We start from the raw sequence: 144,179 nt of genomic DNA on the forward strand, positions 1-144,179 counted from the left end.
CAACTCTATAGAATACCAAGGAATGCAGAGGTAGGGAACTACTTAATCTGAGCAACACCAAGATTTCCATGGCTTTCTGCCAGCCAGAACACCAAGTGAGAAAAAACCCAGACAGCAAAGTGATGATAAAGAGCCATTTATGCAGATAATTGATAAGCGTATGCTAATAAACCAGCTTCCTACTTCTTCCAGCAGAATATTACTGCATTTCAAGTGCTTGGAAAAGAGTGAGTTTGAGATTTGCTCATAACTTTACACCAGTTCTTGTGTAAATTTTAGACATTTGGGGGAAAATCAAGCACAGTACTTCCATTGTTTTGAAATCCTAATTGGGCTCTCTTACTCTGAAAATATTGGGTTGCTGAGACAGTTGAAGGCAATGGCTAATAGAGAGTCTAGGATTATCTCTGAATTTACAGAATTTACTCTCAATCTTCTCTCTGTCACTACAAGAAATCAAGGACTAACCATAATCCTAGCAAATAAGCTACAGTTCTTTTGCTCATCCTTGGGCTTCTCTTGCATGCATTATGTATGGTACTCATCTAATATTAGCAGTTAACAATGTTAACTATGGTGAAAATGATGATGGGAAGTAAAAATTAAAAATAGAATATAGCTTTACCAAATTAGAAGTTTAATGAGAAAAGATCTCTCCCTCATTAAAATTTTTCCTGTCTCTTCCGAACCAATCTTGGTACCTCCTACTGCTACGCCCATTTGATTCTTCAAACTAAGCTTTAAGGAAGAAGTTCCACCTTTGATTAATGAGGTCCAATTATTTCATTAATGAAATGACTAATTATGTCAAAACTTGCATAACATACCTGTATTCTTCTTCTCCGAAATGAGATTGTGTTGAAATAGCTCTTCACTGAAGGAAAGTAGTTGAAGATAGTTGCATCTACCTTTAACAAATTAGTTAAACCCTGTCCAAAATTAGAGATTTATAATTCTGGACCAACTGAGGGTCTATGGTAACCTAGTACAAGATTATCTCTAAAGCAAAAGAATAAGCAAGTTTAAAAAAAAATCCATTATAATGTGCTTGATCAGAATTTTGGCTATGGAACTCTGCTCTGTTGTAACTTTGAAAATCAGCTCACACTTGGACAAGATTTATTCAACGGAGCCTCCCTGGACAATAATAAATAGTTGAGCTTAACAAATATTAGTAACCACCATAAGAGTGAAAACCATTGTCTGGTCTGGTATAGAATTGACATGTAATGCAAATGAGATAGGAGCCGGTCATTTTTTAGGATTCTTGCCTGTTTTGTTTTGAAATGGAGATTGATACACTGTACCGTGGTGGTGAAGAGCTTGGATCTGAAGTCAACTGGCCTGGGTTCAAATTCTGTTTCTTCACCTATCAGGTGGGTCTACTAATCATACTGACCTCATAGAGATGGTATTACAATTTAAAAAGATAATATGTGTAAAGCATTGAATGTATCTAATAACTGAATAAATTAACAATGGAAATTATTTATTACAAAGTTGTATCTATTTAAGGGACAGATGTTCCTGGATGTTAGAGGTGCCTTATCCCTTCCTTTTCCTGTTTGGTTCTAGGTTGCAAGTAACATTACTTTAATTCTGTTTTTTAGCGGTGTCCTTTGAACGTTTTAAAGGCATGGCCTATTCTTGAAGGTCAGAGTTAAAATTATCAAACACTTAAAACATTGATACTAGTTGGACGTGGGAAAGAATGGCAGAAGACAGCGACGGCAGGTTTAACATGACTGCTCAAGTTTGACACAGCCTGGGTTAGTAAGAATGGATATGGCTGGGCTGCAGAACTGTTCTGACTGTCCTGGAAGGGCAGGATATTCCTAAAGGAAGGACTTGGGAGAAGTATGTATAGGGATGCTTGTGTGTACATGAACCTGTGTAGAGTTTATCACTGTCCTTTCAGGTGCTTTCCTTAGCACATGAGCTCAGCAATAGTCCCCCTGAAATTGCTTGCTCTGGGGTGCTTAACAAATGGTTGGCCGTTTAATGGCCCAAGGCAGAGCCAGGGAAGGTTAACACACTGACAAAATAGGCATTAACTATGATAACAACTGTTTTCATGGGGGATTATTGCTATTATAAACCTTATTCAACATCATAATGCTAGCAATAATTTTTATTTTCTCCCATTTTAAAATTAAGTCATGCTCCAGGATGTACATGACACAGAGGAGACCTGAAAACTCAAAGTGTTAGAACTTTCTTGGCCTTCTCATAATTCTCTGTTGTTGCAAAAAAATACTCAGATGCATAATTCAATGCTTGGATAGATTATATTACTCAAATGAAATGAAGTGTATTTTGGAAGAGAGATGGCAATTTATTAGATGCTATTGTGACAAAGACTCATATCCATATCTCCCAAACTGTATCACACTTCATTTTGACTGAATTTGATGTCCGTGGTTAGAACAGCTACTCTGATTTGGACAACAAAAGATGAGCGTGTTTATGTGGAAAATCCCTGTCTAACTGCACATTGCCTGGTTGGGAAAGAAACAACCTGAAGAGGCATCTAACCTGGTCTCATTAGCACAGAATATGATAATTTATTATAGTAGTGTTTGGAAGATAAAGCATCTGCTTGGTAAGAATGAGACATTTCTCCAGTAATATTCGGTTGTAGAGCACAAAGCAAGAACAGCCATGCAGAAGGGTGTACTATCTGAAGGAAAGGGTGGTTTGGCTGGGATCAGGTCTCCTACTGGAGGAGTAGTCTTGGATAGGACAGACCCTGGATAAGAGGCTCTTGATGGAGCTTGTTCCTGAGCTGTGAACGAGCTATCCAAACAAGGAAGGGGAGGGACAATGTCAAGCATCTTACTTCCTAATTCTGTCTAGATCAAGACTGATAAATAAACTGTACTTGCTGAGTAAAGATTTGCAGCTGAGTTCCAGCACAGCAGGTTCTCCAATGAGCTCTTTGGCTGAAAGAGGTGGCATTGCTGACTCCATTCACAGGCTGAATTTTTCCTTCTGCCGCTTGACCCAGAGCAGATTTGACTTCACTTCTGTCTTCCATGTGTATCCTATTCATTTCTTTTAGACTCACTTTCTTATCTTTTTTGGCCTCCATTTCCATTGTCAATACTCCCCTTTCTTAGATTTGAGTTATCTTCTTTGGCTATTCTCTTTGCCTCACCTTTTTTAGGAATTACTTTCATGTTCTTTGCACGCGCGCGCGCACGCGCACGCGCACACACAAACACACACTCCCAAAACAGAGAAAGAAACTTTAGAATTCCTTTTCCTGTTGGACCATTCTGCTCCCAATCCCTTTGCTATGCCAGCTGACAGCAACTCCCTGCTGACTGGCAGGGATGCTCCATCACTCACCATTTCAACTATGGAAAACAGCCAAGAGGACTTTGTATAACCCTTTCTTTTTCTCTGCTTGTACCTTTAGCTCACATTTAATTCTATAGTTTTAATTCACCATCAGCAAGTTCTCTATATACTCCAACATATGTATTGTGAAATTTAAGCCTCCTTCACGTTATCCTGTTTCTGGGTCAAAGACAGGAAGTCAATTTACTTACATTTATTGAATTTTTATTGTATTTATATTTTCGAAGACACCTATCATTATTAGGAATCAGTGACATTTTAGAATGTCTCTGATAGGTGATCAGGCAATCTCTACCTGATCACTTCAGTTGAAAACAAATTCACTACCTTTCAAGACAGCAAGCATGATTCTGCTCTTAGTTTCACATATGAGAATATTATTCCTTAATCTTAGACATAATTTGTTTTCTTAGACACTAAAGTAAGGCTAACATCTTTCTCGTTGGTATAACTTCAACTATTTTAAAACAGGTATCCTCCCTGAATCTTCTCTAAGCTAAATATTTGCTTCTCTTCAATATTCATCACAAGGGAGATGTTGCAAAATTTTGACTAGCCCCATTTGTCACTACCCCGACTCCACTGTGATATTCAGGATTGAACTCAGAGTTCCAGATGTGGTCTAATTCATAAAGAACATAATGTTTAATTGTAAGACAAATTTAAAAAATAAAACTCTCTGGTACGTTTCGTGGAACTCATTATCCCGTCAAGCTGGCCTAAGTTGGAAATCAACAAAATCAAGGGGGAATAAAATCTTTTTGCCTTAAAATTCTGGGCATCTACAAAAGTCACAACATTTTAAGGTTAAAATGTATAGCTATTACTCCCTGTCTACACGCAACCCAAATCTATTAGAATAGATGCTTTGTATGTCTACTATTTCATCCAAAACAAAACAACTTAGTCTTCAGTGGAACTCTCAGCATCCTTACTTTACAGTGGTCAGAACTCAAGTCTGATTCATTATGGGCATTCATGCTGCAAGTTCCTTGAATCTTGATGGCCAGATCAAAGAAGTCCCCTCAGAGTATTTTGGTTCCAAAAGTCTGGGGTCTTCAGGCATGTATAGAGTGATGCTATACCACCAGTTGATCTATTACAAGATTGAGAGAGATAGTGCATAGCCTAGCTTGCAAATTCCACAGTAAAAGCTCACTGGTCTTTGGAGCAGCCAGTGAGGTATTCTGTTTTGATATTCTACGTGGCATGCTCATGAACCTTAACTTCTGCTATCTGACCAACTGCAAGGAAATGGATATTTGACTGGGTCTGAGAGGCTTGGAGACTACCACAGTGGCAAAGGCTTTCCATTCTTTTTTGAAACTTTGCTCCTTTGATCTCTTGCAGCATCTTTTAAACGGTTATGTGTTTGGGCTTACAATTCACTGTGCGTGAGTTCATAGTTAAGACAAGAAGACTTCTCCTTAGAGACAAGAGTGTGACTTTATCAAACTTAAAAAGGTGTTATAAATCTCCCCAGACTCCCTGTGGGAGGATTATCTCATGCTAACTCTGTCCAACTCTGAGAGAGAGACATACCAGGGGCACAACTTAGGGTCTCGGTGAGCTAGAATCTGGGAATTAGAGATGGTGAATCAGCACAGACCCCGACTTTAAATCAATGTCAGTTCCATCTGAACACGGCCTTTGAAGAAATTAATCAATTCCTTTCTTTCTTTCTTTTTTGTTTTGCTATGAGATAGGTGGCCAAACAGAGGTAAATCAGTGACAGACAAATCGTGATGTACATCATTGCCCTTTGAAGTGACTTGGCTGTGGCTGGCATCTGCACAATATCCAGTGTGGAAAATCACCTACATGCTGGCAAACTAGTCAAACTTCTTCCCATTTATACTCATGTTCTGCTGTACTGAGCTCCAGGCTCTTCTAGCTACCATTTTACCATCCCTTGAGTGGGTCCCTGTATCTCAGTTTTCTGTACCTCTAACCAAAATGCCTTTCCATTGCTCTTAATTTCTTAAACACACTGTGTCCTACCTGCCTAACTTAACTGTTTAGTTATTATACAGCACATAGGATTTATCTTTCATGTCAAAAGCAATTGATTAGTACTAGCTGCCTGGAACAGTTCTGAGACAATTATAAGGCTATGTTGGGCTCGCTGTGATTGATTGAAAATGCCTGCAGTGGGTACATGGTGGTGTCGTGGTAGCACGTGTGCCACTCTTCGACAACTTCTCATGCAATAATCTAAGACAAATGGATAACAAATGCATATCCTGACAAGTTGTTTGTGTACAAGGATTGCTTTTTCCCCATAGGTTGCCTGTATAGTAAATCCATCATCAGTAATGGATAATACAGCTGCCATTTACTGAGCAAGACCAATGTACCAGCCACTGTGCTTGGTGGCTTATGTGCATTATCTCAAATCTTTCCATCAACTCCACAAAATAGGCAGTGCTATACACATCTTACAGAAGAGAAAACAGGGCTCAACACATTTGAATAGCCTTTCCAAAGCCATATAAATAAATGAGTAGTAGAGGCACAATTCAAATTTTGGCTCATGTGCACCAAAATGTAACAATAGCAAGAACAGAAATTGTAAGCATCTATGGAACCCACCACAACCCTGAAGGAGAGTCTTTATTTTGTAAGGGACAAGGAGGAGCTAAGTGAAGGGACTTGAGCTTAAAATATGACCTCAGATCCAAAACGGTTGAGAATTATATGCAAAACTTTAAATTAATCTTAAGTTAAAACATTCTCAAGAGTTAGGCATTGTTTCCTTTTAGCTTTATACTATGATTTCAGAAGATAAGAATATTGGTGCCTACGACCTTCCCTACAGATGGTAGACTCCATGAGGCCAAGGGTCCGTATTCTCTATTTTTTTCTCCTTGCCACAGTTAAGACCAAGCACAGTTCCTTAAAAATCCTCACACAAATGCTTGTTACCTAAATATGCATTCACCTTAAATAAAAACAAAAACAAGGGAAAAAAAGATTTTTATTTTTTCCTAATTCTTAGTAAAAGCATGGGGAATAGAGTGGATAATTTATAATCAAGAAGACAAAGGAAAGAGCTAGCTTCCTAATTCTAATTCTTCACCATGAAAGGATCCATTTGACTTGATAAGTCCCTATCCTATGATAAAGAAGAGAGCCTTAAGAGTTGAGTGGCAGTCTTTATGTGTACAGCCCAGTAACATTAAGATGTGGCGGAGAATTAGAAACTCTACAGCCAGAGCCATAACATTATTCTATTTAGTATTCACTAGATGGGAGCAAAGAAAAGAACTGCATGTTAAGAGTTAAGTAATTCAAGCAAAAATAACAATGCTATCCTACAAGTTGTGGGGACAATGTAATGTCGCATCATCTTATTTTAGCAGCTGAAGTAATTATTTATGTTAAATAACCACAAAGCGATTATTGCCAACATAATGATTAAGGTTTATGGTGCAATGTAGAAGGCCAAACTTGTTATATAAATGGTAAACCTCAATAATTCAGTTTTTTAATAACAGTTTGAGATTTAATCAACGCAGAGTAATTGCATTAAATCTGAATTAAGTTCACATTGGAGACATGATAATATCAAGCAGAGCATCTCATTCCCTTTTCTAATATTTAGGACAGATCTCATAGCCGTGTGAATCAATGCAGTTCAGTTCAAGTTCACTGAAGAAGCAGTTTTCTACTAGAGACCAGGGGTAGTATACCTCCACCAACCTTGATACATGGAGCTTGCCAATAAGTCAGAGATATATCTTGGGAATTTACTAAAAGAATGCATTTACTCCATACATTTTATTCAAAATATATTAAAATTGCTTTTGGTATTCCCAGGTGTTATTTGTTACTCTAAGCCAATATATCTCAAATTTTAGCACCAAAGAATACTTATGACATGAGAGAAATACACTGTTCCCCCAGGGATCTGGGAGCACAATCCGCCAAAAGTTTAACTTTTTTCTAACATTTAGTATTTTATCTTTAAAATTATTGTAAATTTTGCATTCTCTTCCAGGATACATCTGACTTTGTACTTATACCAAGAATAACATTTTATGTTACTTATTCTCAAAGAAAAAATCGTGCAGTGTTTATCCTTGAATTATGCAAATCTCCAGTTTGAGAGGCCCAGCTTCAGATACTTCATATAAGAAAAATATTAGAAAATAAATATTTACACACTGGGTCATAATAAACTCACTTTACTAGTTTTCCTGAATTGTCAAGAGTATTATTTGAAAGGTCAACTGATCTTCTTGAGGCTTCTAACAAAGATTAAAATGTATCTTAGTAGTGTAGATTTCCTCATCAACAGATCATACAACTATTTAATAAATCTTGCTTGAACTTACTTATATTTTCAGTTTTTATCACTTTGGGGTGTCAGTAAGCCTAGACTTTTACTCTCTCTACTTTAAGTGGTATCCCCAGTATAGGGAAAAAAATTTTCCTAAAGACTGTCAGTTGACTCCTAGTCCTGTAAGATGTTCCACACACAAGAAAAGGACTCCACGGTGAAATAAGGTTGGGAAGCTAAGCATACCACATGTTTCTTGTAGATTTAAAGTAAATACTAGACTATTGAACCCTCTGAGAAGTCCTGTAGTGACCCAAACAATTCTCAGTTCTTATTTTCACAAATTAGTTATTAACCACTGGTATAACAAGCGCTCCATGGAACACACTTTGTAAAAAAATATACAAAGTGTTATTGATCTTTAGATCTCATATGCTTATATTACAATCCATCTCAGTGTTGACCTTTCCAAACTGAAAAAATTATATGTTTTCATTCGGCTGTTTTTTCACTCTTCTGTTAAATTTAGGAGTGCTAAATCTCACTAGCTCAACGATGGGTATTTTGTGCTTTGGCAACAAGATCTGCATAGAGGCATTTCCGTTTGGTTTGTTATAACTTTTCTAATGATGCCCAATCATTTGTCTTTTTCAGCTATAGAAACACACTGGGTTCATACCATTGACTTACATGTATTGACTTACAATTACTTTCAAGTTCCTCCTGCTTCAATGGTGGAGGTTTAGAACTCATCATGTTGACAAGGTTTTAGATTTATATTTTACTTTATATCAACTATCTTAAGTAGACCACTTTGGTGCCCACTAGCTACTTTTAAGTTCCTACACAAATACTTTTGAAGCCTTCCTGAAATCTGTATCAGTCAACTTGCAAATTTCATTCACTCTTTCTAACAACTTATTTGGAGATTTTCATTTGCTTCCATCAAGTCATCGTATGCAGCAGTAATTCTTCTATTTCCCTTTCCCAAAGATGTACCATTCATCTTTACCCCTTATTTCCTTTATCTCATCTTGCTCTTCTCCAAGATAAAACAGTAAAATACCAAATAACATTTGGTTAACCTATTACACTTTATGGAGATCTTTAAAGCACATTATGTTAAAGCACATTGTGGTTCTGACACTGAATACTGAAAGAGCTGCGGGGAAGGAGAATGGGAGTCTGCATAGCCCGGTGGGGAAATTGCATTGGAAAGGAATAGGAACCCACAGAGAAAATCCAAATAAAACAAACTGGAACATGAAATGGAAACCTGAGGGAAATGGAGTGGAAGATGGCAGAGGGCAATGATACATTTCAAGACAAATAGACTATAAGAGAGTATATGAAAAAAATCATAGTAGAAGTGGATGGAATGGAGAGAAGCCTAGGGGAGTTGATTGTTAACCCTCAAATTTAACAAAGAACAGAAGAGCAAAATGCAATCTGGCATCCCGGGGAATGCTGAAAGAAGAAAGGAAATTGCAACATGGGAAGTCCAATTTCACAACTCAGCAATAGTTTCATTAATTTCATATATAGTCTGCCTAATAAAAATAATTCAACATGAACTGGGGTTAAAATAAATAGATATAAAACAAATTTCCTGGAAAGTATTTACCCAATTCAGGTGTTTATATGAAGCTATTTTATTGGGTATGTAGGTATAGTGGCAACGAAGGGACTCAACCCAATGATGTGAGACTTCGGAGACTCGTGTTTAAAATAGATGCTTCTAGAGGGCAATGGTAATGTTGGTGCTTTGTGGTATGTTTTTTGAGCACCCAATATATTATATCAATTCAGTAAATATTCAATATCGAAGAAAATGATGATAAAGACCTTGCTTCTCCCTGTAATGCGTTCTATAACCAAGTCAATCTGCCGCATGGTTTTGTTACGAGGATTTATAACACACTTAGAATTCCTTGCAAGATGAAAGATGCCATAATAGAGGGCATAATGGGAAACAAAAGTGTGAGTTGCATAAAGACTGACATCTGGATACTGCCTGAGATGGGGGTGGGGGATGGCAGATTTCTAGAGGGAAGAGGAAGGGGGCAAACCCAGCTTTGCAGCAGATAAAGTGCAACTAGGTGAGGCACAGTATTTGGAGAGAATGGTGAATAGGGAGAATGCGGCTCAGATAATAATGTTGAGGATAATAAGAGCAGTGCTAGCAATTTTTCTTATGTCTACTCTGTTCCAGGCACTATACCAGGTCCTTTACATATGTGCTTTTATTATTTTTTTTTTTTAGTGAGGAAGATTGGCTCTGAGCTAACATCTGTTGCCAATCTTCCTGTTTTTACTTGAGAAAGATTGTCCCTGAGCCAACATCCATGCCTATCTTCTGCTATTTTGTATGTGGGACACTGCCACAGCACGGCTTGCTGAGCAGTGTGTAGGTCCATGCCCTGGATCTGAAACTGCAAACTTAACCACTTACACCACCAGGTCGGCCCCCAGATGTGCTCTTATTCAATCCTCACATTGTCTTGTGATAAAATACCTCTTAGGGAGGTGTTATCTTTCCCATTTTGCAGATAAGGAATTCGAGGCTCGGAGAAGTAAGTTCCTATGAGCACACAGCTAGTAAGTAGATTCAAATCCTATTCTGTCTGCTGGGTTAAAATCCCTTTCCCTCCCCACTTAACAACCCACATCATGCAATACCCATGTGAAGCTCCTTCATAGTTCTAAAGGGGCATGGGTGGGGATGAAGTTGAAGTACAGAAATAATTCTAATCGACAAGAGAGAATCCCTAGAAAAACTGTGTGTTATCTCATGGAAAGGAACATTATCCCAGTGTAGTTATCACTGGTTAAGAGGCCCAGCTTTGAATCAGATAAACCTTGCTCAAGTATGATCTCAAGGAAATCTTCAACTTTCAAAACCTCTGTTTCCACACCTGCAGAATGGGGATAATAATAATAATGGGGATAATTCCAGAAAGTAAACATACATGGAATGCTTGCACAGTGCCTGACATCTAGTAAATATTCAATAAATAACAGTCTTTTCTTGTCACTATTCATGCTGCTAATGTTATCAATGTTACCCTATCTAGGTTATCTGTGCCACTCCCAAACTTTTTCCCCCCAATATGCTTATTCCTTAGAGCTCATCTAAGGAAGGAAGAAATTGAGAACTAGAGGGGCTAGTGACCTGCAAAGTTAAGATACAAAGCTGGTCAATTACAAATTCCAGAGGAGAATCTCTAAAAGTTGCAATGCTCGGGGTTCAGTCGTGGCCTTCTCTTTTCTGTTTACCTAGGTTATCTCATCCAGTCTCCTGGCTTTAATATGCTGATGACTTCTAAATTTGAACCTGCAGCCTGGACTTTCCCCTTGGAACCCAATTTCATATATCCAAGTCTTTATTTGACATCTCCACTTTGATGCCTGATAGGCATCTCAAACTTAACGTGTCTAAAATTGAGCTCCTAGGCTTCTTCAAACCTTCTCTTCTTCCTCCCCATCCAAGTTGATGGCAAACCCATCCTTCTTGCTGTTGAGGTCAAATACTTTGCTGTCCTCATTGACATCGCTCTTCCTCTCACACTCCACATTCCTTCTGCCATGAGATCCTGCTAGACCTGCCTTAAGACCAATCTACAATCTGATGACTTCTCACCACCAGCATTGCTAGCACCCTAGTCTGGATGAGCATCTGCTCTAGTCTGGAGTATCGCAATAGTTTTCTAACGGACTCCCTGCTCCTGTCTTAACTTTTACTGTATATTCTTCTCATATCAACCAGAGTGATCATTTAAACATCTAGGTCAGAGCTTGTAACTTTTCTGCTCAAAAGACTCCAAACATCTCACTGAGAGAAAAAGCTGAAGTCCTATGAAGCACTCTAGGGGGCTTTCCTGTCCAGACCGCTGCTGCCTCTCTGGTCTCATCTCCCCCTTACGCGGACCGTGATGACCACACCAGCCTCCTCACAGATCTTCACACATACCAGGTACACTCCTGCCTTAGTTCTTTTGAACTTGATATTTCGTCTCCCACGCATGTGGATGGCTTATTCTTAACATTTCAAGTCTTTTACTCAACTGTCACCCTATCAAGGAGATGACTAGAATATCAGCCAGGGTATCTGAAAATTAACCCACACCTGATTATTTCTGTGCCCTTCCCTTCTATACATATATGTATATATATATTATTTTTACCCTCATCACTCCTAATGTACTATATAGTTTATTTTTTTTGTTATTGTTTTATTTGTTTTCTGTATCCCTTCTCTAAAACGTAAGCACTTTGAGGGCTTGTTTTTTCTCTGCTTCCATCACTGCTTTTCCTTTTGCATCTAGAACAGTGTGTGGCTCAACAGTCAGTGAGTAAAATAATTTTAGCTCTAAGACTTTTTATCACTCTCTTCAATTCTCTCCATATTTAGTATTTATACCATTGTCTGTATATCTGTCCCCCAAAAGAGGTTTGTTATATGTGCATGCACATATGCATATGCGTACATTAAATTATAAGGTCTTCATGCCTGAGATTTGTTTAAATGTCTGTCTCCTATGTATCATGCTAAGAATAATTATTCTAAATGCATATAATGCTTAATAAAATGCTTATAATTTATTTTGATGAATCAACCACAAGCAAACTTCTTGATTGTGTGATATATGTTCCCATCCTCTCTACAGAAAAATGAATACGGTAAAAACCATAAACACATTCTCCCATTAGTCACTATGAATAAACCTTCACATTTGCCTTCATTTTTCTTCTATCTCCTCTCTCATTCCATTTGCTTTTTTTGTTATGAAACTTGTATTTATAGCCAAGTCAGGGCTGAGTAAGATGCAGTGATTATGGCTGATTTTATCACAGCTGTATTACTTAGCTGCAAGGTGAAGCGCTAAGGTAAAATGGATCATGAATCCCTGAAATTGACTATCCGTCACCTTTATAATCCTGATGGAAAGGCAGGTCAGATCAGGCCTGACAACTTCCCATGCAAACGAGAGCAGCCAAACAATGTTCCTGACTCAATTTGTCTGGAAAAGTAACTACTGAATAATAAGATAAAGGTGAAAAGGAAGCCACCAATGAGATTGGGAGTATTATGTAGAGTTTTACCCCAATACATGGACTGGATGAAAATCATCTGAGTTGTAAAAGTGTAGACAATTCAGGTATTTAAGACACATACATTTGGAATTGCCTCAGACATTATTGACTGATTCCTGCATTTACAATTCTTGCCCTAAACTCAGAACTTCTATAAAATTTTTGAGTTGAATATACCTTTGATGTTTCTAGCTTAACATCCCCTGACACAGAGGCAGGAGCCCAATAAATATTTGTTAAATAAATGCATGACTGAAAAAATTAATGCATGGATATTTAACAGTCATCTACTCTTTGCTTTATCTTTATAGTGATGAGGAGATCATCACTTCCTAAGAAAACCCATTCCATTACTGAAGAGTGTTTTAATTTTCAGTATATTTTTTCCTTATGATGAACTAAAATCTTCTTCATTGTAACTTCCATTAGGAATCGTCATGGCTAGGAGTCAATAGTTTTGACTCGACTATCTCTTCTGTACACCAGCTTATTGAATTTCTTACTAAGGAATTGTCTGGTAGATTTTAAATTCTTTTTCTCTGCACTTCATGGGATTCATCCTTCAAAACTTTGGGTGAAATATTACCAGGGTTACTTAGTCACTTATACCTACTGACTGGAAAGGGTCTTAGGGAAGGCCCCTCCAGACCCCCTAATAGTAGAAATTTTGTATGTTCTTTCTTCAGTTGTGTGGTACTACATTCTTCCTCCCCTTTAAGCTGAGATTTTTGAGATGTACAACATTTCTACTTTAATCTTCTCTGGGAATTCAGCTCAGCATTGAGTGGCAGGTATGAAATTCAACACTGAACAGTCTTGCATATATAGCTCTGAGTTTTTCTGCCTCTGTCTTGGAACTTTTGCAGAGATTAATCCTCATAATCCAAGCTTTGTTTGTACTTATCTGCTATTCTAAATCCAAGATATTCTTCTGTTGGGAATGCATGGGATTTTGAGCCAGTAAAAATTCTATAGGGCTCAATCTCACCACATTTGTGAAGTATTGCAAGTTTGGCTCTGTTTCTTCATAGGGAAAAATATAGAACTCCATTATGTGATTGAATCATCAATTGCTTAAAATATAATCTATTCAGATGAGGATGCAACAATAAGCCCCATTACCCCAAAGGTATCTCTCATTCCTTTGTTCTTTATTATGAGAAGATGGTTTGGTTGTGTTCTTTATCTATTGTGTGTGTGTGTGTGTGTGTGTGTGTGTGTGTGTATGTGTGTATGATTAGCTGTCTTTGCAATCCATTTGTTCCTTCCTAATTAAACCTATGCATCGCTAACAAAGCGGAAAATAAAAAAAGTAAATAGCACTCCCCAGAAACAATTTGTTTCTTGTTACATGCACATTTGTTAAACACCATCTGAGGGACTTTTTGTAGAGCAAGAAAGAGGAAAAGGCTGCAAACAAAATTAGCTGAGTCAAAAAGAAATAATAATTACAGTGCAGTCAAATGGATATCGAGACAACATGCCTGCGGGCCAGGAAGGAAATGGAGCATTGTTGTCAAGGACAGTCACAGCAAAGATGATATATGAGGGTACACATAGGTGCTGATTGCCAGGAAAGTCTTGGCGCTGATTTCGTTAAAGGTCAGAGGGGAGAGACACTCCTGACCCCCACAGCCAACCACCTGAGGTCAAACCAACCCTGCATACCCCTCAGTACAAGAAATAATTGTTTTTAAAATATCACTGAAATGTATTTTTGCTGAACAACTACTATATGCAAGGCAATGTACTAGAATGCTAATGACAATATATTGAGATAGCACTGGAGAAAATGAATCAGATCAAGTAGTTACAATAGGTATGATAACAAACATTACATTCCTCAAACATTAATTGAGAACTGATGGCAATTCACCATGTTTGGCTAAATACAATTCATAAACTCTCTTGAAAATAATTGAAGAAAAACAGCATTACTTTAAATGCTGCAGGAGGGTGAAGGGACAATATGGACACACACTCATTATGCCATGTTTTCCCATTAGTCACATACCTAGAATAGAATCTTTTAATGGACTGGAAATAAAAGACTAACACTCTATTACGCTTGAGGTGCTGTACTATGTTGTGGCACCACTTTTAAAAACTACATTGATCTGTACCCTTCTGTCCATGTTTGGAGCCATGACTGAGTTATAATCTCAAATCACAGTGTGAAGACCAGTGGTAATGAAAAAACTTCACTCTACAAAGGGGCATAGGGGACCTCCTTAGTATGAGCTTGGCACTGGAGGATGTTTGTAGTTTTACCAAGATTCAGGAAAGAGTATTCTTCATCCTGTTTCTACTTTACTATGAAGTTCTGTAATTGGAATCCATCCAATGAAGGTTATGCTCTCCCTCATAGAAGGCATAATATCTTTTTCTTTAGAGCTTCCACAGTGTCTGGCAACTAACGTGGGGTTCAAGAAATATGGGTTAACTGAAATCATTTGAGCAAAAATATACATGGTTATTTGCAGCCCTAAACCACACCATTTTCCATAAATTTTTTGTGTGTGGTGAGGAAGATTAGTGCTGAGCTAACATCCGTTGCCAATCCTCTGCTTTTTGCTGACGAAGATTGGCCCTGGCTAGCATCCATGCCCATTTTCTTCTGCTTTACATAGGACACTGCCACAGCATGACTCAACAAGCAGTGCGTCAGTTCGCCCCCAGGCAAACCGAATCTGCAAACCCTGGGCCACCGAAGCAGAGCAGGCAAACTTAACCACTACGCTATCAGGCTGGGCTGGCCCCTGTAAAATTTTTTAAAAATGTGTGCTTCATGGCAATCTGTGAAGTGAATATTTCAGTCTCTGCTAAGGCTGAATAAGCTGAACATAGGACAGTGGTTTTTAAAATCATTCAGACAGTGGAAGAACCAAATTAAATTCTCAACAGGCATCTTCAAGAATGATATTCTTGAGCATGCTGTTCCTAGGACACTCACCTCAAACCTTCTATATCCCTTCTTCTGGGATCCACTTGCCACTTTTATGATAGAGTCCACTGGGAAACCTGAACAAAGCAATAGGAGATCTAAGCTAAAGTCACTGGCTGAAAGTTCTCCAGCACATACAAGGAATGGCTTGCTAAACATTTACCCTTGCATCATCCTGGCAGATATAAGCTGAAAATCAAAAAAATAACAATTAAAAAAAGCTATAATCCTTGGACTCTTTTGCAGCCATCACTTGTTACCTGTATCACCAATCATATGAACATTTTTGAGACTGACTGGAAACTGAGAAAGGTTGAAGGGGTAAGGCACTGGGTATCCATATTTTTAGTAAGGATCCTGGCAGAGAAACCATAGTTTTAGAGTCAATCATTTTAGTGGCAGCTTCCTGATATCACTACTTCCTGATCAAAGCAGACTGGGGTCAGTTCTGGAGTTAGTAGCTCTGATAACAGCTTCCTAATTGGGTGGGTGGCTTCCTGATCCAGTGACTTTTTAGAATCTAGATCATGGCAAAACTAGCAGTTCACTTGGTGACCTAGTTCTATGGTGTGATTTTAGAAGTCATTCTTGGGAGTTCAGCCTGGAATTTGTTTCTTTAGGGTTCTCATTAGAAGATGAGCTATCTCTATCTTCTAATAAATTCTTTTACACTTAAAAAAGGTGGACTGGATTCTATTGTATATAAATAAGAGTACTAATCACAACATATAGTCCATTTTTCTCTATTTGCTTAGGTGAAGGGCTCACTACTTTCTCAGATATGTCTTTGGCAATATCTATTTAAATAAGATAATAAATATTTCTTGCAATATTCTGTCTTGACTCCAAGTCTCTTCTTTGAAAATCTCTTTGCTTTTTTTGAGAATTGTAATTGACTCTTAATTTGGCATAGCCTCTGCGTGGAGACGTACATACCAAGATTATAATTATTGCTGTAATCTCTATTTTTGGAATTTCAGAAATCTAAAGCTGATTCAGAGAATTACCTTGACCTCGCTTAAATTCATTATTGAGAAAATAATATAATACACAGAGTAGTAATTATTCATGGAAGTTAATCTGCTAAAATGGCTAATGGTGGGGCCGGCCCGGTGGTGCAGCTGTTAAGTGCGCGCGCTCTGCTGCGGCCGCCTGGGGTTCGCAGGTTCGGATCCCGGGCGCGCACCAACACACTGCTTGTTAAGCCATGCTTTGGCGGCATCCCATATAAAGTAGAGGAAGATGGAAGATGGGCACGGATGTTAGCCCTGTGCTGATCTTCCTCAGCAAAAAGAGGAGGATTGACAACGGATGTTAGCGCAGGGCTAATCCTCCTCACCAAAAAAAAAAAAAATAATAATAATAATAAATAAAATGGCTAATGGTGAATTCAAACAAAGAATATCATGGATTTTTCACTTACCCAAAAGAATTTCTGATAGTCTTTAAAAAGATGCCCTAATGATGAAGAATGTAGCACCCACATATCTAGCTCCAGAGAATCAATGGCTTTAGTACATTCAAGGGAGATCCTCAATAATTTCAACTGCTGTACCGACTGTCCAAATTCATTTGATATTTACTGAACTCTCTGCTTCACTTTTTCTTCAGGGTTATGCTCACATATAGTTTCACGCATTCAATTTGTGCATTTAAGCTTAGCATAGCATTTGTAGAAAGGGCTTAGAAAAGATCACCATCCGGAGATTTCTACCCTTTTAAACCTGATATTCAGTGACTTTTGAAATGGTTTCCTCTTCTCCACGTACCAATGGAGTATTGACATTTTTGATTTTGGCAATCAAGAATTGGCACAAGAACCAACCTAGTGCCTGATGTCATTGCCTTTCTGGACTTAAGGAAAGATAAAATGTTAAACAACCTCTTTCCCCAGAAGGAAAGGATTTTTTTTTGGGGGGGGGTAATTATACTTCCTATGTTGTTTTGTTCTGCTTTTGCAAACCATTCCAACATGCCTATACATGTTCTTTACTAACACTTATTATCAGTAAAGATGAGCATAGAAGATGAGAGGTGTTCTTATTCTACTAAATAAAAATACCATTTTCAACAATAATTGGACCCTTTGATATCTTTGTCCCCTGTTGATGTTTTGTTTTACCGTAAGTTATTTGGGCTATGGTAAGCTTGGCGAGGTTGTTTCATTGAATATAAAACAGATAAATAACAAGGATTTAATATATAATAATTGCTCATTAAATGTTATTTGAATAACTAAGTGTTGAGCTTTGTAACTGCAGAAGCAAAGTCATGTTAAATGTTTTCTTGTTTAACCAGATGAGGCTGTGATCCATACATAGAAAATAAGTTTTGTTCATCTCTATAACAGAAGAGATTTTTTAAAATTCTAATTGTACTTGCAGAGAAATACTCCAATGCCTCACTCCTTCAAAGCAGCTTATGGAATATGTGAAATCAGACAAACACATTCTTTCATCCTAGCTCTAGTTTCCCTTAAAATCTCTTGGTATTTCCATGAGATTTCTTTAAGTAGATTTGTTTCCCATAAGATCTTAGGCTGTGAATATCTATTAGATATGATTCATTTTAATGAATGGTGTCGGTCATTTTAGTCAAGCTTGTTGCATTAGTTAAGGTGAAGGCTAAGCTGCTGTTAAAAAAAACAACAACAACACCTTAAGCAGTGGCTTAAAGAAAAAAAGTTTTGTTAATTGCTCACTGAACAGTCCTGACATAAGTGGTCCAGATCGGGGGCAGCTTTGCTCCTTGCAAACATTCAAAGATCCAGGTTCCTTCTGTTTTGTTACTTTGCCTTTAGCATCCTATCCTCATCTACATAGTTGACATCAAGTTGTGGATACCTCCGTGATTTTCCTTGTGGGAAGGGGGTAGAGAGAACACGGGGAAACACATGACCAACATCTCATGGACGAGACTAAGAGGTGGCAGTTATCATTTCCACCCATATTCCACTGGCAAGGACTTAATCACTGAAAAAAATGATGGAAAATAACAGGCTCCAAGTGAGCACCCATGGACCCAGCTACATGTCTGTTAGCAGGGAGGAAGGAGGACGTGGATTTTAGTGAACAGCCAACTGCCTCTGCTACATTTGCCAACCTTATCAATCAATTGACTGAGTTCAGCTAGTTGACCTGAATTAAGGGGAAGAGATATTTTCTAACTATTCTTGATTCACAGTTAGATTTGATCCCTTACACTTTCCCCAAAAATGTGCTCTACTGAGGGATATTTAAAAGCAGTCCCTCAGGCTTCTTACTGACTTGTTAAGAATCTGAATAGTTCTTATGTTACTGACTAAAAGTGGAAAATAAAGTTAAGGGATAGAGTTAGGGATTAACCATTTTTCCACCACCTCCCTATAATTCATTACGGCTCCAGAGAGGAGAAGGCTTGAAGCGAAAAAGGCTATCCATTAGTGTAAATACATCAAAAGTCTGGCTGGCCTATGTCATACTCAACACAGATCTTTTGACTCTTCAAACCACTTTATAAAGGTTATGAAGGATGTGCTTTATAAATCTCTTATTATAGCATTGCAAAATTTTTAATAAGAAAGCAACCATAACCATGTTATTAAAAATAATTAATATTTCACTTGGTCCCTATTTAACTCACCATGGTTGCCTAACTTCACATAAAGACATCAGGCTTCAGAGGTGAAACAAGGCATTAACAGGTGTTGCAGGATCACAAAGGTGATTTCCCATTAGCCACATGGTAATTGTTCTGGAAACAGCAGCAGGAATGCTGCAACTCAGTGTTGCCTGTGCATCAAGTTGTTATGTTAAATGAAGTTATTATTTTGGTAAACAAATTCTAAGCCATTATTATAACACATTAATTAAGGTTGATGGTACAATGAAACAGGTTTACTGTTAACTTCACATATGTTACTTAGGTGGAACCTGGAACAATTCATCTCTAATAAAGCCCTCAAAATGATGCTTTGTACATTAAAAGGGCACTGCAGCTGAGACAGAAATGTATTTTTTGTTTGGAGAGTGGCAATGTCCAGATCCAGAATTAGTAAACTTTTGCCAAAATAATTTAGCACAACAATTAAGAGCACAGGCTTGAAAATGACGATGTTTCATTTTTAAGTAGAGGCTCTGTTACTTATTTCTGTATGACCTTGAGCAGCATTATTTAGTATTTCTAAACCTTAGTGTCAACATCTGCAAAATGAAGGTATTAATTTTTGTTTTCTTACACAATTGTTGCAAGAATTAAATTAGAACTTCTATGTTAAGCACGCTGCATGATATCTAGAACAGTAAAGGGCTCAATAAATATTAACACTTATCGTTGGTATAATGATCCTCAAAACGTTTATATTGCCTGCCCACTCATATTGTTAAACATCAGACCTTATGTTTGAAACAGAGGAAGAGTTGTATGATGTTGCACATAATTGAAAAGAGCAATAAGCACATTTTCCAAGGTGAAAGACATTTTAACCATTAGATACTGGAGTGGAGGCACAAGCAGTCATTGAGAAGGGAGATTAAAATGGAGGACATAAATGGATGACACATGGATGAGAGTATGGTTTAAGGAACCAAATTGATGATTTTACAAACTATCAAAGGGAATATCCTAGAGGATGTTGAGTAGTTCTTCATTTTTAAATGAGAGCTGAGGAAATGAGTTCTAAACTGCAATGGAATCATACATATGGAGAATAATTTTCTCTGTATAGCAATACGTATAATTGGAAAGAGGAAGACAATTTGGGTCATACATGTTCAGCATGTTTGAAGAAATCATCCTTGTGAAGTGCCTGCAAGAACTGACCTCACTGAAAACTTAAATGAATAAATAAGTCACTGAGACTGTTAAAATATATATATATTTTGCCCCTGGGTTTGCTATAAAAGGATCTCAGGGGTTATTACCATCTTATCAAATATTCCATTAAGACTAACAGCCCTAGAAGAGAACTGTCATTTGCCAAAATTTCCTCTGAGCTCTAGGAATCCTTTTTGTCAGTGTCATGCCTGGACCAGGATTCAATACAGAGAAGAATGAAGTCAGAACCTGGTTAATATGTAATTAGCAATAAACGAAGTTGGAGCATTTGAATAATACATCACACGGTCACATGAGAAGAATACCAAGAAAATGGAGAGAACATGGGCTACAGATAAATCATGTATAAGTGGTCAGAAGGGAATTGGAAACCAAGTAGAAAAGAGATGACAGGAAGTAGTGATAGTGTCTTCTATTTGTATCTACTCTTTCTTAAAAGTAGTCCCTTGTTAATACTTACATCATCTGTGAGAGAAGCCCAGAACAAGTATCCAAATCCTTATTGTGGAAATAAAAAATTGAGAATGATAAAGTGACTTGCATAGGGCTTCTCTAATGAGTCAGAGCCTCAGCTGGGACTTGTCCTCAATCCTGTGCTATAGCCATTAAGACGCTCTGCTTCTGAATAGTCATGGGGCAAACATAAATACACTTCCCCCATGCGAGCACAACCATGTTCTTCCTTATCCTGTAATACTGAGGAGACAGCAAAGTTCAGAGGTCCCTGTTCACTATATCTCCTTGCACTGGAGGTCCTATTGTCACCACAAAATGGAGTGAGTGTTGCTCTAAATCTTCGCCGATGTGATCTGAGAACCAGCAGCATCCATATTATCTGGGGCTTCTTAGAAATGTAGAATCTTAGATCCTGCCCTGGACCTACTGAATCAGAGTCAGCATTTTCACAAGATTCCCAGGTGTTTTCTATGCTCTACATCACTCTTAGCCAGTCTTCCTTTGGGTGTACTATTCAAAGTGCCTCCATTCATGTTCCTCCATTTTGGTTTATTTTTGCTCACATCGACACTAGGCAGAGAAGTAAGAATATATTTGATTTTCTTTCTTTTTCTGAGATGCTTAAGCATGTGTCCACTCAGTCTGGCACAACAGAGCTCCACAACAGTATTCCTACCAATGCTTAGAAAAGTTTGATCCAATGTTACTCCTCCTCAGGCTCCACTGCATTCCTATCTCCAAGGTTCCCCCAGTAACAGAGGCCTTGAAGGGCAGAGTTGAGAGGGAAGACATATCGAAACTGCTTTCCTACTCCTCTCATCCTACACACACAACCCCCACCCCCGCCCCCACTTAGCAAGGAGAGTAAACTTTGTAAGTATTCACCCTTTAACAAGAAGAATAAACATACAGATTGAGCTTGACCTGGTAACAGGTGAGACACCCTAAAAGATACATAAATGGAGTAGACTGAGGAGTGGCCTGGCCTCAGCATTTGGCACTTCCCTCAATGAAGAGGATGAGCACAAGGTTGTTACTTCTCAAAACTCTGGAAAAGATGAGTGGTCTGGATAATACATCACAGTGTTCTGAAAATTCAAATGTATAAGAGCAGGTCATTATGGAAATTCTAATGATATAAATATAAGTTAGATAAGTTTGATTCTTGAGTGATTCTGCTTTCAAGGAGTTAAATATCAAATCCAACACAAGAATGTAAGATTTCATACATGGAAAGCACAATAGGTATAAAGAGAAGCACAACTAAAGTGCAATAGAAGTTCAAATATGATTCATGTTTGAATGACCATTGAACTCTCCATAAATTGTTCAGTAAATCCTTCTATATGTCTATCTAGCCCATTCTAGGTCATCAACTCAGTCTCAGCAAGTAAGATTCTCTCATCTTGAGAACAAAAGAGATTAAGAAGACAACTCTCAATTGTAATTAAGTTCACTAATAAAAACTTTATTGAACATTTGCTACAAGTGGGCTTGTGCTTCCATAAATGGATGGGGGAGGAAAAAAAGCCAGTCCTGAAATTAAAGAAAAATAGTTATGTAATAGTATATTTAAAGGTACAATGATATTGTGCACACAACACAATGTCTCGCTACTGATGGAAAAAAAAAGTGATCAATTGGAGAGAGGGATTATGTAGAAAAGTGTTCTCTGTGATTGCTAAGTCTATCTGAACTCTTACCCACTATAAGAGTTGCAGGCAGAATGATGGCCTCCCAAAGATATCCCTGTCCTAATGACTAGAACCTAGGAATATGTTACTTTACATGGCAAAGGGATTTTGCATGTGATTACATTAAAGATTTTGAGATGGGGAGATTGTTCTGGATTATCTGGGTGAGCTTAATGTAATCACAAAGGCTATGAAAAGTGGAAGAGAGAGACAGAAGAGAGAAACAGAAGGGTATTAGACTACAGAAGAGGAAGTAAGAGTGATGAAATGTGAAGAGGCTTCAACCCGCCATTGTTGGCTTTGAAGATGGAGGAATGAGGCCATAAGCCAGGAAAGGCAAAGAAATGGATTCTCCCCCAGAGCCTCCAGGGAGAAACGCAGCCCTACCAGTGTCTTAATTTTAGCCTCCTGGGACCTGCAGCAGACTTCTGACATACTGTATAATAACAAATTTGTGTTGTTTTAAGCCCCTAAGTTAATGATAACTCATTACAGCATTGATTGAAAACTCATACATTTCCTTAGTCTATTGTACCAGCAAAGAGAGGGCTCTTTTATCACCTTCTAAGACCTAGTTGTCTGTTTCAGTAAAAAAATAATAATAATAAAATAAAGAGAGATTGCAAATTTATTGATACATATTTTTCCCATTTTTACTAAGTGACATCAAGGATTGTTAAAAAAACACACAAAAAGGACATTTATTTAACAGAATTCATAGTTAGAAATTTACATCTTGTTGATCTATATCCAGAACCCTCACAAGTCATCAGAACAATGGTGTCACAGGCTTGGCCCAGTGGCGTAGTGGTTAGGTTCACACACCCTGCTTCAGTGGCCCAGGGTTCGCAGGTTCAGATCCCAGGCACAGACCTACGCTTATCAGGCCATGCTGTGGCAGTGTCCCATATAAAGTAGAGGAAGATGGGCATGGATGTTAGCCCCGGGCCAATCTTCCTCAGGAGAAAAAAAAAAAAAGAGGAGGATTGGCAACAGATGTTAGCTTAGGGCTAATCTTCCTCACAAAAATAAAAAACAAACAAAAAAAACAATGGTGTCATACTTGAATAAATATGATGACATAATAAAATTTTTGAATAACAAAGATGATATAAATTACTCCACTACAGTAAAATGACTTTCTAGTCATATGAGATTCCCATTAGGTTACATGGTTCTTCAAGATTATATCGTTTTTTGCTCTGGTAGGCCATGGCCAGCTAGTTTACACCGCGCCAGATCCAATCTGGTTTGGATTGATTTGAAATGTAAAATTGTTTTAGAGAGCGATTAGTCCTGTGATGTCCTTGAGAAATCAACAACGCTCAGCAATCTAGACTAGTGGAGGAAGACACGCACAAGTCCTTATGGGACTCCAGAGAGGACTTACAAGCAGGAGCCAATTTGGGACCAGAGGAAACCTCACAAGGATACACCAAACTGAAGCAAGTTTCTTGAGCTAATTCTGGTCTGGATTATACTCAGAGGCACTCTGGATGAAGCACAGGCAGCAAGAATGACTAAATCTAAGACAGAATTTTATGATGAATCTATTTCTCTTAGTTAATTATACACCAAGCACTGCCTTCAAACTACTAGCTCCTGCAAAGAAATCAGTAACATTTCCATAAACAGAGACAGACACATCAAATTATACATCACAACACAAATATTCTGAACATATTTCAGGCAAAAGTAAATTGCCTTAGAGCAAAACCCCAGCAATATCTGATCCCAGCACATTTTTGTGTGAAGATTTTAGAAAACCCCAGAGTTGTACTATGACAAAGCTAAACTGTTTGATTAGAGATCCCACCAATGATTTCAAATATAGTGTTACTTAAGGAAAGAGAATACTGTAAGGAAAGGACACATGAGATGAGAGGTGAAATTTCATATGATATAGAAATTTATTAAATGTCATAAATGGTGATACCACCTTCAAATTTTATTTAAATAATCTTCAGTCTTACAGTATGTTTACTAGTAACTAGTATATTCACAACTAATTTTGGAGTGATGATAAAAGAACAAAATCTCTCCAGTGATGTATTAAAAAACGCTTACTTTCCTTATTCCAGAAAAACTCAATAACAAAAGTGATTCAAATTAGAGAATGTCTGTTTCATCCAGATCACCTGTAGCCCTCCATAGAGTAACATCTCCCTGAACAACATTCTTCAAAGTCAAACTTCAGAACGTATTGATTCATTTTACAGTAGTAAGGTAATTTCTGTCATCTTTTTTTTTTTTTATTTCCGAAATTCTGTTACCGAAGTTAACAGCAATGTATAAACTAGGCTAAAATGGGCTTATAGAGACTAGCCTTGACCAAGAGGAAGACAAAGTCTTCATTGAAAAGGCACAGCTTGTTTCGAATTGAATATCTTGTAAAATATCTTAGCTAATTTTTTCATTCAATTTTTTTGCCTTCTCTTGAAATCATTTTCAGTGAATAGATGGTTGGTACAGATGCAAAAAAATGCTTAAAATATTAAAAAATATAGACAATTTTGTCAAGAATATTTCTGAAAGGTCGATATAACTTCAGAATGTCTGGAATCAAATTACACGGTATCCTCCAGGAGGTCAGTGGTGTGTGCGTATATGTGCACATATATATCAATACTTTAAGTCTTCTGACCTTATTGCCCTCCAAAGATTTGTTAACTCTGATATGCTATGTAGTTCTGCCTAATTTACATCTTAGTGTCTTCTGTATCATCTTTAACATCAATAATGAATATTTACTGAGTAAATATTGTAAACATTGCATGATTCTCATACTAATCTAGTCAGAGGGCCCAGTTCTAGATAGTGAATTTTATAACAGAAAAAAATGTTCTACTTTATTGGTTCCGTGGTCCATTCAGTTCTGCAAATTATCTTGGAGAATACTAAAAGGCATGTGTGAGCAGGCCTACTAAGATCCATGATTTCAAAATAGACCCAAGCTGCAAACACACATAGCTTATCCTTAAAAATTATGGCTCTAAATAATGAAAAAAAATTTTAACCTAGGTAGTGTAGTATATGAGAACATTACTTTGAAATCAGTCAGAACTGGATTTCAATCCTAAACCCACCATGCACCACTAGCTAACTGAACTCAGGCTAGAACATAAATTTCTCATGTATAAAATGGGTTTGTTTATACCTCTCTCATCTGTTTACTTGTGGAATTAAATGAGACAACACAAGTACATTGCCAATTATACTGCCTGAAATTTCGTTGATATTTAATAAATACTAGTTTCGTTCCCTGTCTCCACGTCTTCCTTTAGGAAGTACTATGTCACTCACTATTTTTATAAACTTTCTTCTTCCTAAGTAGGACTAATTTTTGTTTGTATTAAAGAAACTTTGTATATTAAAAATAATTTCTAATTTTAGTATAATGAGATTTAATAAATATATAAACAATTTTTTTCATGATTTTAATTTCTCTCAATCCTTATATTTCCAAACTAAAGAGTAATAACTATCTTCATTTGTGCTCAGAGCAATATTCATTATTTTCCTTGATCATTTTTACTGGATTTCTCAAATAATTCTCTTTGGTTTGTACTTTTCTGTGTTATATCATATATTTCCTGAAGGGTAGAGACACGAACTACCTGAGAAATTAAAGGTATAAACTCCACATTTAATAGAAGTTAAGGAGAACTTTGTTTTTCCTGAAATTTCTACTACCTTGTTTACCGATTTTGTCAGTGGGAAATCAGTGTTCCAGGTACTTTCCAGCTTTCTGCTTCAATCCCTATTCTTGAAAATTATCACCATGTTGACAAACCTGAACTTTGCTCTTTCATCTTGGACTCTAATTCTTTACTGCTGAATCTAAACCATGCTTGTCTGTTCCTTTTTCCCCTGTCTGCCGTGTACTGTGGAATCGCTGATCTACTGGGGACAAATACCTTTACCTTTAACGTTTTCCTGAAACATTCCTTTAGTAGGTGTAGGTTTAGCACAAATGAAATTTAGCATCAGGGTTGTTCTCTCATGGGAATTTGCCTAAGAAGGATCCATAAGCTGATGAAAGCACACAGAAAACAGATGATGGTAGTGAAGCAGAAGTAAGAGATGGTAAATTTGGTGGTGGTGGTGGTGGTGCTGGTGGTAAAAGTACAGGTGGAAAGTGCAGCGTGGTGAGGGACAGAGTTGGGAATCAAATATTGGCAGTTCAATTATTGAGGAAGAAAGCATTCCAAAGCCCAGGACTCAGTGGAAGAAGAGAAATGGCAGTTTTATAACTAAAAGTAAAGTGCATAAAAAATAATACTAAGTTAATCCTCACATCAGCTCTCTGAGCTATGGCATTCCCACATTGTAGCTGAAGAAAATGAAGAGCAGAAAAACTAGGCAACATGTCCAATGTGACACAAACAGCAAGTGGCCAGCTGGGATGTGAACTTACAGAGTATTAGGCATTGCAAAAAGAATCAGCAATCTCTAGAAAAATCCCACGAAACAGGTGCTTTCTATCTCAGCTGACTTTAATTGTGATACTTGAGGCATAAATGGTAGTCTTCCATTCTAGCACACCTTAGAGATATTTTGCTGTTTCTAGTGTTGTTTTTCAAACAGTCTGTACTGGGATGCTCCAAGCCTATCTATTTAATAAAACTCTCTTTAGTAGCATCTGTTCCTTTCCCCAAACTCACAGTGTCAGGAGGACACGATGAGCAGGATGCTTATTCATTGCTATTTACCGCTATCGCCAATCATTGGCCTGACCGATCCTAACATCTTCTCCTCTTCTGAAATTAACCATATTCATTTGTACTAAATATGTTGGCCATGAAAAGGAGCTGCATAGATCGCCTGCTGCAGAAAATAGAGGTGACTGATAGTCTAGCTGCTGTCCTCTGGATCTACCACCACATATATACCAAGGCCACGTTTTTCCTGGGCTGCTTTCAGCCAAAGACTGAGCATGGTGATGATACTAATTCATGTCCATTTCTGAGAGGTGTGTGACTCCTCAAACGGGTAACTTTGGACCAAGGAGTACCCATCAATCTGGCCAAAACTTTTTTAGAACTGTACTGCAGTCTGAGACTCTTCCTACTCAATCCTTCTTCCTTCTTCCTCTTTTTTTACAGATACCGGACGTACATTGTGGTTTGAAGTCTTTTCCTGTCTATTCAGGGCCCTTCCCTTCCTTTTATCCTTCAAACATGTTTCCACAATATATCGCCTACACATCTAAACCCACTTATCCGTTTCCTGGAGGACCCAAGCTAATACAACTATCCAAACCCCTTCTTGTCCCTCACAGAATGCCACACGCCTGATGGCTCTTACACCCAAATCATGCATGCTCTTTACACTCCTTCTGCTGTCATTATGCCATTCTTGACTTTCTGTTATCTCCGCTCCAGACTTTCTCAAATCCCAAATCATAAAATAGGTCTCTCCACCCTGATATATGTTCAGGAGCCTTCTCTCTCTACTTCTAATCGTTACTGAACTTCTTGAAATAACAATGTATACTTGCTATCCTCCTGCCCACTAACAACCATTATTATCTGGCTTCTACGCTGACCGCTTTTTTGAAGCAATGTTTTCTCCATTCTTTTTTTTTTTAAGTTTTATGCAGCATTTGACATAATGGATCACTTCCAGCCTGAATTCTTCTGGTCCCCTGGCTTTTGTGGAAATCTTATTTACTAGTTTTTTTCTACCAACTCTGTGACTGAACTTTCTGTGAATTTATCTCCTCCTCTGGAACCCTAAATGTAGTGATGATCAAGAAACTAATTATCAAGGGAGGTAATATAAGAGGTGAAAAGAGGGTAATTTTATTCAGTCTTATGGCTTTAATTATCCTCATCATGGATGACTACCAGATCAAAATCTCTGGCTTGTACTTTTCCCTGGATTGCCAGTTCCATATTTCAATTTGCCTGTTAAATATCTGGTGTATGTAAAGCCCCACAAACTCATTTTATACCAAACTGAACTTACTTCATTACTTCCTAAACTCATTCTTCCTCTTGAATTCATAATTTCTTTGAATGGCACCATCTTCCTACTCAAATTCCCACTTGAATCTTTACTTAATTTGTGACTGTTCTCCAGATTTCTGCCACCCCCCACACTCCCTTCTCTTACCTAATCCAGTTAGGGCAAAAGAGGTACCATCCTGTAATAACTCAAAGCTCCAGGCTCCTCTCTATTTCCACTGCTGCTTCCCAAATTCAGGACTTCGTTATCATTCAACTTGATAATAAAATAGTATCTCATTGCTTTCCTTTACTCTGTTTTCTCCAATATGCAAACTCATTTTTTCTAATAACTGCAAAGTAGTTCTGAAAAACTATCCTAATTATGATATTTTCTTGCTTAAAATGGATTGTTTCCATAGCCTGTAGCAGTGGACCTTAACCTTGTTACTTCAACATGCTACAGTGTTGTCATCTATTCTGACACTTGTCAAAAGTAATTTGCCATCATTTAATAATTAAAAGACTGATGTTTGAGAATGATTTACATTTAAAACTTAGAACAGTTTCACGACTATGCTTATTTTGAAAAATCACTCATTCACTTACATGATGATACAAGTTCTTGAGGAGTTAGTTATTTGTATGTAACTTTTGCTATGAACACATCCTGCATGTTGAAATGTCATCTGTCATGTGTGCTGAGGAAGAAAAATGGTGAGAATTCTTACTCTTCAGGATCAAGGCCAAATACCCTAACTTGACATTTCATAGCTCTTCACAATTGGACTCCAATTGTGTTTTCTACTCCTGCTCACGTACATTTTTGCTCACAAGAAAATGGCAATAACCACAAAAACCTAAATTCCTTATTGCTCACATAGATAATTTATGCCTGCTTTATTCCACTCTACCTTTGCCACGTTGTTCCCTGTGCTTAGAAAGCCCTAGTGCTTTATTATGCAGACGAGAGGTCTAAAGTTCAGTTGTAAATGTCATCACCTTCATGAAAATTTGACTCTCCTCTTCCCTCAAGCCAGAAGTAAACACTTTGCATTCTGAAACTTAATAGTATTTTACCTCCTCCTCTGCTCGGACAAGGCAATACTGTCTGCTTAGTCTTCTAGCTTTAAAAGTAATATTTTAGTCATATATTAAAATATAAGCCACTTGAAAATAGAAACTGTTTATTTGTATCTCCCACAATGCTTGGCACATGGTTGGTGTTTAAAAAGTATTGAGTAAACTAAGTTCTTTGTTAAGTTTATTCGTTGGATTTACATGTCTCTCTGAGAACCTGGCAATTTCCCTAAATGGTATAACACTCCTTCTAAATCATTTATTCAAGTACTAAGCCAAACTAATCTCGGCACTTTTTTCCCCCAGGAATCCCACTGTTACCATTTCTCCATGCAAGGAGAAGAAAATTTATCTCTGAACGTAGTTTTCTATTTCTCAGCTAATTTTACTATTCTCTCAATCCTCTGATGGGTAGGAGTGACAAATCTTATTGGGGACATGTCTTATTTACAGCATATCTAATGTTCTTGTACTTATAAATTGCCTCAAGAAAACTAGTTGATAATTGAATATAATTTTACCTTAAAGAAACTACACTCTTGGGGGCTGGCCCTATGGCTTAGCGGTTAAGTGCGCGCGCTCTGCTACTGGCGGCCCTGGTTCGGATCCCAGGCGCGCACAGACGCACCACTTGTCCGGCCATGCTGAGGCCACGTCCCACATACAGCAACTAGAAGGATGTGCAACTATGACATACAGCTATCTACTGGGGCTTTAGGGAGAAAGGGGGAAAAAAGAAGGAGAAGGATTGGCATGGATGTTAGCTCAGGGCTGATCTTCCTCACAAAAAAAAAAAAAAAAAAAGAAACTACACTCCCCTTCTCGTAGCATATGTTTGCAGAATCAAAAGCCATGTCTCCTGATTTCCAGCTCAACAATGAGCTTGTTTGTCCACTCTACCCATAGCCTGTGCTGGAAGTAAGGTCAGTTCAACTTGGGTGAGGCTGGGCTTGACACAGTGTTGAGAAGATGTTTATAAAAAGGAAGAGAATTTCAAAATTGAATCATAATTACATAATATCTGTTACCGCAGAGGGTAGAAAAGACCAAGAGAGGTCACTTAATTCTTTTGCCCTGGGGACAGGAATGCCACTAACCTTTTCTGAAACAATGGTTATCTTCTTTAGTCCTCAGAAAACAGGGAATCTAGTATACAGCACGGTTTCATTTTTTTCCACAGATTTTCTTTTCCGGTGCTGATTAGAACAAGAAAAATTTGTGAAAAAGCTCCTTCTGACAGAAGAGGTATGCTGAACCCAATTGGCTGAGTTATAACCTTGAGTTTCGCATAAAATATTTGATAATGTGGTGCACTTGGCCTTTTAGCAAATAGAGTATAAGCAGTTTTTCCACCAAAGGAACTTAATTTTCTAAGACTGCAGTTGAAAATTTTGACAAAAAGTGAGAGACACAAACTGTTCCTCTTTATGAAAAGAGGTTAAAAAGTCAAAGGCAGATGTAAGGTGGACGTTTCTTGCAAAGGTTGGTGTACAGCGGTGCCTTCCACTGCTCCTTGGTAACTACAAGTTTGGAAAAGTGAAGGTACTTGCCTAATGAGATAAAATGCTTAAGTTAACTAAAAGCACCTTTTGATTACTTCTCCAAAGGGAAGAAGTAACTAAACTAAACTAAAACCTTCCAAGGTTCTCCTCAACTTTAGTAACATGCATTCGTGTGATAGAAGACATTTGGTACTTAGAAAACTGCTGATCCTCAATGGAGGTAAAGAAATTTGTCACAAACATTATGATTTTCTTGCATTTGTGGGCTTTCATAAATCATTTCTTATTGCAGACTCCATGGACAAATGCCATAGAAAAGACGGAAGGTCTTTTTCAGTCTTACAATGGAGTTTGTTTCTCAAAGGCAGAAACTACCAGCAGAATTTTCAAGGAGAAAGGGCAGTCTTGATGCCAAATCTCCCTAGATCATAAAAATAATACAAAGGGAAGAATCATGTCATTGAAAACTATGTACATGTACACCTGCACACTCTCATTCTTTCTGCCTCCCTCTTTTCCTCCCTCCCCCACTTCACACACACACACACACACACACACACACTTATACTGCCCTGCCCTTTGTCAACCAGATCAATATTTCAGACACAGATGAGGTGAGCTCAGGGGACGAGAGATTCATATTGAAGTGTGAAAATATTCCAGGAAGAAAAAGATAGACCCAGTTAAGAGTACAAACACACCCAATAAATCATAGTGAGCTTGGTGGGGTGACTGGTCTTCCTTCTGGCAGCTTTGTAATTACTCTTTCAACACAGCAACAACTTTTTTTGGAAACAGGCATTCTATATGCAAGACAATTACAGCACTGGGTATCACTGCTGGCCAAAGCCCAGGCTACATGTGTCACAATCCATTAGTCAGGAGATGTATCTGAGCAGCCTGAAGTTTATTAAACCCAGGTGTCACTTTTCTTGATGACTTTTCTCAAGGTCTCCCAAGAGCAGTCTTCGACTATTTCTAATAGTCTATCAATCCAGTCTGCAAAGAATTCTCTTCAAGTCCAGACTTTATGAATTACTATTAACCTGATCTATGGGATCTGGTAATTCTCAATTCAGCTCCTCCCAAACAGCCTTCTAATTCTTTGTTACAGCTCACAATTGGAGATCCTCAGAAGACACTACAATGAGGAACATTATTTCACTTTACCCCATGAGAATCTGAATTGTCTGGACTTGTGTTTGAGCACTCTAAAGTATACCTTGGGAAATTCAGGACAGATAGAACAATGATACTAAAAGTGTAGCAGACAGTCTTGATTTTTTGTGAGCCTGAGCTCTTTCTTCTCTGAAATACCTAAAATATGTCTGACGTACGTTTGCATATTTTATATTTAAGTGTGTAATGTCTTGAATTATTCTCTAACTGGTCCACATATAAAAGCATCATTTTCTCAATTAGTTTGTAAAGGAAGAGGCCCAGTCTTGAATGGTCTCATCTTACCAGCAGTGATTGGAGCTGGCTTGTACAAGCTTGTGAGAGCCAATTTTTATTTTCTTATTTTATTTTTTTTGCTGAGGAAAATGCGCCCTGAGCTAACATCTGTGCCAATCTTCCTTTAGTTTGAATGTGGGTCGCTGCCACAATATGGCCACCAACAAGTGGTGTAAGTCCACGCCTGGGAACCAAACCTGGGCCGCCAACGTGGAACACACCAAACTTAACCACTAGGCTACAGGACTGGCCCCCTCAATTTTTAAATTTTTGGAAAGTTCTGCCAGTCATTATAAAAAATCAAAACATATAGACTTACAATGAAATAAATTACATTAAAAGCAAAAGTAATAAATACTTGAAACTCATCACCCCTTAATTATTTCATTCTATTTTATTATTATCTATGGTCTTCAGTTGATTTACATCTAATATATTTTTATGTTGAAAATATGATATAATAGTGTGCTACTGTGCAACTTTGTGTTCAGTGACTTTACATTCAGTGACTTCACCTTGGTAACCTGAAATTAGCTGTGATGGGAATATTTATACCACAGAAATCAGCATTCTCCCCAGAGAGCTGGTTGTTAAACACTTACCAGCACACCACTAATCGTTATTAAAATCACCTAAGAAATTTAAGATTCAGAATCATCTTCCAGAATGTAGAACAGGAAACCACAATACTAGACAAAGCAATCATTGTCCCATTAATTCCCTCCTGCCCCACCATTCTGAGGACAGCTGCTCCATGCACAGCTCTTGGTTGTTGTAGCCAACTTCTATACTGGGTGCTCTTGCCTAATCACAGGTGATCGCCCCAAGTGTAGGCCCCAACTATTGTATCTGGAATTTGGCTTGTATGGCCAATTTCCCTTCTTGGAAAACTGGAACTGGGGAAAGTGAATGACTGAGGTGTGAGCCAAATGGCCATGAGGTGAATTCAAGGACAATGATAATATGGTCTGGTAGTCCCTACATTGGTCTTGGGGAAGATTTCTTTTGACCTGCGTACACAAGGATAGGCTACAATATAAGCCTCAAAGAAGAATTCCTCAACTTTGGTTTGAATTCTTTGGACTTCATTTTCTACAAAAATTGAGGCCTTAATCCATGTTGCAACGATTAGAAGTCTGACTAAATCCTGGGCTTCTTCTATGAGAGCTCCAAATGAGTTCACATCTTAATAATTGCTAAAATTTTTTGAACACTCACTATATGCTGAGCACTGCACTAGGTACTTATTATAGGGATTCATTTGATTCTAACAGCCTTATAAAGTAGGTGTAATTATTATCTCACTTTGCAGATGAAAAAACAGAAACTTAGGGAACTTAAGCAACTTGCTTGTTCACATAGCTAGCAAGTGGCAGAGCTAGGCAAATCTGGTTCTAGAAAACTGCAAGCCATATCAGTAAAACATTTAAGACTCAACAAGGAACTAATGGGCAAAAACTTAGAAACTTTAAGAACTTTGGTGAGAATAAGGGAAACACCACCATTAATGGTACTTCTGGTTTTCTAATATCCATGTGGCTGCCAGATTTCTACTGATTTGGAAGCTGATAAGAGAGACTCAGGAACATTTCAAAAAAAATCACACAGATGCTCATTCAGTTGACCTGAAGGTTCATTATCAGAGAGATCACATCCAGGACAGAGGAAGACATCTTCCCAGTCTACTCTGGCTGATCAAATATTCCTAACATAGTGTGTCTGTTTCTAGGCAGGAAATGGAACATCAACTGAGTTAACTTAGGGGAGACCATTCTGGAAAGTGAAGTGAGTGGGCATCCTGAAGATGAGGAACATTTGATAAGGAAAAAGAAATGAACATACTTAGCTTGGGCAAGGGGAAATTTAAAGGATACATCAGAACTGTTTGCAAATATTTGATAAGCTGTCATGTAAGAAACACAATTAGACTTACTTTTGACCTCAAAGAGTAGAATTAGATTCAATTTGGAAAAGTTACAGAAAGGAATATTTTATTTTAAAAAGACCATTCTAATTATGAGAGCTGCTGAAACAAAGTGATCTTCTTGGTGCAGGAGTGAGTTTTCCTCGTCATTGGAGGTGTTGAAACAGGGCTGAATAATTCCAGCATAAGAGATTCAGGATGGTGTTTGAGGTCATTTCAAACTTGGATATTTCCCTGTTCTAGGCAGAAAGATAAGGAATTGAGATTGTCACCCCTAAATACTCTTAGTCCCCTATCTTTAACCACGTGTAATCTGAGATTTCCAAAAACAAGCTCATTTGGGGCAGCATCTTTTCAAAGGCCATGTTCATTGCAGCATAATTCACAAAAGCTAAGTTATGGAAACAATCTAAATGTCCACCAATGGATAAATGGATAAAGAAAATGTGGCAACAGATGAATAGACAAAGAAAATGTGGTGTGTGTGTGTGTATGTTTATATATATATATATGTATATATATACACACATGATGGAATATACTTCAGCCTTAAAAAAAGAAAGAAATCCTGCCATTTGCAACAACATGGATGGACTTGGATGACATTATGCTAAGTGAAATAAGCCAGTCACAGAAGGATAAATAACACATGATTCCACTTTTCTGAGGTATCTAAAATAGTCATAGAAATAGAGAGTAGGATGGTGGTTGCCGGGGGCTGTGGAGAAAGGGAAATGGAGAGTTGCTGTTCAAAGGCTATGAAGTTTCAGTTATGCAAGACAAAAAGTTCTAGAGATCTGCTGTATAACATTGTGCCTGTAGTTAACAATACTGTATTATGGATTTAAAAATGTGTTAAGAAGGTAGATGTCATGTTAAGTTTTCTCACCACAACTAAAAAAAAAAGACTTTCTAAGTCAATGGAATATCAATTCCAGAAAATGTATCTTGAGGAGTGGGAATGTACTGTACTTTCTATTTGTAGCAAGAAAGTTAGCAAAAGGCAGGAATAGAATGTAATTTTTTTCTTAACGTATACTTTTTAAATATTGTATGAATACTACATGTGTTTCTTTGGCAACGTCTTAATTGTCACTTTTAGCTTTGTCACTTTCATTGCGCTGGCCAGTAAGTGTTCTATTGTAGTCACAAGTGTAAGTCCTAATTTTTTTGAGACATAAATACAGTAACAACTAATTTGACCATGTCATCAGAATTTTTCTGCTAAGAGTGGTATTTATCTGTTGTTGAAAACCGAACATTTTAGTCACCTGGTTTGTTGCTTCCCCCATGTGTGAGGTGGACTAGATAGTAATTACAAGCTCAGGCTCTGTGGTTAGACTGCCTGCATTTGAATGTCAACTTGGGCTGACTTTGGGAAGTTACTTAACTTCTCTTTGTCTCATATATATGCACAATGGGTATAAAATGTGTACTTCTCTCAGACTTGTTATGAGGAACAAATTATGTAATATATATAAAGTTAAACATTTAAGACTGTGCCTGGCTATAATAGATGCTTAGTAAGTGGTAATAATAATAATAGTAGTAATAATAATAATTGCTATTATTTTTATTACCATCATCATCAACCTTAAAGAAGCAATTTCATTTCACTGATCAGACTGAATTGAATGATTTCTTTCAGTATTATATAGATATAACCTAAGACTACTTTAACTCTTTTCATTAGGCATAGATTGATACATAAATCATATAAACAATAATGGCAATGTTATTGACCTAAATTGATTTTAAACATTGGTAATACTATGTTAATGAATAGGAAGTGTGGTTATCTCGGATTTACTGAAAATCTCCATGAAAAATTCACATCAGAAATGATTGCTCCTGTTCAGTGCTCATCATTTTGATGTGAAGTATAATTGTGCTTCCTAGTACCTATATGTTAGCTATTTGGAGAACAGTAGAGCGAAGTCAGAAACAATGTCACATTTTATCTTCTTGAGTCCTCTGCAACTACAACAGCTGACGAGTGAGGCTGAGATTTGATGACAAATGATAATGAATGATTTGGAATAATTAGAAAAGTTAAAAGAATGTGTTCTTAGAGAATAAAAGCACGTGTATGTGTATAGACTTACACATTCACATTACCTCACAGTTTTGGATTCTAGAACAGATTTGTATTTTGGACCTCTCTGCTAACATATTCAGAGGTTTAAGCTGTGCTTTCCAATACAGTAGCCACTTGCCACGTGTGGCTAGTGGCTGTTGCATTGGACAGTGCAGATAGCGAACATTTTATCGACACAGAGAATTCAATTGGACAGTACTTGTAGAAGGTGAGATTGGGAGAGAGTTTAAGGGAAGGAAACATTCTTGGAATAGGAAAACGATGTGGCTGAACAGAACGCTATGGTTGTTCTTTCAACACTGGAGCTGGAGGAATAACTAATAACACGTTAAGCATCATTTTCACCATGTAGACAAAGAGACCATTGTACAAAGGGTAATCAGTTGCCATGATAATGTGCTCCTTGCCCTCTGCAATGAGTCAGCATCTAAGGGCCTGGTGTGAGTGAGACAAGCCACCTGGGACTGTTGTGATTACAGAGAAATGCATTTCAGCAGGAAGCTGGGCATTCAAAATGCCAAGATTAAAGAAAAAAAGAAACAAAAAAAAAAGTCTCCCACAGTTTCGGCCAACAGACCTAATCACAAATTCTTTTAAAATGCAGTTCACTGAGAGAGATCTCTGTTAGCAATAAGCTGCAAGCCCTCCTCCCATTCCCACTCTTCTGTCAAGCCATGGATGAATATTCATACAGGGTTATTTTAATCATGTTTTTCTTGATGTGACATAGTTCTACATAATTTATTTTTCCTTCTTGGGGGTTAACGGAAAAAAACCTCTTTATTTGTTTTTTTCCCCACTGTCAAGTCCAAAACATTTTCTTTTTCTTTTCTGGCCCTGAAACAGAACAGGACACAGGGCAACACAGAGAGGTGACTGCACTGGCATGTCACCATTGAAAATCAATGCTCGTGTCCTTGGCCTGTTCCGTGGAATGTAATGGTCTGGAACACTAAGCACTGCAGGAAGACTCGAGGTACCTGAGGGAATCTGAGGGGTCAAGATGTCAGGTTATGGCAGATCTGTGTGAGGTCTAATACACCAAGTGTGAGGGAAGCTTCCAGAGCAGGCACACTCTCTGAGCCAGGCTCAAGGGAGTGTTTTTTAGTAGCGAATCTGGAATCCAATGTAAATCCACCATTCTACCTTCATTATGAGGGAAGAGGTGGTGGCAAGGGGGCTTCCAGAGAGAAAGAGATCAAGATGAACAGAGAGAAGGACAAAGACAGATACACACATGCACACGAACACATTCAACTACACAAAGAAACAGACAGACACACAGACATATTGAAAGAGGGATAGCTAGAGAGAAAACAATATGATTCCTGGTTTATTTATTGTTTATTTTCTTTTTCTGAAACATCAATAAATCCCTATCCAGTAGAGATTTTTTACTTTGTTCAACATTATGTTTACTCTAAGTAAGAACTAGGGAATCTGTATAATGGACAAAGTCAAAAACAGAAAAAAGGATGATATTTTCAAAAAAGATGTCCATTTAGCTTTAATTAAGAACTAATACAATTGGAAAGATAGTAATAAACATGAGCACAGAAATCACTAGTCTGTGTCTGAATGCTGCTTTTCTCTCATTCCAGAAACACAAGCTCTCCATTTTTGTTATGTTCTGACAACCTGTTTGCAAAAAAGAAATGGTCCCCGGAACCTAAACTAAGAGCAATTTCAGGACCTGGCACTTTCCTAGCTTAACTGTCATGAAGTGAATAAAAATCAAATGAAGCAAAGCAACATTTGCTGGTCTTTTCTAAGCATGGATTAATTATTCCCAGACGAAAGCGTTGCCTTTCCTTTTATCAGTTGTTAGTTTCCACCTTTCTTGTCTTTTTTTTTAATTCCTGAGGCTGTAAGCAGAGAATTCTGGAGCACTATGGCAAAAGTTGGGCTCAGTCAGGGTTCTACTAATTTCTACAGTTTGCCTGGGGACATTACAATATCTGGACAGAATAAGACATTGAAGAAGATATGGAGCTGGGTGGAGTGTTAGGGATGTTCCAATTTGGACCAAAGCACTATCTGGTGCATACTTTTAGGCGTCAGACCCTATTAGGCAATTCTAGGATGTCCAGAAGTGGTTTTGATGGACCAATTCCTTTCAATCTTAAGAATCTCTTCCTTTTTATACTTATCCAAAGTTTATTATATGCCCACCATTAACTAGACATTATAATCTTTTGGGTCTACTGGGAATAACACATAACGTTTGTGTAAGAACAAAGATTCAAATAAAACCTTTCTAAAATGTCCAACCTCACAGTGCTGCAATATTTGCATTTTACAGAAAACATTTTAAAATCATTTTAGCAAGTAGAATCCATTTTCCTCCATAAACTGTTGATACTGAATTCTTAATAGCTTCCCCAGGGTTTTGGGTCTTGCTATGAAGCCTTTAGTGACTTTATCATTGTTAAGGCACAGTAAACAATCACAATTTATGCTCATAAACATAAAACTCTCAACCTATTACTCACCCTAGTTTTTATATTCTTAAAGATGGAAAACTTATTTTCCATGCAATCAGAATATAAGACAATGCTAAATTGGTTAAAATCCTGGCGAATATTGGTATAAACATTCCTAAATTGCTTTAATGTATAACATCAGCATTTGAACTCTTATAGAGAGACAATCATGCTTTCAAATTTTTCAAGTTTTTAAATAAGACACTGACTGTTCTTTTCCTTTGTTGGAGCTAGTTTTCATTTTTGTTTCTGGTTCTTATTCTTTGTTGATAAAAACATCATGTCAATTTGTCCTTCTTAGGAGTAACACCTCTAAACTCATCTTCAAAATCTTCAATTTCCAATCTTGCATACAAAAATCTTTTAAAAATATATTACAAAGAAGAGATCACATGACAAAGGTACCAAATAAATTGTAACTATGACATATGAATCCATTATTTTTCTCCTAAATGTGAAATGTGTGTTCACTGTTTAAAAAAAGAAAGAAAATTATGACCATATACAGAAAGTAAAATTAATATATTATTTAACCTCTTAGATATACATTTCTGATATATTGGTGAATCTCTCTCTGTTTATTTTTCACACAATTATATAAATGCTTAAAAACCAGTATCAGTTAAAAATGTGTAGAATTAAAATTAAAGTTTGATACACTGCTTTTTATTTTAAGTTGCTATTATATCTTGAGCACTTTATCACTTAATTTTCTGTTCTTCATAAACATGATTCTACATTATATTTTGCCATATGATTGTACCACAAAGTATCTAACTATATTGCCATTGTGGGAAATCTGGTTGTTTATAACACTTTTTAAAAAGTGAATAAAATAATAACCTTTTTTATAAATCTTCTACTAAACTTCTGATTCTTTTATTAGAATATATTTCTCAAAGACAATCAGAGGTTTAAAGGGTATCACATTCAAATGTAACTACCTGTTTACTTGGAATTATGTTAAGCCTACAAAATAATGTGGGAGGAAATTTATGTTCTCAATTTCTATTCATTTTTAGTCATGTCTCATAGATTGCTTAATATAGTTTATTTCTTCTTATTTGGACCTATTCCCTCTCACAATCTTTGATAGATTTATAGGAAATCTACAAATTTTAATATATTCATTTTGTGTCTGTAACTCGACTTTTCTTGGGGCCTTTGTTATTTAATACACAAAGGCTTATTGTTATAGCTTTATTGCAGAACTGCTATACGAAATTAAACTTTTACTTTGCCCTGATCTAGAATGTTTTTTTAATTCTTTTATTTCTGTGTTTTTTTTTTGTCTTGTTCCCATTCTCCCTTTTTCCAAGTATATATGCATGTCAACAGCAAATCTATCTTACTTTCAACAGATGCAAATAAATAGAGTTCTTGCTTTGATCTTGATTTTGATGGTTATACTCCTAATGTTTCTAGTGTGATACCTCTTACATATGAAATAAGCTGACTAGACTGATGGTTTCAGATGCTTATTCTTTATCAGGTTAAAAGAACATCTTTCTTATACTAGCACAGTAAAATATTTTTTATCATTATGCATGTAAAATCTTAATCAAATTACTCTTTTGGCTCTATAAGATGATCTTCATTTTTTTTTGCATTTGATGTATTGATATTTCCTAAGAATGGAAAGGAATAATGGAAGATAATTGAGTAAATTCTTTCATATGAAATCACATTTGTATTCCTGAATTAAATCTTACTAGTTATATTGTTCTGTTATACTTTTCACGCATTGTTGAACTTATTTGATAATATCTTATTTACATCTGTTATGTATGTATATGTGCACACACACACATACACACACATATATGTGTTGTGTGTTGAATTTTTATAGCTATTTTGTTCAGGCTTTAGTTTTTGAGTTTAATATTTTCAGAGCTTAGAAGTTTCATTTCTTGTTTGGATTGTTTTCCTATACTATGAAAAAGTAAAAGTTTATAAGCATCTGATCTTTGTAGGGTTGTTAGAATTTACTTAGATCTAGAGTTATTTGGAGAGCTAATTCTTTGACAAAATACTAACTTCTCCCAAGATTATTGGTTGGTTGATTGATTAATTCAATTGGTGTTTGGTGAGCCTAATCTACATGCTACCTATTGTACTGAGTGGAAAATCAGAAAATAAGATATTTATGGTCCCTATTATCATAGAATGTGAAACCTAGTAAGAGAGCCAAACATTACAAAAGTAATCTGAAGAATAATTCTAGGTATTTTCCATTTAGGATTTTGTATATATATTTTTTAATATTTCATTGATTTTTGAAAAAAATGTGGTCTCATTATAAGGTACAAAGATATATGTACACATTCTCAGGGGAGTCATGGACCTCTTTTGAGGATGTAATGGAAGTACCACGTTTCCAGAAAAGTTCACAGTCATGTACACACACAAATAATAATTTGCATAGAGCTCTAGGATTTCTAAAAATTCAAGTCCATCCATGAGTTCTAGGTTGAACAATATTTTTCTATGTCGTTATTTTCTTTCTGTTTCCTTGATCTAGGAATGCTAAAGACATTGAATTCATACATAAATTTTCTTACATTTCCAATATTTTTGATCAATTATCTCAATGTTATAGTATTCAGTATATAAAGGCTTAAAATTCTTAAATATTCATTATAGAATCTCCATTTTATAAATATAAAATTAATCAGTATATAGCATTTAATGATTTTTGCCTTTAATTCTATTTTGTCTAATGTTAATATTTAATGATATTTGTTCTTTTGGTTGTGAGACAGAAACATTGAACATCTTTTACTTTTTTTTCTTTTTTTTTAAAAAGAAAATATCTCTTGGTTGAATTATTTTTATCAACTCAGTCTGTGAGACTTTCAGACAATAATACTTGATTCATGAAGTTGTCATGAGGATTAAAGGACATAAAACATTTTAAGGATGCAGCATAGCACATAGCATAGTGCCAGGTACATATTAAGAAGTAATAAATGTTCAGTATTATCATTATCATTATTACAGGTTATTTAATAGAGAGGTTGAAACAATTTACAGCAATTCTCGTAATGGATCCATAGTCTTACTTTTGTCATTTTGTTTTGAGTATTTTTCTGATTCTTTCCACTTTTTCCTGTATTTTCACATACTATATTTTCTTGCATAGTACATACCTTGCTTTTCTTTTTTTTGGTTGATATATGGGTACATGTTTTGTTTTAAATTCTACTTAGTGGTTATCTTTAAGCTTCCGAAAGTAATCTTTTAAAATGTAAAATATTACAAACATATGGAAAACTACAGAAAGTAATATAACTTACAACAGATGCTAATGTTGCAGTCAGATTTAACAGATGTTAACACTTTGCTCTAGTTGTTTCAGATCTTTCTCTCTCTTAAAGAAATAAACCATTATAGGTAGGGCCAAAGCCCAGTTCCACACTCCCCAGAGAGAACCACTATCCTGAAGTTAGTGAGCATCAGTCCCATGCGTGTTTTCATACTTTCACTACAGGAATCTATATTTCTCAAATTATCTACATTAATAATTAAATAGTGCTCTTGAGTCACTTAATTGCAAAATTAGACATTTAGCATTTTTGGTGCTGAACTACTCTATTTCTCGTTCTTGCTATTACACCATATTGTAGATATAGAATATTATGCTTTGTTAAATTATGATTTTTATATCACATACCTTTTCATTCAATAATTATTCTAGATATTTGACTTTAGTTTTGAAACTTAATTTACTGTAATTATTCAGTTCTGTTTTTAAATGGTTTTAATGTTCCCTACCAATCTATTTTACATGTGACTTCCCTATGATGGACTTCTTAAATTTATCTCTTGATCAGTTGCTATATATTTTAAAGTAGTTTAAATTGATATGTAGATATTATATTTTATAAGCCCATTGAACATCTGAGGATAACTTTTTAAACAACTCTTCCCAAGAAAAACCACCTGTGAGGGAATAAACACCTCCCAAACCATTACTCCCCACTAGACATCTTGTGGACATTATTCCATCATCCGCTGCCCTTTGGTGTGGCCAAGTGGGCAGTCAGCAGTCAGCATGCCTGCTATCGGGCCATTCATAACATTTATTTTTTCTTCTTTTTGTATTTCACAAATCTTTCCAATATATTTCTAGACAAGAATATATTTTGATGTATTATGGCAATCACTTTTTATCTGTTTCCTCAGGTCGTTTTTAAGCTCCACAAAGTTTATTTCAATTATATCTTTAGTCATTGCTTCTGTTCAAACTTTTCAGTTTTTTTCCCTAATAAACACACTTGGTTATTAGCCTAGGTAAGAGATAACACTCTCTGCCCTCTTTATCTATTGGAGTCTTTCACATATTTTCCTCCCTCCCCTCAAATTTATGTCTTCAATTTTTTTAAAGTATATTATGTGAAAGTTGCTCAGGTTAGATTACCTGGTTGAATGTTTATTGACTTGTTATTTGAAATTATCTGGTTCAGATTTTAACTCTAACTTTTGTATGTTTCTTTGCCGTCAATCCTCAAGTCCTCCATCAGTTTTTGTCAAATAGTCTACTGTCTTTTCATCTTGATCTATTCTTTTCTTGTTGCCTTCTGTTCTTTTTTCAAAAAGACAATATGCTCTGGTGTACTATTGTAAGAACAAAGAATTTTCTAAAGTTGACTCTGTTACCTGTCATTCAGGGTTATTAGAGGTCTGCTTTTCTTCTGCTTCAAGCTAAGGTTCTCTTCACCAAGTTTGTAGTATTTCAGAGTCTGTGTCTTCTTTTCTTTAATCTCTTTGAATTTCTATTTAGTCAACGTCGAATGGAGGGCAAACTGATTCAGGTTCACTGTTTATTAACAGATATGACAGATATGGTGTACAGATTGCCTTTGTCCTTACTCTCTGTTCACCTGGGTGCTGGCCAAATATTGTTAGATTCACGTATAGATAGTAAGTTGATATGCACAACTCTTAGTCTCATTCCTGATGTCTTATAATCTTTTGTCCTGTGTAGCTTTACTGGTTTGAAACAGGATAGTATCTTATCTCAAGCGCCTGATTGTCTGACACAAAGAACAGATGAAGTACATGGCAAAACTAAAGTCCACAGTATCTGCTGATATGATTACTTGTCTTCCCTCTGCATCACTCCCCCACCTCACTCTTCACTTGTTGCAACTATACCTCCCAGAATAAAATGCATTACAGCTTGTCTTCCAGTGCATCTCATCTACTTATTTTCTGGAAGATACGGTTTCACACTGGATGTAGAAAGAGGGGAAGATATATAAAGTGGTAAGAGAAAAGCAGAGCATTTGGCTGTGCAAACCAGAACGTGTTTAGTTACAGGAACTACTTAGTTGTCTGACATAAACTGTTTTGTTTCTGATCTAGGGGACAGGTGACAAGAGTGGGAAGATGTTTTTTCTATCCAGATTCAGGTGGGCAGTTGTCTTCTCTTTCTGGCTCATCACTGATGCAGTCTCTCTACCCAATTCTACCAGTCTTATAGTTTGAGAACACTAGTAGAGAGCGCAGATTTTTGAGGGCGGCCTGTTGTTTCAGTTAGCATTCACCTCAGCTTTGAGTCAAAGAAATGTAAACAGAACGGAAGCTTATCTCCTTGTCATGTAGGAGTCTGGAGGTACATTAGACTGGAAAGGCAACTTTGATCCCCGAGTTCCCAGCGTCCAGGCTCCTTCTCTCTTATTGCTCTGTTGTGTGTAGCCTCCATTCTCAAGGTCATGTCATAGTCCAACATGGCCACTGTCAACCAATGCCCTTACATTCTAATCAACGGGAAGGAGGAAGGAACTGAGAAGAAAGGACAAAAGGCAAAGGGCAATGGGTGTGCACTAGCTGCCTTTAAAGGGAGGCTCCAAGAAGTTGCCATGACTTTCCCGCTAACCTTTTACTGACCAGAACTTAGTTACAGGGTCCTGATAACCTTGAGGGGAGGATGTAGCTGAAAGTAAAATTTTGCCGTGAACAATCCTGCATCCACCTAAAACTAAAGGGTTCTGATACTAAAGAGAAAGAGAAGAGAGATTGAGGACACCTAGCAGACTCTGCCACAGTTGTGACTTTTCACCTTTCAGGGCATATTGTCATGTCTTACCAGACCCCACTTTAAACCAAAATAGAAACTCATTTTAATCTTTCAATACATCAAACAATTTTATTTTCTCTTTTAATAGCTTTTTATTAGAAGATGTTCATACAGCTTCACAATTATATATTTTATTTATTATTTATTTATTTATTTATTTATTTATTTATTTATTTATTTTGGTGAGGAAGATTGGCCCTGAGCTAACATCTGTGCCAATCTTCCTCTACTCTGTATATGGGACACCACCACAGCATGATTTGATGAGCGGTGTGTAGGTTTGTGCCCAGGATCTGAGCCGTGAACCCCAGGCCACTGAAGCAGAGCGTGTGAATTTAACCACTATGCCACTGGGCTGGTCCCCAGAATTATATATTTTAATTAGGAAAGTTTCTAATACCACATCTGTTTGGTGGCATTGAGATCCTGATTTGCCCATGAGAAAAATATCTGTGCATACGTAAGAAAATTGTCTTTTTAAAATCATTTTGAGAGTGTTTTTATTGTGTCTGAAACAGTTCCTCAAACCAGTAATATATGCATGCCCCGTGCTTGTCAACATTTTCAATCGGTCCAGGCAGACACAGCTGTAAGAAGCTGTAAGTGGAGGAAGACATTACAGGTGAGATGTGATGCTGGGGTGTTGGAAATGGCCCCTGACTCCTAATCATTTCTCATCTCTGTGCCCATAATTCCACCTGATAGTCTCCATCTAGCAAGTTTAAGTCATGGAACTTTATAAATCAACCTGTCTTCCTGAGAAAAACCAGTTTTAATCATGATAAACTTTCTTTTGTTCATGTGACCATTTATCTTTAACTAATCCCTCCATTATCTCTCTAGTAGATACCCTGCATTTTATCAAGACAAAATTTCCATTGTTAATGCCTGAAGAATGATTTTTCCAGCACGTGGTCTCCACTGTCTAATTATTAAATGTGTCCTGCTTATATTATCATCTATTTTACACCCAAGCCACAGACCATGGCTGAAGTAAGCCTAGATCACTAGAAATTGATTTTTTTTTTTAATGTCAGTTCTGTCTTTGTGGTTACTTAACTGTACTATTCACCTCGTGAATTCCATAGTTCACACTACACAGTGGCCATGTAAACTTTCTTTAATTTATTGCCCCTCATCTCCTTAGTCATTGCTAATTCATCTACCATCAGTTATGGAATTAGCTCCATACTGGTTCTCTTACTGTATTTTTCCTGTCCAGTTGCCCAATGCTATCATATACTTCTCCCAAATCCATCTTCTTAAAACAAGCCAGGAGAATAACATTGTGAGAAGAGTATTGTTATGGACTTATTGTATGTATAGATATAGATATATCTCCTATTGGTTCTGTTTCTCTAACACACCTTATAAGAAGAGATACCAGAGTGTCCTTTCTCCTTCTCTCTCTCTGCACATATGTACTAAAGAAAGGCCATGAGAAGGCTTGGAGAGGAGGTGTTTATCTACAAGCCAGGAAGAGAGGTCTCACCAGGAACCAAATGGACTGGCACTTTAATTTGGACTTCTAGCCTTCAGAACTGTGAGAAAATAAGTTTCTGTTGTTTAAGCCACGCAGTCTATGGTATTGTGCTATGGCAACCTGAGCAGACTAATGTAGGTATATAGAGATCCTAAGGAGACAGTCTCTGAACCAGACCATGAGTAGAGGAAGATGAAAGGGGAGGTTTGAAGATCTCAGCTTGATGGGAAGTGACACAATATGGCATAAATACTAAGACAGCCCAGACCCTGTTCATCTATTCTTTGTCAACTTCTAGGAGATACTGGGCACCAGGTGGTCTTTAACCACCTCTGCTTGGACTCAAGTGACTAAAGGAATGCACTGGGCAGTGATCTGAGATGGCTGTTTTCACTCCCCTGAAAGTGTTTTTCCCCATTGCCTTGATATGGCGAGGCTCTGCTATTATGCACATGTTATTTCCTAAATTTTAATTTACAGATGGAGATGAGGAATGGGGTAGAGAATAAGAGGACCTGGTATCAGATTCTAGCTGAAAAGGACTGAGAGCCAAGACTTTAATAAGAAGGTGGGAATAGTGTGAGTCATGTAGAATCAGCATTTAGTTCATGTATAAAGTATTTGATGCACTTATGAACATAAAAGTGCACAGAAAAAAAGGCTAGACAAAAATCTTCTAGCACATCGAGAAGGGTAACCTATGGATGGTCAGCTGAAGGGTTGTCTTCTAGCTGCTTTGCTCTAGAGTGTTTTTGTATTGTTTCATGATCAGAACAAAAGCAAAATGAAAACACGACATGTTGTACATACTTAAAATTTTAATATTTGGGACTAATATCTCTAAATCCTAACTTTTCCTGTTACATGAGTTCACCTTCTCGCCTGCATCTTTGCAGGTTTGTGACACTGTAAAGCTCATGTCTGGCCTACACTCACGTGATTACCAGTGAAGCAAACTAAGTTTGAGTAAGCTTTTATACATTTTCATTTAATAGTACACATTCTTTCACAGAACTCCTTTCCTGCTGCTTCCACCCCATGATTGAGGAAATCTTTTAGAATAAAAGCTTTCCTAAGAACACACCCTGTTTTGAATCAAGGATGATTTACATTCTTAACACAGCAGGAGTTTGGGAGAATTTCTGTGCATCGACATCTTAAAAAGGTCTCCGTCTCCACAGGCAGATGTAGAAGGTTGAATGTTTAGCATTTGTTATGAGAGAGAGGATTGCTACTTATGTTCCTGATGTAATAGTTGACTGCTTGTTAGAGAGCACTCTGCCACTCAACTGACTTAGTTATTGTTATTGTTGGTGTTGTCTTGGCAATAACCTGGTTATTTTTTCAGAGAAGAAATGTATGAATATCAAACTGGCACGTGATCTTCGCATAGAAGCCCAGCAATCTATTCCTGCTCGAGCAGCGTGAGCTCCTGACCCCAGGAAGTAGGCTGTAGGGAAAGCTCACATACTTTAGCATCCTTTAAATGGTCAGCAGTTTAGCCTTCTCCAAGTGGTGAGCAGTGTGGACAGGTTGGTGGCCATCCTAATTGCTCCCAACCCCCAAAAAATGAAACACAAAACAAAACTGGGAACTTACTGATAATATAAGTTCTGCTGTCAAAAACAAAACTGCAAGCAACAGATTGAAGGCACAACCGTGCAAAGAAGTATCTCAAGAGGGATAATTAAAAAACACACATGCATACCCAGAGAAAAATAGATGACTCTCTTACACCTCCCATCCCAATTGTCTTGTATTTTCGACAAGTAGTAAGACAGAAGAAAGAAGTTGTATGCTAGAGTGCCTCTACAATTGGCAATTAATAAAGTTGCTGCTTTGACTAAGGTTTCCTTCCAGCTAAATGTGTAAATATATCATTCCATTTGCCTCCGCCCATGTTCTGTCTGCTTCAGGGAAGAGTTCTTGGTCCTTTTGACTTCCCTGACTCCAGATGAGCACAGGGGACCTTTTCCTAAATGAAAAGATTTGTCTCTGCATGTACTTGTCTTCCTAGGAGTAGAAAGAGAGAGCTGAAGCTGTGTGAGTCAGGGGGAGCATTCTTTGCAGAGGTGTGCCCTAGTCATCTGTTGGGTTTCTTTTTAATCCTTCATCTTTGAGGTGTGCCTGTATGGGTGTGCCTGTGTGCCTGTGTGTGTGTGTGTGTGTGTGTGTGTGTATGTGTGTGTGAGAGAGAGAGAGAGATAGAGAGGGAAATCAAAAATCATAATCTCCCCCAACGTCTTGCTCCTGTTACAATTTATTAGGATGTGACTCTAAATGGAGGGTTGCAGTACTTTCCCCACAAAGGGAAGCTTGTACCTGGATCAAGAAAGAATAAGACCCAAAAGGGCCCATATTTTTTTCCTCTAAGTTATATTATACCTAGAGCCTGGGATTCTCACTGCTGATAATAGGGACACAGTCATCCAGGTGTCTTTATTTTCTTCTCTGAGGAAAAGCTGAATGGGGATGCAGAACAAGTGACGATGGTGGAAGGGTGGAAGTTTGGATGAGGGTTAGTATTCCCATTGGAGGTTGGGAATGTTTTTATGACTTCTACCATGTGATGCTGTTCATCATCCAGACCACTCCAGAGAAGTCTGAAGACTGCGTCAATCTAAATTTAAGCTCTTTTATAAATTGATTTATTCATTCAATAAATATTTATTGGACACTTACAATGTGCAACACATTCTGGAAGATACGAAATGAATAGCATAGTCTTTTCTTTCAAACAGCTTATGATTGCATAGGGGAGGAAAAAATGTATATGCAAATAACTATATTATTTTATTCAGGACTCTCTCAGATGCAAATTACAGAATCCAAATACAGAGTAACTTAAACAGAAAAGAAATGCCTTGGTTCAGGTAACTAGAAAGTCTTTGAGTAGATCTTCAGGCACAGCTGAATTCAAAGTCTCACCTGATATAATTTCCTCTCACTCTCACTCTCTTTCTCCCTCCTCTGATTCAGTTTCTTGGGATTTGGACTCTTGAGACCAATCCCTGTGGACAGAGGTGTCATGATTGCTCAGTAACGGTCATATAACCTTAGTACCTAAAACAGTGCCTGGAACTTGGTGAGTGGTTATTAAACATTTGTTAAATAAATAGGATATTTTCAATAGCTTGGTGAGATTTGATGAGATGAACCACACATTGCAGAGGTTGATGAATGTCACTATGGAGAGGAAAGGAAGACCCACAGCATAACTAATATCTTGAGAATTTCTTCTATGAGAGGAAAGTGAGTGAGGGCTGTAGTCCTATTGACATAGACTATTCTTTGGCTAGAATCTGTTTGTTTTCATACATACAGGGAAAATATATCATGCTTCTAGGCTTACGAGAATAATGAAAATTAATATAGCACTGTCCCTGAGGAAGAGTGTGTGTGTGTCTGTGTGTGTGCAGTGGGGATGGGAGAGGGTGACAGTAAGAGCAGAGGTGGAATTTCACTTTGGAAATGGGAAAAATAATTTTCTTCCAAAGCAGGAGGAAAAAAGAGAAGATTAGTGAGAATATAAAGATTTCAAAAGGGGGTGGAAGGCAGCTGAATGGTTCAGAATCTAATGGTGTTTGTGTTCTCAATCAAACAGAATAAGAGAACGAAATGAGAAGTGGAAAAGAGTGCTCAACCACTGTGACCAAAGGGATAGGATGACATAAAAATGGATTACAATGATTTATATAGTTAGATAATATGAATTGCTATAGATTAAATGGTATAAAAGAAACCCCAGGGAGCTTCCTTGCCCCGTTCACCATGTGAGGACACAGCAAGAAGACAGCCCTCTCTGAACAAGGAAAGAGGCCCTCATCAGATGCTAAATCGCTGGTACCTTGATCTTGATCTCCCCAGCCTCCAGAACTGTGAGAAATAAATTTCTGTTGTTTATAAGCTACCTAGTTTGTGGTATTTTGGTGTTGACGTCCAAGCTAAGAGAGCAATTTAACACACTCAGTGACAAAACAAACAAAAAACCCTTCTCCTCTCTGTAGACCTCAATCAGAACAGAGAAGGAGAAAGTATAGGATCCTAGAGGTAGAAAAATTGGAAAACATGGGAATACAAGCTTATGAAGAATGAAGTGCTTGACAATAGGGTCCACATTGAGTAAAGAGATAAAGGAAGACAGAAGCAAACTCATGAACTGTGAGAAAGGAAAATGGCCAAGTGATTCGAGGTTATGGAGAAAATCAGAGCAGATTGAATAGGAGCAAGAAAGTAGAAGTTACAGTGATTGTGAGCCCTGAGGGGAAGGAGACTGATGGTGGTCTTTAAGTGTGGCTATGTTGCTAGGCAACTTAAATGGAGATGGAATGAAGGTCACTGGAGTTGAGGGGACTGAGGTACTGAGAGGTCAAGGTTTTTGATGAGTCCTGAACTTGCAAATGTCAAACCTTAAAGTCCCAGGGACAGAACCAATCCTAGTGGTAAAGGGTGGAGAGTCTTAGAGTGAGGTGAAAGAGGACAGGATCATCTCTGGGGCTGAGCCATCACTAGGGCTGTGTGTTTAGTCCCCCATCATTTGTAAACATTGCTAACAGGACCATCTGGGCAAGCCCCAGCCAGAGGCAGGTCAGCAGGTTCTTAGCCAGATAGAAGGTATAAAAAGGGTAATCAAACTTTGCCTTGTGTCCTGGGAGGCTGTGCGTGAGTGAGTGGCTTTATAATGTGTTGTTTTGTGTTTTGAGCCTTAAATCCCTTTTAAATATCTGATGGCAGAGAAACCTTCTCCCCCACAATCCCAGAGCTGGCTCTGTGAGGTGCCCCCAAACTGGGGGGAATTTCTCCAATTATGATATCCTGAGAAAAGTTTGCCCCTTGGTTTAAATGCATAATAACCTACATGATGGCATCTTTTCTAACCCTCGCCATTTTCTAAACATTTACATTTTTAATTTGTGTCATAAGTTTTATTAATATATGACTTTTAGTACATTTATTCATTCACTCACTCATATAGTTATTTTATGCCTAGCCCCTCCCTTTAGAAAGTAGACTTCACGAGCGCATGGATCTTGTACACTTTCTTCCATTTTATGTTCCTTGTTCCCTGATTTGTGCCTTTCAACAGAAGTTGAATACACACACACTATATATATCCAACTACCTGTGGAAAGTTTTCTAATAAAATTTTTAGTGCAAAAGGATCAAAAATAAAGTTGGTACAATACTAAACTGATTAAATATTTCTTCTTCTCTTACCAAGTTGTTCCCTAAACAGTTTGCTTTAGTGGTATTTAAAGGATATAACAATGCGAAACAGTAAGGAAGTGAATTCTGTGGTTTATCCCATTGTCTTTCCATACTTGTAATTATCTCCGTTTTAATACACCTTACTCCTTTGCCTAAAGAAAGCATAGTTTGTTCTCTCTCTCTGTAGCTTTCTCTCTGTCTTTCCCCCTCCTTTGTCCCCACAACACACACACTCACACAATCATATACACATATTTATCCTTAAACCTATTTGTCAGATCTACGATTTCCATGTAAGTACTCCAGTTCACCTTCTCTTACGCATACTCCCCTGATTTGCATCACTAATGGGAATAATGAAATTTCTGGATCCAATGCTGCTATTGCTGTATCTTTATAATCGTCATCACATTATTAAAAAAAAATATGAAAGCAAAATTCTCTGCTGCTTGGAGTGCAGTGCTAATGAGGTCAAGGTATTGGTTCAATCTCTGGGCAGGCTAGTTAGTATTTCACACAGAAAAAAAGACGGTTTCATAGCTATGGGCTGTACCTTTAACCTCTAGCCATCTTACAAAGGCATATCATTGGTTACAAGCAGTCTGTGGTGAGAGAAAGGGAATGAATTTAGGCAAATCCACAATTTAGGTAAGACTAGGGCCACTCTTATAACTAGCCCAGTTATCTTGGATCCATAATCAAGGACTCAAGCTTAGCAAGCCAGTAGAATTAACCCCAAAAAACAGCTAGTGAATATATTTCAAGGATATAAGAACAAATTAGACAGACATAGTCAAAGGCGATGATAAATATTAAATAATAGGTACCATTTTGGGATGGCAATGCCAAGAATTATACTAAACTCTTTAAAAATAGTAGTTCATTTTAAGGTCCCCTTATATAGCTGCACAGGTTGCACACTGCACAACTTTAGAGGAGCATTTCACTTATACTATGATGTGAATGGGCCACACAGGGTTTGGACTCTTTAATCTTTACATCAGCTCTATAACATAAGCACTACTATCCACCACCATCCCTTTACACATGAGGAAACAAAAACTATTAGAGAGTGAATAAGTTGCAAGTCAAATAGTTAATGAGTGTTGGAGACAGGATTCAAAGCAATTCTGCTTAAATTAAAGAAATCTTCAGAACAAGAAAAATATAATATCTATTTAATTTGGGCAGGATAATATATTGAAACTTGGAGAAATCCTCTGGGACCAGAAAGGGAAGTAATTTCATTATCTTCAGGAAAGCTCACAGGGAAAATAAAGAATGGTCCAGGGTCATAACGGATGACCTAAAGATTCCAGAACAAGATACAAGCTGAAAGCATTGACTCTCATCAGTAATACTAATCCATATCTTTATCGTGACATATCATTGTTTACAGCACACAAGGAAAAGTTAGCAAGGAAAAGTTACAAAGATTTCCCTGTGGCTTATTTTCCAGACCTGAGATTTTTCCACCCTTTACTCAGGATAGAGAAGATAGGATATTCTTGTGTTTTTCATGTTTCTCCATTAGGGAGGCGGATGGTTGTAAAATGCAGATAGTTGGGCCCTTCCTTTGGCTACTCAAGCCCGAGTTTCCCAGAAGATACTTAAGCACATCAAAATTTGGGAAAAACTGCCCCAGAAGATGGGTGAGGTGATAAAATGTCCTCAACTCCTAAAGCCCACAGATAGCCAGAGGATTGAAGAGATAACCCCCAAAAGGGAAATCAGGCACATCAGTTTCAACCATAAATGCCGAGTCTCCTTCTTGGACGCTCTCCTTTTAGATGGATACACATTTGGATCACTACTAGGCTTTTCACTCCAGGATCCAACCTCTGCTAGGAGAGAAGCAGCAACATCTGATATGGTGGAAGACTAGGCACTTGAAGTGACTATAATGCAGATTCAAATCCCTGTTCAGCCACTCACCAGCTGGGTGGCTCTGGGCAAATAGCACACTTTCTCTAACTTCAATTGCTTCTTTATAACATAAGAATAAAAATACTCTCCTGCAAAATCATGAGGATAAAATGAGATGATTTATGAAAATCCTCTGGTATAATATAAGTTTGCATTGATGATAAATGTTGCTGTGGTTATTGCTATTGCTGTTAGAAGAGTATAGGAAGACCATGGGACCTAGAAAGAAAACCCACAGTTGTTTTCAGATTGTGCAAAGGAATCAGTCAAAATGGGTTCCTCTTCGTTGAACATGATGTTAAATTACTCAACTTCAAGTCTGAAACAAATTTGGTTTTGCTTATATCTTAATAGTATTATTTCAAGTAGCATTATTGTAAACAACAAGAACTATTTAAGATATGCAATGACAGGAAGGGAATGACTACAGGAGGCTTTGACATTGATGTGCTGCTTCGGTCCTTCTGTGCATTCTGGGGGTGAAGAGCAGTAAGAATAATCCTTTGAAGAGAGGGGAGAACCTCCTTGGAATCTCTAGGCGAGGAGGACAAAGCAGCTGAGCCATTTTGAGTTTGCTTCATTTTCAGGACGACAGTTAAAAGGGAAAGACATCAGCAAGGGCTTGCATCAGGATGGTATTGTGGAAATGTTGCCGATAGAGTCAATGACTTTGACTCCAAGACACATCTTCTTCCTGATTTTTATGACAGAGATGAAAGTATCTGGCACAAGCTTCAGGAAAGGTATAATCTTTTAGTTAGCTCGGAGGAAAAAATAAACAGCAACAAGTCAAAGGAACTGCTGGTTAGACTTGGCAAAAATTGCCACTTTAGAAGAGCGTGATTGAGAGAGGTGGCGTGCATACAGGAGTCTACATTGCCGCTAATTCAGGATGTCTGGGAAATGGCAGTGTGTTGGTTAATTAGACATTATGCTTTCCCAAGTTTCCATCATTATGCGGCACATATGGATTACCAATTTTCAGATAAATGAAACGCATGTGGAATCTTAAACTATTCAGATTGTCTGGTCTACTGCTTCCATTTTATAGATGAGGACATTTAGGCCTAGTTATGGATAATATGCATGAAGTCACAGCTAATTAGTAATGTGGCCAAGATCAGAACCCATATCTCCACACTTTTAAGTCAATGTTTATTTCCACTACCATGGGTGGTTATAGAACTCTTGACATTCTTGAATATTTTTTGGTGATTGAGAATTTTAAGTGCCTTGGAGGTCATTATTTTTGATATCTGTTTTCTCTGGACTAGGCTAATGGATAGAAGTTATAGACATAGGAGATTGGGCCAAATCACTGCCCACTCAGTACAGTACCCAAAGCTTCCAGTTTTAAATAAACTATTGATAGTCACTTGTTCATTTATCATTTGCTTTTCTCTCATGAATTTTCATTGTGTAAAATATGCAAAAGAAAGTGATTAGGCATTGTGGGTGTTGTGGAAACAGTAGTTTTAGAAAGAAATTTAGAAATGAAACAGGTGCTTAGGAAAATATTTTAAAACAGTATGATTAAAAGAAGGCTCCTTGCTTATATTGGAGGCAACTGCTCAGTGGCTTAAATTTTGGTATTGCAAGGCTATCATGGTGTAGGTTGACCTGACACTCAGTGAAATACAGTAAGGCACAAATTCATAATGCAAGAGATAATTTTTGGGAAAATCCTCATTTGTTAAAGCACCCACCTCTACAACTCACAAAACCTATAATCAATCCACCTTGAGATCAAGACTGCCGTGGAAATATCATTTGGAGGCACTACTTGTATTTGAAGATATAAAGTGGAATGTTATTTTAATTCTTATTCATGTACCTATGTGTAATCTCACTAAATTTATATTAGTCTCTAAAACATAGAGATAGAATTATGGGTTGGGGAGTCTAAGGTAGATTTCTAGAACAGGCTTCTCAAACTCTAATGTGCATATGAATCAACTGAAGAACTTGTTAAAATGCAGACTTGGATTCAGTACATCTAGGGTGGGAATTGCTCTTCACATGTCTAAAATTCTCCCAGGAGATGCTGACTGTGTTGGTCCATGGACCACATTTTGAGTAGTGAGAGAGGAGTGGAGAGAAAGAGGCGGAGCGATAGAGCTCTATTAATTAGAGAAATCAAGTCTCTACAGTTGATCTATTTCTAACTAGAAACACAAATAATAGCTACTATAGATCAAAGTAAAGAGACTTTGATTAAGGACTTTTAGCTCAAAGCCATACGTTTTGGTGCTAAAAGAAGGTGTGTGCGTACATGTGAGTGTGACTCTGTGTATGTGTGTATTTCAGACTTGCCCCCAGTCCTGCTCTCACCACCTGTCCTCCACAGCGGAGTCAGAGTAATCTTCTTAAGACTCCAAATCATGATTTCACTTTCTTTTGAAAAATCTTTCAGTAGCCCCCTTTGCTCTGTACAGACGCTGTGCAAACTCTTAAAATAATTTACACGGTTCTCCTGGATCTGGCCACTGCCACCTGTCTTATCACACTCTTCCTCACGATCTAAGCTCTAAACACCAAACATCTATTAATCCTTCTAATAATATGTTTTCTCTCCCTCCTAGATCTCCACAGTACTGTTCCTTCTTCCTGAAACACTTTCTCTCTGCCTGACACATTCGCTTCTTCACTCATTGTTCGTTTTTATCCCTCCAGGGTAGTCTTCCTTGATGCCCGGAGTCAAATGTAAGAGCCCCTTCATTTTACCCCATCATAACCTATATTTCTGTGGTCAGTTTACTTGAAAGTCTTCCCCACTGTACTCAAATCTCCTTGAGGACAGAGACCATGTCTTTTTTGCACATTATTTTATCCTCTTTTCCTATCTTGACCCTCTTTAGACAAACAGTTAATAACTATTGAATAAATAAATGAATGAGTAAAATTGCAATCCTGGGTGGGAAGGTGGGTGAGGGATGATGTAGGACATTGCCTAGAGAGAGGAGAAAATGCTGTCTGGGGTAATCTAAAGGGGTTTGGGTAGCCAGAAAGTATTTTTCTAGAAGAGAAAGCCCAAGATCAAGAAGCATTCATATTGGGCAAATGGAATTGGGAAAGGAATGTAGAAATGAGGAAGTTTCAAAGGGATGGTGAAGAAGAATATAGACGACAAAACATACAGATCTAACTGTGGTTTTCCTGGGGCTATTTAGACAAAATAATATACTGGGCAGACAAAAAACCTGCAGTGGGAATAAAAGGAAGGTAGAGGTGAATGGAAGCTGGAATAAAATATCTTCCCAAAATCCTTGTAGAAACAAAGGATCACTACATTGGGAGGCATGAGGCCATTGACTCATGGATTTAGGAGGCAATTAATTGCTTAAACACTTTTTAAAATTTTAGAATAGGCTTATATTACTTTACAGAACAGAAATAACATCTTGTATGACCCATGTGACAATAAAGGGCATATTTGTGAAACAGTCTAAATCTGGAATAGAGTAGGCAGGAAGAGAAGAGAAGAGATGCAAAGGGCTCCCAAAATAAAGCTTGCCTGGGGCCTGGTGCATGCAGGATGATTATTCGTATACACAAGTCAGGAAACGCTTGTCAGTTTTCAATGGTGATGCTTCTGACACTTGGATTTGATTTCTTAAGGCATCCCCTAAAACTCTTGTTTTCAAACCTTCTAATGAGCAGTGACCCTTTTGTCAAATAAAATATTACCCCACAGGACAGGAAAGGATAATCAGGTTGAAAAGAAGCCTGTGGAGATGAACATCAAGTCCAGCCTCCTATAGCCTTCCAGCGTCCCACTGGCAACCTCTTAGGTTCTTGGCAGAACCGCAAGGCTTTGAAATATACTCTCACAGTCCAATTTCTTCTATCTATCAGAGCAAGTAATGGTCCTCCCCATACGTTTAGTGACTTACATTTGCACAGACCCCATATACTGCTTATTCCATTGGTATTTTGAAATGTTAATTTCAGTTTTGACTCCAAATGATATTTCATATATATATAATCCACATATGTATATGTATATATATATAGATGTAGATAAAACTTCATGTATATGTATACCCGCATATATATATGTATGTATACATCTGTATCTATCTATCTATAGCTATGAATGGCTGAACTACTTACTATAAGATACAAACACAGAGATTTAATACATATCAAGGTTTAAAAGAAACAAAAGGCAATAGTAGTAAATTTTTTAAATTTTACTTTTGCTTGTTATCAATCATTTCCTAACAAAATTTTGTGTTTCTAATTTACTCTGGATCTTTTCAAGTCAATGACCTTGTCAGTGAGTGATCAATACTGATCAATAATGCATCTGGCCTTCATAAAGACACCCTCCGGAAGAGATTTTTAATAAGCTGCTTGACCTTATCAGAGTACATAACAGGCACTCCCTAAACATTTGTTGAAAGACGGACAGAATGAATGAGGGTTGGATTTTGTTTTTCTCTTTTAAAATTTTTATTTCATCACGCAAGTCCTGATAGAGTCTGAGTTATAGAGTAAACTGCTGGCGACCTGGAATCAGAATGTCTGGGTTCGGTACCAACTCCAGACAAGTTTCTTGTTTGACACTAGGCCCCATATTCATTTTTGTAAAGTGGGGGTAGCAAGTGACTCCTTGAAAATTGTTGATTATCTTTGATAATCTCTGCACTCCTTTGAGCCCTATAGCACATCTTCCCCAGGAACACCAAGAAGAAGAGCAGACTCTGGACTTTGTTCTTTATACTTAGTATTTTCCTGGTTCATAACCATTCTCTCTGGAGATAGTAGGTGTGGTTTTATCCCCTGATATTATCCCCAGTCAGGAATGTTTGCCTTAGTTATAAGGCAGCCCTCTAACCATACTTTCTAAAGAGAATTTCATTAACATTGAAAGGATTTAATTAACTATCTCTGCTTTCTAGCAAAAATTACATTTTTACTAGCCTCTGTAATTTCTAGCAAAAGAGTTTTTTTTAAGCAAGATTAACTCTTGAAAGATCTGTTTGTGCTGTAGACTAAATGTTTATGCCCCACCCCCAAATCCATATGTTAAATTCTAACCCCCAATGTGATGGTATTAGGAAGTGGAGTCTTTCGGAGGTGACTAGGTCGTAAGGGTGGAACCCTCATGAATGGCATTAGTGCCCTTATGAAAGAGACCCCAGAGAGCTCCCTTGCCCCTTTCGCCATGTGAAGACACAGTGAGAAGTCAGCCGTCTAAGAACCAGGAAGCGGGTTCTCACCAGACACCGAATCTGCCGGTGTCTTAATTTTAGACTTACCAGCCTCTAGAACTGTGAGTAATTAATGTCTGTTGTTTAGAAGCTACCCAGTCTATGGTGTTCTGTTATAGCAGTTGGAATGAACAAAGACCATCTTTAATCAACTATTTGGGGAATATCAGTTGGCCTCCCTGTCGATTGGTTGTGCCTGACCTTTTGCACTCCGAACAACGAGAGATACTTCTGTCAAAGTGCTGTAAAGGTGAAGGGCATCATACAGTGCATGTACTATACTACCAGATGCATCTCATAAAGTGTACATACAATACAAGATTTAGGAACCAACTGCAGAATATAATATAGCAGGTTTTGATTAAATGGTGGCAAAACATTTTTGGATTTCTTTTTTTAAAATTATTCTTTACCCTCTAGCTGTGCCCAGATTATACTTAAGCAGAAGGCTGATAACCTAAGATTTTCTGATTGATTTAGAGAGAAGAGTGTAGAAAGCAGCATTTGTTGAGTTCCTGTTATATGCCATATGAGTTTATTTAATCTTCAGAACAGCATTGGGGAGCAGGTATTATCATTTCCATTTTATTGACCTAGCTCAGGCGACTTAACCTGCCCAAAGTTATGCAACACGAAAGCTGTGTAGTTGGGATTTGAATTTAGGTGTGATAGCTTTAAATCACAACCTCCTTCTCAAACACCATTCAGTTTCCCAAGAGAAAAGACAATCTGAAAAAGATATCGAATTTTAAATTTTGATATAGAGCACATTTCTATATAGATTAGATTTAGATCTAATATAGAAACTAGATTTAGAATAAACTTCAAGTATAATAGGATACAACATTAAACCCAAATCAGAAAGTTAGTAAGTCATTAAGTACATATTTTGTAAGTGCCCTTTGCATGGCTGGTAAATGCTAGTTACCTGACTTACAACTGTAACCAAGACACAATCTGTATATAACGTTCCTAGCAGTGGTCATCTAGCCTTAAATACTCCCAGCACCCAGGTCCAAGCATCTGCCAGCAAAGCTATGTAGATAAAAGCTGGACATTATATCTCTAAGATCTTGCTTAACTCTAAAGACCAATAAAAATAATAAATAAAGCTGAGGCATCAATTCTTTATTCTAGTTTAAGTCTCAAAAAATAGAACAGTATGCTCTGTAGTTTACTATGTTTTCTGAATTTGATGAACCCATGCTCCCTTTTTAGAAGAGGGAAGCAGACATCAGGAACGAGAGGTAAATCTCATGCATCTGGGGCTTAGTCTTCTTTTCCATCCTATCTTCTCATCCATCTCAGGCGTCTGGGGACCAACATTTGAGACAGAAAACAAGCAGAATGTCTAGTCACCCGGTAAATCATAGACTCACTACAAGCTTTAATTTCTCCAACTAAAAATGTGTAGCACTTGTACTGTGCCCCTCATTAAAATACTAAGTTAGCATTAAAAACATGCTGTAAGTCCACAGCCCATCCCCCACTGCAGTAGCAGTGATGGATCAGTATTGGTACACATGTATTCTCACCCAAACCCAGTAGGGACACAAAGTTGTGAAATTGTTAGGTTCCTATTTCAGGGCTTGTCTGTAGATAAAAGTAGGCATTATTATATGGATGTTGAGCCTAAAATAAGGATAATATCTGAACATTGTTTTGTAAAGGACTTAGATAGACTAGATATATAGAGAATAGATAGATAATCTGAAAATTGCAACAGAGTATATACTATATTTTAATTATTGTGAGAGATATCATGAGTTTTGATTCAGATAAATGATATATATGTACATTTAGCCCAGAAAGGGACCTAGCGCCCTCTCCTGGAAAGCTGTTGTGGCCCATGGAAATGGCCCGCAGGATGGCATATGCTTAATGCTGCAGGAATGGTGCCAGTACCACAATATAATAAAACATCAGATACCGCTGAACAATAACTGAATAAGAAGGCACGGGGTCAAAATCTGATGCTTCTGATACAGCCCCATTAGCCAAAAATTAATAATCACCATATTTTAATGAGCACTTACCGTGTACCAGGAACTTTGCATACATTTCTTCCTTTGTTCTTAAAAAAACATTTCAGAGGTAGACTTATTTTCCCTATTTCTCAGATTAGGAAATTGAGACCCCTAGAGGTTAGGAGATATGTACATATGAACGAAAAGAATATTGGTAGAAGTGTACATGTCTATTTTCTAGCTACAGTTTGATGCCCCTGTCTCGACTCAAAGAACACAGGATTCCCACATCCTCTAGGATAGGGCCCACCGATAGGAGAGGAACTTGTGCACTTGTGTTTAATAAGGACAGAGCTGGGAATCTGACCAGGGTGAGCTTGACTCTGACTCTTAAGCCTCTTCATTACTCTGCTTTATGAAATAGCCACACCTTCTCTGCTAATTTATCAACACGAACTTATCTGCTCCTCACACATTATAGGTTAATTGTTGCCTTTATTCCTCAGTTTGCAGTCCAGATTTTCTTAACGACATTACTCCCTTTGCTGCCCTGTCTTGTGGTCCCTGTCCTGGAGGAAATGTGCATCCTGTGTTTTTTGAGTCGGGGCAGGTGTATTGAACTTCAGCCCGAAAACAAATACATACACATCTACCAATATTCTTTTATCTGCATTTATATATCAACCCTTAATTTACTGTACATGGGCATTAAAAACTACCTTCTGTATTTTATTGACAATAAGATGGCATTGATTATAAGACACACCATTATTTTATGAGTCGCCAAGAAAGGGATATATATGGCTAGTTAAATTATAATATAAGGCTTTCTTATCATCAACTCTAAAATGTAACTCAATTTCAGAAATATTAATTTGTGAATAGAATATGTGCCTTAGAGTTGGTGTGATATGGTATGAGTTATGTAGCTCTCATAGCATGTTATATTGACTGAGTATTCTTCACATGGATATAATTTAGACACAACTCACTATTCATCTACCATTTATACAATTCCAGTTCTAGTGTGTATGCACAGGCAGCTTGGCCCCATGGTTGATCATATAGACTCTGGAACCACACTGTTTGGGTTCAAGATGTCCCTCTACCACTTACTAGCTGTGTGACCTTGGAAAAGTTTCTTAACCTTTCGGTGGATCATCTTCCTCTTGCTTAACACATAGATAATAATAAAATCTAAGTCACAGGGTTATTGTGAGGATTAAATGAATGAAATTGCTTTGCATATATGAAGTGCCTAAAATGTATTTACTATTAATGTAGCTGTTATTATGATTACAGAGTACATGAAGATGTGAGCCATATTAAACTCCCGATGCAAATCTTCACAATGCCCAAGGGAATCCATCTCAATTTCAAGATGCAAACCTTTTACAAGCATGCAGCTGTCCAGACGTCAAGAATGCATGCACAGCCCATAACCATGCCAGTTATGTAACCTGCCATGCAAGGCACATCCTTCCAAGTCATATATCCCCAGAGGATATACACAGTTATGCACAGAGAACCTGCTGTCTCTTAAGTATATCCACTGTCCATAAATTTACAATTAATATTAATCCTGATCTTGAAAATAAGCTGTGAACCAAAGCAAATCGCCTTAAAAACAGATTTTCATTAATGAGGAGATGTATTGTAAGTTTCTCCCCGCCTACCTTCCTTACTTGGCTTTTGTGAGAAATTACAGAGCATCTTTCCCTGGTGAGATCTACACCATGACCGCTAATACATGGTTGAGAGCACTTTTCTACTTAATTAGTGGAGAAATACAAGTAAAGGCAGAACCTCATCCACCTCTCTCATTCTTTTCCTCTCTGATCACTTACTGTGACATTGCGTACTGATACAGCACCCACACACAGCCACATGTCTAACAAGTGTACCAGCTCAAGGCCTAGGCAATCTTTAACCTTCTATCCCTCCTTATGCACACCTTGAACATCAACATGTATGTTTGCTCACCTCAAGCATTCATTTAATGTCAAGCACATTAACAGAGTCCCCAACATGCCCATTCCTCCATCTTGTGTTCCTCCTGTTACCGAGCAATGGGTTCATTCTGCTTGCTGAGATCAGAGCCAATTAATCACAACGAGTTAGAGATCGAGAATGGAAGTTTTAGTTCGATTAGCTGGCATAATTGGGAAGATGGCAGATTAATGTCTCAAAAAACCATCTTCAAGGATTACAGAATCTTGAGGCAGTTATATAGGGAAAATGGGCAGTAAGGAGGGAGTCCAGGGATGTTGGTCTCCAGGCGTGATGGGCTCCAGGCATTACATTGTTCCATTTTTTTGTCAGCTGTGATGAATACTTTGTAGGTGTGTTTCCCTCCTCTGGTCAGCCTGTTCCTGGAGAGAAACTCATAGAACAAAGTTTCGAATTTATCAAGCTATTGGGGAGTACATATGTAAGTGGAGGCCATAAGTCGGGAGAGCATGTAAATCTTTTGGAGGAGGTGCAGAGCAGCGAATAGTCACACAGAGGAGGGGCTGGGGCCATTTAGTGTAACAAGATGGCCTCACTTATGCTCACTTATACTCCTCCCCGACTCATTCTCCTCCATCAAACTTACTTGAGCTGTGTCTCAGAGAGGAGGATACATTTGCCCATGGCTCTAGCAAGAATTTCACTTTCCTTTTTTTAGAGATGCTGCATTTCTTTTAGATATTCGGCAAAAATAATGTGTCTTAGCACCCTGTTTTCAAATATATCTTAGATGGGCCAATGGAGTTTTATCATGGAGGAAAATCCAAAGTCACTTATCAGAAATACATGAAAATAAAGGCACAATCTCTTCTGTTCCTCTTGTTCATCTCTTATCTATTTACTATTCTTAAATAAAAACAGAACAGGGAAAGATGGCATGGCATAGCAGAGTCAAGCGTAATGTATCTATGTTTGTATAATCTAACCTTGTGTGTTTTAATACAGAAGTGGGTAACAAGTGTAAATCATGAATCATGGGATAGTTTAACTGAGTTTGTGTCCTAGCCCAACCAATACTTCCTTACCCTTGATCCTTCTTCATAAGAGCCCTAGTCATACTAGAAAACAAGGAAATAATCTTATTTCTTGTCATGCTAGCTTAAAGAGAGGACCTGTTAGTAAGGCAAATAGCAGCTCTGAAGGTGGTAATGACGCACGTGGTCACAGACTTATATTGGTATGTAAGATCTCCCCAGTTGAGTCATCATAGCAGCTTATTATTCACAGTAAAATGGGGAATTAAAGTGTCTGTCATTCATTAATAACTACCAACAGAGACCAAGGCCCTGTGCTTTGTCAGTAGTGTTTTGAGCTCCAGCCACTTCTAATTTTACTCTTTAAAATTTAATTTATCTTTTCCTTTATATTTAGACACCTCTCCCCTGAATTTTCCCATCTATCAATCCAGACAGCATGCTACATGTTCTGGATTCTACTAAATCATCTATGATCTCAGTTTTCTCAAAGATCTTCCAAGCAACCATTAAACAAACACTAGGTGAACAGAGATGATTTCAGTCCCCACCCAACACAAAAAATGATGAGCATTTTTATTGGTCTTTGTTTTTCCCATTTATTTCTACTTTTTCTGTCCTTGAAATTTTTCTTACTCACGTCATGTTGAAAATGTCAAATTCTAGCCATTTGATAATGGACTTAAGACTTAAGACAAGGAGCTCTGAGGACTGTGTCCCTGGTTCTGGTTTATCACACTTAAGACTCAGGGCCCTTATATTTGAAGTAAGCCACTGAGGCAAGGATCTCTTGTCCTGAGTCCCTAGCATCTGTCAGTGTCTTGAGTGTGGTTCTAGAGGGCCAGTCTTATATTAGTGAAGCTCTGAGGCATGGGGCTCAAGATGGTCTACCTAGAGGAGCAGGGGTAACACTGAAAATTGCCTACTACTTTTATGAGACTTACAGGGAATAAAACTATCCATTTATTCATTTTTAACAATGCAACAATTATTCAACAAGTAGCTGCGATGTGCCACCTCTGGGCTAGACCCATGAAATGTGCACTTTCATCATCATCACTATCATGTTTTTGAGTATTTACTATGTGTCAGACACTGTTCTAAGTTCTTTACCTTTCATAAAAACTAAATAAAATATAGTTCCTATACCCAAGGAATAACTATTTTTCTCTCTCTCATGCCCAGGAAATTCCCTTCCAGAGACTTTAGGATTGAGGAAATAGCTGGATTTTACCACTAATTCTCTGATTGGAATGAGAACAGTACGTATTTGGGATCTCCCGCCCTACAGTCAATCTTATCACTGGCGACCCATTTTGTGTACTTAATCTATTTCCTTTTATTAAGTTTCAAATTTTTCTAGGTGGGGTATATAGAGGCAGCAAGGCAAGAACACCATGGCGGAATCCTGAGATACATCGTAGTTTGCCTTCTATGAGTCACAGCTCATATGCCACCTACATTGGGCCAGTTGAATATAACAAATTTGAATGACACATTGCACACATCCCTGGAGGCATATATTTTCAATAACACTTTTATTGCTTTCTTAAAAAAAAAAAAACCTGAATGGAGAAAACAATCCTGTCCTGGTTATTTATTTTGGAAAAAAAAAGTATTAACCGTGGGACATCATAACATATAACTCAAAAACCAGCCAAATGTAAAGTAGTTCAGAAAATGGCTGCTCTTGTCTTTATCACTCTTTCCTGCAGCAGAGCATTTCTTTCTGAAAATTAACATCTGAAAAAAAATAAACAAACAAACAAAAAAACAAGAGACGAGATTCTGCAGGCAGAGCTTGAAGCTGGTGAGATGTGAATAAGAAATGCTGAACAACTCAGCAGGACCATTATCTATTTGCTTATTAAGTTTTCCAGTATAGTAGATTGATCTGAAAATAACAGAACGTTTATGAAGCATGAAGCGTTTCCTAAGCTTTCAATTAAAATGAAATAAAACAAAATGCGGGATGTGTGTTCATTGTAGGAAATCTCATTAGGGCATTGGTCATCACAGCCAGGCATGGCCTCATTACCTGGTGCTCTTACTTCAGCTCACTGCCCACCAGCCTAGGCCCCAAGTGTAAATGCTGCGGCTCTTCACAAACATGGGCTTTGTTCTCTAGGTTGTAACACACCACAGCGATCTTTTAAGAGAAAGGCCAGCTCTATGACCTCACTTCATAGATGAAGAAAATGAAGTACATCCACTGGCTTTCCATAAGATTCGTTGTAAAAATTAGGAATAGAACATAGAGCTCAGGAAATGATGTTAACTCTCTGAAATACTTGGCAACTCTGTCCTGGTGTCTTCGGGGTTTCTTTTTGTGAGGGGTTTGAACTAAGAGAGGGAAGTGAACTAAGAAGAGAGTATTAAATGAGGAAGAAGAGGTAGAGAACAAGTCAGAGAATGGAACAGATCAGTGATGCATACTTTGATAGCTCAATGCCAGGGAGCATTGTGCAGAGCACACTGGAGCCTGAGCAGTGAGAGGTGGCATGGGAGCTGTGATATTGTGATTTATAAAACGAAATATGCATTTGGTCTTCATTCCTGTTTCTGGTACAGAGCTCCTAAAATCTTTGGAATTTCCTAAGTGATAAGAGCAATAAAGATGTCTTCTTATTCACAACAAGCCCCTTTCAACCACACCTAAGTTTATGTTAAATGAGGTGACTTTTGGAAAGCTCCTAAATGTGGGGGCTGGTTGCCAGTAGAACCAACCAAGTGATTAGAGGGTTGGAACTTTCAGCCCTACCCCTGACCTCTGGGGAGTGGAGAGGGGCTGGAGATTGAGTTCGTTCATCAATCACCAATGATTTAATCAACCACGCCACTGCAATGTAGCCTCCATAAAAACCCAAAAGGATGGGGTTTGGAGAGCTTCCAGGTTGGTGAACACAGGGAGATTTGGGGAGAAGGCATGGAAGCTCCATGCCCCTTCCCACATACCTTCGCCTATACATCTCTTCCATCTGGGTGTTCCTGAGTTATATTCTTTTATAATAAACAGATAATCTAGTAAGAAAAATGTTTTCCTAAGTTCTGTGAGCTGCTCTAGCAAATTAATTGAATTTGAAGAGGGGGTCACGGGATCCTCTGATCCATAGCTGGTGGCCTCCGAAGCACAGGTAACAACCTGGATTTGTGATTGGCATCTAAGGTATGAGAAGAGGGGTAATCTTGTAGGACTGAGCCCCTAACCTGTGAGATCTGATGCTATTTCCGAGTAGATAGTGTCAGAATTGAGTTGAATTGTAGGACGCTCAGCTGGTGTTGCAGAATTGCTTGATGTATGGAAACCCTACAGGTTCTGGTGTCAGAAGAGAAGTTGTGTTGTAGGGGAGTGTGAGAGGAAAAGGGACACACAAGAGTAGAGTGCTTTTCCTTTACAGGAGCTTCGACTCTTCTCTCAAGAGCCAGGTAAAGGGAAGATCTGCAGGGTCAGTTTAAGTTTTGAGGTCCAGGAATAGTTAAAAAAATAAATAAATCAAGTAGTCCAAATTAGGTAGTTCACAAGCAATCAGGACCAAAAACAGAAAACAAAGCCAGCTTGATGATAGTTTTCTGTTCTTAGCTGTAATGATTTTCATATGCTTTTTTTTGGGACTAGTAAATCTCGCTACACTATATATCGGGACTACTCAGCTTTGCTGTCTATTCACTATTGCCTGTCTTAAAAGCACTTCTACACTTCCTGGTCTTCTGGAAACATGAACTGCACTGAAATAATTTGTTGGCCAAATTCCCATTACACTTGGAGAAACTCCAATTGTGGACAGTTTTCACCACTCCTTGAAAGGCCATTGGAAACCCACAGCCAACTGAAAAATTACATGTGAATAGTGCATATTTATAACCTAAAATGGCTCCAAGAGAAATGCAGGGCCAGGTACAGAATAAAGCCTCATATTTCCCACTTTCTCTTTATCCTAGTGTTAGGGCAAGATTTCTCACATCCTCTAAAGAAAGTGTTAGCTCAATAGTGAAATTTTAAAAACAATGAACGATTTATCCATGAGGCCAGGATAGAACCCATTCTCCTCCTCCTGAACTTCACTCTTCTCATCTGGTTCATGAATCCCAGTGGAGTTTAGCTGGAACAGCACTGGATTAGGAGTCAACTAGCAGTGAAGGAACTGCATTTCAGTCCTAGTTCAGCCAGTGAGTAGCTGTGTGACTTTGGGTAGGTAATTTAGCTTGGAGTAAGACACTGTGATATAGAAAGATCCTCAGATCTCCAGAAAAGCATGCTCTACAAGGAGGCAGCTCTGGTACCTCTGGTATGTGGTTTAGGTTCTAGCACTTCCTTGTGATTGAGCTTGTGCAAGTTGCTTAGCCATCTCTGCCTCAATTTCCTCAACAGTAAAAGTGCACAGACCTCTTAGCGGTTGGTGAGGATTCAATGAGATAAGGCTCTGAAGAGCTTACAATGGCACCTGGCATATAATAAGCACTCAATGATTTTGGCTATTATTGTTATGATGTTACTTCATCATCTCCAATAGTAGTAATTTCCAGTGTGCCTGGTGTGTGTCTTTAGCCAGACACTTTACTAACAGATAGATTGGATAAGTGATGATTTGGAACAATCAGCACTGGAGGCAGGTTTAGGAAGGAGAGTCTGGCTGATTGCTGTTGTGTTATTTTTCTTTCTTTTATGACCCATAACTAGTACTTACTGGAGTAATATGTATTCACAAATTGCCATCCCAGAGAGTTGGAAGGGAACTTGCTATTTAAAGGCTGCTCACAGGGACTAGATTGGCATTTTGTGGTTACTACACAGAAATAAACTGTTGGAGAAGGGTGGATTTAACTAATGTGGTCCGCTTTGGTGTCTCAGATCTATCCCAGCTACTCAAGGAGACAGAGTCAAGTAAATGAATAAGTAAATAAAAAGCTAAAATATTTTTATCCTAGAAGTGCTTAAGGTTTAGTCAGGCATACAAAAGGTACTCACAATTGAAATAATAATGTCTACTAAAACAGTATATATCTAAACATACGATATTTTTGAGCCAAGTGTAATCACATATTTGAGGGTATATTCTAGGAAAGGAAGTTTCAGTGAAGTATAAATTTTTTCAGGGAATCTTCTGGCTTAATATGGATTGTGTGAAAGTACTTGAAGGAAACTTGGAATTTTTGAGTATATAGAAGGGATGGAGAATTATAAGAGAAAAGAAAGGAATTTAAAAAATGACATCTCAGGGCAGAATTTACAGCATATAGAGAGGGTGCTGTGGAAAATGTCTTTACAGGCTAAGCAGCAGGAAGGCATAACGTCTGTTAGGTAAGGGGGACTCATGAGTTCCACATTTCAGATTTTTGGTTTTAATCCATAGGTACTAGTGAGACATTATAGAGTTTTGTAGAAGGAAGAAACATAATGAAATAAGTGACAAATCCAATTGAACCATATGAAATTGCCGATATGTCACCATTTTTGGCCTACTGAAATGGTAATTTCATATGGTTCTATCTAATGTTTTAAAATCAATCTGTCAGTTGGATAAGAGGCAGGGAGATTACCTTGGAGGCTAAATATATTATACAGAGGTGAAATCTCGTGGGCTTTGATAAAGGTAGATATTTTGGATGAGGAGAAAAGAGTGAATTTTACTGACATTTTTGCTTGAGTTTTCTTAACCTCTATTTTCTGTTTCTTATTTTGGTCTTACTCTTGGGAAAGCAAAGCATTTGTTTTCTCACATCCTTTTGGGTCCAATTATGATGATTCTGATCTCTTAGTTGCTTGACCTGTGGACCCACTACAGAACATTGTGAGGCCCCTTCTTAGACGAGCAGCAGAGATGAGCTTAGTTTCCTAAGCTAGGATGTTGTGCTGGATTTGATAGCTGAACTGCAAAATGCACGGATGAGCACAGCTATCGAGAACAAACTTCCAGTCTCATTATTAAAGCTCTTCATTGGATTTGGAAAAATGTTGTAGGTCTAAGGAAACTAAACCTTCCAGAAATTCTTTGTTTTAAACATATTAGAAAGAGAAAACTGCTGTTATCCAGCAGGGTTTATGAGGCCTCATCCTTGGAATAGTCAAATTTAGTAATTATGTGAGGATGTATGTGTAATTAATAAAATGAGTATATATAGCCACTCAAATGTTTCCAACTTCCAAAAATGATTTTGGGTTCTGTTTTGGGATTAGGGAAAATTGAATTTCTTTGAACTATTTCAACCCACATCTAACTCTGTGGTATAGATGTACAATACACAGCATGACAAAATTAGGTCACCAAAGATGTATCCGTCAAGTGAAATGCTTATAAAGTTATACCAAAAAATAACACCATCCAAGTTTATACAGTTGGGATGGCAAAATATTTATGATTTGTTTTTTTTCCTTTTTAGTTATGTATTGTACTTAATGCCAAAGATCTGGGCCTGTTTGCTAAAAGTCATTAATCTAATGATATGTTCATCATTAAAAATAGTGGCAGTTTTAGGGAATCCTTAAGGCTACCACAGAGATTTAGGATGAGGCTGGAAAACAACAGTCCCCCACCCTAAGCCTGTAGTCACTAGTAAAATCTGCTCTGGCCCCACCCTTGTCATCTATTCAGATTTGATTTTCTTGTTCAAGGTTCAAGGTATGTTTGGGGCGGGGCAAAAGTCAGGTGGGAATAGGGCAAAAATTAGATACTTAAAATGTATCTCTGGATCCCCTCTGGCACACTTTAGAACTATGGCCGGAGAAGGAAGGTAGTAATCTGCTTGATGTCTTTTCTCTTCTAGCCTAACTATAGAACTGACTTCCTTGCCTCCTATGGAAAATGTGGATTTCCTGTCTTTGGTCAGTAACTCTGAAGGCAACACAACACTGGGTGTAGGGTGCCAGAAGAAATACCCTTGCTAATCCACCTGCTAAGCAAGTAGGTAGAAAAAAAAGGGCAGGCTAGCCTGCACACGCATGTGTGTATATTGATGCTTCCTCTTTATCTGCTCACTGCAACACGTCTCCTCTCTCTCTCCCTCTCTTCTCTTAATTTACAGAAAACAGAGGGTGAATAAATGAGAAATGGAGGAACTTCTTTTTTCAATAATATAGGATCATCCATTAGTCAGACCTATGGTCTCCAAGTGAGTTCCAAAGCTCTGCCTGGCCCTGATGATAAGTTTGGGGGGGACATGTGCCAAGCTGTCTCTTTTTTGCTGACGCATTAAACTCTGAGTGGTCCTTCACAGGCTGAGTGAAATGGATTTAAACCTTGGCCTAGAGCCACTTAGCAGTTTAGGAATGCGGGCAGTTGCGTTCATAGCCAGAAGCACGAAGAACAATGCAATTGCACTTTTTGCTTCATATTTCCCTCATACATCTTAGCATCAGACTATTGTTTGTTAAATGGGTCATGTTTATTAGTTTTGTTTCACCAGCTTGACTATGAGCTCCTAGACGTCAGAGGCCTGCCAGACATGTCTTTGTGTCCTTCACAGTGTGTTGTACAGAGATTAAATCAACATCGAAGTTCCACAAGAGTGGAACAATACAGAAAGAACGAAAAAAATATGAGGAAGATATAAGAAATTGGAGGTAAAGGAGAGCACGTGACATAAGAGAGAGAAAGGCGATTGGGGAATACACCCAGAAAGAAGACATGACAGAGCTGTTGCCGTCGGCGGCCAGTATAGACCAGCGTTTAGAGAGAGATGCTCTCCTTCAGTTCTTCCTCCTTGCTCGCTCTTCACCTCCTTGTCCTCCCCCTCTTTCTCTTTCTCTATGTATAGCTCCAAAAGAGAGCTACACAACAACAGCAGACAACAGCTCAACAGGGCAGCCCCTGCAGGTCACAGGTGTGGAGAGGTCTGGACAGGAAGAGGCTCTTGAACAACCAGCAGAGATGAGGTCTGCAAACCCGATGGAGACTAGAGGGCAGCAGCGCTGCACAATACGCGAAAGCCAAACAGATCAAGGCCACTGATTTTGGCCTGTGGCTGACTTAACACACCTGCTCTCTTGTGTTACCTGCTCTCTTGTGTTACCTGCTCTAATATTTTACCCTTCTCTGTGGCCCCTTGAGGATGGTGAGAAGAGTTAAGAAACGCATCCTGAGTTATTAAAGAACCTCTTAATAAGCTCATTAACCCTTTTCCTTCCCAACTCTGAGAAACAATGCCATTTTTGCTTCTAACACTTGTAAATCATTGCTTATTGAAAGGAAACATTCTTTCTCTCCTTAGCCCTCTCCAAAAGGAAACATCGAGCCCAGGTCTATGAGGTATCCTGGCATGTGACAGGCAGCTTTGTTGAGAAACAGATAACTCTATTGTCTGTCCAGGTCACAAAGAACAAATAGGAAAGTATGACTATCAGCCAAGAAATGATGAGGCTGAAGTGGGACCATCCGTTCTCAGCGGAGACGATTTCAGATCAGTTTGACTTCCTCTTCCTTTCCTTTAAATCCTCCTTTCTGTTCTTATTTATCTCTCACTTGATTGTTGCTATTGGGTCCCTTTTCTTTCCTTTAGTATTACTCCCCTTTATTTTCTCAAACTCTCTCTTGTCCATTCTTTCTATTTTGCTGCCATTCCATTTCTTTATCTCTGCCTCTCCTTTGTCTGCTTCCCCAGAGATTTATGCAGGTTGACTTCATTAGCTCACTGTTCCATCAAAGGAAAACAGTATTGGGAGCCAGGGCTGGTGGGGAGGAGGCTCTATCTTACCTTGTAACTAGGTTGAGAGATAGCCCATTGTTGTGGGTATGATGAGTTCTGGTCTTTTCTTAGTCCTGGATAGCACTCTAACAGCTCCATTACCTCTGCAAGCAGCAGATGCTGTTTACTTTCAAAGCAGCAGGGCCTGGCTAAAAGCTACCAATCCAATAAAAGTCTCAATTGCGCTGGCCCTCTCCTCCTACCCCGTGCTTGTGAGATTCGTGACACAGAAGTTAACGTGATTCATCGGAATAATGCTTCTTCAGTCCCCTCCGATAGTGGTGCCCCACTAATGACTGGGGCAGCGTAGTGATTTCAGGGTTGTCCTGTCTTCTACGTGTTGCATTCTCCTAAGAGGGACCTGGGCTGAGAAAGAGGGTAAAGGATAGATATGTAAGGCAGTCTTTCCTTTGTAAGAGTTGTGTTTACTTTTCTATATTATTTTAATTTTTACCATAGCTGATAAGCTGAGAAGAGGCACATTGCTCTTCAGAGAAGAGACACATTGACCGTTCAGATCACTCCAAAACATAACTCTATTTTCCTTTATCCTGCTCTCCCTGCCTCTGTCACTGCCATTCTGTCTGCCCTCTTGGTCTCTTTCCTTCTTTCCTTTCCATTGCTCTCTCTCCTAATGCCATCATTAACTCAAGGCTCTGAAGTTGTTTTCCTAGCAAATTATGAAAGAGCTTATATGGGTGAGGTAAAGTTGACCCAATCCTCAACCCTTTCATGCCAAGCCTGTTATCAAACTCTGTATGAGCAGAGAAAGAGTCATTTATTACAGATGTGACTGGGAATACCAGTCCTCATGATGCTGTAGGGTCTGTAGTAGCCTGAGGATAATCCTATGAAAGATGCTGTGGGGAGCTACACTGATTGTCTTAGTCAGTTCAGGCTGCTATACCAAAATACCACAGTCTGCATGGCTTATAAACAACAGAAATTTATTTCTCACAGTTGTGGAAGCTGGAAGTCCAAGGTCGAGGAGCCAGCATGATCATGTGGGGCCCCCTTTCAAGTTGCAGACTTCTCACTGTGTTCTCATATGGTAGAATGGGCTGGGGAGCTCTTTGGGGTCTCTTTTATGAGAACGCTAATCCCAGTCACGAGGACTCCACTCTCATGACCCAAGCACCTCCCAAAGGCCCCACCTCCTAGTACTGTCAACCACATTGGGCATTAGAATTTCAACATATGAATTTGGGGGCAACATAGACATTCAGGTCATAGCACTGATGAACCCAAGCAGAAAGGGGAGACTGGCTTGGAGTTATGGTTAGACAATAAATTGTTGGCAGCACAAGGGGAAGCAATGAAGAGATACGAGGCAGAAGACTATTACCAAAATAAATGACTCTAGAGAAAGGAGAAGGGGAAGTAGATGAGGAGAGGAGAGGAAGAATCACTGAATCTTAAACAAAGGCAGGCCTCCAGTTATGTCAATGGGGTCCTCTGATCTGGCACTTCCTGCCCAGGGCAGCCCTTCCTCACTGGACTATCTGGGTATTCACTCTCATGCACAACTTCATAGAAACAGATCCCCTATTGCTATGACAAATGTCACTGTTTCACTCGGGAGTTGTTTGATTTTGAAGCCCTTTCTCATTAACTTTCTCTGCTTAAATCTAGAGCGTCACCCATTCTTTTCAGGGAGCGTGCACCTGTCCCTTGTTCTTCATCTTCATTAGCAAGCCCCCAGTTTAACCCCTGATCCAGGTTTTATTCATATCCTACTGGTAATGTGGAGACTGTCACGGACCTTAGCTTCCTTTGTCAAGGACACATTAAACATGCTGCTGGAAAATACACATAGAAGGCCACTTAACAAACATGATGAAAATGAAGTTTCCATCATATTTCCACAGAATCCTAGGCCCTTATCACCTGACTAAATCTAACAGCCCGAATACATCCATTTCTCCCACATTATCTCTCTTTCCAGGGCACAGGTTTCTCCGTGAATGATTTTCTCTCAGATCCTTCATTATCTTCCATCATTACCTCCTCTCTCACCCTCAACGTCTTCTGCGTTCTCTCTATGCATGGCCAGCAGCAAAGGCAGAGGGTGGGAATTGCCTCAAGTCTCCTGGGGGTGCAGATGGGAATGCCACGCTGGAGCTAGGACAGGAGTGGGAGTGCTCATGGAGTCAATTAAGATTCATGAGAAAAGACCAAGAGCATTAGTTCTGGAACTGTGGGTTTCTCCATTAGCAGAGAGGTGCAGACCACAGGGAGGGAGAGAATGAAGCAGAAATGAAGTTTTCTTGTGTAATGTTTTTCACTCACTTCTGGCCAAGAGTCTTGATCCTGAACACTTCTCTTTCTTCTCATTTTCCTCCTTATTTCTTTATTTTCTACCCTTACTTTCTCTCAGCATCCATTTTACCCAACAGAAAGGTGAATCGAAACCAAAAACCCTAATAGCTCAAATGGGTGCTTTTCACGATCTCTTTTATTACTTTCCTTTTTTTTTTCTCTCTGAATAACACTAGACAGTTTTATAATTGGTATGAGTTGATGGATTTGTTCAATGAAATACATGAAAAAAATAATCAACAAAGATTTAGAATCAATTATGTATTTTGAAGTAGGTGAAGAGAATTTTACACTTGTTGGGTACCAAAGTCGGCAGATACTGAAAATAGCAACAGTAACAACAGAAGGATAATTATATAGTATTAAGATTATGAGGCAACTAGAAATCATCATGAACTGGTGCAAAAGTGTATTTCTTGTTTATTTCTGCACTCTCCTTGACCTGATCTCTAGATCTGTGTAGACACTGTGGTTTTGAGAAGAGTCAAGAATTCAGTCAGATTTTTGTTCAAATCCTGATTCTGCCACTTAGTGGGTGGATCATTTTAGACAAACAAAGAAATACCTCTTAGAATTTGTTTTCTCATTTACAAAATGTGGATGGTCAGAGTATCCTTATAGGGATGGTATTGTAGAAGCTAGTAATGCAAGGATTATTTGTTATGATCTCCTGTATTTCCTAGTAAAATATTTCCAATGGAATGTCTGCTAAGTGAAATCATGACGTGTATTTGAATGTGAGTATTTTGTATTAATCCATTCTGGGAGAAGCTTCCTTTTTCTCGATATATGGCTTGGCCCACTTGAATTTACTCTTGCTACTGGTAATAGAAGAGCCCTCTTGTATCCAAGGAGACTGATTTCAGGTCTTTGCACCAAAAATTAAAGAAAGATTTCTATGGCAAGGGCTTATCCTGAGATGCTTCCTTCTGGAAATTTCCTTGATAATTTTGCTCTTGTCATTTTCCTGTAATGAAAATCTACTCAGCCATTCAGAAATTCCATTTTCTCTCAAGACCTGCCTCCATCTACTTGTGTTTCATGTTCCCAACTTGTGGTGTTGTCCAAGGCAACGCTTGGAACCAATAAATGTTGACATGATTTGTGCCTCAGACAATGATAAAAACAGAGCCATGTAAAGAAAATTCAGGTTTTCTCCATTGGGATGAGGGCTTTTGAGTTGTCAGACCCTAGAAGAGCCTTTCCAGAGAACTGGAGAGAACTCGGGCAGTTCCTCAGGGCTGAGGGCAGGGTAAATCTTCATACACAACACAGTACTATATGAACTGTATTACTATTTGGGAACATCACTGCAGAATTGCTAAATTAGTTGTGTATTGTTTTGTTTAACATTAAATAAATTCCTTGTTCTCTTTTGAGAGATAAGTGGTTTGGGTCATTACTTTCGTTTTAAGTAGCCAACAAAGATAGCCCACAGTCTGGCTGGGACTTCATTTTATGGCAACTGAAAACTGGGAGGAGAAGCTTAGTGAGGAACTTTTTATTCACAAACATCAAAAGTTGGGTCAGGATATGATCTTACTAATGGAATTGAAACCAAGTGAGCCCTCAATTCCTGTGCGTGTATAACTGTCCTTAACCAAATGGTGTTATGTTCTATTAAGATATGTTAAAAAAACACTGATACTGTAAGGATAAAATGAAACTCCAGGAGTTTAGGGGACATATTTCACTTGTAAGATCTCACATGATGTCTACTATTCTGGGGGAAGAAAAACCAAAATAAAACAATAGATCCTCTAATAGATTATGGAAGGTCCATCTAAGAGGTAATTTCAAAGCCTCAGCGAAACAAAAGTTTGCAAAAAGAAGCCCAGAAGAGTGTTTAGAGGCAGGAGCTGGACAAATGGAACATTTTCTATATTAATAATGGTATTAATCTGGTTTTCTACTTGAAAGGGAATGGGCAGAGAATAAAATATAATGGTAGGAAAAAGAAGAGAAGACAAGAGAAAAGAGATAAAAATGGAAAGTTTAAGATATAAATTGGGAGACTAGACTTCATATTTCATAAATAAAGAAATGTTTAGGAACAAAGATGACTAATATTCTATTTAAGGTTTTTTGCACATTCAGATATAAATCCTACTATCTCAAGTCAAGAAACACAAATATCTTGTATGAGTTGTTTTTATTTATCTGTATGCGTATTTTTTAATTTGGGGAAAATTAAGAGTAAATTCTAGTTCTGAGTTCCACATGTGGGTTCACACAGTGTGGAACAAAAATAACTGATACTGGAGGGTGAGCTGGACAACAAACTGAATTAATTCAGTAGAGGCAGAAGGTTTGAGGGAGACGTGACTGTGAAATCGTAAGCTCTCAGGAATTTACCGATATTTGGGGAGAGCACTGGATGGTCCACTGGAATGAAGTTTCTAGCCAATTATCTATATTTAAATGAACAGAACACCAGTTAATATCTGGAGAACAAAATCCTAAAAGTGTCAAATGCACAAGAGAGAACTCTTGGTCAATAGGAAACCCCATGCCACCACCTGCGATTTAAGTTTGGGCATCTTGTAATATCAGGATAATGTTTAAAATAAAACAGGGTTATGCATAAGTTCTCTATTATAAGGAACAGAAACCTGTACTTTATAAGCACAACCATTTTTATGTCTTAGTACTCGTTGCTCCTGTGTTTCCTTTGTGTTTAGTGAAATCTGTTGGAAAAGGACAAACTATCTCGTGAAAAATATAATCAAGACAAGCAAATGATATCCAAACTTGGGCTGGAGCTGTCAAATTGGAGCTGCAAACCCAGATGAGTGGAGAGAGAAAGGGAAATGGGGTGGAGGGAGAAAGAAGAAAGAAAGAGTATATGTGAGAAGGTGGAGAAGGGAGGGAAGAGAAGCAGGAGGATGAGGAGGACTAGGAGGAAGGGGAGGAGGAGGAGTAGGGGGAGGAGGGATGGGAGCCAGGAAAGCAGAGAGGACAGGGAGGAGAGGAAACTTGGGAGGAAACAAAAAATATCTATTTTTTTTTTAATTCTATTATTAATCCTTGGAATTCAGAAGAACTTTCTTAGATCATCCCAAACTCTTATCCCAGAAACAGAACTTACAATGGCTTTATGTTCAAAAAATTGCAGAGCAGAGTTGTTTGGGGTAAGTTCCTGTGGCACTTATTTTCTCAGTTGTTATTTATTTCTGGTCAAATAATTAACTTTGTGAAAATTTCTGTGACTTGTTGATTGACACTACACTTAAAATTTTGACTGCTTATAAAACAACTAGATATATTAATGCTGATAGAACAAAAAGTGAAAAATCAAAATGGAATAAAAACTCAACTAGTATGAAAATCACTTATGGGAAGAAAGACGCTGAAAGATAATATTATGGTTTAACTTTGAGGCAATAGGAAGGGCTGGAATAAAGGAAGCAGAGTAGGGGCAACTTGTGGATGCTGCAGCCGTGCGGCTGGTTTGCTTCCACACTTGCAGAGACTGTCCTTCTTAATTGATAGGAAAGGGTGCAAAATAAAACATATAGTGCAATAGGCAAATCTTCTGCCGAATGAACTTGAAAATAATATAAGCAACTATTTAGAATATCAGCAAAGCACAGGGATAGCAAATAATAATGATGCAGATAATAATAATAATATTAATAGTGGTTTAAGAATATCTGAAATTTCAATATAAAGGTGTCAATGCAACATCAGGGGAAAAGAAGATTTTTGTACCTCCTAGCATACTTATGGCAGTTTGACTTCTGGTAATACCTTAAGTTGGGGTGGGAAAGAGGGTACCGTAATACTTTCTGTATTTATAGTCCTCAAAGGTCTTAATCTGACCCTGACCCCAGAATCTATATAAATTAAGTAAAGGCAAACATTATCCTTTTAAAGCCTATGAAAAGGCTTTACAATTTCATAATGTATATCAGCGGTCCCTATCATAGTGCCGATTTAAGCAGAATAAGGATGGCATCCTCATTATAATGACAAAGACATAGCAGGTATTAAGATGCATTTGTGGAATGCGGTTTGATCTGCCTGAAAACTCAGTCTTTGATACATCAAAGTAGTTTATGAATTTCAAGTAGATTCACCATTCATAGTCTAAAATGTTCTTTCAAATTCAGTGAGATTAGAAAATTGTTCGTTTGTTTCTCTTCTTAGAATGTAGACAACGCTACTCTGGAACTCTCCTATCATTTTGTGGATTTAAGAGAATTGGCATATCTCCAAATACTTTTTCTCGCCCCCAGGGACTTTGAGTCTGAGGTCTGAATAGTCGGCCAGGAGAGAGCAGCAGATCTGTAGACCGCTCTTCAGCTCTATGTATTTAGGAGGCATAGGCATCTACCTCCCTTCCACACAGCAAGTCATTAGCACATTTTATATATGCCCTCTCCATTATCAAGACATACTTACACAACTCCCAATATCAAGAATAAACTTAATTCTCTCTTGCAGGAATCATAGAAAAGAAAAAAATTCTTACATGCAGAAGACATTAGCACTTTCTTAGAGTGTGCTCTCTATTCCTAAAGACTGGGGTTCAATCCGTTAACTTTCGAGTTTTCACTGAATCTTCTTTCAAAATTGAAGAGTTGATGTTGTTAAAACTTTATGTTGAACTTCACACTCTGCCTGCTGGATTTGAGAGTGGTAAGAGCATTTTTATTGATGGTACTTGGGGAGCTTCCTCTAATTAAGACCTGATCACCTGAACCAAGCAAGTGGCCACACACCACAGGAGAAGTGTTTTTCCTGATCTTACCTGTCTTCTAATGCATTAGTTAAGATGAATAGAAGATGATATTTCACTGGCAACTTATTCTGGAACTACTTTATGCTCCACAAGGAAAAGAAACTTGAAGTAGAGGAGATAGAATATTTAAGTTCTTTTCTTTGCTACAGTCTGTTTAGCTCATTTTTTCATGTAGGAATGTGTAATAATTTAAAGATGCATTTAAGTTTTGAATTGATGACCTCTTTTTTCATAAATATAACATAAATAAACCACATCATATTTTTAATAGATCACTAGTTCAACCACTGCTTAAACAATTATATACACATATTTTTTTAAAGAAGAATAGGTATATACTCAACATTATAGCATGTTTTAAATATGTTTTCACTAAAAACTTTAATTCTTATTAAATTCAGGAGACACCTGCACGACACACACATACATAAGTGCTTTGACATCTACCACTGAGTTATTGAAATTTCCATTTCAAAACCTGTCTTACCACAATCAATCAAGTCTTTCAACAGTGTACAGAGAAAATAAATACCTCAAACTGTCTATTCAAGGGCTCTTAAAGCTTAAAGAGCGTTAGATACGATTATCATCAAAGAATAAAACAATATATTAAAATTTTCAGAATTACATTATGGAAGAGTAATCTTCCCACTTAGAAAAAAGGTTATATTAATACATATTCACCGCAGTTGTATACAGACACACATACACATGCACACACACCACAGTTCTTCTAGGGAACATATTATATCTAAAGGAGAGTACCCTAAAGGGATGGTTTCAGACATTTTGCAGGTGATCACTCATTCCCTATAGGCAGTTAAACTTCCCGACTTGGGGTAAGTGGATAAGTGATGGAGAGTGTGTCAGGACAAGAGAAATCAGAGCTCAATGAGGCCAACAGCAGCTTCTGGTGCTCCTGCAGCCCTCATACTCATGGAATCCTGCTGGTGGGCAGAGGAGAGTGATCATTAGCTTGGACAAAAATGACATCTTTAATGAAACTACTACTTTGTGACACCTGGTCTTACTTTAAATCTATATTCGCATAACACAAGAGTCACCTAGTGACTTATAGGATATTATAGGATATTTTCTAGACTGACACACTTCAAGCCTGAAACTTAGAAGATAAATGTCTGCCCTGACGGCAATTACTTTAGACAATTCTAAGAGACTGAAAAGATGCTATGAACACACAGTGGTGACAATGGAGACATGAATTCGAGATAATTGCCTTCATTTGTAGGCCTCCATCTTGCCCTGACTATGGTTTTTCTTTACTCTATCTGCAGCTTTGTTCCATATTCGCTGCCCTAAAAGTATGAGATCTCTTGTCTAAGCTTTATCCTATTTAATAGACTGCCTCCTCCACACATCCAAAGCTGAATTCATGATCTTGACTCCCAGATTTGTGTCTTCCGAAATATTCTCCATCTCAGGGAAAGGAAGCACCATAGTTCAAGCTAGAAGTCTGGGAGTCAACCTTGTTACTTCCCTTTTCCTAACCCCCAACAACCAGTTCATCACAAAGTCTGGCCAATTTTACTTCTAAATCAATCTCCTATGTTCCACTGACATGTATACCCACATTACCACTAATTCAAACTGCTTCAACCTCCTGCCTGATTATTGTAATAGTCACATGTTTCTTCTTCAATCTTACCATCTCCATTCTGCTTTCAAACTACACCCAGAGTAATTCTTTTAAAACACAAACATTAAGCATGTCATTGCTGAGAGGTAAGGGTTAACTTATCAAAGAGAGATCCCCTGGACCTTCTGCAAAGATCCACGGGAAATGGGTAAGGCCCTGAGCTTAAGGCAGTCAATCCTGGCCAACTACAGGACTTGAGCTCAAGGCCCTTCTCATTCCAAGGGAGGGGCCAATGATTCCCCAAGCAGGGACAGTGATGTGAAGAATTCTCCTACTCACTTGCTACATCATATACCTGCAAACCTCAGTGCCGTGATCAAGTCACAGGAGGGGCTGGTTCTATCCACAGAGAATGCTGAATAGGGCTGGGGTCAAGATTCTGCCTCATAATATTGCTATCATTTTTCTGCTCTTGGTCACACAGTGCTTCCCTAGTCATGCAGTTTCAAAGCCCCACACATCAAGAGTAGGGTTCCTCCTGAAGTTTAGTATCTAGACTTGCTAGACCTCTGTGGCATATTCTAGAATACAAGTGTATCAGCTACTGAGCCTGTGTCTATGAGTTAAACTTGGGGTCAAACTTAAACCCCTAAAATGCTGTTCCAGCAGGTTTGGTGTCCTCATTTTCATGACAACTGCCCAGCTTCAAACTCTTTAGGTACACCACATCACTTTTAAGATAAATACCAAAATACTTCTCATGGGATGCAAAGCCCAGTGTGACCTGTCTCCTGCCTCCTCCCCCAGATTCTCTTTGTATCGCTGTTCACTCTTTCAAATAACTGGCCTTCTTTCATTTTCCACAAATGCAAGATCTTTCTTTCTGCCTCAGGGCCTTCAAACTGCTCTACTCTATGATGGAATGTTCTCTCCCACTCAGTCTTCTGATCTGAGATCAGAAGCCACTTCTCCAGGGAAGCTCTCCCTCATCTTCCAGACTAGCATGGCTTCCCTTTTATACATCTTACATTGTTTAGCAAAAAGATAAAAACAAATACAAAACAGGAGTCTTTTCTAATTTTTTTCTTTGTAGCTGTTACCCTTAATTTGAAGTTGAATACTGATAGGAAAGGCCCTGCTATTAATCAATAGTTGAAAAATATGTGTTATAGCAATAAAACTTTTCAACGTCCACATTCACTCCAAAAAAAGACCACTTCGATTCCTTTAATTGAATTCTTGCTCCTCTCCATAGAAGGTTATACTCTCTTCCCAGAGCATTTAATACTTATCCCGCACAATGCTTGCCACAATTATATTGTGCAATTACATGGTTAAGCGTGACATTATTTTATTTATTTCTAGTTTCCCCTCTAGACTATATTTTTTGCATGCAAGATAAAACTTTGTCTATTTTCTTTTTTTTTAATATGAGAGCTTTTTTTTTTTTGATTTGATTTGATTTATTTATTTTCCTTCCAAAGCCCCAGTAGATAGTTGTATGTCATAGCTGCACATCCTTCTAGTTGCTGTATGTGGGACGCGGCCTCAGCATGGCGAGAGAAGCGGTGCGTCGGTGCGCACCCGGGATCCGAACCCAGGCCGCCAGCAGCGGAGCGCACGCACTTAACCGCTAAGCCATGGGGCCGGCCCTGCCTATTTTCTTACACTGTGTTTTCATTGCATAGCACGGAGACTGGCACATAATAGACATTCCATGCTATTTGTTCAGTAAATGAATAAATTTTAAAAAATGAGTGTCATCTCTAATAAGGAAAAAAAACAAGAAATAAAAGGCATTAAAATAAAAAGAAAATGCACGATAATTTTAGAAAGTTAGGAAAAGGAATATTATCCACAATTCTATTAGTCAAACATATATTTAGTTTTTTTGTTTACATTTAATAAAACAATTTATTTATCACAAAAATATGTTACTTCTTCACTCACCAAAAAGACAAGAAAAAGTGGGAGGACTGGGAGGGTAGGACTGGGGACCCAGCTGACAAATGGAGGATAGAAGGTGCTATCGTGTGAAAAGAATGAGCAGAAGAGCACACTTTCCTTGCTTGGCCATTATAAGGGAAGACAGTAGGCTAAGCCATTAAATGAATTACTTGCTTCCCTTTTTTAAGGAATATGTTAGAGGGAGTCTCATTTGCTAAATGTCTTTGGAAACAGCCAAGAGAAACAGATGAGAATTATTAGATCAAATAGTGGTTAAGTACAAGATGTTCGACACCTAATAGATAAACAAGACAGAGAAATCACCAAGACCAGATGGCAGTTCTTATGTCCTTTCATATGTCGGATTTTCCTCTCCAATACAGAGATGAAGCAAAAGAGAGTGTCTGGGTTTAGACTTACTGCAGGGAGCTGGGGGAAGAATAAGTCAGTCCATTTCTAAGGCTGCCATCTTTCACTAATATTGTATCTAGAAAGAACCAATGGAAGTGTCACCCCATATCAAAATCTTCTGTTGCTTTCATAACCACAAAATTCAGTCTGAAAACAAAATAAAACATCCCCACACAGAACTGATGCCTAATCATATAATAATCTAAATAAAGTGAATATTTTGCAGTACATCTGCAATTAGATACAAAGACAACTCTGCAATATAAACACATATTCTAGATTTGTATTTTTTCTTCATCTTTTAATATGAGATTATTCAATTCTAGGTCTGATATTTACAGCCAGAAGGGATCTAGACAGCTGGTTGAGTGAGTCATTCCACATATTCTGAGAGACAGGCATGAGATTCATTTGCTCTTTGCTTATGGGGATATATTAATGAATCTTCAATCTTGCTCTCACTGTCCCCCATGGTCATGACGCATTTGTAGAGAAAGCAGATTTACACAGCAGAAAGGCTTCTGTCAATAGTATTAAACCTGCTGTTATTTATCTTCCTAGTCTTAGAATATAGAAGGGAGGGACAAGGAAGAAAAATATAAATAATGTGACATTTGTTTAACAATAAAATATAGGATTCTCTTTTAGTTTTTTTTTTTTTCCCTTTGTGATTGTTATTCACAATTGTGAAGCTGAATTCTAATGGAGAAGCCCATGTTATTAGCCAACTGTTCTGGAAAGATGTGTTTATGGTAACTGAAGTAATTTGGACACACATATCGACTCTTAAAAGTGGCCAATCTTTCTTTTCCTTAAACTTAGTTCTTTCTTCTTCTAAGAGATTTTATGCTGCCTTCTCTCTTTAGTGGGGCTGGCTATTCTATATCATTTCTTATTATTAAGATCATTATTTGAAATTGTACTGGAAGATAGACATTTTGATCAAAACAAACAAGTTAAAGATCGGGGAAATAGACAGAAGCAGGGCTTGTAAAGCAGATCACACTATGCTTCATGTATAACAAAAACACACTGTTTTTGTCTGGCCTATGAATGGTCTCATGTTTTACCAGGGTTTGTGGTGTGGAAAAGGGAGAGTAAGATGGAGACAAGCAGGAATAGTGGGGTGAGCCTGGGTTGGTTGAAAGCAGGAGACAGCAGGGAAGCTCTACATTGTATTCTATTGCATTGTTCTGTGAGCAGTGTCTCCTGGAGTTGTGTGATGCAGAAACTCTAGGGTTATGGGGCTTCCCCAGTATGGTCTTCAACATTCTATTTATCAAGAGCCAAAGAGAGCACACAGATGTCATCAGGAGTTCTGGACTTTTCCCCTTCTTTTCCCTTTTGTCTCTGACCTGAGGAAAGACCATACTGAACTAAAGCAAACGTGTGATGTGACATAAGGGAAACAGGGAAGAAAACCCAAGCTAAAGAACAATCAGGGGCGGGCCCGGTGGCTCAACAGTTAAGTGCGCGCACTCTGCTTCAGTGGCCCAGGGTTTGCAGGTTCGGATTCCGGGTGTGCACCACACACAGCTGGTCAAGCCATGCTGTGGCGGTGTCCCATATAAAGTAGAGGAAGATGGGCACAGATGTTAGCCCAGGGCCAATCTTCTGCAGCAAAAGGAGGAGGATTGACACTGGATGTTAGCTCAGGGCTGATCTTCCTCACCAAAAAAAAAAAAAGAAAAAAACAATCAAATCTCACTCTATCCAGAAAACCCTTGGTACAATACCACCATTATAAACTCTTCCCTTGAGAAGGATATCCATTCCAATTGCTGTCAAAATATGTTGTGGTATTAAAGCATCTCCCTCTGATGATTTGAAAGCCTGCCTGGGCTGCCTAATGGCTACTTTAAGGGGCAGAGTGTGAAGGAAAGAACACCCTATTGTTGGAATGGGAGACAAACAGTAGGAAGATGTAGAAAACTAAATGTACCCACTTCACACTCTGACTATGGCCAGTCCTCTGAAGGCACAATGATCAACCACATTCACACAGTTTTATTTCTGCAAGTTCCCTTCTGTTTCTTCCCTTTCATTCCCTCAGCCAGTGCAGGCTTTTTTGCTGTCCTTTTTGGACTGGTGCAAAACCCACTCATTTTTCATTTCTCTAATCCCCTTCCATAGGGGAACTTTCTATTTTCCTAAAATTCAGATAAGTTCCTACCACCATCAAACACCTCTATGCTTCATAGAAGCAAGTGCAAACACCCCACCACAACAGTCAAGTCTCCCATGACCTGGTCTCTCTCTAGCTCACCTTCTTCCACAAATCTCTGAGTGTCATGCTTCAAGTACGCTGAGTCATTTGCCATTCTCCAAATATGCACTATGCACATGGAGGACACTGTGCCATGATCACGCCAATCCTTCATTTTGGAATTCCCTTCTCTTTCTATCAAATAGGCCAACACATCCCTCCATGCCTGCTATCTCTGAAGCCCTTCTGATGACAACAGCTGGGATTCAGGGCTCCTCGCAGGCTTCTTTAGCACACCATCACTTTCTATCTCAGTTGCAGCATTTATTCTTCACTGTATTATCGTTTGCTATTGTATGTGAATATATGTAGCTGATTTCAAGTTCCTTGGAATAAAGTTATCATCTTACTCTTCTCAGAATATTTACAATATTTTCCATCTAATATTCTCATTGAATAATAGTTGAATGACCAGCTAACTAATTAGCAAAAGTAAGTTTATGTGAAAGTCATTACACAAAAACTGAATGTAATGGGACATAAGGATGATATATCTTTATGGAGTTAAAATATCTTCCCAACTTGGAGTATACGCATGTATATAGAATGAAATGAAATGAAAGTCTTCTTACAGTGAAGATTCAAGCTTTTAATAAAGATAAGGCAAATATTAGGGCTGTAGGAGGCTATTTCAGTGTCCACAGCATCATATCACACGAGCAAGCTCCTGAGTGTAAAGGCATAGAAATTGCAGAGGTTAAGAACATGGATTTTGGGGACTGACTTGAGTTCAAATCCTGGAGTCATCCCTTACTAGCTTTGTGACCTTGGGCAAGTTGCTCAATCTTACTGATCCCTGGGGATAATAGTACCTACCACAAGGAATTATTATAAAATAACGTATAAGTAAAGTGTTTTTTATAAGGTATGACCGAATAATAGTTGCCATTTATTGAATAGCCGGTATTTTTTTTTTTTTCATCTGAGAATGGTCATGCTAATCTAAGTAAACCTCTGAGGCCTTTAAAATTTTTGAATACATCTTCATTATAACAGTATAATGACTTGAAGCATATGATTTTAGTTCATCTGGGGTTGGTTTGACCTAAACGTTTTTAAATAAAGCTAATTCATCAACTCTACATGCCAAGATAGACTAGAAATTCTAATGAATAAGAAACAGTGAATTCATGTCTGAATAGTCAAGAGACAAAGAGAAGAAATAAATGAAAACACACACAACTATTAAAAATAGACTTTTGAAGCAAAACCACTTTTCTCGTTCTCATTCAGCTTCTCGGCCTTATACAATTATGTAACATGCTTATCTCTGTGTTTTTTTTGCTTATTTTTTCAAATGAGGTTAAGAGTCATAGACAGAAGTAGTCCTATCGTGCATTACTAATGGGAAATGCCTGTTAATATCTTTTGTGCGCTTGGTGAAAAAACTCAGCAATGAGCAGACGGGACGCTACCCTTCCCAGTGAAGAATTTTCCAAAGGCGTCATCAAAAACAACAACAATTTCAAACAGTGAAGGCAGACATTGGACAGCTGCCAGTTAATTGCCCTTTCCCAGTGGGAGAAAACTTGATTCTTGTTTATAACCACATAGTGACCTACATGCACAGATATTCAAAATTTACTCCTTTTGGTTAGTTCCTTTGTTTTCAAAGAAATTAACCACAAGAAGTAAATTTCTTAGGATTGTTTTCAGCAAAGGTGTCAGTGTAATAGGGTGTCTCTCAGAAAATTGTAATACACGGGAAAGTGACAGAATTTGGATAAAATAATCATGGTTCTCTTATTTTGCAGAAATAGGAAAATAATTTGACTGACTTGCCAGGGATGGCAAAGAGTTGTGCGGTGGGGCTGTAAGAGTTTTCAATTTTCTTTGCCTCTTTTTCCCTACCCCCAAAAGTCCATATTAACAAGCATTTATTGAGTACCTGCTCTATGTTCAGAACTGTGGGTACAGAAAGGAAAGAAAAAGACATTCTTCCTGCCTAAACCCTACACTCTATTAGAAATACATCCTTGAGTAAAAAAGTACTTGCTTTTCATTAAGGTTATCTTTATGTTCACAATGCTTTAAGCAGAAAGCTTCTTCTCCACAAATATGGGACAGAGTTTTGATGCATAAATTCATTTTATATTTTTTGATGAAGAGGAAACTTAATTACATTTCCAAAGAAAGGAATTGTAAACATGTGACTTCAGTAATTGGGGCTCAAATATAATGAGCCATTTAGAAATAATGACGCCTTACATTTTCAGTGACATTTAATAGTTTACTCATTTACATAATTTTTACATTCATTTTTACATTTAATCATTATGACTTCCCTGTGAAAGCAAGTATTTTTACCCCCATTTTCTGGATGGGCAGGCTGCTGCTCAGAGAAGCCATATTATTTGTCCAACAAATTATATGTAGAACAATTAGATAAGCAAGAGAGTCAGGACTGAAGATCTGGCCCAGTTCCTGTGCATCACTGGGCTTCAGGAATCACTGCAGACATGATGGGAACCCCAGACCTTGGAGTCCAACCCCACGACTTCACTGTCTCCTGCTTGAGGTTCTGCATCTTGAAACCCAAAATAAAAATAAAAGTTTTCCCAAGGAGGGGCAGAGCATTCAAATAGTTAGATTAGTATCTATAACATTTCATATACTCTTTATAAATATTTCAAGAAAACAGAATTTAAAATGCTTACCATTCTAAGTAAACTGAATATATTTTAATATTTATTTGACTTGGAATGTCCTTTTAGCACTTTGAAGTATCTCAATATTGTAATCAATAGAAGGAGTAACACATCAATCTGAATCTGGTTTTTGTCACAGCTTGCGAGGTGCTTTTAATATTGTCAATATTAATATATTTATTCAGCACTTGTTTCTTCTACATGGAGTTCAAAATATGCAATTACGAGGTTTTTGCCCTACATGCTAGTTAATAGAAATTTCCGGTTAATAGAATACTAAGTAAGCCAGGTTTTGCCTTATTTGATTTACAACTATTTTCAGAAATAGTAGGGGAAAATGATTACTTAAGCAAACTGCCTGGCAATATTGCATTAAAGTTATTCCTATGTGATCTCATTTTGCTTCTTACTTAGAATGTAAGAACAGAAAAGAAATTTAGAGGCCATGTGGTCTACCCACTTCTTTTTATATTGGAGGGAAGGTATATGGAAAGTGGAGACCTAACAACTTATTAAAGACCTAACAACAAGTTTTCTCTACTGCTACTTTTCTTGAATTACTTGGAGGTTAGGATGGCCCTGACTTCCATTCCAGCCATATATGGGTATTTCATATCTTGGGTATATGATAGGGAATTTCTATGATAGAGTGGTAGAGATTAGCAAGGATATTTTAACTGAGGGGCTAGGGAAATTCTCTCTGAGTGGGTGACATCTTCAATTAAATATAATACTTCTCTTTTGGCAATGATTTGATCCTATTAGTATGTCTACTTTAAATGGTAAGTTCCTCATAAGCAGTTTCAAAATCTACATGAAGGTCCGATGAATGCTGATCATGTACAATTCAGTGCCTCTTAAATGATGTATGTTTATGTCTATTTTATCTAAAGGATAGACAACTTTCAGTCATGAAGTGGTTGATTTTAGCATATTAATTACCTTGACCACTTAATATCCTTGCTCACTCTAATTTTTGATTCAAATATATTTTACTATCTATTTATTACAATCCTCACATGGTTGGATTGGAGAACTAGAAGAAAAAAATAATCCAAATTAATCTCTTTATTCTGGAAAAAAAAAATTGGTTGTAAAGGGCAGTAGACCCTTGGCAAATATAATGTTTCTCTTGTACTTTCTGTTAATTAAATTTACCCAAGTTATCTCCATTCACTATGGCAATATGGAAATGAAATTGGTTTAAGAAGAAACAACAAATTTTATATTAAGTCCTTTCTATGAGACTAGGGATAAGAGGTGCATACCTACCACCATTGTCAATAATGGATGCAGATGCAGACTATGATTGCTTAAGATCAGGATACAGTGACCAGGAATCAGGTTTCTGTATACCCAAAGGACATTACTAAATTGAGGAGAATTGGTTCAGTCAAACCACATGTAGGCCAATAATTATTTCCTGTTTGAAAGCCTACACACATCAAGATAACATTCGGATTCTTAAACAGCCTTAATTTTTTTTAATATATGAAAAGTTTATGGAACTTTGTTTTAAATTGAGGGCAAAGGAAATGTTATTTCAAATTAATATCTTTAAAGCATTGTAGTTAGGGGAATTATGCACACATAGTGATGGAGAATTTTAATCAAAGGTTTACATTTAATTCACTTCTATGTAGCATCTTTCAAATACTGTCTTCCAGTGAAAGACAATAGAATGACATAAAGCTTTTACGAGATTGAGTACTGAAACTTATGCAAGCATCAAGGCAAAATGGAGCCAAGGCAGAGTTCTGAGTTATAATTAACAATGTTGTCATTTAAAGTGGTAAAATGTAAAAAAAATTCTTATACACTATTATACAGGAGGGATAAGTGAAGATAGATACAGGAACTGAGCAAATAGGGACAAGACTAGCAGTTCAGATATTCATAATTTGTAATTATGTGAATAAACCAAACCCACCCAAAATCCAATTATGCCTTAATTGAAAAAAATGACTTAAAAAGGCATAAAAAACAAATAAATTAGGAGTTGTGACTGAATGCTACACTTGCAAATTTTTCAGAATATTAGCAAATTGTCATTTTTCTTTGACTGGGAAGATCCAACTATATACTAACCAGTTAATAGATGGATCAATTCATCATTCCATCATAAAGTGCTATTAGGTGCCAGCCTGTTGTGGCAGAGTGTGGGAGTGGTAAATAGAGCAATGATCAAACTTCATGCCCTTATGAAGCTTACACTCTGTTAGGAAACAGATAATAATAATTCAAGGGAAAAAATGATAATTTCAAATTGTTTTCAGTATTATCAAAGAAACAAAACAGGGCAGATATAATCGTGATTAACTGAGAGTACAGGTCCTGAAGAGAGGGTTTACTTTATATTATGATAATAAGTGATCTGTGGAGGACTAATTAGGAAATAAAATTGAAAACCACAAATCAAGCATTACCTCAGTGTATGCAGCAAAGAATTTAGAGACATAGGATAAGGAATAAATATCATAAATGAAATATTGAGTTTAGTAGGCAGAGGGAAAGAACTTGAAATTCTAACACTGGAGAGAAGGAATGCTTGCCCTGTTTTCATTGCACTCTAGAGTTTAGATGTTATCAGAATAAAAGTGGAAACTATTGCTGAAATGCAGGAAGAAGCCATACGAGCCCTACTGAATCCTTGCACATTCTCCCTGGGTGGACTTCCCCAACTTTTGTTCCCACCTCTCTTTATCATTTGCACAGACCCTTGGTTTATTTGCCTTGTCATCAAAATTTTATTTGCCACTTTATGGGGTATAGCTTCCTCTCAAACATGATTTTTCGTTTCTCCATTTTCCAAGTAAATGCCACATCCATCAATTATGGCCAGAGTAGGGCATGGAAGGGGAAAGATAAGTGGATAGAGAAGATAATGATTGTGATTTTTGTAAGGATGTCTTCAGTCTTGTTCTAATGATCCTTTAAGGGATAAAAAGACTTAGCTGGGTAGGAAAGAATAGATGTAAAAAGGGATGAAATGGCTAAAATGAATGCTTTAACAGTTGAGCTAGCTCTTCACTCTTCCCTTCAAAACTAGCTCTTCACTCTTCCCTTCAAAACAAGTAAGCATGGAGTATGAACCATCACCAAGAGAAGTATAGTGCTTTGCTTTTCCATTGGTGTGATGTAAAGAATTGAAAAGGGGACCAGTATTGCCCACCTTTATTCACTCTCAGGGTTTTTCTGGGATATCTGCCTCTCAGATTTCTGACTCTTTTACAATTTCATTTTTTTGTCTCCAGGATCAGATGGACGGGAAGCATGTGGGGCATTTTTGAGCCCTGCTGTGTAATATTCCTTTCTCAAGCACAGAATTAAAAGCAATGTTGGTATTTTTAATAAGAATTAATATGAATATTGATAATGTAGCATGGCATTGATGACATGTTTCTAAAGCCAAGATTTGCTAAATTAAAAACAAAAGAGTCGGGCCTTTTATTTGTCAGTAAAAAGGTAAGAACTCTGTTCTTCAACTACACAACTCATGTGACACAAAGAAAGTGTTGGGGAACCAGGAGGGCCATTTGAGTCAACTGAAGTTGAACTGAGGAAAAAGAGCTGAAGGTAAGAAAACAAGCTCTTAATTGGAGGATAAAGGTGAAGCAAGAAGGCAAATTGGTTTTGTTTAGTTAAGAAGATTAATGAGATAAAGTCAGGGAGATGCTATAGTTTTATTATGTACATTAAGTAGTTCCTATGTTAGAGATCAAAAAAGCAGTATAGCAGTCCAAGCAAATGAGCTTGGCAATCAGTTCTCAGGAGAAAAAGATGAGCTCTGTGTATTGCAAAGACGATAATGGAATAAAAAATAGTGCAGTGAGTTTCCCAATATTGAATTAAGTTCACCAGGTGGAGTTTGTCCTGGCCCTCTGTTATTTGCCAGTATCTGTTAACGACACCCTAGAAGAGACTCACATTTTTTCATGGCATTTTCCTAGTTAGAAAAAGAATTTGGGCCATTTTAAAGATTATAGTTTTGAGCTAGGCAGCTGTGCCTCAAAAAACTGTTTTGGGTGTCTGTTAAACGATGTTTAGAGCCTGTTAGATCAGTTCAGGAGAATTAGTAAATTTTTTTCATTTAATTCTAACCAGGTAGCTATAATAAAACCATTTAGCACCCACACATTCCTTAATCTATGCCAAATTCTTAATTGAAAAGTAACAAACTTGCCCTAAATGTTAGTTCAACATAAATTTCATACTTTAAGAGGCCAGTGTTGCCTGTTTCTTGTTGCATTTTTGAGATACATGTAACCTGCTGGAAGGACCTGGAAATTCTAACCTCTTTCCAATGACTTCATTTTGATTCTCTATCAGACCTACATCCAAACCTTCCCTCTAAAAACATAGAATCTAAGTAAAAATACTGCATGTCCCATGCACATTTCAGCATCGAGTCCATCTCACTTTCTTCTCCTCATGATATTGCCACTCATAAGTGCCTCCTAAGTAGAAATTTGTAAGACACTGTTTAGCTAAGGAATGTTCAGAATGACAACTTAACGTTCTGTTCAGAACCTCATGCTCTAGGAAAACATTCTCTGGTCATAAAAATAAAGACAAATACTATTAAAAACAAGTTTCATTTACAACTTGAGCATCATTTATGTTAAAGAAAAATACTTCTTCAGTGTCTAACCTTCTTTCCAGCATTCTTTCCCTCATATAAAAATATTTGTGTAAGGGGCTCATTTGAACTGATTTTCGGAAACTGACTGTACATTAGCAGTCAAGAAAAATACACACATACACACACATGCACAGTATCAACACTACCAAAGAGAAGAAAAGAAAATAAAAGAAATATAACCAAAGTGAAGAGCTTAAGGAAGAGGAGGTACTCCTGTCTCTCTGTAATCTTGCTTTGCTTCTTTCCCACTGAGGCACCTGAAGGGACCTGCCAGAGATTTCACTGCAAAGGGAAAGTTTCAGAGATGAGAAGCCACTTCACATTGACACAAGAATGTTTTATCTGTCAGTCAAGGCATGAGGTGAACACTGGAATAGCAACAATGTCACTGAAATTATATTCCTTTCCTTCAAGTACATAAATATTTTATTTCTTTTTTTTCAAATTATTTTCTTATATTGATATGTTCCTAGATGTAAAATAGTGTATTTTTGAGTTGCCCCTAGTTCATAATAAATATTCAAATCTTCCTGTGGTTCATGGACATCAATTCTCTGAGTTCAAGAGTACTGAAGTTAAAGGAGACATTGTTATTATATTGCAATGGGCAAATGCAACAACCCATTGCCCCTGAGGTTGTCACTATGGATCTGGAATTACTTTTAATGACTGTTTAGCTTTTCTAAGTAGGATTGTGGAGTACCAGCAGCCTCTCCCACACTGTGGGACAGGAGCAGGTGCTGGAATGCTAGTCTTGAAAGGAACTGTGGCAATAAAATGGGGGATCAACATTATCAGGGTTTTCTTTTCCCATCACGGCCTTGTGAGATTATATATTCTTAGTGCCCAGGAAGTACACCGTGGCCTCTCTAAACCCAGTTGTAAAAGTAATATTGTTTCTTGTGAGGGGAGGGAAGATTTTAACCTAATCTCTGGGAGATGGGGCAGAAGGAATGTTTGTAGGGAAAGACAGAAGAAAAGTTTCAATTTTAAACCCGATGAACTGTATATAGTCTAAAGCGGATCTGGGGTCAGTGGGGCTACTGGCAGCTGAGATAAAAGCTGGGTTTTATTTCACATAGGTGAAGAGATGAAGGAGAGTATGTACAAATATTTGTTGAATCTATAACAATATTACAACTCAGGAAAAGGAAAAACCTTTCTATGCCAAAAGGAATTTGAAGGTAGAGAAAAATGAAATATTTATCATAACAATATTGCAGGCATGAGGTAATTTCACACATGTCTGTGAACAAGCTGCTTCAAAGGGTATATCTAAACAACACATGGAAAGATGACAGAGGGATTGAAAGGAGTAAAATCTATAAAGGCATTAAAGATAGCATAATCAACCAAGGCTTACTTTCTTTGATTTTTTTCCTGAGATAGGAAGAGATCATTATCATCATTCTTGCCATTTATTGAACACCCCTTGTATGCAAAGCAGTGTGCTAGCTAACACTTTTTATTACTTTCTACAAAGGAAAAAAGATACCTCATCCCTAGCTTCCACAGACCAGGTTTAACGGGGTTGTTGGGCCAAAGTCAGAGGCATCATAGGAAAAACTTAAAGGAAACAGATCAATACATGGTTGAACCAATTGCATATGCGTGAAATGGAATGAAGCCTGTCCTACCCATATTACCTCTAGACGGAAGAATTTTGCCCCCGCCAAAGAAAGGAGGAAAAAAGGAAACAAAGCACAATTCTATACATCCATTAAATTCAACATATGTTTTCTAGTATCTACTGGGTATTTAATTTAACGTCAGACCTATTCCAGTCCTCAAAAACTTTCAATCCAATTGAGTAGAAAAACTCAAAAATGAGTTGAATGGCGATGTAAATCAAGTAGGTACCTAAATCAATGTTGAAAGGAGTTTAGGACTATTGGCTGTGAGGGGGAGGTTCTAACCCTGAGGGTAAGAATAAGAGTTAAAATAAGATTACAGTACTCTATTTAATCCACTGGATGCTTCTGACATCTCTCTTTGGAGGATTTTGAGCTTTGGGTGTGTCGATTGGCTTTTATTATAGTGGGAATCATTTCCTAAGGAGTAAGTTTTTCTCCACTAACAAGCTAGCAATTGGAAGTAAGAAATGGGAGCTGATGAGAATATTTGTTGTCAAGAAAGAGACAAGAGCTATTTAGTGAAGAATACGTAATAACGAGGTTCTGCTATCTAGTTAGAAGATAAGCTATTGCTCCTCAAGACGGCCCTTCTCACTGGCCAGCATCATGTCTTACATTTCCCCATGTGTTTGTCACCATCATGTCTTTATTCCTAGTTTCCCACCTTAAATAACGGCAAGAAACATTTTTTTCTTGGAGACCTTCAGCAAGAAACTGAAATGCTCCTTAACACTGCATCTTTCATGAGCAATTTCTGCGGCAATGCAATATCCTTGAATTTCTTCTCTAATTGTTCCAACTTTTCTTCCCAAATATATTTAATTAGTGAAGGACAGAGAACAAATCTACCTCACAATATCTCTGCAACACTTAAGTCAGTGCTGAGTATACAAGAGAAATTTATAAATGGAGGAATAGATAATAATTGAATAGATGTGAACGTAACTAATATTAGTCCAGAATTCCTTCAGGATTACTAAAACTTTCATATACAATACATATTTGTACCTTTACTAGAAATTCAAGTTAGGACCACAGCTGGTAAGCTCAGAGTTATCCCTGGGTTTTTTTTTTTCCCCCCAGGCCACTGTAATTTCCATAGGGATCTACAACAAAACAATACAACCCTCATGTCCCTTTTTAAATCAGTATGAACACTCTGAGGCTTTTCTGGTGGAACGCTATTACTTTTTTGGCTTCTTAATTTTCATTTGGAGGTTAGTAATATTAATATACACAGACACTATATTTCAGCAAAAGGCAACGAAAAATATAGAAAAAGATGCCAATTTGATTAGATGCCCAGAAGAGGAAACAAGGCAATGAAACATTTTTATTCCAACTGTCAATTCTCTGATAAAATTAAGAGTTTTTTGAATTGGAGAGTTCAAAGAAAAATACAAAGGAGATTTTCTGGAATACAAGATATTATTCTATATTGTCTATGACTGTCAAAAGATGGGTGTGTAGAGTATGAGAGCATTGCTGTCTTTAATGTGCAAAAGTGACTGTGAACTTCACCACAGACCAACCTCTGACTCTCCATTTTACTGCTATTTTGTTCATCCTTTTATTTCTTCCTTTACCTACACCTTTAGGTCATTTGCCTCCCTTGCTCAGTGTCAACTTATGTCTCTTAGATGTCTCAATATTGTGAGATGGAGGCCCAATATAAGCAGCTGACGAGGACAGTCTCACAAAAGGAATAGCACGTTCCAAATTCATAATTAAGAAACTCATGCAAAGATTCTTTGCAAAATATCTATACAACACATGTACATGCATTTACTACAAATTTAATCATAATGTCCTACCATTAATAACTTATCAGCTAATATTGTTTTGAATTTATTAGATATTTGAGTTATTTTCACAACCATTTTTACTTGGTATTTATGAATATCTGTGTGATAAACATAGATTAACAACCACCTTAGTTTTCCCAAAAGGTATTCAAGAGAGGGGAAAAAGGCAAGGTATTTTAATACATCTGAGATTAAAACAGCTCAAAATTGAATCAAATGTAATACATGTTTATGGTACCCTCAACCATAATGTGGAATATGAGTAATTTAAGATGGAAAGTATCTAATGCAACATCAAATCCTTTCCCCTCTTACATTGCCTCCCGTCGCTCTCTTGAATGTGTTTGGAAGATATGTTTCAGCATTTCACTTCAGATTACCCACCACTTCCAAGTCAACATCATCTCCAAATTATTTTATCCACAGAGAAGATGTCATTAACCACCACTCAATATCCACCCAATATATAAGCTAGTTTCTCTTTTCAAAACCGATTTCACTGTACAGTTCTACCTGTATCATTTTTATTTGAGTAAATTATGTCTTGCTCCATTAAGTGTTTATGGTTTTCAAACATGTACACACATATCTTCCTGAGCCAAGCTGTATAGACATAATTCTTTCAAACTTTTCCCATAAGTCAGCTTCTTTCCCCTAATCAATTGTGAAACTCTTGAAACTCTTCTTTGGATTGCTGCCAATCTGTCTACTTATTTTTGGTAGTCAGACAAACCAAACTGAATGGGACATTCTAGAATAGGTCTCATGAATGTCATTGAGAGTGAAACTGTCACCCTCTAGTCCATGATGAAATGCTCTAAATAGAGTGCATCCAAAAATAACATTAGCCTTTTGGGTGCCATATCACACTAAAAATGTGCCATCTTTTCCTGTTTTCAGCCTTATATCTCCAGATGTCTCCCCGGTATCTCTGGGATATGTCCTCACAGTTCAAAGATCCTCAAGAGAGTATGCTTTCAAATGTTCCTCATAAACCTTCTCAATTTGTCCTTTTAAATTTTAAATATTGTTTTCTTTTATATAATTCCTTAAGCCCTTCGTCATTTTCCTGTACACATAGGTACATCCACCTCAGACTAAGAATTCTTAGAGTTTTTTTCAGAACACATCTATTTCTTAGTCTCCCCATTGCTTTAGTCTTTTGCTAAGTATACAACCTTTTTCTTTGACCCTTTTCAGTTTAGTTCAATAAATAGCTATCAAATTCCTCCAATGCCATTCACTGTTTTAAATGCTGGGAGCACAGCAACAAAGAAGAGATAATTCCTTTAGGAGAGGCAATCCCATAAATGTAATTTGAGTATCAGTTAATTCCTTCATAGGCATTCTGAGCACAATTCCTCCTTTGATTTGCTCATGCCCTAAAAGCACCATACATTTCTACCTATATTGTTACCACACTGGCTTAATGAATGTCTCCAAATGACAGGTCAATGTTTCTTTGGCTCTGTAACTGAAACAAGCACATAGGGGCCCAAGGACAAAGATAAGGAGTGTTTCATCAGGTGGTACAGCCTACATCGAGGGTCAGCCTTGCTAGGAGGGAAAACAGCCCTAGGCAAGCCTGCTCCCTGGGCTTTGGTAAACAACTTTGCTTCCAGAATGCCCTGGAGAAACTAAAACTTCCTCCAGGAATTCTGACTGGTATTACATGCAATTCCTATCATTGATTGCTTTGCTTGTTTCAATTTGTCCATTATATGTTTCGGCTTTTTGGCATTTAAATTTAAATGTAAAAGTTTACTCTCATGGAATAAAAAAAGTTTCATTCTGGAAAGTCAGCTTGATAGGAAAAAAAGAGAGACTTGGATTCTCATCCAGGTCCTGGCACACCTTTCCCTCACAGCATGATTTTTATGAGTCTCGTCTTTGCCCTGAAACCACCAGGATTCAAACACAGCGCGAAAGGGAAAATCACTCAACCTCTTCGTGCCTCAGTTTCTTCATGTACAAAGTGGCAACAATAATCGTGTCTCTGTCAGAGTTTGTTACAACGATTAAAGGTACAGCAAGGTGCTTTACTCAGTGCCTGGCCTGCATCACATATTCCATGAATATCTTTTGGTACTGTGCTGCGCTGGCTCCTCTTGGTGATTATTTCAGGTTGATTTGCTAACATCAGAGAGGTACCTCTGAAAGGTAAGCAAACCTTCTTTCATTGTCTTTCTTTCTTTTTTTTTTTTTTTTGTGAGGAAGATCAGCCCTGAACTAACATCCGTGCTAATCCTCCTCTTTTTTGCTGAGGAAGACCGGCTCTGAGCTAACATCTATTGCCAATCCTCCTCCTTTTGTTCCCCCCAAAAACCCCAGTAGATAGTTGTATGTCATAGATGCACATTCTAGTTGCTGTATGTGGGACGCGGCCTCAGCATGGCCGGAGAAGCAGTGCGTCGGTGCGCGCCCGGGATCTGAACCCGGGCCGCCAGTAGCGGAGCGCAAGCACTTAACCGCTAAGCCACGGGGCCGGCCCTTTCATTGTCTTTCTAATAGAGTTTATTAATGTGTACCTATCAGTCACCATGGCAAGCAAACTTCTTGTTATAGTTTTCAGGGCATCAGTTACCTTGTTTACTGAGTTTCAGTTTTCCAGCATCTTCTCTCCAGAATCAGGAGAACAAGAGGTAGAGGTGTTGTTTTGGTGCAAGACGCCAACCTTGTTAGCCCCACTCGTAGTTCTTCCTGCTCCCTCTCTGACCTCCTCCGCCTTACTACCCTGCCCCTTGGACCCATCACCTGAGGCCTTCTCTTTTGCATCAGTTTTTTACTTTTACTCCTCAAAACCCAGAGGCATACGCGCCAACAAGCTTTGCATTTCAGATTTGACATCTTATCAGCTGATAAATTTTATGCCACTGTTGTTTTTCTCCAACCTAGACTGAAAACCTCTAAATCAGGAACTGTGCTGTTTTGCATTCCTTGTCCCGCATCACATAAATCATCGACAGATAAATCATCATAATGACACCTCCAACTAACCCCATGTCACACTGCCAGGCCCTCCTTTTTTCAACCGTTGTCCATTTCGTCTCAATCGGCTTCTAATCCAATCTTAATATTTAAATGAAAATGAATTAAATTAAATATTAGAAACCTTGTGACACAGCTTATTTAATTCTAAAATGAGAAGCGTATTTCCTATATCTATTTCTACAAAAACTTCTTTCCAAAGAAATTATCCAGCATGCTTAGACTGGTTTGACAAAATTGTTTTCTTTTTTCATTTGTATTTTCATCACATCCAGAAGAATGTATACTTGGCCTTCTCCTCCCTTTCTTTATAATAAAATCTACTATATAAGTATTTATTCACCAGATATTAATAATTGGTATCTTGCTTCTTATTCTCTAGTCTCCTGGATTTATTATTATAGCTCCCTTTTCTTACTCGCCATTTTTAAATTTAAGCCCTCCCCAGGGGTCTGCAAATGACATATTAGGTGGGTTACATTATTGTCCCATTTTCCATGAATATTCTGCATGTTGATGTTTTAAGAAGCTCTTGTTTCTATCTTTTGTTCTGTGTTTGTTTGTCAATTTTAACTTACAGATATTCAAGCATATTAATATTTATCTGTTAGGTATTTTCACAGATAAACATTTGTATATAATGTTGTCACACACAAACTATAAGTTATCAATAAAATATTTACCAGAGATGAAATTTTTATATGCCACTAAAATATTTTCCTGACAACAGTTTCACAGTTCAACAATTTCTTAGAGAATTGTCTTTGACCTCAAAATTTTAGCCAATTAGCATGTTTACAGAAATCATTTCTTATTCACTTAACATAATCATGGAGCCATGTTCATTGCTGTGAGTTGAAGGTGCATTAGCATCCAGTGATTAGCCCCTTCTTTACTCTCTTTTTATTTTAATAAACAGGAGAGAAGCCAGCTTTTAGTTTAAATATCTTGTTCTTTTGCATAATACCAAGACAATGACCTTGGAGAAGAGCCTCTCAGAATAAATTTCTAAGTAACTTGACCAAGCATTTGTTGAGGTCCTCTCTGAAACCTTTCAGGAATAAGAGGGAAATAATTTTACACCAAATTTTATCAAAAGGAAAATAAAAGTACTGGTATTATTATCTTTAAATTATTGAAAATGAATAATATATCCAGTCAAGGAGTCAAGTCCAGAACTTGTCATGGGCTAGTCTCATAGTAGGGATTAAAGAAACATGTGTTCACTGAACGTCAGAATATAGAGTTCATTCAAAAGGGAACAAAGGCCTGGGAAAAAACGATAATGCTAGGGGACTGGTGGCCTCATGGTTAAGTTCAGCGCACTCTGCTTCAGCAGCCTGGGTTCAGTTCCCAGGCGTGGACCTATACCACTCGTCGCCGGCCATGCTGTGGTGGTGACCCACATACAAAATAGAGGAAGATGGGCACAGATGTTAGCTCACGGCGAATCTTCATCAGCAAAAAGAGGAAGACTGGCAATGGATGTTAGCTCAGGGTAATCTTCCTCAGCAGAAAACAAAAAATGGTAACAAGTAATATTTATTGAATTCTGTCTGTGTGCCAGGCAAGTTATTAAGTGTTTTACACGCTTTATTTCATTTAATCCTCACACTGACTATAAGAGGAGGTAATATTATTAACCCCACTTTACAGACGAGGAAAGTGAGGTTGACAGAAGTTAGTTAAGTCATAGAGCTAGGAAGTAGTAGAGCTGGAATTTTAACCCACTCTTGACTCTAAAACTAGCACTGTCAAAACTGTTTTCTTCCTCTCGTGACCACCATGTCTTCTATCTAGCAGATGGAGCAAATGGAGGACGGGATCTGGACAATGGCTCTGGACAATTGGCACAAAATATTTGTAGAAAAACTGAAGCTTGGTATCGCCAACCAAGGTCTCAGTCAAAGTCTTTTCATAGTTATTTTTTTTAAGGCCATAAATGGTTTCTGAAAAGGAAGGTATCTTAATCCAAAAGTAGAAATGAACAGCTTCAAGGGGAAGAGGGGAGTAGCAGAGCCTGGCAGCAACTGCCACAGGTTGTATGTAAATAGGTTAGGGGCTCAACAGATAAAATTGAAGGGGAAATGCAGTTTATAGATGACTTGCTGAGGAGCAACTACTCAGAAACGAAAATCTGAAACATAGTCAAAAGTCATCCCTAATTTAGAAAAGTATTGATGGCTGCAAAAGTTATCTAGCTCTATTTTATAAACCACTCCGCAAATAAAATTAAAGTAGTACTTTGAGATTCACTAAAAACTTCGGCTGAACAAGGTATAAAATATAGACACAAATTTTCTCCTAGTTGCTTGTATTTAGTCAAACTCGCTAGGGAATTTTACGTTCTGTGATCAGCAAGATAAATTATGTTCTGAATAATTAGGAGAAATCAAAAACAATCTCATATTTCTTTAAAAATTGGCTGGATAAAATTAGGCTTGCCTCTGTCGCTGAATATGTCTCACCTCTAACCCAAGAGTATGCTGGGCATTGCCATTAGGACAGTGCCCAGGGAAGTGCTGGCCCTGTCATGGAGGTCATAGAGCAAACCCAATCCTTGACCCAAACCCAATCCTTCTCCCTTTGAAAAAGCTATGGGCAGATCCCGCTCACCTCCACTCTGCCTCTGAATGTATAGTTCCAAATATGTTGGCAGTCTGGATGTAAGGGATTCTGGCTGAGCTGGAAAGAGTATGAGAAACTAACTGAGGTTTAGGCAAGTATTTTTATACTTGGCCCGTGATGGATGTAACTCTCCTTATGATGGAGACTTAGAATTAGGCTGCCAATCCAAAGGGTCTCTCGTTTAGTTTTTATGATACAACCCATTTTCTTCCACAGCTTAAGCTCCTTGACTTAATTTCTAAATTCCATGACACCCAGCACCAGAACCGTATTCTATAGTTTTCAGGTGTTCCATAACTTATGTGCTATTATCGACATTCTAAAGGTTTGACACTGTGTTCCGAAGGGTGACGTTTTTTTCCTGGGGGGTGGAGTAATCTAGAGCAGTAATTGAGTACATCATTATCTGTCACTAATAATAGCTGTACAAATCAAATATCATTCTACTAAATGTTTTCCCTGGTTTGGCCTATACACAATTCCAATTACGACAAAATATTTAATCTCTGGAGGAGTGATATGGGGTGTGTGTGTCTCTGCATATATAAAAGTAGACAGCCAAAGTCCTTGAAACATTCAACAGCTGCTCAGCCAACATTTCAAGGGTATTTAAGCTTAATGTCACCAATATTAATTCACGTATAATATAAAATATAGTTTCAGCCTCAACATTTGCTTAACAGTTTTCAGTTGACTATAACCTGTCCACTAACATAGGACCAGTTTACTGGCAATTGTGAGTGAGTACAATGATATTATCAAAGAAACTGCAAGAGGGTTTGACCCAGGAGTAGATGTCCAGGAAGAGGCCTGGTAGGGGCATTTAGTGGAAAGCAGTGAGAGGATGGAGAGGGGAGAGGCTCTAACTGGGAGAGAAAATGGAAAACAGTCTTCAGAGAAATGCAGTGAAGAAAGAGATTTCTATCAGGGATGCAGAACGGAAGCGGAGTGGATGAAAAAGCCTTGTTATTTCACGTATTTGGAGACAGACTTCCAGAGAGTATAGTGACTATTTTTGAAATGTAAGTTATTTCTCTTACTGCAAGGCGGAAGCCTCTATAACTCCACTTCCTTTACAACCACACTGCCACTTCCACTGGCTTCTAGGTAAGTGTCACCTTCATCTCCAGACCTTGTCTGTCCCTGGCAATGGTTGAAAGACACTTCCCCTGGACTCCTCTGAGTACGTCACCTAATGAAGACATCTATTAACATGGGCACATTACGGCTCGCCATCTGGCTCTGACTCTTGGACCGCTCTCCTCCCTATAGATCTGCACACACAGAGCGCAACGTGCCTAATCAATTATTTATCCATTTCCCTCGCTGCCGTGACAGACTCAGCCTCTGCTCTCTGCTGCAAGGCTGCTGATGGCTGACGGTCACATTTCAGGCCTAAAAACATTTTTCCATCCTAACCAAACGCTGAGCACCATAAAGTCCCCATATTGCCCTTGCTCTGTCCTTTTATCTGGGTCCCCTCCTTGCACATATTGTGAGAGGCCATGCAGTGCAGTGCTCCACACCACAGGCCCTGAAACCAGACTGTTTGGAATCCAACTTTTCCTCCCACTTGTGACCTTGGCAAATGGGTTGATTTTGTTTGCCTCTGTCTCCTCACCTGTGAAATTGGGATGATAATAGGACCTATACCATTATAAGAGGCTCATTTTGAGTGTTAAATGAATAAGTATATGTAAAGAGCTTAGGCCAGTACCTGGCCCTTGGGAGCACTATTAAGTTATTTTGTTGTTATTTTTTCCCCTTTTTCTGCCTATACACATTAATCTGCTCGTTCTTTTTCACATTCCTCTTCATTTCTCTTCGAGTTTCTGTAACAAAAATAGCCTTGATCTCTTTCATATTACCCCTTCTATACCTTTTCAGCCTTTGCATGTTAAACAGTAATAATATAGTGTCCCTCTAATTTGCTCTTATTCCTTCCTCTATTCTCCTTTTCAACTTTATTCTTTCTTGCTCACTCTTGTCTTAACTCTCTAATATGCCTCCTTTCCATGTCTTACTGTCACTTCAAAAACTTTTTCTAGGCACAAACCAAGAATCAGCTAAATTGCTATGGTGAATTTCATTTTCATAACATCTCATAGTGACAGTTCTTTGTTGGAAAATATAAAGACTTAGTTCCTGTTTAGATTATTAGAAAACATTAACTAATCTACCCTCAAATAAAGCTGAGACGGTTTTTCAGTCGTGTCACTAGGAAGCAGTCTTGTTATGAAAACCAGCCAATGAGATGAGGATTCTCCTTCTCTCTTCAGGCTTATCTCCCTCTCTTTTTCCTCCCTTGCTCCAATTTTGTAAGAAATATGCTTTTTTAGTGAAAGGTATAAAATATTTGTTTTTTGTGTGTGTGTGTGAGGAAGATCGGCCCTGAGCTACCATCCATGCCAATCCTCCTCTTCTTTTGCTGAGGAAGACTGGCCCTGGGCTAACATCTGTGACTATCTTCCTCCACTTTATATGGGACGCCGCCACAGCATGGCCTGACAAACAGTGCATCAGTGCACGCCCAGGATCCGAGCCTGAGCCACCAGCAGTGGAGTGGACGCACTTACCCGCTACACCACAGGGCCGACCCCTAAAATATTTGCTTTAACTTCCAACTTTCTATTCACTTCATTTAAAAAACATATTGACTAATCACCTCTCAGAAAATTATTTTGACTTGGTGTTACGCTGGACCTTTGGTTGGATGACCACTAGTCCAACTCAGTCATTCCGGTTGAAAAAGAAGAGCAGGAAGTCTGAGCTCTACTTTTTGGACACTACCCTGGCTGGCATTTATCCATCTGAGAATTATGCAAATTGGTAAGGAAAAAAAAGTTCTCCAACAAAGGACTTTACAGTTCATTTATGCATTTGTTCAAAATTCTTTCATACTAGTATATATCAAGATTCTCCCTGAGCACTGAGGAGGATATAGCAAAAAACAGGTGTACCCCTCTCCTTGGCTTCTTCAGTCAGCTTACATGGACAGGTTTGATTTTAAGAGACACAAAACATCAGGGGCAATATTCTCAACTTGGCAGAATAACTGCTCTGCAGGGAAGAAAGTGGTGATGCCAAAATGCAAATATCTGCTGAGCACTGTTCCTGAGGACATGTTGCTCTATCTGTGTTTAATGAAGACTGGGATATGGGCCTGTGTCTGAGCGAATGGCTGGTTAAATGTGTTTTTGCAAAATGAAGAGATGGGGGGAAATGAATATTTATGCCATCTTTGATTCTTCTAAATTTTCTACCAAACTGCCTGCCTGTGCTTTAATATTGACATTAATAAGACAAATTAGAATAATGTAATTAAATGCTCTTGGGCATCACCTGAGTGTTTCTGTACAACTGCGATGCCTGGGGCTCCCTGATCCTATTGGTCTCATGGCTAGCACTTCACACGAACATACCCAGGTTAGCTCTTTTATTTCTTGCCTGAAACTGCCTCTCTGCTACAGTTCTTTGGCTCTGGCTGCAATTAGATTCACACTTTGCTGTACTGTAAAAATCTCATTTGATGATCCATATCCATCTTCTATAAAACTTGGTTCTGATAGAGGCAAGAGAGTCCCTTCACCCATGACATACAAGGCAACATTCAGAGCAGAGGATTTTGACTTTTTTGTGCCTGATGAGGCCATCAGTGACATTAATGTCTCCATGCATTAGGAGTGCTACAGCCATATTATATGTTGCAGGATCACTGATGCTGCTTTGAGTAGAGAATAAAAATGCTATTCACTTCACACACTGAGACCAAATGCTTTACAAGCCTACTCCTCCCAGATTTAGCAAGGGAGCCCAAATTCTTTACATATTGAGGGAAAGACACAGGGGTAAAACAAACAGAAAAGAATTAGAAGTCCAGGCTGCAAGGGGAAATCAGACCTTCACAGAAGGCTTGAGAAACAGTATAAGTGAGATATGGAAGTATTAGGAAGATTGAAAAAGCAGAGTAAACCGAAACATATAAGAAGGACAAATCAAAAAATGTATAGTCTTAAAAAGGCTGAAATACATACAGTCAAAAGGGTTGTGGGGCAGTGTTTTGAGGACACTGAAGTGCACAGTCTCTCCAACAGATATGGAAGGTAGAGAATCTTTTCTAACCTTTTCTACTCTCCTTCCACACCCTTCAGGGATGACTTTCCAGACTCAAGGTTACTCGCTTCTCTCCTTATCCAGATCTCCTCACCCTCCCTGTACAATAATCTGGAGACTGAGACTAATGCTCTGTGTGACTTTCCTTGGCCAGGAGAGCAGGGACTGCAGAATGATGACTGCTTTTGGCAGAGGCCCAGAGTGGAAAATTTATTTACTGCCTTGTCGATGTCTAGCAAGATGGGCTGCTGCCCCCGCACATCCATTATAAAGTGTTCATGGGGCTAGAGAGGAAACTTAAAAAGAGCTTTTGTTTTGGTAGCCTAGATGAAAATCCTAAAACTCATAGGCTAAGGAGTGAGGACATAGGACCAGTTTGGAGATCTGCCAGCTGGGGGAACGGCAAGGAGAAAGGATCCACCTCTTGTTCTTCAGGGTGCCGGCATTTGAATCTTTGCCTAAACTAAACTAAGACAAAAATACATATTTACTTGTGGGATATTTTAAAGTAAAATGAATAACATTTGAATGATAGTTTTCCCTTTCATGTTGGTAGGGTAACGCAACAACATGATATATATTTAGCAGTTTTCAAAATACTTTCACCTTCAGCCCTAATTTTAAAGCTAATGGGAGTTTGCGATTCATCGAGAACTTTTAAAATTAAGGATCATTACTTTTGCTACATTTAAATTCAAATTACCTGGATACTCAATTAATTGCCCTTCAAACAATATTAAAACAGTCAAGGCCTGTCACACTGTTGTCTCTGATGGAAGATGATTCAGATTCCAGCCAAACTGACAAACCGTTGTGAAGGGAGGTAACGTAATATATTCTACCAGTGTTATCCACTCGGCCTTTTCTCCTTCTTTTTTGTAACGAAGAAGAGACATATGTCTGCGCTGAAATGGCTGTTGCCATCATACTCTCCCGTCTGGCTGTCACATGGCTAATTGTCCTAAAACAGCTGGATGAGGCAATAGCATCTTTAATGGCTCAGCTTAAATACGGTCAGGCAGAAGGAGTACAGCTATATGCCCTGTTCCCACACAGCAAAATATCTCCCAAGAAAATGTGCTTTCAATAAATTTTGTAGCCCTTAAGTCTTTATCTTTTTCACATCGACGTCTGTGCTTTTTGTGATATTCCCATGTAACAGTTTTAGTTTCTTTCAGAGATATCTCAATAAACAGGCTTTCTAGAAAAAATATATTGTTTTATTCAGGATGCTAAGCATTCTAGTTTGTGAACAGAACTAGGAATATGATAGATTTTATAATAATGTTTATTTATCTAGAATTTTGTAATCCCCAAATTCAGCAAGTCTTTCTTTCATCTTCCTGTAAAAAGCTAATAGATGATTATGTAACAGCAACTTCAAAATTTTGAGAAAGGGCAATTTGTGGATAAATGGTAAATATTCATTCACTGGTTACGAGGAATATTCTTTTAACCAGAACATCCCATCTCTAGTCATTCTTAATAAAGGCTGTTTAATATATAAGGCTTAACATATAAGATGCTTAGTCTCTACAGTGGGTGTGGGCAATATGGATTGTCTCTTCTCCGAGAGTTAAGCAGCTTATTCTCTAAATCAAGACCTGTGAATGCATAGGCTGTTATTCTAGATTCTAAAACTGCCTTTGTTAATTATATTCATATAAATGTTCGATCCCCTTTTAGAGTCTTCCTAAATTACCTGCTTAATATTGTCCAGCATCAGTGATTTTCATAGGTCAATTATTCCCCACATAAAAGAGCATGAACTTTGTCCAGTCAAAATTTGTTACCTTGTCATTTGATTAACTTTCCTCCTCTGGTTCAAAGAAACACAATAAGGTGAGGAGTCACTGGCCACCTAACTAATAACAATACCCCACACTCAGAGAGCATCACTTCTACACCTGCTCTGTGTGTCTATAAACACAAGATGGCTCTCTGGTTGCAGAGAGACAAAGGGAAGGACAGAAAGTTCACCAGTTTTACTCCCACTCTGGGTCCCTCCACTGAACAGTCTGACCTCAGTATTAACCTGCAAGTAACGTGTGAGGCAACCAGAAAGGGCAGGTTTGATTTGGCTGAAGAATCAGAGGGAAGGTCAGGGAAGGACAATGGCAGGTTTTACATTTAGAAGAGGACAGTCATCTTCCAGCTGGCAGATACCCATGGTATAATATCCTCTTATGTTGTTTCCTTTTCTGTAACCCTACATTGATACCCAGAAGTGTAGGAACTTTGTTGTTTTAAACATCCCATCTGCAAAAGTGGTCCATCAGTTCACAAAAGACATGTATTTTTTTTTTTTTTTTGGTGAGGAAGACTGGCCCTGAGCTAACATCTGTTGCCAATCTTCCTCTTTTTGCAGAGGAAGATTAGCCCTGGGCTAACATCCATGCCCATCTTCATCCACTTTATATGTGGGATGCCTGCCACAGCATGACTCGAGAAGCAGTGCTTAGGTCCGCACCCGGGATCCGAACCCATGAAACCTGGGTCGCCAAAGCAGAGCCTATGAACTTAACCACTACGCCACTGGGTCAGCCCCAAGACATATATTTCTTTTTCTCACCTCCAAAGACTCCCTCTAAAATCCATTCCCAGGACCATAGAACACTCGTGCCATCTAACTTATCGTCTAATTTTTCTTTAGTCCTCTCATGTTCCTTTGTCCCTCTAATGTTTAAACTCCTTGAAGCTGGAGGTGAGTTTTTGTTTTTTGAAACATAGTAGGTGCTTAATAAGTATCTGCGGAAATGAATTTCAAGGTCAAGTCTGTATAACTTGGCATTCAAGGCCAGCATATCTAAATACATTTTTGACATCTTCATTTGGTTGACTCATAGATGTATTCAATAAAAATGTCCAAAATGGAACTCTTGATTCCATTTTCAAACCAGTCCCTTGCTTCAAATCTTACTCACCTCAGAAAAGGGCATCATTGCCAACTGAGTTACTTAAGCTAAAAAACTGGCAAATACCCTTTTTTCTTTGCTTTCTCTCATTGGCCACATCTAATTCACCAATAATTTCTCTTGATTTCAGCTCCAAAATATTACATTGAATCTGTCCACGTCTCTCAATTCTCAATGCTGCCTACATAGTCTGGAAAACCATGATGTCACCTAGACCCCCGGAATAGCCCTGGCATGATTTTTCTCTGTTCTACCTTACCTTGATTCACTAGATCACAAGTACCTTTATCATCCCCACCATACTAAGCTGGTTGGTCCCTGTCCTCCTAGAGCTTACTTTCTTGTGTGTGAGGGGAAAGAAAAACATTAGAGACAATCATAATATTCACAATCTGTGGTTAAATGCTATAAAGAAAATGAAAAAGCATCTCAGACAAAGAGTAGTGAGAGAGTACCTTGATTCTTCTCATCCTTTGAGAGCTTTGAGTCTCAGAAAAGTTCTCTCTTCAAGGAAGGCTGCTATGAATAGCCTTTCTTAAACAAGGTCCATTATCATTGTCTTAGCACGTAGTGGAACCTCAGTCTTGGTTATTGTTGGATGGGTGAATCTTACTCTCATCCTTGCTTTCTAATTTTACCTCCCTGGTAAACCAATGTTTATTCTTCACTGTAGATACTAAAAAAGCCAGTCTTTTTACAAAATTTTTAAATAAAGAAACCATGGATCAGGGTGTACATGTGTGCGTGTGTGTGGGTGTGTGTATGCGTGTTTGTTCTGTTGAGCTAAAATCAACTTGAATTTAAATCCAGCTTTTTTATACCCTGAATTACTCATTCCTTTCACTTTCTGCCTCAGGGATCAGATTCTATATTGGTTTATTTTCAATGACCAAAAATTTAGAGTAAGTTGTCAGATGGAATAGCTGAAATGTCAGTTACAATAGAGCACAGGTATTACTTTAAAATTTGTCTTTTGGCTCATAGTGCAGGTAGTTTAAAAATAAATATATCATTTAAGGTTTGGGGTTTAGACATATATATGAGGATTTATATTTTGTTTTTGTATTTTAAGATTGGCAATCACCATTTGAGTGGCTTGACAGGCCTGTTCTTAGCTCAAAATGTGCATTCTTTTTGAATTATAAAATCCTAGGTTCTCATGTGTCTCACGTTATCCATCTATATTGTAAAAAAAGTGGAAATAATTAAATTATTCCATCTAATGATCCTCCTTTAAATTCAGACAGCATTTTGAATTGGATGGCATAGAGAGATAGAGATAGAGATAGAGATAGAGATAGAGATAGAGATAGAGATAGAGATAGAGATAGAGATAGAGATAGAGATATTGTTTCCCATTGGTTGTTAAATCAGGGATGTCTCCTCTCCTAATATCATCTCTCTTTTTTTTTTCCTATTTCAAATGACTTTTTCCTGGGAGCTATTTATAATCAATCACCCCAAAGAATGTAGCAAACTGAAACTCTACCCCTTCCCTTTGATGATCTCTTCTGGCCTAGGGATCTAGGGGTGAGGTAGAAACTCAACGCATTGCATAGATATAGTTTCAATATTGACTCCCATGGAGACATATGTCTCTTACACTCTTTTAGAATATTAGTAAGTCCTGTTTATTACCAACTCTGTCACAGAGGCAGTGAAAGTAACACTCAATAAGTCAGCATATAGTTATGTTGCACCTTATCAACGTACCTCCTATCAATAAGGACATCTGAGTACATACTTGTCACATTTTGTATATAGTGCTATGTAAATATAGAGAAATTTCCAAATAAATTTGTAAATTAGTGTTCTCAAGTGTCAAAAGGTATCAACTGTATCACAGTGGGACTCATAAGAATAAAACATTAGAATAACAAAGAAATAGAAGAATACATTATTATATGTCTATTCTTGGAAATAAAATTTTCCTGATAATGTGAAATAAAACTCAGACAACAAATTACATAAACACACACACGTTCACCTGTAAAAAATACAGAATACATAAAGACTGAAGAGTATGATATAAATATTAACTAAATAAAAAAATATATTTGTGTGTGCATATATGCACAGGATAAAAAGACTGAATGAAAATGGGGAAAAATACGAACATTATGCCAGGGTGATGCTTTTGAGATTTTTAATTTCTAAATACTTTTCTGTATTTGCCATAATTTCTCGATTGGACATTGAATATAAGCTTTTTGAGAAGTCAAACTACAACAACCCATGAAATCTGATTAATCACAGTGACCAGTATGAGATAAGAAGTATCATCTGGCTGTATGAGGAATTTGATTAGAGACCTGGACTGAAACTATGACATGTCAATTACGCCTTCACCTTTCTCATAGTTAGTATGTATGGATGTCATATTTCCTTGTTTTCCTTCCTTCATTTTCATCACCCAAGTGATAGCAATACATTACATTTAGGAAGCAATTCATCATTCACCAAGAACTTCCACATGCATTTATCATTTACAACTACTCTTATCACTGAATTAGCAGAAGAGACATTCTCATCCCCATTTCACAGATAACAACTCACCTAGCATCACCCAGCCAGGGCTCTAACCTCATCGTAGAATCCAAGTAGAGCATTATTTACCTAAGACAGCCTGTGGCTGATGGCCATACTTCCAATCATTTGGCTCTAATGCTAACTGAAAGCAATCAATACAAGTTAGCAAATATATGTATCAAGTATCTATTGCCTGAGACACTGAGAGGAAATGGAAATGCCTATTCTTTTGATACACTTAATTTTCCTAGTCTGCAATCCCATGTCCATTCTAAAAAATAGAATACCAAAATCATATAAAATTTTCATGGTATAGCTCTGGCTTTTGACCAAATGATTAATTTAAAGGGGAAAACAGTGTAGTAGGATCTCACCAAGGGGACAGGGAATTGTTTTCTTGTATGTGCCCGGAATGAGTCCCAGCCTTACTGCAATTCTTGCAGCAACCACAATAATATAGATTTCTGCTTAAATATGTTAAAGTGATTGACATTATGGATTTCATTCAAGGGCTGTATGTGACTAGAAATCACTGGGGGCTATCAGAAAATAGATTAAAACAGTTAGTTCACTAATTTATAAACAAGACTGTGGGAGCTGCTCAATCTTGCTCACAGGGAAAGTAGATAAAAGGGGAACAGTTCTAACCCATTTTCCCTATTCAAAAGTCCAACGCTGGTTTTCAATTCTTACAGACTTCTCTGATCTAAGGGTAATGAGATTGATGTGTTACCCTGGAGTCGGGTGTCTGCTATGGGGAAAGACTCTTCCTACTTGTTCCAGCTGCTTTGCAAATCAGCAGGGACCCTGGCTCAGAGCAGGTTGTGGCGATTGCAACTGTGGGCCAAACCAAAGGCAGCCGTCCTTACGAGGATCTCTTGGGCCCAAATCCAGCCAATCTATGGCCTTCCTGGGAAGTTCTTCATTTTGAATTTTCATTGCTAGAGGAAAGGCACAAGAAGCAACATTTCTCTCATTGAGTTAATCATAACCCCGAAATAAGAAGATAAAATGTAAGCTGGCACCTATTTCCATCAGGGAAACATAGGTATTGAGTTAGCAAAGAACAGAGTCAAACTAATTCATAACTCTCTATTTTCCAATCTTGTCTTATACGTGCATTTATTCCACCTTTGAGTTCTTATTTTTTATTATCCTCAAGGTCTGAGCATTTGTAAACCATGCTGTCTTCTTTTTTAGTGTTCTGCCTAGGGTTGTCAAAGTTAGCAAATATGAATACAGGATACCCAGTTAAATTTGAATTTCAAATAAACATTTTTTTTAATATAAATATATCTCAAATAATGCATGGAATATACTTACAGTAAAACCTATAAATTGTTTAACTAAAAGGGAAAGAAACTTGGCATCTTCTATTTTATCTGGCAACAACACTAACACTGCCTCCTCTCCTCTTCATTTTAAGCCCCAATTTCTTCTGCAAAACTGAAGAGCTACAGCCATCATCTTTGTAGATTTTCTTTGGCCAGCCTGGATCTGCTTATCAGGCAAAAACGATGAGAGAGAGTGTGCTTATCCATTGGCTAAGCCTTATCCATTACTTGTACCTGGGGTTTCTGAGCTAAAGCCTCTAACACAGGTTCAAAAGGTCATCAAAGGGAACATTAGGGGGGTCACATGTTGGGAACCAAATAGTTCTTTTATTTCACCTGAATTACATTTATATAAAATTCATCCCTATTGACATATAAGGTGTATGAATTTGGATTAATTCAAAATTGTGGAACTGATGGAGTTTGTCTTTGCCCACTTAGAATTTCCTCCAAACCAGAGATTCAAAACCTTGGTTGAACCTTACAATCACCTGAGAATTATTTAAAAACATAATGCCAGACTCCACTGTATGCTCTGGTTTAATTGGCCTGAGTTGGGGCTCAGTCATCAGTATTTGAAAAGCTCCCTAAGTTTTTCTAATGTACAGCCAGAGTGGAGAGCCACTGCTCTTCAATCCACCCCTCAATCATTAGCATCTCCTTTAGAGATGTCTACCTTTCTTCCCAAAACATCACAATTCATACTGATATAGAAGTAGTGAGGATAATAGTAACATCTTAACAGGTTATTCATGAGCTTCTGCCCATAAAAATGAGGTAAACATATTATATTTATATATATATAATACCTATATATATAGAAATCATTCTTTCAGTTGCCTGTCTGTGAAAATTCCATAATGACTACTCAGGACTAAGGTAGAATTCATTATTGTTTAAAAGTAAGGTACCACAGCTGATATCTGGTCAACTTGTTAATGTCTGTCAATAAATCTTTTTGCTGTTTGTGATATCTCCCAGCTCCCCATAAAGTCTAAAAGAAGAGTTTACTGGAAGGTAAGAAAATGGAGAAAAATGAAAGTGGTGGGGGATGGGGAGAGAGGAGACAAAAGAAGGTGGAAATGGGCAGGAGGGAAGACAAGGAAACAAATGGAGGAGGCGGGAGAGAGTAGAGGAAGAAAATATGAGAGAGATTATTAAGAAGAAGTAAGTAGAAACTTTTTTCCTTTCATACTCAAAGTTGACTTTCTAGAGCATGCTTTGGAATTCAAAGGAATGGAAGAAAAGTCAGTTCAACCAGCAAGGGGTCTCTGCCCCGATGGATAAATGATTTCTTTTTCACCTCTTCTCTCTTTCCTTTTTTTTTTCCCCCATAAGAGCTTCAGACAAGAACTGGCATTTGATGTCACTGAGGTGGCTTCCTGACAGTCTTCAGTGTCATTTCTGGCCCACCAGAACGTCCAGCAACCGGATATGCACTGGCCCAGTCAAATGCCTGGCTTAAAGCTTAGTGGACAATATACCACGTTATTCAGGTTTTCTTTAACCAAATACATTTTTATGTACCTGGCTGAAATTTCAACATCCATCTCAAAGGCAGAAAGGAAAAAAGAAAAATTTATACTAGATCATAAAAAGATATAATGGCTATTGAAAATAATGTGTTAGGAAAAGAAATATTTAAATGATCACATTAACAAAGCACAATTAGAGCTTCATTGGTCTCTACTCTCCCCTAGAGGTTCATTAACCCACAGATGAGGCTCTGAATTAAGAACCAGATGTGGCAAGATCATCCTAATTATGTCTTGTTAAACTTGACCAGGAAATGCTTTGGATCAGATGTCATTTTATCTTCTGCTTTTCATGTTTCATCTTTTAATAGATGATGACTTTCAAAAATAGAAAAGAAAACCATTACAAAAACTTGGAGTTTGGAAACCCAAAAACAAGGTTGAAAGAATCTTTTTCCTATTGAGAGGCAATAACAGGATGGGGAGGGAGAGAAAGGGGGATCTATGAGTTTCATGGATTATATGAGTAATAAGTGGCTTAATTTCATTGTTGTTTGAGAAAGTAACTAAGAGCAAATTACCATCTGCTCATTATAAAATAAAGAATAAGTGTGTGTGTATACACACATACACACATACACACACTGATCAATATACACAGACCAACTGCAGACATTTGGAGACATATATGAAAGACTGAGAACGAGTCATAACTTAGAAGCATTGACTAGATAGAACTCTGCTCAACTAACTACAAGTAAGGGTTATCACTGGTTCTTCAATTAAAAATAATTAGAAGTTATAGAAGTTACATCTTTGATAGAAGTTCAACATGTATAAATATGTATTATAAAATGCACACCATTCTTAAAAGAGAGTGTGGATTCAGTCATTTTAACAAAATCTTTTGTTATCTTCAGAAAGCCTTAATGTATCTCTCCAGGTGTGTGCATACACACACACACACACACACACACACACATTAATAGGGTGAAGTAGAGATGCCCTGTTATATTCAAGATTCAAGTGCCCTGAATAGGCAATAAGAAAGAAGCAGCTCCCTTTACAGAATTCTGTTTTAACGAGGCTTATTTCTGTCTGGGTGTGCTACACATTGCTTTAACTCATTTATAAAATACTCTCTATGTGGGGTCAGGCTGTACTAGAATAGAGCAGAATTTCTTGATAAAACTTAAACCAGGCAAACTCTGACATTTTTGTAGAATACTTTCAAATGTCACAAAACTTTTTGGAAAATATAAGTTTCTGCCAATTTCAAAGGAAATTAGTTTATCTCAGGTTTAATATAAAAGCCAGGTAAAACTTAGAGATATAAGTGGAGTGTTACACTGAGGTTTTGTGGAAGGTAAAATTGGAAATTAAAAGAGAAATCTAGATGGCACAAAATTGTAACAATGGAAAATCAAAACAAAATTTACAAAATCTCTAGGAATACATACTCTCATGACTTCCCCCTGTCTATGATGTAATAACAATAAAATGAAAAGAGAAGAAAATAAGAAAAAATAGGAAGAAAAACAATTGTGCTGGAAAGAAATAGATGAAAAATGAGTTTCAAGTTTTCTGGAGAGTTCTCATTGAATGACTGCCTTATATTATTTGAATGGTTTATTATATAATTCAAAACTATGTGATTACATAAAATTCCAAATTAACTGTCACCAATCAAAAATACAATAGTGTCAGGAATAAAAACAAATTAATTGCTAATAAATTCAAATCATGAGTGGCTCTTACTGCACATATAGTGCATATGTTCCTTTTGCAATAGTCAAGACGGTCATATCTACAGAGAATATGGAAGGAGGACATACTATTCTACAAGTAGTTACTGATGTTGTAACTGTAGTTGGCGATGGTGTACTGCAGTATCAACCTTACTCTTCTCCAGGTATTGAAACAGTGAAAACTGATATTCACATAAGGATCTTTTCACAGACAACAATGTCTACAGCTTAGTGGTGGAAAAGTAATTGATGAACTTAATGTATTTCGCTGTAAAAGAGCAATTGACAGAAAGAAAACCTGGCGGTGGTAGCAACTAATCATTAATAAGACCATGGACAACTGAAACAGCAACAACATGCCCAGTCCTTCCTGATGAATTCTCTTTCTCCAATCTGACTTTATATCAATTACTTCATCGAAACCATTTCTACAGGTCTCCAATCACTTCTCAGTATAATAAGCCTTAATAGTTCATTCACAATCTGATATCAGTATGCCCTTTGGGTAGGGAAATAAGCAGATAAACTGCAGGAGAGCTCACACGGCAGTAAGTGTCAAACGTTTTTAGTGCAGGTGGATGCATAGTAATTAATACATTTAGAAAAAAGTAATTCAGGCTCCATGGACTAGAGCCATGTTATAACTCAGGGAAAGGTGCAAAATAATTGTTACAGATTATTTCCTAAGTCATCAGCCTGATGTGTTTTTGACTGAAGTAAGAAGAGCCAATAAAATCATTGTTTGTACATTTTTGTTGTTAAAACCATTTTAGTTTTTATACCTATGGAGCTATACACTTTGATCACCATAACACAAAACAGATAAATGAAATGAGAAGATAGGAGATGAGATAACATAAATGCTCAAAAATATGGGAAGGTAGTGGGGTTTGCATACCAACCCCCAGTTATCATCTCTCTGAAAGGTCTTTTACTTAAGAAAACAGATCTAAGTGTAAGGTAAGAAAATGACCCCTGACAAATCAACTCTGGCAATCACGGGAAGGGATTCATTGCAGGCGTAGGGTCCTCATACCTGGGTGCTTAAGCATCTATACAGGGGACCATTTATAAAAGTAGAAGTTTCGTACTTAGAAAGACACACAAATTTTATAAAAAGAGGATAACAACTAGGAAGAACACAGAAATCTCTTAGCTTTAAGGATCATAAAAATTATCACGTTAGGATAAATTTTTTACAAGTTCTCCTTTACCTAATGAGTGATAAATGTAAAATCATAGCTTTTTAGATCTAACAAAAAATTAAAATATTACCTAGTTCAATGCTCTCATTTACAGATAAGAGTGATGTGTAGCGATTTAAAAAATGCTATGAGTAGCCAAGTTGTGACTTGAACTCAAATAGTCTGATTCCTAGTGCAGTGAGTTTTCTAATGTTCCACATTGCCTCACTTTATCCTGAAGATACCATCAAAAGACAAAAATAAAAGTAGGTATACAAATGTCTCAAATAAGTACATGGACTATATAGATAATAGATCTAAAATAGGTTGTTTAAAAGATGGGGGAGTTGGTAAAGATCTAATATTTTTAGATGAAGGATAATTGTCATGTATCATAAATAATACCTACATATTACATTGAAATCAGACTATTAGGCTTGGTATATCATGAATCTGACATTGTTTTTTTCAAAATTTTTGCCATAGTTTTCTTTTCAACACTTTCTGATCCTCTCTTTCTAGTAGTTTTCTCTCTCTGAAGAGTCAACTCTAGATATTGATAGTTTTAAGTATTCCAGTGACTTGGCTTTCAACCAACGAAATAATTTATGATGCTATTTATGTATCATTAGAATTACTTAATTGCCTTATTAAATACCAAGACATTTTCTATCTTTATTTTTTTTTCTTATTTTCAAAAATAGTTGTAAACGGCTATTACTGTTCTAAATTTTAGCATAATTCATCGTGGTTTTTCCAGATCTAAATATTTACAGATACCCTAAGACCCCATAGTTCCAACATAAGTTATGTAGAAGCTAAAAGAAAGAGGATTTTGAGCACAATACAAGAAAGTGATTTGGATCAAAATACAGTTCAAGGATACTGGAGATGTATCAGAGTGTGCAATTGCAGCATTCAACATACAATTAGACTAAGGAAGCCCTAAGGTCTCACTTGGTCTATCATGCTGGAATTAATGGATGTTCATGATTCTCTTCTTTTTAGTTTTCTCCTGATTTCTTGGGTATTTACTTCAGCTCCAGTATAGAACATTTTCCTCCTCTTTCTCCTCTAGTCTGAAGAGGTTCCCCAGTCTAGGTGGCAAGTCTCCTTCCTATCTTTCTCACCATCAATTATCCCCTATATTTATATTTATATCCCTTATATTTAGTTTTGGCTTGGAGAACGAAGATGACTAAATCTTCCTCACAGTCTTAACACCTCTTCTTCTCCCCACCAGTTTTCTATCAGATTATGCATAAATGGAACATGACAAATATTCTTGCCACTTTACCTTCTTCCTCACCTCCTGGTCATGTTATCAGAACCAATAATATTTCATGGATAGAATAAAGTTTCAGTGGATGACCTTGACTGTCCTTTCTTGCTCTGAGATTAAACTATTTAAATTTGTGATATCAAAACCAGTTTGAAATTCCACTCAATCTGCTATTACAGGTTTATTCAACCTTATACTACTCATCCATTGTATATTTGTATTTTAATGCATTCTTTGCATACTGCTCTATATTGTTACCATAGCTCACGTGTGCTACGCTTGTAAGTCTCTTAAGGATAGAAATTATAGTTTACACTGCTGTCCTTGGAGTTATCAGAAAATACTTGTTGATCTCTCTCTCTCTCTCCCTTTGTCTCCTGCTATCTTAAGCCTACTTATATCATTTGATTTTTTTCCTGAGCAATCATAATCTGCTCTGTCCATTTTTTCTCTTTGAGGCCACTTCCCATCACATGTCAAACCGATTAAGCTTTTGTTATTTTTCATCAAAGTGTGTACTCAATTCTACCTCCTCCATTGAACCTCCCTTGTTAATAAAGTGTATATTCCTTATCAGCCCAAACAGATAGCAACAAACCACAATCCTCTACGATAAAACGTACACATAAACACAAACACACAACCCCCTACCGCACCGTATAAACAGAAGAAAACATGTGTAAATTTTTTCGTTTTGGTTCATGATTCCTAGAATGGGGAGAGGAACATCCTCTCTGATTCTCAATATGCTGCTCTGACAACATGAGTATCCAATAAATACCACTTAATGTCTTCAATGATAATAAAATAGCAAGTAATTTTTTAAAACATAACATTGTCAAGTCAAATATTCTTAAATCTAATCCATACCAAACATATTTATAAATCTGAAATATGTGAGTGTTTATCTGAGCAGAATCTTCTACTTTCCAAAAATTCATTTCTCTCTTACGCTTCATCTCTGCAGAGGAGGCAATTTGTCGGAAAGTTTCTGCAGCTGCTGTGGCTGCCATACTATTTTTACTTTCCAGATAAAGAATTTCAGCCTCTAGGGCAGTCAAACTAGCACCTTCCACCAATGTTAATCTCACTTCATTATCCTTTTTTTATAAAAGGTCACAATTCTTTTTATGTCACTCATTGCTATAGGCACATTTTCGTATATTTAATTTGACACAATATAGCAAATACCCAACTGTTTCAAGAACTCTGTCAAGCCTATCCTCAAACAAGTATTATTTATTGTTTTCATTATTAAAGAATGGGAGAATTGGTAGGCATGAGCCACACAATGCTTGCCTTTTACTTTGTTGTCTCATAGTTTCTGATCGGCCTTGTTACCTAGGATGCAGAGCCGGAAGAGAGTGTCCTAAATTGTATTAGAATTGGAAATCTTTGCCCATACGACAGATTTCCAGAGAAAGAGGCACAACCAAGCGTCTTTCAAATCTGTGAAATGGTATCTGCTAAATGCTCAAACATCTTCTGAGCAACTGCCAGCTATGAGAAATATAGAGAAGCAAAACATGCGTGTTCACATAGAACATGTGGTCTAGTGCACACCACGAGTTCGGACTACTATAAAGATGACTTCACTCAACATCTTTACTCTTTACTTTGTATTTAATTCTCATAAAATCTTAATGAGGTATGTACTGCTATCATCCCAACTTTACCCATGAGGAAACTGAGGCAGGTAGAGGAAAGTAATCTACTTAAGGTTACCTATATAGGAAGTGTTGGACACCTATATAGGAATGGGTGTGAATCCTAACTCCATTATTATTATCTATAATAATAATGGGTATTATTATCCATTACAATGTTTAGGCTTCCTGGGGATGCTGTACTATGGGTCTCATAGTTTGAGCTAATTCAGTTAGCTCACTTTGATAGAACAGTGTACTAATGAAGACAAGTAGCAATCAATATGCTACATAAGTTCAACTGTATTTGGCTCATTATCCCACCACTGGAAGCTTTGCTAAAGTGGAGTAGGCATCTACCTTTTTGGAGGAGTTGAGGTATTCTAGACGTCTCCTTTGTCTGCCCCTGCTCCCACAGAACGATCTCTCTTTGCACCCATGTGTAAAATATTTCCATTGAGAACTCACTTGTTTCCATTAATATTAGCGATCCTGCTCTCAGATGTTCCCTTCTGAAATAAGTGTGTGACCACACTAGACTAGTTATTGGATTTGCCCTCTTGCTCATAAGCACTTTTTCCCAGAAAAAGTAATCAATAAATATTTGTTAAATGAATAAAAAAAGGATTGGGGCAAGTAAGTATGGATGATCTGGTTAAACATATCACTTCTACTAGATTAACAAATTAATGTATGAGGAAGACATATATAGTTTGTATTTACACACTAATGACACCATATTTCATCATCTGATAAAGATGAGATTGCCAAAGAAATACGACTTCACTACATAATGAGACTTTTCTTTAAGAAGGAAAATCTGGAAATGATATCCTCCTGGGGGCATAGAATGCTAGAGGAAATTTGTAGACAGGCCACCAGAGGTGTGAGGGTGAGAGGAGAGCAGTAGTGTAGGGTAAACCCAAGTAGAGCAGGACAAAGTACGACCAGCATAAGACAGCTCGTATTAGCCTACTTCTCTTAGGTTGCCTCTCCATTCCCTAGTCTTGCACTATCCCCACTGCACTGCATTTTGATTTTTCTACTCTTGCCTAACCCTAAACTTAGTGCTCCCCTAAGAGTCATTTAAAGAAAGCATTTGTTATGAACCCTGTTGCCTTGTATACTACATGGGATTCCTGGGACTGTTGTATAGATGACAGACAGAGTGTGTATATTATCTGTTCAACTGGTTAGATCAAGATGCAAATGAGGCCCAAGTCTAATTACTACGTAACTGTATGTAATCAGTCCTAGGGACACTGATTACACTGCTATTTGATTGCTTAGATTACATGCTTGTGGGTCTTTTTTCATACTAAAGCCAGCACAGTCAGCTATGCTAGTACATTACTTGGCCCCATCTCATGTGTCTTACCTCCAAACAAATATTTCTGTTTTGCTCTCTCTGTGGGCTCAGTATGGCTATGTCCTCCCTTAGTTTCAACCCTATTCAGAGACATGAAAGACACCATCTCTTTAGAAACTTTAGTTAGCATGTATTGATGGTGGAAAGCTGAACTTCTTTTTGTAGGATGACTATGATGACATGTATTCACTCTTTCTTTTACCTTGTAAATTAGCAATTTCTGTAGTACACATAGAAACTCATTTTTTGTCCTAATACCAGAGAATGAAGGCATGGTTGCAGAGGAAGTGAAGGAGAAAGTCTGTTGTTCATATGAAGATGTATGCCATTAAACCCTGATAGACATTAAACCCAATGCCTAGCTGGAATTCCCCATTTTCATTCGGGAAAGTCTACCAGATAGGGCACTACAATTATTTTCACGCCAGCTCCTTTGACCCTTTCATTATATTTCTTCACTTCTTTCCTGCCACTGCTACAGCGGCCGTCAGTTCCTACCTCCTTCTAGCCTTAGAGTCTTTCATTGGCCCATTTTATTCCACTGCTTCATGAATATTGGTTCTGATATTTTATATTTATTAACTAAATTAAATTAAAACATAACAATTTCCCTTCTTCAATGATTATAAATATTCTTAATAGGTCTGAAGGCATACGTGAGTCCAATAATGTTTGCATTTGTTAGACAAGAATCCTGTATATTCATTGTTCAAATACAAAAAAATAAATATCTTTAGATAATTAGTAACTGGAGGAAATAAAAAATATTCTGTAATTAAACCAGAGAAGAATAAAGTTTGCAATGGAATCTAAGTCATTAGGTGTAAAGGCACAAAACAGATACCCATTTAAGGTGGTGGTTCTGAAATGTATTCAGACCTCAGAATTACCCGAGGAGCTCTATAAAATTACAGATGCTTGAATCTCACACTTGGATACACTGAATCTGAAATTCAGTGGGAAGTCATAAGGAATCTTGCTTTTTAAAGGCATTTGATATAATCCTAATGCATAGACATGTTTAGCAACCACTATTTTACAGAATTCTTGTGACTGATTTGTCTGTGGAATATCTATAGCAGGGAGCATCAAGTAGCCCAGATGCCTTGGGGAAGGACAAAACTCTAAGAAGCTGGAGGTTACCTGTGAACGATTGGTGTCTAAGGAAAGGAGAGGCGTGGCCAAGGAGAGAGAAAAGTTTTGCTCACATTATCTTGGGCAAAAAGGAAATTTTTTTCTTAAAATGAAAATTTGCAACTTACTTTAAGAGTATGCTACAAAACTTACGAGATACTCACAGATACTTAAATTCCAACTGAAGATATTGTAACTGATGGCAGGTTATTGTGCTATGACTGGAAGAAGCAGGTCAGCAGGTATGAAGGAGGAGGGCTACCATGGTGGGCTTTGCTGTCATCAAAACACAAGACACGGGCCACCCCGTGGCATAGAAGTTAAGTGCGCGTGCTCCGCTACTGGCGGCCGGGGTTCGGATCCCGGGCGCGCACCGACGCACCGCTTCTCCGGCCATGCTGAGGCCGCGTCTCACATACAGCAACTAGAAGGATGTGCAACTATGACATACAACTATCTACTGGGGCTTTGGGGAAGAAAAAGGAGGAGGATTGGCAATCGATGTTAGCTCAGAGCCAGTCTTCCTCAGCAAAAAGAGGAGGATTAGCATGGATGTTAGCTCAGGGCTGATCTTCCTCACAAAAAAAAAAAACAAAAAACACAAGCCACTCAGCAGCAGAAGATTGAGGAAACACTTTTCAAAGCCTTAGAGTCTCATTTTAAACCCTAACTCTAAACCAGGTCCCTGGGGCCAGTCAACCCTTCTTGAAACAGGCTGTCACCAAAGGAAGATTTATTTTCTGCTGGAATTTCCTCACTGTTAAAGTTCTCAATTTTGAACCAAAGCCCCCACTTATATTATGCAATCCATAATGTATCAGAAAAGAAGGAATTACTCCAAGACCTTAAAGAGCCTTAAAAAAGGACAGGACTAGTGGGAGAGCCAGCCCAACCCAGAATGGTAAATATGAGCAAGTTCCATGGTCATTAGGAGAGAACAGGAAGTCAGTAATGACGTGATCACTGAACAAATAGTTGGACAGTTGGACTAGAGGAGTCTGGAAGCAAATGTATTTAAAAGACATTTCAAATGGGACAAAGTTGCTCTGTCACTGAGAGGAGCCACTAATACCCTGTATCAAGCAAATCTGAAACTATAGGCTTGATGAAGTTAGTTACTTAGAAAATGAAACTTGTAATGGGAAGGAATTGTGTAAATCAGGATTTTGCTACACTGACATTCATTTACATTTTTCAGATAATAAAAATATATTCAACTAATTACCCCATGGGAAACCATCAAATAAATGCTTCATGAAATGGTGCTTGAAGGAATTGTGTAGAGTGGTAACAACTGGGAAATTTGGGTGAACTTTCTTTGCTTCTTTGAGCTTGTCAAGAGAGAAAGAAAAAAATCACTTGTTTTAGTGCTTGTCATTAACTACTATATACAGTAGTTAAGTATTAATAAATAAGTAGTTAACATTTATGCAATGATTCATTTCTGTTAAAATATGCATCGACTACTCGTTTATTATTTATCATTGCCTCCACAACAGAAAATGAGACTGAGTGACGAGAATTGCTGTTATTTTTTAAATATTACTTTGATTTTGACTACCCAGATCATAAATAAACGATTATTTTCTGCATTGGAAAAGTCATGGTGATGAATTAACATTGGCCTGGCCTACTTGTGCACTCTACATGAACTAAGCTTCCAACATCAGCTTTCATATTTAGAAAAACACAGAGTACAGTGTGCTGCTTGGGACTGAGAGGATCATAATAATGAAAACAAATGCCCTGATCACTCAAATTCTTCTTACCACTTCTCATTCACAGGCGTTTGTACCATGGCCAATTTATATCTCCCCTATCTTTCTGCATTATAGTCAATAATTTGACCATGCTAACAGTTGCTCAAATACATGTCTGAAAATGAAAGAGGATTACTGAATATCCTTGTGAAATTCATGGGTTTTTTTTTTTGAGGTGTCAAGGGAATTAAGGGGCTTACCTTCCCTATATTATTTGCTTAATCTGTAAGAGTTTGTAGATTTTGATTTGAGATTTCAAAATAATATAACCACCATTGCTACCTGTTAACATTCCTGTGGCACTTGCAAGTTCTATATTTTACCTGACTCAGTAAGATAGAGCACTAATTCAAACTAGGATGTGATATCACCGGGAATTCAAGCTAAGATCTTTAGATGTGTCCAGACTGATGTGAAGATGTCCATTGTGAGCCATATGAGTGGTAGAAACAGCCCTGGACTAGAATTCAGAGGGACTGGGTTCAAAATCTGGCTTGAATTTTTTTGTGTGTGTGAGGAAGATTAGCCCTGAGCTAACATCTATGCCCATCTTCCTCTATTTTATGTGGGACTCCTGCTACAGCATGGCTTGATAAGCATTGCACAGGTCCACGCCTGGGATCTGAACCTGTGAACCCCGGGCCACTGAAGTGGAGTGCATGAACTTAACTACCATGCCACCAGGCCGGCATCCTCCAGAACCTGGTTTGTATTTTTACAGGGGATTTGGACAAGTCACTTAACCTCTTTATATTTAAGTTCCCTCATGTGAAAAATAGAAATGATATGCCTCCATCAGAGACTTATTACAAGGATTAAATGAAAGTGTTTTGTAAACCATGAATGGCCATATAAATGCAAGGAATTATGATTTAATAAGACATTAGGGTAAATATCTTTTTAGTCAATTATGAAACTCATGGTCTCCGAGACTCAGGCCTATCTTTTACTATCACAACAATATCTTTTCTGTAAGAACCATGTCTTGGGAGTAAATCTGTAGATAGAGCCCCCTGATAACGCAGGAACTAATGGCAATGACCCTACTCTAGTTCCAGAGGACAACTAGCAAGGCTTGGGCTCATCTTTCCCCTCCCACACAACACAGCCTCTGCAGCCCTCAAACGAATTTCTCAGAAAGTGTGGCAGAATCCCAGGCCCTATTGCTAAAGACAGGAAGCAATTAAATATGTAAATCAAGGAAATTACACTGCACTGATGACATTCAGTGCTGTGTGTGCCCCCACCGCCTCCTCCTTTTTCTCTCTGCTTCTGTTCCCCTCGGGACTGAGGCTAGTGTGAGATCTCTTTCTTCCACTCTGCTCTCTGCTAAATGTTTTTTATTCTCAACCACCTGCCCCAGGCCTTCTCATCAATTATTAATCAAGTGTCCATGAAACACATAAAAGCCTGTCTCTGGGTTTTATTAAATTAAAAAATATACACAAGAACATGCTCTGTGCCATGGTTGAGAAAAGATCATAGGGTAGAAGAGAAGAGGAAGAGGAAGGGACAAGTTTGGGGTGTACTTTTTCACCCCACTGGGGCCACAAACATGTTGAGGCCACTGATTATGCAGGTTTCTTTGTTTTACTTTTCATTTCAAATGTGTTTCTAAATTAATATCTTAAAAGGTTTAAACTCTGAACAATGTACCATTCTGGAATCTGCCTTCTTTTGGTAGATACTATCCTTCATGTCTTGGAGGGGATAATATTGGCTAGGAAGTGATTGGACAGGTTACTGAGATATCACTCTACAAAGATGCCTTATACTCCCATTCCAAGATCTATCACCATATGCACGGGATCCTGAGGCAGGGTTGGTGATGGGACTGAATCCATGAACCCCGGAGCCCCATTTTCTCGACTCTATGAGGTCATTTTGTCAAATCATTAACGATTTTCATTTCCCAATTTTCTACTTCAGTTGAATCTTCCTTTCCCAAGAGAAATGATGTCTCCTAACCGTGAATGATGCAAAACAACATGTCTCTGAACACTCTTATGGCTTTTATCTCATCAGATAGGCTTTCCATGATCACCTTCTCTCAAATAGCACCCCTCAATCCTGTTGCTGTATTTACCCCTCTTAACATGTGTAATGATTTGTTTATTGCTTCTGGTTTTCTACTCCTTCTCCACCATGAACACAAGCTTTATTACAGTAGGGATTTTGTCTACTTTGTTCAATGCCATTTAAAAATTCTTTTGAATAAATAAATGAATGAAAAGTATAAGGACACAATTTTTTTTCTTTCTTTCTTTGTTTTTTTGGGGGGGTGAGTAAGATTGGCCCTGAGCTACCATCTGTTGCCAATCTTCCTCTTCTTGCTGAGGAAGATTGGCTCTGAGCTAACATTCGTGCCCATCTTCCTCCATTGTGTATGTGGGATGCGGCCTCAGCATGGCTTGATAAGCAATGCGTTGGTCCACTTCCAAGATTCAAACTGGCGAACCCTGGGTCACCAAAGCAGAGCACGCAAACTTAATTACTATGCCACCAGGCCAGCACCTGGAACACCATTTTTTAAACAATTCACCTCATTGCTAACATGAACTTCAAGGACAAACAACTTCTATGTCCAGGCAAACTAAACAATCATGATAGCCCCATAGGGATTGTCAATGCTTCAACCAATGTTGCCTCACTCTTCTTCTTGTCTTCTACAGGTGGCTTTACCGCACATGGCCAGCTGATCCTGATGCAAATAAAACCTCAATGTATTTTTATATTAAAAATTGTGTCCTAATAAAAGACTACTTGGAAGTGAATTTTATTTTGTTTTGCTGGTTGCTTATTTGTTTTCACCCATATCGTAGCCACAGAGAACCAAATATAAATTTATCTAGTCAAAAGTAAAGGTGGAAAATGTTGTGGTTTGTGTCTTCTGTTCTTTATTTACATCATGACACCTTCCTCCCACACATGTTCCTGTTTTACTGCCTTTCATTTCTTGGCATCTTAGCCATTTAGCATCTGTAAGCCTCAAATATTTTTTTCCAAACATAAAATAAGATACTCAGATTAGATGAACTCCAAGGATTAATCAAAAATGAAATCAAATCTATAGGAGCAACTCAAGAAGAAAACAGAGAATTATTTTAATTATTTCCTTGCTCACAGCACTCAGCTTCTTGTTTGTCATTAAACTTAATGTCAAATCAATAGTTACATTTTTAGTTTGGAATTTCATACTTTGTTCTACTATTTATTCTCCTTTCTAAAGAATCTCAAATTTAACCTATAGAATAACGTGTTCACCTAATATGTTACTGAAAAACCTAATTTTATAGAGTGCCATTTAAACAGAAATACCAATTTTCAGTAGTAAGGGGCACTATAATAATGTTTAATGCCTCAGTGACTTTTTACCAGCTAAAATGCCCTTTAAGCATATACGCCTCCTTTATTTCAAATTGAAGAATGAATCATTACTCTTTGATGAGCATTCCATCACACTGGACGTTGCAGCTAAATTTTGCTGTTTAACAGTCTCATTAATTTACCACTGCTTTCCTGACCTCCCCGATGTATTAATTCAGTGAACAGCTATAGTGAGAATAAACATCAATGGCTACAAAGTTGTAATGTAGGTGCTATTTGGGGTATGAAAGTTGCACAGGGTCCCAAGGAGTTGTCAATCTAGAAAAATCAATAGGATATGCAGACAAATAGCTATAACACAAAGTAGAATGGTTTCAGTGTTATGTGAGTGATGCAAAAAGTCCTATCTTATGGCTGAGGAAGAAGGGATCCCTTCTGGCTGGAGTGATTAGGAAGGTATCAGAGAAGATGAAGATGTGAGGAAGGACTCAGAGGATGGGAAAGGATATCAAAAGGTCTAACTGTATATGAGGTCACCTGAAGCACACGCTCTATTTATGGTTCCTTGGATGATATGAATGGGAGGGATGTGAAAGGCAGATGAGAAAGCTTCCCATGCATTGTCCTCTCTTCCTGCCTCTCATGCCCATGAATGGTCAAAGGAGTTAAGAGAATAGGAATGTTGACAAGATGATGGGGACATACAGGAAGTAAGATCTTTGGCACCAGAGAGTGAGATCATAAAATCTTCTCTCCCATGGTTTCAAAAGAGTCTGAACTGAACCCTAGGGACTGAAGCTGTCCCTGGTGTCCTAGGAAGAGCACTATAGTCCTACAAAGAACAATTCAAGACTCTCCTATGGCTGAGGTTAAGTAACGCACCGATCAGAAAGCTCATGCAGTGTTTCCTTAGAATAAATTGCCAGTATGTTTTTTTTAAGAAAATCTTTCCTTCCCTTTATGACATTTGTCCCAACCCACTGTGTATATGAGTTTATGTGTGTGTGTAGAAAATAATTCTACTTTGCTGCTACGTATGCGTACAAACACATCTCACATTTCTGGGAGTAGGTAGCTTTAGGTAATGGGAATATTTTAAATAAATCAAACTTATGAATACAGCATCACCAAACGTTTGGGGCTTATTGTGTACACATGGAACTGGTCTGACCCCCGAGTGTGAGATTCGTCATCAGCAATGGAAATGGGCCTGAAAACAGGAAGACGGCATAGACACACAGAGCACTACGAGAAATGAGGCAAAAGGGCTTTGAACATGCAGTTGCCCCAAGCATTCAAGAGAGAGGATTTTTCAGTCTGACATAATGGAAGTCCTTAGAGAGATCCATTTTTCATTCCGACATGACTAAGATAATAAGTCAAAAGTTAAAATACGTAATGAGGCCCAACACAAAGAAAACTATTTCTCTTTCAGAAATGGCAGAGTATGCCTTAGTATGTGTTGGCTTAACTGGACATTCTTTTCTTTATATAAGCAGCCCAGAGACTTTAACTCAAAAGAACAATTTTTAAGAGTAGAACTCATTGAAAAAGACAAGAAAAAAGTGCTACATAAAGTCTGACTCTGTGGATACTCTAAGATAATCCCATCCTTTGAGAAATTGTTTTTAATGAATAAAAATAATGATGATTGAACAAAATTAAACAAACAAAATCCTCTGTGGTGAGATGGGAAGATCCTTATCTGAAGGTTAGGTTTCACATTTCACATCCTTTTTGCAGGTTGGCAGACGAGTAAATTGTAATTGATATTAATTTAGTAAAGTCTTAATAGACCAAATTTGGGATATAATTTAATTTTGATACTCATGAACCATATATAAAAATAATAAAATATAATAAAATGAAAATGGTGTCACAATAAATTTCATTTTATATTATTTATTTTACTAAAGCTAATCTAGAATTACATAGTGTTGGAATGCAGAAAAAAAGAAGAATGAAAATAGGAAAAGTATTATGGATATAATGATAAATGGTATATTTTTAAAGAGTTTTTTAGAAAGCTAAAGCATTAAAGCTTTGGACTACATTCCTATCTAGGAGGTCTAGATTGGAACCAGATTCAAAATGAAAATCACTTTGGACTATGCCACTGCCTATCATACTGCATATTGCGGTTTAAGGGTTTTTAGGTTTCCACTCTTAGCTAAATTAATCTTAGTATGGTAATAAAATAAAAATTTCCAAAAATTCACTACAAAAAAAGCATGGTTATTGTAAACCTCCAAATCCTAACTGCTCTGAGAGGCAGGAGCCAACATAACCCTCTGTGATTAGCTCCCCAAATCAGCACACTCTGTGGACATTTCTGAGTTTTCATTTTTTTCCTAGGACCCAGCTCATCTTACAATAACAATCTTACATTCTCCTCCAGTATGTAAGTTCTGGAACAAAGTTCTTCAGCTTGGTGTTTATCAAGACACTCATCTTATAGATAAGGACAGATATATCCTGCTGCATATCAACTCCAGAATTCTCTACCAAATACACCTGCTGTTTACCAATCACATCTTCCATTACAATTCAACATGATTTCTCTAGACTACCCAAAATTATTAATTTTGTCTCATTTTTTTTTTTCCGGATTTGCTCATTCTCACCTCTCTGCTCCTGCACTTGCTCATCTTTACCCCTTGTAGGTTTTTTTCTCCTTTCTATTACCCTGTACCTCTCTTCCTATTCAGAACACAGATTTAAGCTCAGGTCAACAAGGAAATCTTGACCTATTTAACTCATCTGCCTCTCCAGCTGCTCCTTTTTTTTTTTTTTTTTTTTTTATCTTCACAACGCTTCTTCCCTCCTTTGGTAAAACACAAATTTGTATGGGATTTTGTGTATGCTTCAGTTTTTATTTAATTTTCTTTTGTTGAACACCCTTGCAGTTCTCCTTTCTCTTGTATCATCCATGTGTTCTGTAAGTGTGTGGATACTCAATAACTAATAGAGTGAAGACAGGCAGCGACACCACACTACTGCTCTCCACCACTGTCTAGGAACTTACACTCATTTATTATAGTTATATTTGCCTAAGAATGGAATATATCAGATCATACTTTTTTGATGAATCAGTCATCTCTCTACTGTTGCTGATTTTTTTTTAATGAATTCAGAAGCTATAGGGTTCATCTGAGGCTCAGCATCACAGAAGTTATGAGGCTTTCCCTTCACGTAACCAGATTTTCCATTACTCTGCTCTGCTACCATTAGATCTTTAGCTAACACAAAAAAAACTCTCCTGTGATCCAGTCAATAATCCTCTGTATCCTTAGTTTTTAAGGGTCTTTCTGGGAGAAAAGGTCAAGGGGAAATAAGGCAGGTGGATTAGCAGGAACTCAGACTAGAAAGGGTCAGAACTGAAGGACATGCCTCCCTTCTGTCACCCTTCTAGACAGGGACAGATCTTGTCAAGTCTGTGATATGAAGGTGAAGGCCTGACAGAGTGTGGATTCTGTTCATTTTGACAACGGGCAGAAAAATAAAGATTTCCTTCCACTGTGATCAAGAGGGAATCCCTTCTTTTCTATCCTGTGAGTTACTCTCACTTCCTGAAAAAATAAGTACCCAATATGTCCCAGGAGGTCTAGATCCCAAAACACAAAAGCAGCCAAACTCTCTCTCTTTAAATGCTGCTTAAATGATAAGCAGCCAATGACCTCAGTGCCATCAGGGTGAGTGTAACTCCTGGATCTCCTCTTCTCCCATGAAAGGCAATAAACCCTTTCGGGGCACAGGGATCATTTCATCTTCCCCATATGTCCCCTCAGACTCTCATGCTCAGTCCAAAGATGGCTCACAAATGTACGTAGTCTACACTTCCTCCACTCTCACTGACCTCTCCCTGCTCCCTTCCACATCTCCCTCTGCCCCCAAAACACACACTAACTTCTCAGAGGCAAAAATAGTGAATGCTCATTAAATCACACAATTGCAGACCTGACTTGACCAACAAAGCTGCTACTCAGGAAACTAGAGTAGGTAAGAAGACACTTTAGTTCTTGTCAATTTTTTTCTCAATCACTGAGTTTTCCCCTTCATGATCATTTCTTTTGATTGTTTATAAAAGACAACCCCATAGACTCTCATTTCTCCCTGCATATCTAAGAGCCTCTTTAAGTTGCTTTAAACTGCAAGTTGTTCGGGAGTAAATAGAGGTGGGTGATAAGAACTGGCATGGACGAATGCTGTGAGACAATGGATATAGTGTGGCTTCAGTTAAGTGTCAGAGGTCATCCCTGCCACTCTGCAGAATCACACTGGTGAAAGAAGATGTTCGTTTTGTAAAAAGTCTGTAAAGCTTCAGACCAATGCTATAGATACTTAAATAACCCCTGTTTTCTATTTGAAATTGTGTCCACAGCAATTAATTCCTTTCTGATGGCTAGAGGATGCTGCCTCTGTTAATTGCAAAGAGTGTTATTTTCTACTGGGCAGAAGTAAGCATGCAGATCACAGAATTTGAGGTCTAGAAGGGGACTGAGTAGAAATCTTTCCTTGTAGATGGAGAAAAGGAGGCTCTATGAGACACAGTAGAGCATTTTCCTAGTATCTCTCTTTCACCCCCCAGGACTCTCACGGCCCTTCCTGGTTCCGCACGGTTCTTCCTCTCATACAATAAAACACATAATTTGTCTTACAGGCATCACTAACTCTTCAGGTCCATGGGTCATGATTGGGTCCTAACACCCAACTTGGAAAAATATTACCATAAGGCTATAGCTCAGAAGGTCAGTGTGTCTTTTAAACTATCTTACCAGGCAGCTATTTCCAAAGGACTTTTTCTGTATCTGCAAATCATTTTTCAGATGCTCTCATTTGTCATAGAGAGCCTTCCTTATTGTAGGCTTGTTTTCAGATACTTTTATATTTCCCTGTAATTCTATGCTATTAAATTCTTCAGAAAACATAATGGCCCCCTGGAAAAGAATTGTGCTAACTTAAATTGCTCTCTGCCACTCTTTGTCCCTCCTAACTACTTTAATTCCCTTTATTTTGTTTATGAAACATTGTTATTAGCCTCAGGGCTTTTCATGACATGATAATCCTTTGATAAGAATTTCACACTGAAAAATTTCCATCACTCTCATGTCATAAAAGCAGGATAAAACCATAGAAATGTTGAGGCAGCACGGCCCAGTGTTTATATATTCACATTCTGGAGTCACACAGACTCCTGGGGCAGCCACATTAGCCATTAGACCTTGGGCCACTCTGCCCTCAGAATTTCATTATTTGTAAAACGAGAAGAATAATTTCACCTCCTAGAATTCTTGGGACAATAAGTTACACAAAGCACAAACACAGTTCTCGCCCTATCTTAATGCTCAGTTCATTATCCATAGCCTCCCTCCCTTATTCAAATAAACACTTGAAAAAATGTTGCAAATCAACTAGTTAGTGACAAACAAAAGAAAATTAAAACATCAGCGAATTATTCCTTTTCCATCATCACATTGGGAAATATTAGGAAACAATTGTAATTCCTAGGGAGTTCTACAGTTCAGTGAAACAGGTATTCTTACATTCTTGCTAGTGAGATCCTCTAGGCAGAGACTTTTTTTTTTGTTTCTTTTTTGTATCTCATCCTCCTTCCTCTCCATATTAATCATCCCATTGCTTCACTTTTAAATATTATCTTATTGTTTATACATACATACATACATGTAAACACACACATAAGTGTGTGTATATATATGTGTGTGTATACAGAGACAGAGAGAGTGCGCGAGTGCACCAGAGAGTGAACACATTAATTTTGGTTATTTTCTTCTTTAGAGATGCGGAGCTTTACTTTTTTCACATACTATTATACTGCCAACAATCATTCATATGGTTTCATGTCACTGTAGTTCACTCATATTGACCGTTCTATAATATTTCATTGGAAGGATATAACACAGTTTATTTTTCAACTCTCCAGATGATGGGCACTTAGGATGTTTTCAGGTTTTTGTTTATATTGTGAACATTCTGGTATGTGCACTCTGTTGTACATGTCCAAGAATTCTCTTATGTACTTGGGAGGCAAGTTGATGAGTTATCAGGTTTGTAAATGTTACATTGTAGAATTTAAGGCTGAGCTATTTTCCAAAGTGATTACACCAGTTTAAATTCCCAACGTCAATATGTGAAAGATCCAGTGGAAGATAATCAGCACCTGATATTATCAGACTTTCAAATGTTCTCCAATTGAATAGGTGTAAAGAGGAATATCATCATTGTCTTCATTTGCATTTCCTCAATCATTAATTTTTCATATATTTATTTGCCATAGTGTTTCCTCTTTTGTAAAATGCTAGTACATGTCTTTTCACCCAGTTTTCTTTTCGATTGTTTGCAATTTGTGGCAAAGGTCTAAAAATGTGAATACCTTTTGGCACAGCATTTTTAATTCTAGGAACTTATGCTATGGAGATAAATTTTCAAAGTATGCTTGAAGGTATTCATTAAATCTGAGTTTGTAACAGCAAAATGCAATACATAAGCTAAACATCTAATGAATGGGGATTGTCTAAATAAATAATGAAAATAAATTTTAAAAAGGAATATACTTTATATGCATTAAATAATAATGGTGATTAGGTACACAGAATCAAAGAAATATATTCACAATCTGATGTTAAGAGAAAAAAAAATTGGTCACAAAATTACAGATACATCATGATTGTATTATTTCTACGTGTCTGTGCTTGTGTGTGTACTTATACACTAAAAGTAGAAGGAAATATACCATGCTATTAATAATTCTTGCCTCTGGAAGGATTTAGAATGACTTACAGTCTTTGTTTTTGTTGATCTATTTTTCTGCGATAAAATTCATTACTATGCCATTAAACTATGTCTATACGTTAGATACACAAAGTCACAGAAATCTTAGATAATTTACCTAAATTCACATAGTCAATAAGTGGCAGAGTTAGGCATAGAAGGCAAGCATACCCAGATTACCAAACTTTTAGCGTTTGTTTATTCTTTACTCAATTTACTGGGGTCCTGCTCCAGGAATATTAACATCTATGTCCTTCTGGTCACGTATTAACCTTTGCAATAGTAGTAAGAATGACTGCTCCCTGCCTAACAGTGATAACTGGATCCACAGGCATAAATATCATGGGATGATACTAAACTGGGGGATAGAGTGGGTAGGAAGAAATTTACCTCTTCTTGTGCATGTAAGTAATCTAAAATGAAGAGTTTATGTAAAGCCAATCTAGGGAAGGAGGCTCTTTCTCACAGACCTCAGATATTTTCTGGTATAAAGAAAGATTTGCTATTAGCATAATTACAAAGGCATTGCCCCATATGGTCTTTTAATAGTCTGAAGACAGATTAGTAAGATTATCATTAACCTAGCATTTGGCTCACATGATTGGGTGTGAAAAAGCCAGTGGATTTTTAGGAGAATTAATATCCAGGTGCTTTAATTTTAATGTTATTAAATTGAATCATACTTTTTTTTAATTCTTTATTTTCATCAGTCTATATTCCTCTCATGCCCTTTCTTATTATTTTACATAAAATTCTAACCTTGGTTCACAATATTCCCATGATGGCTCCTGATTAAAGCACAATAAAGATCAAATTAAGGGTAAGCAGAATATAAAAGGTGACTAGGTGTCTAGGGGGCCATTAATCTATCCTCAGTTGAAATTGCTAAATCTATTGAAAATAATTCCTCAAACCCAGTATAACCCTGAGTTACACCATAGTCAGGGCAAGAGGAGTCAAAGCTGGGACTCCTCTGGTTCTTCTTAAGCCAGGACCTAAATATTATCTGAATCTAGGTGTCCCCAAGGAGTTGAAGAGACACAAAGAGAAGACAAACTGGAATGTAATGTTGAGTCTAGAATTAAAATATCAAGTACTGCTGTAAGCTCTTCCCCTTGTCTTAACTTTCCTATCATTACTGCTGTCTCTCCTTAGTTTATTTCCTTGGTTTTAACAACATTGGTGATCAGATCCTTCATGGCTGCTGCCACTGCTGCTGCATATGAATCTACATCTACTAAGCATTTGATATCTTTCTAATACATCCATAACATCCTTCTCTTCATGAATAACTGAGGACAGCGCAGGACTGAAATAGACTATATATAATGGAAAAGATTTGTAAAAGTCATAGCTTTTTTTTTTTTTTTTTGAGGAAGATCAGCCCTGAGCTAACATCCATGCTAATCCTCCTCTTTTTGCTGAGGAAGACCAGCCCTAAGCTAACGCCTATTGCCAGTCCTCCTCCTTTTTTTCCCTTTTTCTCCCTGAAGCACCAGTAGGTAGTTGTATGTCATAGTTGCACATCCGTCTAGTTGCTGTATGTGGGACGCCACCTCGGCATGGCTGGACAAGCAGTGCGTCGGTGTGCACCCGGGATCCAAACCTGGGCCACCAGTAGCGGAGCGCACGCACTTAACTGCTAAGCCACGGGGCCAGCAGCCAGTCATAGTTTTCTTATAAGCCATTTAGAAGTTACCTGAAAGATTTCAAAGGCATTATGTTTTTTCACAGGCTTAAATATCTGTCAATAGTGAATTCCTTATTAAATTATCTTATGTTTTTCTTGCTACAATTGGATGATTTGAGAATATTAATTGCTTATTGTATCAAGATCTATTGATGATTAGCTAAGTCTTTGCTTGGTCACTGAAAAATTCGAAGCTTCTCTCTCTGTCTTTGCCTTTAACCTCTCCTGTTTAAGGCAAACTCTCAACAACATGTTTACTATATACATGAGCACAAAGGACTATTTTTAGATCAGACTAATTTCATGTTTTAAAACCAAACTATCCTGCTGTGATATCAAAAATGTTATGGGAGGGGAGTGTGATATCAGCAAGATTACAGAATAGGAAGCTCTTGCCCTGGTTCCCACCATAGAAACACCAACTTAACAATATACAGACCAAAATGCCTTTATAAGAACCTCAGAAACCAGTGAAGAAGTCATAGTAAACCAGCAACCACAAAGCTGAGAACAGCCGTATTGAAAAAGGTAAGAAAAGCCATTTCATTCTATCTGTGATCAGCCTCCCCCAAGCTGGCACAGCTCAGCATGAATGAGAGAAAACACCCAATTTGAATTTTCTTCCCTAGGAGGGAAAGAGAAGAGTGTAACATGTGTCTAACATTCTGGCTTTTTGGAAGGCTGCCGAAGGGACTGGTTTCTGCCTCACCTCACTAGGAGAGCTGACGGAAATAGAAAACTTTGGATGCCTGGGGACCCCTGAGAACAAAAGAGAGCTAAGCATCTTGCTTCAGCACCAGAGAACCTGCAATACTGCATACAGACACCAGAGGGAGGAAGAGATTATGAGCTTCTGAAAAAGAAAAAGGCAAATCTCTCTAACAGGGAAGTTATACCCATGAAGCCCAGGGAAGACACATCCCAGAAAAGTTTTGAGAGGGCCCCAGAATGTCTAGCGAGGCTAATTTGTCAAGACTTTCCCCTATACAAAGCCAGTCTGTAAAGACTGGGAGAGGTGGCTCTTTTTGCAAATGCCCAAGTCTCAGCCAAAAAAAGAAAAATCACAATGCATACAAACAGGAAAACATTACTCAATCAAAGGAACAATATACATCTCCAGAAAGCAACTCTAAAAAAACAGGCATGTATGAATTACCTGACAGAGAATTCAAAATAAATTTCTTGAAGCACAATGATCTTAAAGAGAACACAGATAAATAACTAAATAAAATCAGGAAAACAATGCATGAACAGAGTGAGAATATCAACAAGAGACACAAACTTTAAAAAAGAACCAAACAGAAATTCTGGAGCTGAGGAATACAACAACTAAATTGAAAAATTCCCTAGAAGGGTTCAACAGCAGACTGATTAAGCAGGAAAAAAAATCAGCAAATTCAAAAAGAGATCATTTGAAAGTATCAAGTTAGATGAGAAAAAAAAAAAAAAGAATGAAGAAAAGTGAAGCAAGAGAAAAGCAACTCCACATATACAAGAGGGCTCCAATAAGATTACTAGCATATTTATCAGCAGAAATCTTACAGGCCAGAAGGGTGTGGGATGATATATTCAAAATTCTAAAAGAAAAAAACTGCTGACCAAGAATATTATATTTGGAAAACTGTCCTTCAAAAATGAAGGGGAGGGCCTGCCCTGTGGTGTAGTGGGTAAGTGCGTGTACTCTGTCGCTGGCGGCCTGGGTTCGGATCCCAGGCACACACCGACACACCGCTTGTCAGCCCATGCTGTGGCGGCATCCCACATAAAGTGGAGGAAGATCGGCACGGATGTTAGCTCACGACCAATCTTCCTCAGCAAAAAGAGGAGGATTGGCATGGATGTTAGCTCAGGGCTGATCTTCCTCACACACAAAAAAAAAATGAAGGAGAAATATAGACTTTCCCAGGTAAACAAAAACTGAGGGAGATCATTATCACTAGACCTCCTTAGAAGAAATGCTGAAGGGAGTCCTTGAAGTTGAAATGAAAGGATGTTAAACAGCAACATAAAACCATACAAAAATATAAAGCTCTCTGGTAAGGGGAAATACATAGAGAAACACAGGATCCTAAGATACTGTAATGGTGGTGCACAAATCACTTTTAACTCTAATGTAGAATTTAAGATAAAAACATTCACAACAACTATACCTATAAAAGTACGCTAATAGATACAGAGTATAAAAAATGTAATTTGTAACATCAATAACACAAAGTAGAGGGCTGATGCGAGGGAGTAGGGGTTGTGTATAAAATTGGAATTAAGTTTCTATCACCTTAAAATAGATTGTTATAAGATGTTTTATGTAATATCATGGTAACCACACACACACACAAACACACAAACTTATAGAATATACTCAAAAGAAAGAGAGAAAGGAATCAAATCATGTGAGTACAAAAAGAATCAATGAAACATAAAAAAGGTAGCAAGAAAGACAAAGATGGATGAATAGTTATAAGACATACAAAGACATACAAAGCAATTAACAAATGGCAATAACAAGTTTTGCCCTATCAGTAATTACTTTAAATGTAAATGGATTGAACTCCTTGATCAAAAGACATAGAGTATCTGAATGGATAAAAAAAGATCCAACAAGATACTCACTTTAGATGTTAGGGCACACATCGATTGAAAGTAAAGAAATAGAAAAAAGATTTTCCATGCAAATGGCAACCAAAAGAGAACAAGTGTGGCTACACTTGTATGTGACAAAATAGACTTTAAGTCAAAGCTGCGATAGGACCCAAAGAAGGGCATTATATAATAATAAAAAGGGCAATTCATTGGAAAGATACAACAATTTTATATGCATGTAACACCAGAGCACCCAAATATGTGAAGCAAATTTTGACAGAATTGAAGGAAGAAATAGACAGTAATATAATAATAGGAAATCTCAATACCTCACTTTCAATAATGGATAGAACAACCAGACAGAAGATCAGTAAGGGAACAAAGGACTTGAACAACGCTATAGACCAATTGGATCCAACAGACATATACAGAACCCCCCATGCAACAATAGCAGAATACACATTCTTCTCAAGTGCATACAGAACATTCTCCAGGACAGATCATGTTAGGCCACAAAATAAGTCTTAGCAAATTTAAGAAGATTGAAATCATACAATGTATCTTTTCTGATCACAATGTAATAAAACTAGAAATCAATAATAAAAAGAAAACAGGAAAATTCACAAATGTGTGCATATTAAACAACACGTACTTGAATAACCAGTGGGTCAAAGAAAAAATAAAAAGTAAAACTAGAAAATATCTGAGACAAAGGAAAATAAAAACACAACATACCAAAACTTATGGGATGCAGCAAAAAAGCAGTACTAAGAGGGAAGTTTAGAGTGGTAAAAGTCTAGCTTAAAAGAGAATAAAGGTCTCAAATCAACAATCTAACTTTATATCTTAGAGAACAAAAAAAGAAGAAGAACCTAAATGCAAAATTAGCAGAAGGAAGGAAATACTAAAGATTAGAGTGGAAATAAATGAAATAGAGAACAAGAGTACAATAGAAAAAAAATCAACAAAACTAAGAGTTGTTTTTTTTAAAGATCGAGAAAATTGACAAACATTTACCTGGGCTAAGAAAAACAGAGAAGACTCAATAAAAGTCAGAAATGAAAGAAGAGACATTATAACTGATAACACATAAACAAAAAAGATTATAAAAGATTACTATGAACAATTATACACCAACAAATTGGATAATCTAGATGAAATGGACCAATTCTTAGAAACATACAACCTACCAAGACTGAATCATGAAGAAATAAAAAAATCTGAACAGATGTGTAACCAGTAAGGAGATTGAATCAATAATCAAAAGCCTCTCAACAATAAAAAAATATCCAGCTTCACTGGTGAATTCTACCAAACATTTTTAAACAGAATTAACACCAATCTTTCACAAACTCTTCCAAAAAGCTGAAGGGGAGGGAACATTTCCAAACTCACTTTATGAAGCCAACATTACCTGATACCAAAGCCAGACAAATATATTACAAGAAAACTATAGATTAATATCCCTGATAAATATTGATGCAAAAATCCTCAACAAAATACTTTCAAAACAAATTCAACAGCACATTAAAAGAATCATATACTATGGTCAGTTTAGATTTATCCCCAGGATGCAAGGATGGTTCACCATACAAAAATCAACATGATACATCGAATTAACAGAACGAAGGATAAAAATCACACGATCATCTCAATTGATGCCAAAATCATTTAACAAAATTCAACACACTTTCATACTAAAAATACTCAACAAACTAGGAATAGAAGGAAATTACCTCAATATAATAAAGCCCGTATATGGAAAGGCTATGGCTAACACCATACTCAATGGAAAAACATAGGGCTTCTCCTCTAAGATCAGGAACAAGGCAAGGATGACCTCTCTTGCCACTTATATTCAACATAGAGTCCAACAACTTCCAGTCAACTCAAAGTCCAGCAAAAATAAATAAAAGTCATCTAAATTCAAAAGGAAGAAGTAAAATTATCTCTGTTTGCAGATGGCATGACCTTATATGTATAAAACCCTAAAGATTTTTCAAAAAAGAAAAATGACAAAAAACCCTGTTAGAACTAATAAATGAATTCAGCAAAGTTGCAGGAAACAAAATTAACTCTCAAAAAATCAGTTATATTTATATACAATGACAATGAACTATCTGAAATGGAAATTAAGAAAACAATCTTATTTGCAATAGTGTCAAAGTAACAAAACATTTAGGAATAAACTTAACCAAAGGGGCGAAAGACATACACTGAAAATTATAAGACATTGATGAAAGAAACTGAAAAGATACAAATAAATGGAAAGATATTCCATGCTCATGGATTGGAAGACTTAATATTGTTAAACTGTCTATACTAGCCAAAGTGATCTACAGATTCAGTGCAATCCCTATCAAAATTCCAACGGCATTTTTTGTATAAATAGAAAAAATATTCTAAAATTCATATGAAACCACAAAGGACCAAACAATCCTATGAGAAGGAACAAAGTAGAGGCCTCACACTGCCTGATTTCAAAAAACATTACAACGCTACAGTAACCAAAACAGTACGGTACTGGTATAAAGACAGTTCCATTGATGGAACAGGATGAAGAGCCCAGAAACATCCCTTATGTATAGGGTGAAATGATGTTTGGCAAGGACACCATGACTAAACAGTGGGGAAAGGATAGTCTCTTCAATAAATGGTGCTGACCAAACTTAATATCCACATACAAAAGAATGAAGGTGGATCCTTACCTTATATCATATACAAAAATAAACTCAAAATGGGATTAAAAACCTAAATGTAACACCTGAAACTATAAAACTCCGAGAAGAAAATATAGAGGAAAAGCTTCAAGACAATGGTTTTGGCAATGATTTATTGGATATGACATCAAAAGCACAAGCAACACAAGCAAAGATAGACAAATGGGATTACATCAAACTTAAAAACTTCTGCACCGCAAAGGAAACAATCGAAAGAGTGAAAAGGCAATGGGAGAAGATATGTGCAAACCACATATCTGATAAGCGGTTTACATCCAGGATATAAAAAGAACTCCTACAACTCAATAACAAAAAGCAACCCAATTTAAAAATAGTCAAAGGATAGTATGGAAATTTCTCGAAGAATTAAAATCATATGACCCAGCAATCTCACTTCTTGGTATATATCCAAAACAATTGAAAACTACACCTCAAAGGGATATTTGCATCCCTATGTTCATTGCAGTATTATTTACAATAACAAGAGAGGGAAGCAACCTCAATGTTCATCGACAAATGAATGCATAAAAATGTGGTATACATACCATGGAATATCATTCAAACTTATAGTAGCAAGCAATCCTGTTATATGCTACAACATGGGTAAATCTTGACGACATTATTCTAAGTGAAATAAGCTAGTTACAAAAAGACAAATACTTCATGATTCCACTTATATGAGGTATCTAAAGTGGTCGAATTCGTAGAAAAATAAAGTAGACTGTGATTACCAAGGACTGGGGAAGAGGAGGAAAAGTGGTATTATTGTTCAATGGGTATAGAGTTTCAGTTTATAAGATAAAATTTCTAGAAATCTGTTGCATTGCAATGTGCACAGTTAACACTACCGTACTGTATACTTAAAAGTAGTTAAGATGGTAAATGCTGGTTATGCTATGTGTTTTTTGCCACAATAAAAAAATGCTATAGGAAGGGAACATTAACATAGTGGTTATGAGCACAGGCTTTGGATTCCAACTCATCTAGGCTTCAGTCTGGATTTAGTCTTGTACTAGCCATGTAAGCCAAGCATGTTACTTAACCTCTCAGGCAGCCTTCTTATTTGGTAAAATGAGGATAATAACTGTTCCTACCTTGTATAATTATTACTAGAATTTTTTTTAGATAAGTGTGAAACATTGAGTTCACTGCTAAGCAGTCTGGTAAACATTGAACCAGTAGTAGTTTAATTGTATGATCAGCCGCTCAGGAAGAGGAAGTATAACTGAAGGATTGGGGATGAGACTGGTGACTCCCTGAAGGCTTTCAGGTTGGTGGAGATTGTGGGTAAGTGAGTATTTCAAGATTGGCTATTCACACTATTGTTGCACCCAGAAGTTGAGACGAACATCTTAACCTAATATTAGGGTAGAAAGCGGAACAGTACTGTCTCTAACTCATCTACAGTTCTCTATCCAAGGTCCTTAACTACCTTAGGCACACACTCTCTTAACTTAAACACCATAAAACCTGATCATTCTATTCCAAAATGCATTTTGCAAAAGATCATAACCTGTTTTTAAAAACAAACTGAAAAGAATATTATTACAGAATTTCCATTTGTGTTTGCATATTTGATTTTTTTAATCATTGCTAGGGGAAGAAAAACAGTGCACTAAGATTAGAAAAGTGAAACAATAAAAATGTTTGCCATGACTCAATGAGGACTGGTTTTAAGTAGGTAAGTGCATGATTAGAGCTACCCACATCCTCACAATCAATTAGCCTTTTTAATGAGGTACATCTGTCTTTTAGAGAAATCAGAAATCAAGTCAGTTTTTAGTGGTCTTCTTAGAAGAAAACATTTCAACAATAAATCTTCCAAAAGGTACACTCTTTTTCAGTTCAGCTGATAAAACAAAAGTGAGGATATGTAAAAAGGCTTTTTATTCCCTTATAAAATCTCCCATTTGATACTCTCAAAGGAAATAAAATCTGACTTATTTCTTTGCTCACTTTCAGTGAACTTTAGAGTCGGTCTATATGTATTGAAGAATCTTAAGTTCATTTTCCCTTTGGGATGGATTCAGCATATGGTCTGCTCCTAAGGCAAACATTTATTTAAACTTTAAATCTAAAAGGAATTCTTCCATTTTATTTCTAGTTTTGTTTCCTTTGATCCTGAAAGTAATTAACTTTCAGTGGCAGCTAATTATAAGTGAAGAGAAATCAGAGTCTATATGGTTGTTTGTTTGGTGTAGGCTTGGCAAAGTGTTTTTTAATTGGAACATCTTTTTACTTTATGCATTTCAATCCATTTTGTACTGTATTT

The sequence above is a fragment of the Ceratotherium simum genome, chromosome 15, assembly GCF_057802395.1.
Source record: "Ceratotherium simum simum isolate JZ-2026a chromosome 15, ASM5780239v1, whole genome shotgun sequence".
NCBI classification, from domain to species: domain Eukaryota; kingdom Metazoa; phylum Chordata; class Mammalia; order Perissodactyla; family Rhinocerotidae; genus Ceratotherium; species Ceratotherium simum.